Here is a 144,179-nt window from a genome sequence, read left to right on the forward strand (position 1 = left end):
GATAGAAAATTTGAGATAATGAAAGATCTGCACGATGTAGGTATTAGAGGTAATCTACCAAATTTTATGCCGTATTTCCACATTGCGTCGTAAGCCTTTTCCACATCGAAGAAAACAGCAATCAAGTGCTTTTTCTTTAGAAAAGCCTCACCCACAAAAGTTTCAAGTCTAACCAAATGATCATTGGCACCTCGCTTAGATCTAAAACCGCTTTGTCGATGTGATATTATGTGATTGGATTCCAGATACCAAATTAGTAAATGACAATACCAAACGATTTCAACAAAATGGTGCATTTTTACGAAAGTTAGAAAATGGTTTATGTACCTGTATGAACAATTATGTAAAAAAGCAATTTCTTCAAATCCTCATAATAGTAAAACAAATCCGTTGAAAAAACCCATTCTTTACAGCTATCAGCTAGACCTGTTAAAGGTCACTAAAGCCAGACTAATATGATAGAGAAGTGACCAAATTAATGGAACAGCATTGTGTATCGACAGATACAAAATATATTGACAAATGGGATGTACAGTAAGCGATTAGTGGTCCTGGCGTGACGTGAATGATGGTCCAGGAACATGTTTAGTTCGACATACTTGAATCTTGAATTTAGATGGGTATTAACATCCAAAATAAAGTGAATACTGTTCTCTACATATAATATTCGTATCGCTTCCAAGCGTTCGGTTTTCCCTGATTTATCAAAATTCTCATAGCGATTAACTTATTGACGGTTCATTTATTGAAATGCTGAGAAATCACTCCCGTTTTGCAAAATTGATCCAAGACTTAGGCAATATTTTTCCGGATGACAAACTTGTATTTATCTGTCTCATGATTTACCATAAAACAAATGTGGATTGTCTCTTACAATGTATATAACAGTCCCTTACTATATTGTAACTACAGCAGCAGATACCAAACAGTGCCATCTTTACTCAAGGACTTTTTTCTCCACTGGAGGCAAATTCAACAGACTTTGAATAATTTGTGAAGCAGCAAGAGGCTATTAGACAAACATTATATAACTTTGTATGTTTACAACAGTACCTTTCATCGTGTTCCGATGTTGCCTGCCAGAAATTTGCCGGAGTGTTTTGTCCTGTTTGTGTACATACAGTTTCATCTTTACTGGCATCCATTGACTAACTGACTGTTGTCTTATGAGGCATCTGGCTTTGTTCGTGTTCCATGCATTTTCCATTGCCACTACACATACTATCTGCACCCTCTGTCTGAAAGCTTGGGGTTTCGCCGTCTATGTTCTTAACGTCTGTGGTATGCACAGGGTTCTGGCAACCCCTTGCACTATCCCCTGTTCCTCTTTTGTCATGTGGTTCCAGGCGTTCGACCGGATACATTACATGTAAGAAACGATGTACTGGTTGATGGCGTTTAGATATAATGGTATTCAGCAGTTTATTGCCAGATAAACCATTTTCGAAGTTATTCCTCTGGTTGTATTTGGTAGTGTGTGTATTTTTCAATATATGATTTTTATTGTAATAGTCATGAAGCATAACTCTATCACGGTCATAAGCTTCCTTTTTCTTATATACATGTACATAGATATGTACAAGCATAAGTCCATAAAATGTAAAAAGCACAGCACACATCAGTGCAAACATTGCAGCAGTGCACATAGAACAGCTGTCTTTAAGTGCCACCAGCGCCATGATATCCAAATAATGGTAAGAGAACATTCCACTTGATTACGTCACAACATCATTGCAAATCTGCAATAAGGAAAAATCAATGAAATATATGAAGTAGGTGTTGTCTAAATTAATGATAAAAATCTTTATAAATCACTTTTTAGGACATATCTTTTACATGTATTACATCTTAATAATTAATAAACAATGATTTTCTTGAAAATCCTTAATATTATAATCCAAATCGAAACGGTGTTATGCATTCTCAAAATATAGCGATGTGTACAATACAGTGTATACTCTGAGACGAAATCAAAATATGTCACAGAGTGCACAGCAATGTGTAACCTAAAACGAAATCAAAATACAATACAGAGAACACAACAGTCTACACCCTGAGACGAAATCAAAATATATCTCAGAGATTACAGCAATGTGTAACCTAAAACGAAATCAAAATATATTACAGAGAACACAACATTCTACACCCTGAGACGAAATCAAAATATATCTCAGAGAGCACAGCAATGTGTAACCTGAAACGAAATCGAAATATAATACAAAGAACACAACTATCTATGTCCTGAAACAAAATCAAAATATATCACAAAGAACACAACGATCTATACTCTTAAAAGAAATATAATATCCATCACAAAGAACGCAACAATGTGTTACCTAAATTGAAATCAAAATATATCACAGAGAACACAACGATCTATACCCTTAAAAGAAATATAATATCCATCACAAAGAACGCAACAATGTGTTACCTAAATTGAAATCAAAATATATCACAGAGAACACAACGATCTACACCCTTGAACGAAATATAATATCCATCACAAAGAACGCAACAATGTGTAACTTAAATTGAAATCAAAATATATCACAGAGAACACAACGATCTATACCCTGAAATGAAACACAGAGGTGTTTTGTTCTGTTTGTGTGCTGATGAGTGTTGTGTCGTTTCTATCAATATCAATGCAATCTGATAATAAAACCTGCAATTTTACCCCGTTTGTGTTCGGGGTCCTACTATTATGTGGTATTGTGACGTTTCTATTCATTGTCAACACAATTATATAGTTTTGTTACGGATTTAATTACAACACAGCTGGGATGATGATTATTAAATGTACAGTATTAAGGGGGAAAGCGTGCGAGTTTTATACAAACATTGTTAGTGAAGAAAGCATTTCAATCTCTTTGTGACCACGTAATTTGGAGGACAACTGTTTTCAAGTTCAATTCAAACCATATTTTTTCAATATCTCTAACTTCTGATGTTATCGGTGGAACAAGCAAGCACTATGGTGTCAAACACCATCCTTTCCCTACAAATGAACGGTATAACTACATCGTAATAATTAGAAAACAAACATAATTTATGTATTACATTTAGTGTGTAGATATAACTACATCGTAATAATTAGAATATCAAACATAATTTATGTATTACATTTAGTGTGCAGATATAACTACATCGTAATAATTAGAATATCAAACATAATTTATGTATTACATTTAGTGTGTAGATATAACTACATCGTAATAATTAGAAAACATAATTTATGTATTACATTTAGTGTGCAGATATAACTACATCGTAATAATTAGAATATCAAACATAATTTATGTATTACATTTAGTGTGCAGATATAACTACATCGTAATAATTAGAAAACAAACATAATTTATGTATTACATTTAGTGTGCAGATATAACTACATCGTAATAATAAGAAAACAAACATAATTTATGTATTACATTTAGTGTGCAGATATAACTACATCGTAATAATTAGAATATCAAACATAATTTATGTATTACATTTAGTGTGCAGATATAACTACATCGTAATAATTAGAAAACAGACATAATTTATGTATTACATTTAGTGTGCAGATATAACTACATCGTAATAATAAGAAAACAAACATAATTTATGTATTACATTTAGTGTGTAGATATAACTACATCGTAATAATAAGAAAACAAACATAATTTATGTATTACATTTAGTGTGTAGATATAACTACATCGTAATAATTAGAATATCAAACATAATTTATGTATTACATTTAGTGTGCAGATATAACTACATCGTAATAATTAGAAAACAAACATAATTTATGTATTACATTTAGTGTGCAGATATAACTACATCGTAATAATTAGAATATCAAACATAATTTATGTATTACATTTAGTGTGCAGATATAACTACATCGTAATAATTAGAATATCAAACATAATTTATGTATTACATTTAGTGTGCAGATATAACTACATCGTAATAATTAGAATATCAAACATAATTTATGTATTACATTTAGTGTGCAGATATAACTACATCGTAATAATTAGAAAACAGACATAATTTATGTATTACATTTAGTGTGTAGATATAACTACATCGTAATAATTAGAATATCAAACATAATTTATGTATTACATTTAGTGTGCAGATATAACTACATCGTAATAATTAGAATATCAAACATAATTTATGTATTACATTTAGTGTGCAGATATAACTACATCGTAATAATTAGAATATCAAACATAATTTATGTATTACATTTAGTGTGCAGATATAACTACATCGTAATAATTAGAATATCAAACATAATTTATGTATTACATTTAGTGTGCAGATATAACTACATCGTAATAATTAGAATATCAAACATAATTGATGTATTACATTTAGTGTGTAGATATAACTACATCGTAATAATTAGAATATCAAACATAATTTATGTATTACATTTAGTGTGTAGATATAACTACATCGTAATAATTAGAAAACAAACATAATTTATGTATTACATTTAGTGTGTAGATATAACTACATCGTAATAATTAGAATATCAAACATAATTTATGTATTACATTTAGTGTGCAGATATAACTACATCGTAATAATTAGAATATCAAACACAATTTATGTATTACATTTAGTGTGCAGATATAACTACATCGTAATAATTAGAATATCAAACATAATTGATGTATTACATTTAGTGTGTAGATATAACTACATCGTAATAATTAGAATATCAAACATAATTTATGTATTACATTTAGTGTGTAGATATAACTACATCGTAATAATTAGAAAACAAACATAATTTATGTATTACATTTAGTGTGCAGATATAACTACATCGTAATAATTAGAATATCAAACATAATTTATGTATTACATTTAGTGTGTAGATATAACTACATCGTAATAATTAGAATATCAAACATAATTTATGTATTACATTTAGTGTGTAGATATAACTACATCGTAATAATTAGAATATCAAACATAATTTATGTATTACATTTAGTGTGCAGATATAACTACATCGTAATAATTAGAATATCAAACATAATTTATGTATTACATTTAGTGTGCAGATATAACTACATCGTAATAATTAGAATATCAAACATAATTTATGTATTACATTTAGTGTGCAGATATAACTACATCGTAATAATTAGAAAACAGACATAATTTATGTATTACATTTAGTGTGTAGATATAACTACATCGTAATAATTAGAATATCAAACATAATTTATGTATTACATTTAGTGTGCAGATATAACTACATCGTAATAATTAGAAAACAAACATAATTTATGTATTACATTTAGTGTGCAGATATAACTAAACATGTTCATCGTAATAATTAGAATACAGACATAATTTATGTATTACATTTAGTGTGTAGATATAACTACATCGTAATAATTAGAAAACAAACATAATTTATGTATTACATTTAGTGTGCAGATATAACTACATCGTAATAATTAGAAAACAAACATAATTTATGTATTACATTTAGTGTGCAGATATAACTACATCGTAATAATTAGAAAACAGACATAATTTATGTATTACATTTAGTGTTTTTCAACCGAACGATTATGTCAAAACATCAATATGTTTGCACTACTTGTAAAACCAGAATGTAATAATTGAAAGCCACATATCTTGATCATAAGTTGACTTGTGGTTATATCTGTAACCATTTAAAGCCACATATTTCAAGTATCTGTATTTACACGGAGTTGGAATAGGCCGTCACCATTTGCTATATCACATTGGAAAACTGAATATAGGACATAGTTCATCACGTCAAGATATTTTAAGATAACAATAGTGTAAGCATAACCGATGATACAAAAAGTTACTGTAGCTTCAAGCATTATGAAATATACCATTCAATATTACTAAATGTATCATTTGCTTTGAAATATCACTTGGCCATTAACCCACTGCCTTTCTACGGCTTCCATTTGTCCTCAAACAACAGTCATGTTTAAACCGATAGGTGTATATTTTTCAACATTTCTAAAAGCGCCCTGGAATATGACACTCATACCAGAGATATTTATAAAAGCTACAAAAACCTTGTGGTTTATCAATGTGAAATGGAGTGACGTAACTTTAGATAACAACCAGTGCATGGTGTAATTTGTGGTTTACCTCAAAATATGTAGATATCATATCCTAATCCGTCAGTTAACAAGTTCGGTGAAATACTGACCTACATGTAAATGTTTTGATGAGCTTATCTTCTTTGCAAGTTCCAGTCGGGCTTGTTCCCGGAAGTAAATTGTAAATATTGTAGAAAAATACAGTTCCCAGATATCAAACACCGGACAGCTTGTAATATGTGGTACGGAAACTACACAAAACGCACTTTGAAATGCTGTCTATAGTATCCTTTTCGCTCCGACATTAATTACAGCTAGAACCAAGTTACCGTGAAGAATATAAATATAATAATTTTCGTGCCTCGTCCGTAAGTACCACTTCCAAACAAAGTTTGTGCAAGGAAGTGACGTACATGGAGGATTTTTAATTCAAAATTCATGAAAACACTGTCGTTATTAATCGCCATAAAACTTTTAATCTATTTTAAAAAATAATTTGAGAAGAAATAATCTTATATATTATTGAAGTGTATTATTATTAAAGATTTTGCCGGAAGTTTGCATGACGTAATTGATATCTTTATACATACCTAAATATAAGTTTATTGTTATAATATCATGAAATTAAATCGGATAAACCTCCTGAAATGATATCAAACTGCAAAGTTTGTAAACACTAATCATTCGTCTTTTTTAATATACTTTTAGGTGAAATTTGAGAAAGATCACTTCAGTTCTTGTTCAGAAATGAAAATAATTGATTTGAACGGTCGAACATATGACGTGAGAGAAAGATCCATCCTTTACTTCCAAAGAAATACAAATAACAAACTTTATCTAAAATACAAGATAGCCACCTGAGGACCATGTCATGATTTGATTTAATTAACCTGTTACATCCGTCAACAGTCAGCGTCCTTTTACAACGAACCGCTTAAAACTACTGTAAGCTTATTGGAAAAAAGTTAAATAAAACGTTTTAATGGTAAAACAAAGGATACCATATGGTAGAAGGCACGTTAAAATACCAATAGGTTCAAGGACGAATTTTGATGGATTAAAAAACAATTATCAGCACGTCTAGGTATCACATGTATTGACCATATTTTGTAGAGAGAAAAAAATTCTCTAACGTAGTTCATCACTTTATCCAGGTCCACGGAGATGAAATTCTTCAGATCCAGGACCCGCGAATCAGTAAGGAATCTGAACAGTTTGTTATTAAACATGTACCACTTTAACAATGGAATTGCATACAAAACAAACTGATGGGTTTTCATTGCATACAATGAATGGGAAATGTACGTACGTCCTCTTTGGAGCCGATAAAAGACGTTTTACCATTTTAGGAAGACATGTGCAGATATACAACTGAACTTTCAATAGTTTGTTCGTTACTCGAGATTACTGTTACCGCTAATCCTCTTTTTGATTGAAGCAGAGATGGCCGCTTTAAGATAAACGTTTTTCATTTTCGAGGTTCCAGCGTGTCCTGAAATCCACAGGAATGTTATCCGAATCAGTATAAAATTTGATCAACGCATTTTAAGGTCACGTGTTTAAGTCCTTCTGGGACAAAGAGTCTGAAGACACGATTGCTTGCTGGACATGCTTGGATTCAATATAATCGAAATGTTTAACTACACGTAGTTTTTGGATCAGCATGCTGCTGAAACTCTTTCGATCTTTTGAGCCGTCAGTGTAAAGTACATGCTGTGATGGATAGGAGTTCAGGAAAGCTTGCTTGGTTTAGAGGCTTTGTTTGAAAAATCATTTAGATATTGAAGGGATTTTCGACTCTTAAACTAAAGAGGAATAGTTTTTTGTTTTGGCTGAAAGTATTTTCATGATTATAGTGAAAGACATGATCGAATGTTGGATTTTTAGCAATTTTTAATCTGAGCTACGAATTTGTAGAGAGCTTGATCTTTAGTCTTGGTAAGATGGTTCGTAGGAATTGTTCGAAATACCTATAGAAGCCGTCACAGTCCTAGATTGTGACTTGACTCCAGCATTTGGCGACCAGGTTATGTTCATTCAAGCGTACATGTTATGCTCATTCAAGCGTACATGTTATGTTTATTCAAGCAACCATGTTATATTCATTCAAGCGACCATGTCTTTATGAGAAGGGTTGATAACAGACAAAACAGTCTCTATGAGAAGGAGTGATGACACAGACAAAACATGGTCTCTATGAGAAGGAGTGATAACACAGACAAAGCATGGCCTCTATGAGAAAGAGTGATAACACAGACAAAACAGTCTCTATGAGAAGTAGTGATAACACAGACAAAACAGTCTCTATGAGAAGTAGTGATAACACACACAAAACATGGTCTCTATGAGAAGGAGTGATAACACAGACAAAACATGGCCTCTATGAGAAAGAGTGATAACACAGACAAAACAGTCTCTATGAGAAGTAGTGATAACACACACAAAACATGGTCTCTATGAGAAGGAGTGATAACACAGACAAAACATGGTCTCTATGAGAAGGAGTGATAACACACACAAAACATGGTCTCTATGAGAAGGAGTGATAACACAGACAAAACATGGCCTCTATGAGAAGGAGTGATAACACAGACAAAACAGTCTCTATGAGAAGTAGTGATAACACACACAAAACATGGTCTCTATGAGAAGGAGTGATAACACAGACAAAACATGGTCTCTATGAGAAGTAGTGATAACACAGACAAAACAGTCTCTATGAGAAGTAGTGATAACACACACAAAACATGGTCTCTATGAGAAGGAGTGATAACACAGACAAAACATGGCCTCTATGAGAAAGAGTGATAACACAGACAAAACAGTCTCTATGAGAAGTAGTGATAACACACACAAAACATGGTCTCTATGAGAAGGAGTGATAACACAGACAAAACATGGTCTCTATGAGAAGGAGTGATAACACACACAAAACATGGTCTCTATGAGAAGGAGTGATAACACAGACAAAACATGGCCTCTATGAGAAAGAGTGATAACACAGACAAAACATGGTCTCTATGAGAAGTAGTGATAACACACACAAAACATGGTCTCTATGAGAAGGAGTGATAACACACACAAAACATGGTCTCTATGAGAAGGAGTGATAACACACACAAAACATGGTCTCTATGAGAAGGAGTGATAACACAGACAAAACATGGCCTCTATGAGAAAGAGTGATAACACAGACAAAACAGTCTCTATGAGAAGTAGTGATAACACAGACAAAACAGTCTCTATGAGAAGGAGTGATAACACAGACAAAACAGTCTCTATGAGAAGTAGTGATAACACACACAAAACATGGTCTCTATGAGAAGGAGTGATAACACACACAAAACATGGTCTCTATGAGAAGGAGTGATAACACACACAAAACATGGTCTCTATGAGAAGGAGTGATAACACAGACAAAACATGGCCTCTATGAGAAAGAGTGATAACACAGACAAAACATGGTCTCTATGAGAAGGAGTGATAACACAGACAAAACATGGCCTCTATGAGAAAGAGTGATAACACAGACAAAACAGTCTCTATGAGAAGTAGTGATAACACAGACAAAACAGTCTCTATGAGAAGGAGTGATAACACAGACAAAACAGTCTCTATGAGAAGTAGTGATAACACACACAAAACATGGTCTCTATGAGAAGGAGTGATAACACACACAAAACATGGTCTCTATGAGAAGGAGTGATAACACACACAAAACATGGTCTCTATGAGAAGGAGTGTTAACACAGACAAAACATGGTCTCTATGAGAAGGAGTGATAACACACACAAAACATGGTCTCTATGAGAAGGAGTGATGACCGACAAAACATGGTCTCTATAAGAAGTAGTGATAACACACACAAAACATGGTCTCTATGAGAAGGAGTGATAACACAGACAAAACATGGTCTCTATGAGAAGGAGTGATAACAGACAAAACATGGTCTCTATGAGAAGGAGTGATAACAGACAAAACATGGTCTCTATGAGAAGGAGTGATAACAGACAAAACATGGTCTCTATGAGAAGGAGTGATAACACAGACAAAACATGGTCTCTATGAGAAGGAGTGATAACAGACAAAACATGGTCTCTATGAGAAGGAGTTATGGCAAGACATGTGCTTAGACATTTGGGACACGGACAAGACATGTTGTAAAGTCCATCAACTCACAATAGTAGACTTTAAAACTTAGCTTTAAGTCATATCCTTTTCAAATTGCTGTTACGTAGTGTAAAAAAATAAAAACATATAAACTGTACACTGTAGTTTGCAACAACAAATGATTCTCAACTTGATTTGTTCAAAATATATTACCTTGGCAATGGGCCATTTTATAAACTGTTATTTTCATTTTATTTCCTGAAAACTGTCTTTCCTGATCAGACAATTGGATTGAGATACCACTGTCTGTATTATACAAAGATTAATGATTTTATTAACCTGAAGTCTGTGATTAACTTTGATCTGCAACAGTTAGACTGTACAGCATGATACCTAGTTATTACACAAACATGTTTTATTGAAAGTTCCCCTTTTTGGTCCTTTAAGTATATGTATTAACATTGTGCATTATGGCCTCCAAGGAGATCACCAGACAAAAATGAAACACCATTTTTTTGCCATGTTGACCTACCTTGACCTACCTTTGCATGTTGCCTCAAATGATACATATTATATAGCTTAACATCAACCATTCAGAGGATAATGCTTTTCAGCAAAAAGAATACAGGGGATTAATATTTTAAAAAAACAGAGGCCAAAGGGACCTCCATCCTCACCTGGCTAATTTAGCTATTCAGCCATTTATTAAAGAATTTCAAATATAAGAAAACAATATCCAATATAATTTCCCTGTTGGTTCCCACCCTTCTGGTCAAACAGGTCAGATTCACTATTCATAAAAATTGCTTCAGACCAGGCTTGAACAATATCCTTGTATGGAAGAGGGACTATTAAGAACTTGCATTTTACCATCCTGGCCAATCCCTCCTACCCCAGGGTCAGGGATGCACCGGTTATACCTTTCACCCAACAATTAAGACCAAATTGGGGCAATATCAAATTATTCTTATTGGAGGAGTAAGATTTTAAGAACTTGCAAAGTTTCCCCTTTTTAGGCCCTGCCCCTAATGCACCTGGGAACTGAAAACTAATCCTTTAACAAACTTTGTTCCCCTTCACCCAACAATGCTTCAGACCCAAATTTGGGCAAAATCCACTCATTCCTAAAGGAGGAGTCCGGTATTAAATAATTTGCTCTATCAACCCAGTAGAGCACTACCCCTCAGAACCAAGGGGGTCTCGACTTATCATTTATACAAAACTGATTCCCTTTCACCCAACAATGTTTCAGACCAAATTAGGCCAAAATCCAATCATTTCCACTATTTTCAATGTTGGGCCCCGCCCCTTCAGCCCTGGTGGGCGAGACCTGCTCTTTATACAAACTCATTCCACTTCAGCCATTAGGAGTAGGATTTCAAAGAATTTGCTTTGTTTCCACTATAAGGCATCACCTCTCAGGCCCCAGAGGGCCGAGAACTACCATTTATACAAAATTGACTTCCTTTCACCCAACAATGCTTCATACCAAATTTGGGCAAAATCCAGTCATTCCTACAGGAGTTGGAGTTGTCCTGGTGGCCGTGACCCACAATTTACACAAAACTTCCTTCTTCCCTTGGAATGCTTATGACCAAATTTGGTCAAAATCCTGTAAGTCGTCTATGACTAGTAGCGATTTGTATAAATAAATTCATGTCACCCAGCTTCCATTCATATGGAGACAGATCATTCAGATTTAATTTTAGTCAGTTTAACAAAGGCAAAGAAGCAAAATATATATGATACATGTTATTTTTACTTAGCATGAAATCCTATGTAACATTGTGATCTATCTCAATAGGGATTATTATACTGTAAATATTTCCTGTTAACATTATCTCCTGTGGACAGCTCTAACATTGAGACTTCTGTTTATAAAAGTTGTCTCCTATAGCTTTCCTGATATCGTCCCGAGATACTTGATGATCATATTATTAACTTTGTATTATTATTCACTAATCAAAAGGAGTTGTGATGTGATCACACTGTGATATCAGGATGATTTATTTCTAATAGTGGGAACTACAGATTTCAGACAAAACATATTCCTGATCATGCTGTCAATTGAATTCAGCCAAGTCTCTTTCATACTGGAAGCTGCATAGAGAAACTTAAAACTTTTGATTTACATTCTGAATAATTAAATAGGAGCATCTTCAATTAAAAAAAGAATTAATGCACTTAGTATTACCTTATAAAGCTTCAAAGAGACAACTATAAAGAAAAAAACACAAGTTCAAAGGTGTTAGACAAAAGTTCTTTAAAGCTACTCATAGATATTAACAGAGGAATCAACCTTAAAACTTTTAAGTTCAGAATCTTACTCCTGTCAGAATAAATATTAATTATACTTTCTCCATTGAAACAAACTGCCCTTGATACATCTAGTATTGTCTACTATGATAAAAATAAAAAGTATAATTCATCATACATTTATTAAAAAACAATTTAATACATGACAAAATAAGTTAAGATTCTTCTACCATTGACAAATATGCAGATGACAATCCTCAATTAATACTGACTTCCATCTTATTCAGTTCCCTCATATAGTTACTGATGTTTTGCTATTTTGTTCTGTTCTCTGATCTTATTTAACATTTTATTTCCTTGCATATGATGTTTACATCAAAATGTAAATCATTGAAATATATATTATGCAATGCATCCTGATGTGAGTGACCTAAGTCACCTTAAAGAAATGTGATTTGTTGCATTTTACAGACACTATTGTCCTTGCACCTTCATCGTCTCTTGACTTCATGTTTCATTTTTCTTCGATCTCCTCTAACTTTGAAAACTTCAAACTTTGAGCTGTATATTAGAGCTGTTACTTTAAGAAGTGTTGCACTGAACATTACCTGTGCAAGATCTAATAACCAATCTATCAGTACTGGCGAGTTTTACTGACAAAGGTTTGTTAGACGATGCCATTGTTACATTTCAATATTTCCAAAAATATGAACATCTTTCTTCTATTCTTTACAAAATATAAAAGTCTGATTATAAACATTTGTTAAATCAAGATCTTCTTGGGGAGACATGTTTTATCTTTGACCCCTGTTCACATGACCCTGACCTCTTCCTTTTTCTATCAGCAAGTGTATCTTCCAAACCACCAGTTGGCTTGTTTTGATTTTCAAGATTAGCCCTATTGATATCCCGATTATCCTCATATGTCCGTACTGTCAATGGACTTTTACCAGTTACTTTGTGTGATCTTCTATCTCGCGACCTGTTCTGGAGAACTTTCACAGCTGTTTGTAAATGTTTTCTACGATACATTTCATCACGTTGTGATCTCCCCTTTCTTGGAGAAGGCCTTGGTGAAATCAATGGCCTCTCAGAACATTTGTCCATTCTGTTTCTATGGTGATATGATTCATCACTAAGTTGCTGACTTCCCTGTTTGTCAGCTTTTATCACATTTTTGCCTGGAGATGTTATCATTTCACCAGGTTTTCTAGACTTTTCATTGTTTGGTTCTTTTTCTTCAGAATCAGTAAGAATTTCACCCTCCTCCAAAGATTCTTCTTTCACAATGCTTTTTCCAGGAAGGCTTACTGGGAAATCATGAAATCTGTCACCTAAACAATCCGAAAAATTGTCACTGGCATTATCAGTGTATGTTTCTGGCAGACTGTGAAGACGGGGATCCTGGTTATTAGAAGCATTTTCAGGAATAATATCCCTGCTTGATTCACAGTTATCACCTACCCCACTGGAAAACATATCTGACGTTTTACATAGCTCAAAAGTATCACTGGTGTCAATGGCGTAACAACTGTCATCACTTTCATTGTCATCCTCACTGCTGTTATTTTCAGAATCAGAGGAACAGTCATTACTGTCTGATTTCTCCTCAACCTCCTGTTCTATTTCCTCTACGTATATATTATCAACATTTTCACGAAATACTTTGGCAACTTCTTGCCAAGTCCTTACGCGAGCACATTTCTCTGGTTCAGAAACATCTGACAGGAAGCCTTCTGAACTGTTATTAGAACTATCAGTAACACGCACTTCTATGTCCTCATCATCAGAATCAGTACGAGTAATATTCACTATAGTACTTTGACATGTTTCACTCAGAACAGAGGACCTCTTATTGGCCATTGTTTGATTTGGTCTGTCCCTACTTTGGGTATTAGGATATCCATGAACACTAGAGACAGTGTGACATATTGTTGTGTTATCCACAGTGTCGGTATGGCATATCGTTACATTATCTGTACCCTTTATGTCAGGTAGGTATACCGTACTATCTACACTCTGTGACAATCGATTGTTCACACCCTCTTGTTTATGATCATCATACAATTCCATTGTATCCATTTGAATATGCGAACCCTCTGCAGAAAATACGGTTTCTGAAGTTACAGTACGCACTATCTTAGGACTGTCATACTTGGGTTTCATCTGAACTTTAAATGTCCTATCTTTCACATTCAACTGTTCCTTAAATCTCAGTTCCTTGTGTTTGTTAATACTTTCCTTATCAGACATATGATCAGACAGATGTTCCTTAGACGATGTCTCCCTATATCTATCATGATGGTGATCTTTGCAGAGTCTAACTGCTTCCCTATGACGATCTGTACAAGGCTGTTCCATATCACTATGACAATATTTAAACGTGTTTTCAGTATTGCTATGGCGACCTTTGGATATCTTTTCCAAATCATTATGACGATCTGTGAATGTCTTTTCTGTATCAATAGGATGATTCCTGGATGACCTTTCCATACAATGACGACCATCATTGGATATCCTTTCCGTATTACCATGACGATCCTTGTATTTTCTTTCTTTCTTCCCATAGCGATCAGTTGATAACCTTTCCCTTTCTCTGTGGCGATCCTTGCATGTCCTGTCTATATCCCTGTGGCGATCCTTACGTATTCTTTCAACATCATTATGACATTTTTTATATGTTCTTTCTTTATCACTGTGAGGATCCTTTGCTGTTCTTTCCTTAACACTACGAGGATCCTTACATGTCCTTTTCTTATGACGATCCTTAGATGTCCTGGCTTTATCTCTCTGACGATCCTTACAGGTCCTGTCCATGTCACTATGACGATCCTTAGATGTCCTGTCTTTATCCCTATGATTCTTCTGTACCCTTTCCTCGTCACTATCTTTACAAGTCTTTTCCTTGCTACTATGACGATCCTTACATGTCCTTTCTTTATCACTATGACGATCTTTTAATATCTTGTCTCTATCCCTATGACGATATTTCTCCATCCTTTCCTCATCACTATGACGACCTTTACATATCCTGTCTATATCATCATGACGATCTTTGGATGTCTTTTCCCTTTCTTTTTTCTTTGATATTCTTTCATTATCAGGAAGACGATTCTTGTCTCGTCTTTCATATTTAATTTTGGCCGATACTTCACTTTTCCTTTCTTTTTCTTTCAGTCTTTCCTCATCAAAACACTGATGAGAGTCAAGAATGATTTCATCACCCACACCCTTACTGTATGACTCACTTTTTCTCTTCACATCATGAACTACATTATCATTTTCCCTTGATGGCATAAAGTCATTGCTTGGCTTTCTCCGATTCAGTCTGTGCACGTTTCCTTGGTTTTTGGACATTTCTGTAGCCACTGGAGATCTGTGAACATTTTGCTTTGATGATAATTTCTGGTCATCCTCTTGTTCTGATCTGCTGTACAGAAGCGTTTTCTTTGGTGAGATAAATCTCTTGCCTTTAACATTTTTATCAATAGTTTCTTCAATATTTTCCAGTGTGTCAAATTCCATGCTTTCTGAGGGCGACACACAAAGCATGAGTTCATCTTGTAAATCATCCTCAGTTAGTTTCTCACCAATTTTGTGCATATGTTCACGATCAATTCCTGATTTCTCATCTCCTTGCTCAGAAGAAAGTGAGGAACTGTCAGACTCGCATTCATAATCAAGATCCTCATTGTCATTGTTTCTATCAGTAGTCTGCAGTAGATCAGCCTGCTTTGGTTTGAATATCTCTAGTTTGCTTTGCTCTCTCCTTTGAATCACTTCTCCAGATATAATTTGTTTTGGAGTCAGTGATACATCAGGTTTAGAGGAATTTTCTCCAGTTTCTATGTCAGTAACATCTGACTGACTTCCTCCCTCACTATATTCTTCATCTCTGTCAGATCCTGATTCTGATGTGTAACTAACCACAGAATTATTCAGATCCAGATGAACTTTGTCTGGGTTTGACACACTTCTTTTTGTGTCTGAAGAATAAGTTTCAGAATCTCTATTCTGATTTTCTTCACAGGAGGAGTTTGCCTGAACTTCATCAGACATTTCCTCCGACTCACTATCTGAGCTCAACTCAAGGTCGCTCTCTAGGGTAGAGTCACTTTGTACAGATGATATAGATCTTTTTCTCATTGCTGCTGTATCATCCACCACATCTTTATCCTTGTTTAAATCATTATCAGTGTTGAGTAGTCTGTCTTTTCCAACATCATTCAAAATCAACTGTCCCTTGCTGCTTTTACCTGGACTTTCTTTGGTCTCTAGTGGTATTCTATAACATTCTTCATTTATTGAAAACAAACTCTCCTTATTATCAATTTCTCGTTTATCCATTCTATTATTCTGAGAGTCTAATTTATCTGTTTGAAGTGCACAAGTATCTATTTTGCCCATTTCACAAATCTCAGTGTCCAGTAATTTCTCCGTTTCTAGCAACTCTGTGTCTAGTTTCCTCCCTCCCTGTCGCTCAAAATCTAGTTTCTCCACTCCAAATGATTCAACATCTAGTATCTCTATTTCCTGAGGCTCGGATTCTAGTTTCTCCACCCTTTGTGACCCAGGATCTAATATCTCCACTCCATCTGACTCAGAATCTAGTGACTCTATTACCTGTGACTTAGAATCTAGTTTCTCAATTCCTCGAGTCTCAGAATCTAGTTTCTCAATTCCTTGTGGATCAGAATCTAGTTTCTCAATTCCTTGTGGATCAGAATCTAGTTTCTCCATCCCCTGGTTCACATCTTTTTTCTCCATTCTCTTTGATTCACTCTCTAAATTCTCAATTTGCTGTGTCTTCATGTCTTGTCTCTCCACTTCTTGCATCTCCGAATCCAGGGTCTCAATTTCCTGTTGCTCAGAGCCTGGTATATCCATTCCCTGTGGTTCAGAATCTAGTTTCACTATTCCCTGTGGCTCATAGTATAGCTTATCAATTTCATGTGATACAACATCTTGTTTCTCCATTTCCTGTTGCTCAACATCTTGATCTTTCACTTTCTGTATTTCACTCTCTAATTTCTTGATTTCCTGAGATCTAATGTCTTGTTTCTTCACTCCTTTTAACTCAGAATCTGGTTTCTTCACTCCTTTTGAATCAGAATCTGGTTTCTCCATTCCCAGGGACTCAGAATCTAGTGTCTCCACCGCCTGTGACTCAGAATCTAGTGTCTCCACTCCCTGTGACTCAGAATCTAGTGTCTCCACTCCCTGTGACTCAGAATCTGGTTTCTCCATTCCCTGTGACTCAGAATCTGGTTTCTCCATTCCCTGTGACTCAGAATCTGGTTTTTCCATTCCCTGTGACTCAGAATCTGGTTTCTCCATTCCCTGTGACTCAGAATCTGGTTTCTCCATTCTATTTGACCCTTGTTTTACCTTTCCCTGTACCTTGATGTCTATTGTTTCCTTTCCCTGTGATTCAGGATGTGGTTTCTGGATTTCCTGTGACTTAACGTCCAGTTTCTCCATTCTGTGTGACTCAATATCTTGTTTTACAATTTCCATTGTCTCAGGGGCCAGTTCATCTGTTCCATGTGACACAACAATTAAAGATTTAGGTACTTCACTTCCAATCTCTGATGCCTCTGCTGTCAAACCAGATGGTCTTTGCGACCTGAGTAATTCCTTTACAGAACCACCTGATTCAGAAATATTTTCTTGGTAGTCTTCTTTCTTCACAAACTTGTAATCATGATCGTGCTGCTGTCTAATGGCTGAAATAGTCATGTCATTAACATCCAAGTTTGATTTACTATTCAGTTTCTCCTTGGTTTTCTCCGACACAAAGATATCAAGAAGCTTGTCTTTCCTTGGTACACTTTTCTTGGTTTCAATGTCTTTTAGATTTTCCTGTATAGTACAAATCTGCACTACATCTGTGTTTGGTTTGTTTAGAAATTTCTCTGGTTTTGATAACTGAGTTTGTGAACGGTCATCTTTTTCGTCACTTACATATCCCACACACATGCTGGTATTTTCTTTACTGCCTGGTGAAACATTAACTTGTGATTTAGAAACTGATGGTATAATCGAGTCATTTACATTATCCTGGGACAAGTGTCTGTGTTTACTTGGAGTAAGTATTTCACCCTTGACTTTCTCTTTCAGTTTATCTTTTTTCTTCCCATTAGGCAAAGGGGTGACATGTTCACTTTTTGTAACAGATAGATCCTTAGTTTTTAGTTCCGGTTTCTCTTGTCTCTTCTGGACAGGAGATGAAAGGTTATATTCTGTCTCAACTTTTCTAGAGTCCTTCAATCCTTCTGAATTCTGCTTCACATTTCTCGGTGATAAAGGAGCATGTACATGTTTTGCTGACATTCTGACATCCTCCACTGAGTTGTGGCACTCAGTAGTAGAAACATTATTACAAAATGTATTTTGTTGATGTTCAACGGCTTGCGAGCTACTGACCTCTGGATCAACTTTCACTGTCTTTTTCAGTTCATCAAACTCTAATTTTGGAGAGCTACCTGATTTCTTTTCTAGCTTATAATTAGCAAATTTTTCATCCATGTTGACTCCATGATTTTGAAAAGGTTTAATGTTTCCAAATGACACATCTGTTTGTTGGTTATCTGGTTCATTCAAATCTTTTACCACTTCAACTTTTTTCCTTTGAGAAGTATTGATAGAAGCTTTGTCTTGTTCATGCTTTTTTCTTTCTGTCTGTTTGCCTTTTGAACTATGCCTTGATCTTGTGTTGAATTCATAAGCCAGGGTTGTCTCCCCTGATTTAATTTGACCACCAACTTCCTTCCTTTGTGCTGGAGGTATTTTCTGACTGCTTGTAAGTTTATCAAGTGAAGGTGTCTTCTTCACAGATGTAATAGGACAAGATTGGTCAGAATGTAAAGTTTTGTCTGCACAAAGTTTGCTTGAAGTAACTGTTCCTTGATGACCTGTTGACTGACTATTCAGTTTGTCGGAGTCATGTTTTCTGACTAACTGGAGCTTTCTGTTTGTAGTGACCTGCTTTTCACAGTCCATTCTTGACTTTGAAATGGGTGACAAATGATCAGCTTTCCTATATAGTTCATCATTCTTCTCTTTTGAAACACAGGATTTGGACATAGGGGCATACTGAGAAGATTTATCTTCAATCCATTTATTTCTAGATCTATTGTTAGTATCCTTTGGTGATGAAATTTTCACAATTGATTTTATTTTCTCCTTTGATGGCGACAAAGATCGTTCACCAGTCATAAGGTTAGAAGATTGAGGATCCACTGAAATATTACTTTCCAGGGAATTAGTATTCTTAGAATTTTCTTCATTTCTCAATCTTTTAAGTCGGAGTTTTTCCCTTAAATCACAAGATATTCCTGAACCTGATTTCTTGTTCACATTATCTTCAGTGAAGTGGTCTTTTCCAAGGGTGGATTCAGAGTGTTTTTTGTCTTTTCTTTTTGATTCACCTCTGTTTTCGTTCTCCATAGTATTTTTTTGTTTCTTTTCATGTCGTTCATTCTTTTTAAATTTACTTAATTCTTTCTCTGAACATCTATCTTCCTTGTCTCTTTTAAACCTCTCTCTATCACGTTTTTCACCATGCTCAGTATCTAAATGTATTGATGACCTTCCCCCACTCAACCTCCTTTGAATGTCTTTCTTACTCTTTTCCAGTATTTTTTTAGCAGCACTCTGTCTACAGTTATCTGGTCCTGAAAGATCACATTTTGTGGCATTATCCTCCTTCTTTTTATCAGTTTTGTCCAAGAACTTGCGTTTTTTCTGAACCTTTTCCTCTCTGTCATCACTGGAAAGACGTCTTTTAGTATTTCCGTTACCTGCTGTGATTGAAACACTACTTTTTCCACTTTCAGGAAATTCCCGGTGATTTCTCTTATCACCTCTGTTGAACCTTGGAATTGCATCAGATGTAGGTCTGCCTTGGGTTCTTGGTTCTCTCCTTAAAAGAAAGGAAAAATATATATTACTCATATGAACACAGTAGCTTAATTACATAAATAATACTGCATAAATATTTGAATTATTATCAGTTGCATAATACTAATATAAAAAAAATTATGCTGATTGTTTCTATCTGATTGCCTTTACACATATTCTTTTCCTTAATAATCGAAATTTCAGAATATAAAGTCATATGTTTGATATTCATCACTGAGATTCACACAACTGAACCAGAAGGAGTTAATTTAAAACCTATCCAAACTTTTTTTCATCAGTAAATCAAATCAATAATCAGTAAAATGACAGTAGCTTGCTGAATACATATACATGAAGGAAGGGAGATAATCTCATGATACAATAATATTAATTAAATATCCTTACACAGTTTTTTCATTTTTTATTTTAGGCTAAAATGACACAATAATGTTATCCTGAGATCCTGTCCCTCTCATCCTATTTACCTTACTCTGGTGTATGTATATTTTGCAGTTGGAATGAGATCAGGTGACATGAGACATCTAAGTGTTAATGCAGTGGCAAGGAAAGGTTTATTGTTGTTTTAAGCTCTATTAAAAACCAGGATCATTTAAGGATGCGCCAGGTTTGGGTGGTCGCAGAAAGCAAGAGTTCCCAGAGGAAAACCAACAACCTGTGGCTACTTCCTGGCTTCAAACCTGTGACCCAGACATGGAGGGCTTGTAATAAAGACGGTCAGAGTGTCAGATGCCACCACTGCCAAGCGAGCTTCTGTTTAACTTATTACAAATACCTGCTCATGCCATGCCTATTTATTCAAAATTGTTTTAAAGCCCACCAACCCACATACATAGTGTATTGTTTATGTAGTGTTGTTATGAAAGCAAAATAAATCAAGCATTTTACTCTGTCTGCTTTTTTATGAGGGGGATTGAAATTAGCCAGCATAATTATCAGACTCAACTATATAGTTACAGTGTGTGCCTAAATGACAATGTCCGAAAGTTACCATATTAATGGACAGTTATTTCAAAAGCTTTTATGCCAAGAGTAACTGAAAACAGTTGCTTGTAACTAAATTATTTTTTAGAAATTTGGTGATTATAAAATGTAATAAAACATTATACTTTTAGGTGAGGAGGAATTCTGCATGAAGATAAAATATATCTATATGGTGCACTGGACACAAACTGGAGACCAACATTAGAAATTTTCAGGAAAATGTATGATTTTTACCATATTTTACTATAGGTTTTCAATGATGATTGTTATCAATTTTAGGACCAAATTTAGCTTAAACAAAAACTGAAGTGGTGAAAAGGAGATATCTTAACTTAGGGAAAGCATAACTCAAGCAGTCTCTCAAGACAGAGGAAAGTGTGACTGAATGAAGCCATATGTTAATTACAATGTATATATCACTTGTGACACTACTTGGTCTTAATGTGTTATTTCACTTTTAATGAATTTGTTATAATCACAAAATAAACAAAATGGAATACTGTGTACATAAGTGATCTATGTATTACATAACACAGTGACTTGTACCTGTATTACAAAGCTATAATTTTTATGCCTCCAAAAGTGACTAGTCGAAATAAACATTGTCTTTTATCCATGTATAATCATATTTAATGTTTAATCAAAATGTTTCCATAATGGTAACAGCTGTTCTAAGCAAGAAAACTTATCAAATGTGATTGACTATCCTGAAATCATAACCCTTCTATGTGTTTAGCAGTATTATAGAATTAATATTAGATCAAATAATACAATGTACCTTGTGTTTTGGTGGTGTTTTATTGCCCATCAAGAATATTGCAGATATGAAATCAATTTTTTAATGCTTCTTATGAAATACTTTATATTTTTGTGTAAATTAAAAAATAAAACTGTAACTATTCCTGAATGCAAGAAATATATTTCTCAATATAAAAAAATAGAGGACATTGGGTTATATAGATACAGCCTTAGAAAACAAGAAATTATTCAAAACAAATGGATCTTTATTAATCAGTTAATAAATTAGTGAATTATTGTATTCCAATGTATTGTTAACACAGTGTCAACATGTATGTACTTTTTTGTTTTCATATGCACTGTAATATTTTATATTATATGCATTAAATTTAGATACAAGTACAATGTATGACATGTAGTTATGCATGTGATGTGATTGATGTATGTGACTATTGATAAAAACCTGAATAAAAAAAAAAAAAAAAAACCAAGAATATTGCAAAAGAAAATTGGATTGTGTGTGAAGTGCCTGCCTTCTGCACTACTGTTCTAATAACAAGACATGGTCAAATGAAGTAACACTATGATGTCACATGTACCATCTGACCATTCATCTTAATTAATATTTAACCCATGTATAACAGGCACTTTGCACTGTGTATAGATCACTGTCAGGCACAGAAGAGATGAAAATAATGATTAATATCGTATTGATTATTTATCATATATAGACACCATACTTTAGCCCATGTTTGATTTACGATTCTCATTACAGTTAGACAAAATGTGATTTATTTAATGCACATACAAGTTGAAAATACCAACTTTTTTTAATCCTATCTTTTATAGAACTTTTTAAACTAGGTTTGTAAATCATCGTTTTCAAAACCCTAGACTTATAAATTGTTAAAAAATCAAGTCATACATGAACTTGTTTTGTTGTATAATGTTATCCTTGCGCTTTAGTTCCAGGCGTGCAGTCAGAAACAGAGAGGAAATGTTCCTCTCAAGAGTATCACATTTCTCAGTAAGTCTAGACTCTGATTTCCTCAGGGTATCCACTTCTGACTCTAACTGTTTAATCTTCAGGACAGCATCATCATATTTTCTAGACAACTGTAACAGAAGATAATGAATATATGTAATAAATGAAACGTCAAAGCCTAATATACTGTATGTTTTGTGGCTACATTAACAGATTTTACTAATCTACGCTGTTACCATTAGCATATATACAAAAAATAATCAAAATATCATGTAATGACTGATTTTTCAGTGTAAAATATTTGATAATTTCTCTAGGTTCCTAGATAATTAAATGAAATAGTTTCCAACCAACACACTGTTTCACCAAGGTGAACACATATACAAAGTATAAGGACAAAATTAGGATGTGACCTACTTCTGATAAATGACACCACCTCAGCAAACCATGCCCTAAGTACATGCATGAAGTTCCTGTGACAATAACTGGAGATAGCACCCAGAAAAACTAATCTTTGATGTAGGTCAAGGGTAAAAATGTTGGTAAAAGCAACCTACTTTTTGATATGTGACAAAGCATCTCACCAAGAAGAACCATTATTCCAAGTATAAAGTTCAACAAAGATGATGAATCAATTTCCCATTTATTATATTCCCATGTTTAATAATGTAGAAGATAGTGGCCAGACAAACTTTTTCTTTGATGTTGGTCAAGGGTCAAAATGAGTACTGTGGGAGATAGGACCAGGACAAACTTTTTCTCTGATATAGATCCAAGGTTAAAATGTATGTCATTGTGACCTACTTTTGATATATGACACACTTTCTGATCAAGGTGGACCAATATCGGTTTCAGGTAGGGTACTTATAACACCAGAAAATTTTACATTGTGTGGCACCAGTGTGATGATAAGGTTGTAACAAACCGATTTTTCATCTTATAGCGTTACATAGACATATATTTGAATTTAGCACAAAATGGTACCTGGGCAAATTACATCATAAACAATTATTATAAGACCTTGCTTATGAGCATGCACAATTGAACAAAACCCAGTACATTATTTATAGAAAAATCCTGGTACCTCATCATAGTTGTCTTGACGAATGAGTCCCTCATCTGTTATCAGGTCATCATACAGGTCAAGTGAACTGAAGTTGTTGTCATTATCATCCACCTGTAACAACCAATAAAACATGTTTCACCTGATCACAAGGCTTTCCTTAAATCACATTCTTCTGAATGTAGACATTAAGTTCATGAAGAATGAGAAGTATACATAATGTTTTGTTCTACTCAGTAAAAGTAATTGTCAAAGTTTCCTACACACACAAAAGATAAATCTGAATGAGTGACAAACCAATTTTGTAAGTTAGAAATAATGGTTAGAGAAAGTGTGGCCAATTTTGTTATACAAGTCAATCTTATTGCAAATTCATGAAATTCATTTTGATACATTCATATAAATAAAATAAATAAGTTAACAATCTCGTCCAAAGTGGCTAATAATTCAAAAATACAAATGACATAGTTCGTAACACAACATATATACAAGTACAAATATATTCCAAAGTGAAACAAGTTTGGATTTGTGTTATCATAGTGTAACAGAGGTCATTATTTATTTCAATGCCTCCACTAGGAATGTGGCTTACTAGCCTGACGCTCAACCAATCAAGCTAAAGAGAAATTCTCTCTAGCCGAGTGATATATTGTGGCTAGTAGTTTACCAGGGTTACAATAGTTCAGAATCTTTTATAGATATTTCTTATGGAATGTGCCAGAATATTGAAAGAAAATAATTGTATACACCACTGCCATCAAGTTACATGTTACACATACATAAGGTAAACAAGAAAATTTCATTGACATATTATACAGTGCAATTAGATACCTGTATATAGTTTTTATTATAAACAATATAATTTTTCTTTCATTTGTGAAACTTGAATTAAGATTTGACACATTACAATTCTTACTTGTAACATATTATCAAGTGGAAAATTTTGCACTGTGTAAGTCATACTGCTCTGTGGGTGTGCATCAATATCTATATCTACAAAATGTAAACAGTGACAGGGGATAAAAGCTTTAACCAATGGTTACAGAAAATTTCCATTGTGAATTATGTAAATTATAAAAATATATACAGTATCATTTCACACTGATAGTTTTTCTGGATGTCATGTAACAGTTCTCCTCTTCTCCTTAAGGTATAAGAACTTCATCAATAGTGATGATTTAAATGCTCTCCTAAATGTTGTGCAAAGATGTGGAAGAATGGGTTGAATTACATCAATTTTTTTTCATAATTTTAAAAGGTAAAAGGTGAAATCTGATGAGGTGCATCAGTGTATAAGGGTTTTGAAGGGCTACATAGGGGATATGTACCCAGTTGTTTTGTGCAGTGGACTGTCCTGCTGCTACACAAAGAATGTTTCCTTGTGTGATTGTATGTGGGGAGAAAGAGTAAAGATTCATGCTCAGTCTTAAGAATCAGTCTTTTCTCATACATCATTAACAAAATCCCTGAGTGTATAACATCTTCTATCAGATTCTTTGCAGTTGATATCATCATGTATAGATAAGAAAGTAACATCACAGAGAGATGTCCACTCTCTGCAAAGAGATCTTTATCAGTTAGCTCTCTGGGTGAAAAAATGCAAATTGCTTTCCATCCTGGTAAATGCCAACTTGTCCTATCTCTATTACTAAGAACAGACAACCCATATGCCATCCCTGTGTTTCAAGGTCATACCACCTCTGTCCTAAAGAGGAATTCACATACAAATGCTGTCACCAAAGAAGTCAATTTGTGCACCCTCAGCTGTAATTCACCCTCGGGTGTAATCTGAATGTTTCAATGGTAAAAGTCCAATATTTCCCTGCTCTACCCTAAGGTTCCATATGCTAGTCCAGTGTGGGACCTTCAACAAGAACATTGATCAATCAGAAATTTTTCTTTCACAGAGCTTTCTTTTTCATTGTCCATCGCTATTGTGACACCTCCAGCATTGGCAACATGTTAGAACATCTGAAATGATGTAGTCTTGCAGATTGCAGAAAAGACTACATAAAAGCCATCGCTGCAACCACTAAACATCTACACCCCATTTCATGTAGGACATCCATCGGGAAAGAATGGGTCCTAATTGAACACAATGAAGAATTGGAACAACCTCCCTTCTGAAATTATCTCCTCTGACTCCCTCCTTTTCTTCAAATCAGCTATATCTTCACTCATCAGCATTAAATCATGTCCCCTTCCTTTCCAAGTACTACATGAACATGTGACATAATCCTCACTAAGTTGATGTATGCTATTAATTGGTAGATGTAAAGTATTTGTATGTGCATTGTAGTATTTGTATGTGTATTGTAGTATGTCTATGTGACAAGGGACATGTGTGTCTAGTTATCGTGTATACTGGGAGAGGATGGAAGCATGATGGATTGTAGCTCTTTCCCCTTGATTTTGAAGAGCAGTAATAATTTTGATTATAATCTGATGGCATGGTAGTCCCAACATACAAAGTATACAAACGTGAAACGGCCTTGTGAAATAGCACGGAGACGTGGAAATGGGATTTACGACTAAGGGTATTAGTTCTGAAAGTTGGAATATTACACAGGTCTGTCAATGTCTGATCACGATGAGTAGAGATCGAAATTGCGGGCAGTTTTACTAAAACGATCAATATCGTTATTGCAACACGATATTTTCCCGGCTTGTTTCACTGTTTCTAAGCTTTGTCCATGTAAACATTGATAACACCTCAAAACCTGAACAAATCGGAAACTATCAACGATGCTTACCAGGTTGTCCATGGTCTTTTTGTTGATTCAGCGTATAAACTAATAATACTTCAACTTCAGATCATTATTGCCGTAACTTATCAGTCTGTCAAAGCGAACTCCTAAAATTTGCCGCCATCTTCTGATTTTGCGCAATGAACTTCCGTCTTTTGTGATCTCTCGTGACTTTCCAGACTGATTCATATTCCGAATCGTTCATTTCCGGCAATTTGGAACCCCTTTGGGTTTTTTACCTATGCAATCGAAAACAGTTAAGGTCCTAAAGAAGTTGCCACCATGACAGGCATGCGACAGACTCCTCTTACGTGCAGTGGTCATACCAGGCCTGTCACTGACCTTGCTTTCAGTGAATCAACCCCGTTTGGTTATTTCCTCGTCAGTGCATGTAAAGGTAAATCCTCTGATGTTGTGTACAAGGGCATTTACATATACAGAGTTGGCAATATATGATCACCATGAAGAAGCCATTTCAGCATTTTTTTATTTAAAAGACCAAAGCATATGGTTCAGCATGTACAATACGTAGCTAATGTTTCAATGAAGAAAAGGAAATAACATTAACAAATATCTAATCGTGCTTCATAATGTCTTTGGAGTATTACTTTCAGGATGTTTGAAATTAAAATATCCATATGCTTTGTAAGGGTGTGTTCTGTTACCAAACCCCTGACGCCTTTCTCCAACAAAAACAAAAGGCAGTGTATGGTTTATATATCTTTTTGAAATGATTGTTTGCAAGGATTGTCCCACCCTGATGATATAACATTGGAAACATATAGTTTGGTTGTTTTGAAATAGACACTTACCATGTCAGAGAAAACCACATTTGCGAATAATATCCAAACTGGTCTATTTTACGCCAATTGGGGTATTGGTTTGTGACTTAAAAAAAACTGAAATCAAGTTTAGCCTCTCTTTTTTTTCAAAATTTTTGCCCAAGTTGCATTTAATTAGTCATTATAGATCATACAACTGCAAATTACCGAAAATAGTACTTCTCACTTATATGGCTTATGTTACAATAGTACAGTTATGGCAGGAACCGTTACAGTTTCTCAGTTGCCATCACTTAGAGTAAACATCTTTTGTAAAAAAAAACTCAACCTGACATGAATTAATGCAACTTTCAATAATATATTGCAAAAGTTACCATGGAAGCATTTTCAAATCTTTTAGGACAAACGGTCACTTATTTTCTATTATGTACATGTATTTGCATGTGATATTGTTTTGAAATAATTGGTTTAAATTTATTTTTGACCTAGATGGAAAGCCAATGCTTCGTCAGGGTGACACTGGAGATTGGATTGGAACATTTGAAGGCCATAAAGGAGCTGTATGGGGAGCGACACTTAACAGAGAAGCCACAAAAGTAGCGACAGGAGCAGCTGATTTCACAGCGTAAATATATGATTAATAAACAAAAGCGAGAATATGTCCTGTTGAACTAAAATATTGTGTTGCTTTTGTATCAGTCAGAAGAAGTGATAATGTCACTTTTGAACAAAGATGACTCATCACTTTTCACTTAATCAGAATGAGTAATATTTTTTAACAATGAAAAAGATGTACTTGATGTATACTTCAGCAGTTCTTATCAGGAAAAAAAAACAATACAAAGTATCTTTCAGTGTTACTGTGGTATTAACTAGAAGCAGATATCTATGTATTTAATTAATCTTGTGTGTTCTTGTAATTGTTTGGTTTATATTTTCACCATGACTGTCCATTACATATTACTCGTTTACAATTTTTAATGTAAGATAGTGATCATCACACTGTATTGTAAGAAAGTGGCCCCTGGTAGAGTTATTGCAAGTTGAACATTTATTTTTAAGAATAAAACATTCAGCTTTGATCTACTCCCAAGCTGTATATATTAAAGTGAAAAATGGCAGTGGTATGGTTAAGAATATACACATGTACTTGACTTTGTTCTAAAATTGTCTGGTGTATGGAAATTATGAAAGTTATTGAGTTATGAGGCAAGTGCATCTATATTTTGACTTTCCTTTCATCTTCTTTGGATTTTCTTTAGTCACTTCACGGTCTTCAAAAATTCAGGACCTTAGCATCACTGATGAGTTCAGGAAGGATGAAACAGCTGTATTGTGCAGTATAATTAATTGTTATTGCTCTACTGTATCTAGCTCTAAAATGGATTTAAATGTGCTATTCACTCGTGTCTTTTGTGCAATCATCAGAACCAACTACTTTTTTGGCAACATCGAATCCACAAAAAAATCTTAATTGTTTACATTACAGGAAACTTTGGGATGCCCTCAGTGGAGAAGAACTGCATACATTTAACCACAAACATATTGTCAAAAGTGTTGATTTTTCAACAGACAGTAATCTACTACTTACTGGCAGTAATGAGAAGATGCTGAGGGTATTCGATCTGCAGAGACCAGAAGCTGGTAATCATTTTCCTAATGATTAATACATTGTCAGTCTAATTTAGCATAGTAATTATTTTCAAGCAGAACATAATTTAAAATTGTTTACAGTGGATGACATGATGAAGATATTTTTCATTTTGGAAGTTATTTCCAATGTTGTAAATATTATAGAGAACATTTTTATGCCTGTGTCATGAAATGGCTAGGACGAATAGTGAAAAGATCAGTTACATTGAAGGGCAAGGATAGTTTAGACATGAAATTTTAGGCTTTTGACTCATACAAATCTAAAGTCTAAGATGCAGTTCAAGTTCATATCCGGTTTTGATCAGCTGAAGTTTTAAAGAATTATGACTCTTGTACAATCAAGTTTACACTCATTTATCAGTGTTTTTAGGGGATACTGAAGTGAAACAGGATATGTTGTTGTATTGTCAGTCCAAAGTCAGCTATAATTAACTCCAGTCATTAGCTTTTCCTATTAACTTTCTTAGAATTTTAAGGCAAGTCCATGTCCAGAACAACATTTCCCAAATTTTTATGTCCAAGTCCAGAACAACATTTCCCAAATTTTTATGAGTCTCAATACTAAGAGATATAGTGGGGTCCCAAAATTTCAGTTCCACATGAAAAGCATGAGTCTAGGACTCAATTATTCAAGTCCCAGTAGTCACTACTTTTGTGAACCAATACTTGACACAGCATGAAAAGATATGTGTGCAAAATTTTAAAGAGCCTTTGATGTAATGAACCTCACTACATCTAATTTTTGCCAGTGGGGACATTCATGCCACTCAAAGTGTTTATTTTTCTTTGCTTGCAGATGCCAAAGTTTGTTTAAATGGACACACCTCCAATATAAGAACAGCCATATTTACCAAATGTAACACTCAGGTGATCAGTGCCTCAGATGACAAAACTGTCAGGTATGTTAAGAATCTAATGTGATTTAAATTGCATCATTTATATCATAAAAGGATTTTGACATTGTAATACAAACTATCACAGACACAAATTTGTGATGTGAGACCTGGTTCATTGTAAGTGTCCCATGGTTACATATAGATTATCATGCTGTGATATTCTGTGGCAGATTGTGGGATGCTTCAAATGGTGAAGAGATTAAAAAGCTGGAGTTTTCTGCAATCCCCAACAGCCTGGAACTGTCAAACGACCAATTGCTGCTCCTCATTACCCATGGCAACTTCACCAGCTTCTATAATGCAGAAACGTAAGATCTTGGCCAAACCCTTCAATCTTTGATACATAGATTGTATCCATAAATGACACAATACATTGGGTAGAGATCTTTTGTGGACATTGTGATGTGATAAAAACTGCTGATTTGCAACATGCAACTACCTATGTCAGATGTATAAACATCTGTAGGCAACTTCGTGATCTGGGGCATGTTTAATCTACAAGATAGTGATATCTTGTCTCCACACTTTGATTTTTATTTATGCATGATCCTTCAGATTCATTTAGAACATCACTCAGTTTTCCACAAGAAATATTGAATTATGAAGTACTTCAGTCTTCATGTTACATTTTTTTTAAACAAGGGAGACAATCCATATCATATAAAGTAGATGTTGATGTGGATATATGCATTCATAGAAAAGGCCTTGTTGGCAAATTACTTAAAATAATGGAGATTTTTCTCAAACACTATGCATAGATCAGGTATGACAATATCTAGAACGGTTTGAGTTTTTTGACTTCAACATCAGAGTCATAGCACATATTAAGAGTAAATCATCAACCAAGCCAGTGATATCACTCAGATGCTAATTCTCAAGTAACTTCATTTCATAAGGAAGAATTTTGACCAAATTTTACTCAAAGGACAAACAATATAATAGAATATCTTGAATAAGTTCATGAATCAAGATCACTGTTACTATAACATTTAAAGAAATTTGTTAGGCACTGCTTCCTACTTGTATTCATGTCTTGTAAACATGTTCTGGATTTAGATAATCATGCTCTAAATATGATTAGTATTGGTTTTCCATGAAAGATAATGCAATTTGCACCATTTATATAGATTATATTTTCGTCATTGGTATTGTTATAGGATTTTCCAGATATTGTTTGTTACTATTCAGATGCCCTTTTGAAGGTCAGTATCTAAAAGACTCTCCGGAATTATTTGCTGTGCAGATAAATTTTAACTTCATGTGTTTTTTTATTCTTTAGTTTGGAGAAGATAAAGGAGTTTGAGGCCCCGACTCAGATCAATTCTGCTTCACTTCATTCATCAAGGAAAGTGTTTGTGGCAGGCGGAGAGGACTTTAAAATGTACAAGTTTGACTATGAGACAGGAGAAGAGCTTGGTATGTCTTTTCTAACTTAGGAATAACAATCATGTCTAGAGGGATGAGTACTTTCTCTTGCCCTAGACAGGTATATTCGCATTATACCTGAAATTCAATATCTATTTCTAATTCATGGCTGAAAACAGAGATTCGCAGAGGGATTCTCCTGTCTTACTCTGGAGTAAAAATGGAGATTCCTCAGTCTAACCCAGGGGTAAAGGCAGGAATTAACTAGTTATATGCTTAGGGTTAAAAGGTGCAGTCATAAATGGTGTGTCAACATTTTCTTGTAATGCTTTTGTAGAAACCAATCAGTTTCATATAAAAAACAAATCCATGGAGAAGGCTGAAAAGTTGGGATGATAATTGGTTAAAAGTTTTAAGTATTTGCTTTGGATTAGTTAGCTGTACACTTTACTCCTTATTGTGGTACTTGTAGTTCTTTAATATAACATAAATATGTAAAATAGCTATTACTAAAAGAAGTGTCGCGAAAAAATATGAAAATTGCTGCAAATCATGTTATTTGATTTCAAAGTGTTTTCACATCAGATAGAATTGAATTCTTGTAATACAGATTACTCCGATTTAAATTTACTCTGATAGTGAGCAGAAGTAATAGCAGCTACTTCTCTGTATGTATTTAACATTATCTATTATACATTGTTCAATTTGTTTAATGTTGTTTAGTACAACTTTGATCAAATTGCATTGTACTAGTAAAATTACCTATGGCCTGTCATAGTTTTGTTAAGTTAATGTATTTAAATGTTGCCGTCAAATTTTCAATCTCTTATGTCAGACTTCTGTTGATGACAGTATTTGTCTCATTACAGAATCATTTAAAGGACATTTTGGACCAGTACACTGTGTACGGTTCTCTCCGGATGGCGAGCTGTATGCTAGTGGAAGTGAAGATGGCACATTACGACTCTGGCAGACAACAGTTGGAAAGACTTATGGCCTGTGGAAGTGTGTCTTACCTGATGAAGCTATAAATAACACTGACTCAACACCAACAAAAGCGGAGACATAACGGTACAGTTCTCTACTGTAGCCGCTTTTGTTCACCGTATGTCGGTTTGGTCAAGAAGAGATGCAATGCTGTAGACTTTGGTCTGTGTGTCTCTGCCTGCCTATGGAACAGCAAGATGCAACCAGAGCCATCCTCCAAATATTTGGTCTAAGTCTAGTCACATGATTTGGGTTAAGACCAGTAACACATGATGTTGTATGGATACAGTCACAGATGCTGTAGAAAATTCCATTATTTTCTGTTTTGGGTGCATATTTTCACTGATCTTTGACACCTAGTGGTGTCATTTTGATCCAGTTGTGCTGAGAGTTAAGACAAAAGAAGTTGTAGCTGTAATATATTTCTGTCGAATATCAGGTATATGACTCAGTACTTACTGTAATGCAAGAAGCTTTCTAAATTTAGCACCAAGACATTAACATATTTCTAGGTATGATCTGTATTTGTAAAATTTGTATAAATCAAATGAATTTTGAAATGTTTGATTTTGGACCTGCAGGGCTAATAAGTTGTCATTTAGATTAAGAATAACATGAAAGACTTAGAGGTAGGTTGCATTTATTGGTTGTCATGACAACAAGAAAATCTCATATGTTTGTCCTATGAAACTGTCTCTCGAATTGTGTAAATGAATCTTACTGCCAAGGCATTACACAAATGTATTGTTTAATTAATGCAGAGAGCATAATTATGTAATGTATTATTCAGGATATGAACAAGAATAAAGTGATGAGATTCATTAACAAAGAATTACAGGCTTCTTTTTTCTATATTCTTTTTCTATATAAACCTATAACAATGTTTTTCTTTTTCCCACATCACCAGTTCTTGATTGTACTTTAATGCAGTATTACATGGTACATAGATTACATGTGTATGTTGCAGCTGATACCTATGACCAGTTTCTTTTGATGTAGACAACTGTTTTGTCAACAATGTAACATTTCAGACTTTAATTTTGAAGGACTAACTAATATTTTTACAGGCTCCAAAAGACTTTTACGAGACTTGTCAGAATGTAAAATAAGATCAGTAGATGTGTCTTTTATTTCATCAATGAATTCCATGAATTCAAAGTGTTTTAAGAAACCATGGGAGGTATCTCCTTTCCAATCTCCGTTGATACATTTTTCCAGTGTTCAGATCCCCAATAGATCATTGGATATAAACATTCATAATATGAAGGATCCCTCCCTCCACATATCTGTCCCTAAAAGGTCGTCTTGCTGTGAGGTGCCTAGTTAGTGTTGGGTTATATCTATAGTTAGGCCAATGGTTCTCTTCAAGTTTCTTCAGTTTAAGAACAGGTTTGGTAGCATAGACGGCCCCTCTCTAACACACTTCTCTATACCACTTTCTCCCATCGTTTCTTACTATTTCCCCTCTACTCGCTTTCCTATATTTTCTCGTCAGCAGAAAGACCAAAATGCCGTCATAGTGAACGTAAAATCCGTTACATAAAAAAAATCACTTATAAAAGCTGAATGTCCAGTACTCGTCCACTGAAAGGCCTTAACCAGATATGCATTTTGAGAGGCTAATGATGAAACTAGGCAGACTCCCTTCTTCCATAGTTTTGGTAGTTCAAATTGTACTATACCAAATATATGTTTGTGTCGTGATTGGCGTGGTATGGTTATTACTATTAGTTCACGGAACTGCATATCTTCTATAATAAGAGAGAGAACACGATGTCCAGAATGAATATGTTGATATCGTGCATTATGACCTTGCATGTATCTTAATAAACACTGTAAAAAGCACCGGAAAGTCATATCTTGGCGTGAATAACAAGACAACTATGTGACTATTTACTGGTGATATATACAGAATACATGGTCTGTATCATAAAATAAACGATGTGTATTTTGTTGAGGATGAAGCAAAGCAAAAATGGCGAGCCAACATACAGCTTATATATAAGACACTGACCATACATTCTATTAATCCTGCAACATTCCTGGAAAATTCAGACCATCGAAACAGTTTTTAGGTCACCTGAGACAAAGTCTCATGGTGATATATTTAAGCACCTTTCATCCGGCGTCGTGCGTCCGTATACAATTTAACACTTCTTCTAAAAAAAACCCTGATCCGATTTCAATGAAATTTTGCAGCAACCATCCCTGGTCTTAGAAGACCCAAATTGTGAATTATGCAGTCCCCAAACCCCAGGGGCCTGAGTGATGGGGCCAAAAGTGGTCAAATTGACACAGATTTCAAAAATCTTTTCAACACCTAGATATGGTAGAATCAAATACTCTTCATGAATGGAAGTATCTTTGGGTGATTTACCAAAATTGTGAATTTCATAGCCCCAGGGTCTCACATTTCCCAATGGGAGGGGGTAACGGTTACGTGAGTTTATAAAGGAAAACTAGATCATATCGTGAACTATTAACACTCCCGCGAACTTGAAGCGGTATTGAGTTGTCGTTCTTGACTACAACACTAAGCATGATAGGAGTTCTTTCTCGTTTATTGTGAAGTAAGTGTACTGTTTTTATATCAAGAAATTATTCAAAACTCATATGCTCTCATATTTTAGCATGCAAAGCTCTGGATTTGTCGTGACAAATACCGGGGTAAGAAATTAAATTAGATCGAAATGACGACATTTGCTTTATTCAAGCGATTTCACTGGTTGGTATAATAAGATGATGGATAATCGTCCTACGTCATTTTAAAAGTAATATGCGATTGGCTGAGAAAAAGAAAAGTTATAAACGCGAAACCAGGGGAACCCCTGCAAGGCGTACTCTCGGTAAACAGTCACGGACTATCTCCTGACTTCACGATAACATTTTTTGACGGTGAAATTCCGTTTTCTTTTAAATTAGAAATTAATTGTACATTTTCATGAATACTTCAACTATAATTCGCCGAAAGTAATAGAGTTAATTTTTCATCGATAGCGAACAACGGACGGAAAACTCAACAAACTCGGGCTTTCATGCACAAGAAACTGTTCACTCGCCAAGAACAGTAACTCTGTATATATCTCAAAGGACAAGTATTTCCTGCTATGTTTTGAGCATAATTTGTTTAATTTCCATTGGAAATATTTCAAACTTGGTTAGAATTATGAGTGAAAGATGACGGCTTAATGGTATGCCCATTTTGATCCTGACCGATCCCCAGGGGCTGATGGGCGGGACCAAAAGGGGTCAAATTGACTTACATTTCAAAATCTTCTCAACACCCAGATATGGTATAATCAAATACTCTTCATGGATGGAAGCATCTTAAAGTGCTTTAATTACCAAAATGGGTCTCACATTTCTTCCTGGGGGGATGGGGGAGGAATATTTTCTAGACGTTACTGTGATTTTCATAGAAAAATAGTATTTGTGAGCATCACGTTGGTGATTTCCTATTGGAAATAACTTTATAAGAATTATCAGTATATGATGACAGTTTTGGTGAAATGCATGTATTGACACTGTCTATATTCAGTGTCACAATTTCTGTTTCACTCTATTGAAATACTGCTTTTGTCAGCTGAACGTCAAGACCTCCAGGCCGCTTGTTTGCCGTATGTTTGTTTACCGGATATTGACGTTAAGCTGTATTATGTCTGATGCCGCACGCCAGAATAATTGATCCGCACAGAAATGTTCCAAACTTCCAAAACTTCCAAAACCCCAAACAACAATTTAATTATTTCATGAATAAATGAGTTTGTAACAACAAATAAAATCGCTTATTTAAACGGTTATTTATATTTTTAATTGTAATATTTAAGCAAATCAGAAAGTCATTCTGCACGCGATATCCGCCGCTGCTGAATTCAGCAAATGTAGATGTGACGAGTGTATTCTGACAATGATAGGACCAGTTACAGGATAAAAAAGTCATCAATAGAAGATGCATTCCTTATATAAATAACGCTAAAACTGATCAATTAGACAATGAAGTATATTTCACAGAAAATGATTATACATATATATACATATTACAAAGTAAGACCAGTAATGTACATGGAATCAAATGGATAATGATTTTTCATATAAGTCTTTCTTGCTCCCTTTATTGAAGTTGACGCCATCCTCGATTGTCTCTGGAAGTTTTTTGTGTAAAGTTTCTGGTAGAAGTAAACACAACAGTCCAGCACTAACAGAGAAAGCGCCGAATATTACCAAAGGCAGTGCCTTCCCAAACTTCCCGCCCACCAGATCACCCTGCAACAAAAAGAACACAATGATGAACCAATAACACGATTGATATCCTAACTCACGTGCGTGGTGCACGAATTTTTTTATTAAGTTAAATATTCATGGTATGCAATTATCAATAGTTGCTGTTTTTTCTGTGTTAATTACATGTTCGAGAAATGGAGTCGTGACCAGTAAAATATGTTACTTTGTAAACCAATATCGTGACCAGACAAGCCTTCTATAATAAGTAGCATGACTTACTGACGAAGCTACGTATGGCGCAAGCATTCCTCCCACACGTGCTACACAGGAACTCGAACCCATGCCAGCGTTCCTGACAACTGTTGGAAACAGTTCAGCCGAGAACACATATATTACGCCAAATGCACCGGCCGCTCCTATTTTACCAAAGATGGCCAGGGTTAGTGTGAGTGGCTGCAGATCTGGAAAGTAGAGTAAGAGAGCACTGTTAATCCAACTTGATATCCTTTTCATTCATTGGTTATTCTGAGATCAGGATAAGAGTAATTGCATTCAATCTTGCTTTCTACCCAGAAAGCACGTGGAATAGAAAAAATGCAAATTAGGGCAATACCAAGGAATAGATGGATGTGATTGAAAGCACATTTTTTATTTATTTTATTTGGAAAATACAACGGAAAAAAGAGGTATCAAAACATATTGATATAACAAGGACTGATAAGTAGTTCTACAACTCCTGACTAGCCTTCTTTTAAGGAAATTTACTATTATTTGACATTTTTACTTTTATTGCATGAAAACAATTATCAATGTTCAATTAATTTATTGTGGTAGGCATGCTGCATTATGTTTATGTCAGATAACATTTTTTGAGCAGTGTATGTAATGCATTCATAAAGCCTGTTGATAATGCTTTATCTGTTTGAATCGATATCAGGTGCTCGAGTGTTTGGTTCATTTCTATTGGTAACTGCAGTTACAGATGCCACATAATAGATGTCGACATATTGATTTGTTTTCACCTCTTCAGAGATTTTTTTTATCTGCGAAGAAATATATACCAGGTATGATACATCGCCGTCTATCACATTGTAAGAATTCTACCTTTGTAACGATCATGGATATCGACACATTTCGACATATCGTGCCCGAGTCTATTATTGTCTGGGAAGAAGTTCAATCGAACGTTGAAGACATGACAGGGAGTACAATTGCAAAGGAATCGTACATTATCTCTCGCATAACTGACGCAGAAATGCAACATTCTAACTAGATATACATAAATCGTTTATGATTGATGTATGATGGGAGATTACTTGTTTGTTTCGGGAGGGGAGCGGGGGGCGGGGTGAAGTAAGAATTAGAGACGGATTGCATTGTTAAGACAAATGCAAAAATATCAAGAGACATGGGATAAATATTAAGTATTTTCTAGAAAAAGCAATAAATTGCGGACGACAAACGTCCATCCCAACGTCCATAACGCGCTTTTGTGAGGAAAGGAGGATAAAGTTCTTGGAGGAAAACAAATTCTGTCTCACCTGGACCACCAAATATAACCGGAAATATAGTGCAGATGCATGCTATCCCTCCCAGCAGCATGCACGCGCAGTGGGTCCTCTTCCGTCCCCATCGATCGAGCAGTGCGATCGAAATGAAATAGGCGGGAAATTCAACAATAGCTAACAGAAAGAAGTTGAGATAAAAATCTCCATTCATATTGCCAGTGTGCATGGTCACTCCGTAGTATATCATACTGACCACAGCCCTGTAACAGGAATTATTATATATAAACGTTATGAAAAAAAAGATAGATGCGCTGAGATATTTTGCATCATTGAAATAGGAAGAACGTCAAATAACAAATATAACTTAAAGTTATATATAACGAGAACAAGGGTAAATGATAGTTTAAAGGTAGACTAGTGTGAGGCGAGTGCGAAAGAATTTCTTAATTTGATCAAGAAGAACCACGGAGAAATGCCATTTTCGAGAAGTGGAATGGCCTTCCTTCGTTACGTACCAATTGAAATATACTATAAGTGTCCTCAACAAGAGGACTTTGTGTGAGAAGAGGTGCCAGATTCTTCCATTTGAGTCCTCGTTCTTTTCCTGGTTGACCTTCATCATAGATGGAGGTAATGGTTTCTTGTTGACCCTGGCGGCTCTCTCGATGACCTTGTCTGCATCACTGTAGCGTCCTTGACTAATCAGCCAGCGTGGAGACTCGGGTACAACACTGAAAACGGTTTATTTCATTTATCAAAGAATGACACTGTCGATTTAACCTAACTTGGAGTAATAATTATCAACATTATTATCAATGTTAGTATTTTGTATCATTCTGCTAAATAGATATCACACAAATAGAAGATTTATATACTAAATAATAACAACACACTTTATATTGGTTTTATAGATGGCCTACACAGCTTTTAGCAGCTGCCAATTTCCTCTGAAATCTTTCTTTTCTTGTAATCACACATTATCTGTGGTTGCTACAGAAATCTAAATGTAATCTCCCTTCTTATGCTTTCTTGTCCTCGTACGGACAATGACATCTATAGAGTCCGAGTATTTTAATGTCACAGTTATCTTTCAATCTCTTGTCGTTTTTTCGTTTTTCGATATATTATATGAAAGACAACAGTCTTCATCGTGTCATTCTCTCTCCTCGTTTAACTACGATAAACCTCCATCCCGCTCTCTCTCTCTCTCTCTCTCTCTCTCTCTCTCTCTCTCTCTCTCTCTCTCTCTCTCTCGTATGTATTGACAGCCTTCGAACTCATGTCCTCAATAGTTATTATTTATATTTTCCTTCTATATTAAGTGTTACTTGTGTTAATGTTATAGATACTCACAACCAATAAGACAGGAAGAGGACACAGGGTGCAACAACTGCTATCTGTACCCAGAACCAATCTCGCAAGAAGTAGCCCATGCCAACAAGATATACCAGTCCGAGAGCAAAAAACGCATGAACTAAGATTCCAGCCCAAACTCGTTTCGAGGGTCCAACCATCTCTAGACCTGTTTAAAAAATGATTTTAGATTCATGGTTTCTTGCATAAAGGAAAGGTTTATATCACATACCAATATCAAATTCAAATATAACAAATTACTAAATCACGTTTTTTCTTTTGTTGGTAAGGGCAAATAATTAAAATAAACACACACGCTGCCTTCTACATTCAAACTGCTTATAATTACTATCAAACATCGTACCTAATACACAGCATATGATGAAAGCTCCATGGTTAGCGGCGCCAATGACAAACTCCAGAATGACAAAAGTGACCCAGGTCGGCGACCATGCAACTCCAAATGCCGACCCAATTAGTATGAGGATGGTGACATACAAGGTGATCTTACGACCAATGCTGTAAAAGTTGTGTTAGTTCTATAGCAAGTATGTAACTTTATGGTCTTAACGATATTGATCCCGTCAGACTCTCATTCAATGGTGTCATCATACATGTTTATAGCATATTATAGTGAAAAAGCAGTCTTTAGCATGTGAATCTAGGCAGTTTACATAACACCACATTTAACAGACTCATCAGTATAAATATATTATATATTGATTAGAGGAGAACGAAAATAGATTCACTTACATATCCGCAATCATCCCAAACCCAAGATCTCCCACCAGGACGCCAAAGTAAAAGATCATCTGTGTGTGCGACGTCTTGAGTGATTCGCCACATACCAAGTTTGTCTAGAAAAGAGGACAAAGCATGTACGTACAATTATTATTTCTTTATATGATAAATCCTATAAATCATGCTATTGTCTTTTGCACCAATAATGTATATCTGATATAATTTTGTCGTTGTCTGTTGCATCTGTTAGTTTTTGTCCTAGTTGAATCTGATATAATTTTGTCCTTACGTACATGTGTAAATCGTGCGATGCCCTAGTTACATATTTGTTAATAGCTTAATTTAGTATTGTTTGAGAATGTGACGCTTAGATTTACCAAGATTTACATTGCAGCTGTCGCCGATGAATCAGAATACGCTTACTCTTCCGCAACACATGTTCTTGTATTCCTTGTACTTCAGGATCTCCGTGTAAATCTTTTTTTGTTCATGTTTCCCTTAGTTTAATTGAATTTGAGTTTGGATTATTTTAATTATGTTCCCATGTAGGAAACTTCTTGTTTTGTTTTTGTTTTTTTGGGGTTTTTTTTTTTGTTTTAGTCATGCTATATCATCGAATAAGTCAAAGATAACATGGAAAAATAATCGCGGTCCTGGATACGGTTAAAAAAAACCCTTTAATATGATCAGTAGTTAATAAAGTTTCGCAGGTTTGGGTAAAACATTAAACTTCCTTATAGATTTGGGAGATATTTTTTGTATCTTCCACTAAGATGACTGTGGGAAAACATCACTTTATCTGGTGCCCAATCGCAATCACTCGACCTCTCTCTTACTAACTCTATCTCCTCCGCTTAGCACCGGGACACAGATGGAGTTACCTTATGACATGTCTAGGTTACGACTTGGATAACGCGTTAAAGGCGATAAGGCAGTCGCTAAATATGCATCCTATCCCCATATATATACACGTGTATTATATGTGAATGGCAATGTGATGACAATGTGATGACAATGTATGCCTTTTCCTGTAGTATTACACTAATTACTTACTATGACTATGTATAACCTGGTAAGTAGACTCTAGTCATTTGGCCGTATCTTAAGAGTAGCTAGACCGATCACGTCCTGATATGACACAAAATGTTCGCTCATTGACACTACTATAACCTCCTCGTGTACTCCTTTTAGAAAGATTATGATGTCAGACTTTAGAACAATCTATCAGTATTCATTATCGTATTTGTCAGTTGAACAGGTGTTTTAAACTGAAAACACAGATCTGTTAAAAAGCCCAATCTTGAATAACTACATCATGACTAGTTAATATTAATATGAATTCGATCAATGGGTGGACAGGTCAGTGGATGGATGGATGGATGGATTGAAAAAAATTAGGAATAGCAATACATCGATGACAATATAGATATAATAAATGAAAATTTTGAAGACAATTTTAAAGAGAAAACAGGTAAGCGAATACCCCGCATGAGCCACAGTGATAACTCCGTGTCTCCAACATCGGTAGCGACGATGAAATTCCTTGGTACGTAGGAAACCATTGCTAGTATATTCTGTTGTTTATTGACAACTGATATAAACAGTTGATATGAAGAATACATCTATGTTAAAGCTAAATGCAAAGTAATGTACCGCTTACATTGCCTGTTGATAGTTGATATGTAAGGTGAAAGGATAGCTTACTTATCGTAAAGTTTGAATATATATTACATAAATATTATGCCATACTTTCACTCTTTCTTAAGTATTAGCAAGCAAAGTATTCCTAAGCGGTATTTCCACTATCAGCTGGGAAGGACGGTGGTTGTTGAAATGGGACGATTGTATAGACATTGCAGATAAAGTTGCATTCAGGATAAAGGCACACAAACACTTTCATATATGTAACACTGTTGGTGGCTCGAAACATGGCAATGAGAGAACTAGGCATGTGGAGTTAGAAGTACAGTTGTTTTCTTTTTTTCTTGCCAAAATTATAACTAAGCATAACATATTTTACTTGGTTTGAATATTCAGTCCTTTTTTATATTTTAGTTGGCATGATAATGGTTCACGCCAGTAGGAACGCTAAAGAACTTCGGAAACAGGCGATATTAGACATGTGATTGAGGGAAGTATAGCGACAAATATTAGACTATTTGTTTGTGCTGTTCAATGATTTCTACTAAACAACATTAGAACGTCTTCAACATATGTATCAGCGAGAGTTTCTTTACATCGATGATCTCACATCAACGAAGAATTATGGAAAACAACGAAATGAAGACTGGTCTACAATAGAGTTTCTATCTAAATTTTAGTTTGAAATATATCGTTTCAACTTTATTGTCAGAGCGAAATGAAGTACATTTTCATTGTGAGTATATTTGTAGAAGTTAAAAGATAGTTGTTTGTTTTCCTTTCCGTTTTCCATTGTCACACCTAGTTACTTGCTCCCGCTATCTCGTGGAATATTGACGAGATTGATTTTTTAATTCTGGCACAAGGGGTCAAAAACGGGAAATAATTCCTCCACTATCTCAATAACTGGATAACTGAAATTGAATATATTTCATTTTCGATTTGTTTCAAACCAATTGTTTTAAAATGCCAAGATATTTACGAAAGAGCAAATAAATATGTATGACATTTTCCTATTACAGTTGTACGATGACATTTATATACACATACCTTTGAGGTGAAGGTTTCGTGGAAAGTTAGTTTGTCGTATACCCAACTGGAACACTTCACCCTGGTTCGATTCTGGACTGGACAGGACAATGCAGAACCCCCATTATTGCATGTGTACATGTGACATTTATCGTAAAGGAAATCTTCGTCTTCAGCTGCCAACGGAATGCTTGCATTGACAAGAAGTCCGTGGTTGTCGTTTTGTAAAGCATAGGTATCGTTTTCATACCCTGGGATCTGACATCTGGAACGGGAAACACGAGTCAGGTCAATGTCATTTGTATTTGTGAAAATCGTCACTATTTTGCATTTATATACCATGAGGAAGATTATTGTTCATCGGATTTAGAAATGATAGATCGATTGTCCGATTTAAACAATGTATCTATAATTCAACCTGCAAATAAACGTAAAATGTGCATATGGGTATGTAAATAACACTTTCAAATAGCAATTGCTTCTGTATATTCTATTTTAGCGATTAAACGAAGATTTTAGATTGTTAGTTCATTTGAATATTTGAATGCTATGCAGATCAGGTGCAACAAAGTAACACAGACCCTGTTTCAATAAAACCAGCTTGTGATTCCGATTCTACAACTCACCACCTACAATGGATGGTCAGACATGTCGGACAAACACCAGATAAGACCGGCTGAAGCTGACCCTGCTGATAGCAAAATTTAAGGAAACATGTTTCCAGAGTAATGATTTTAATCGCTTACATTTTACATAAATATATAAGGAACAATCCGTTTGATATTAATTTCTTAAAAACTTGAATTGTAAACCGTTTATGATATTATCCATTAATATCCGAAATTGATGAAAACCCGAAAAACAACAATATGTACATTTCCAAAAAAAGATTCATTTTTCATATTCAGAAAAGAAGGTTATTTGAACCAAATAATTGCTTTTTTACTTTTCAAATAAATAATTTACAAAAACCAACAAAGAAGACAAACACAAATGATTAATTTGTTTCTTACCTGTGTACAGGTGTTGCCATTAAAATGACCAGCATCATCATATAACACCCAACACTAATTGCGGGCATACATAACAGTAGGTACAATCTTTTCTGGTAAAAACCAAACTCTCCAATATGTATTAAGATGTCGTCAAACCTCATGGTGAGAACGGATCAGCCAGGTTTGTCGGATCTACACAGGGACTGTCGCTCAACTATCAGTAGCTATATACATACTTGAACTGAGGTCAAGATCACGTGTTGCCTTTTTAAAATTAGAGTGGGCTATCCCCTTGGTTGTTTTTATAACTAGTTTCTTGTAGTGTTTATCAGTAATTACTTATTTATACAGGCTCTCCTCTCATTGTGTGAAATAACATATATCCGATGTATCAGATATAGAATATCTAAAGAAGCAATGATAAACACAAACACATAAGGTATAAATTTAACAACCACCCGAAATCTACACAAAATAATTAATGAGGATTGTGCAAAAGACAAACGAGTGATTTACACCTTTCAATACGATTTTAGTAATAGATAAAAGTTATGTCCAGTTACGAAGACTGTTTCGTACTTGTTGGGCTTGTCAGTGATGCTTTAATATTAAAGTATTGATATATAAAATTAAAATTGGTAGTTGTTTAAATATTGATGATCAGTGTTTTGTAATTTTAATTTGTCCCCATTACCTTAAATGATTCGTTTAATAAAAAAAACTTATATTATCTTTATTGCAGTGGGTTTACGATACGAGGGTACACGGCGTTCATTTTCCAGTTCAATGACCATTTTAACTTACAATTATGTAGGTACAAGGTTCAGGTCACAAAAATGTCCACGACAATGTCCGCAGCTCAGTCATTGCTCTATCGTATGTTCATATGAACACTTCAATAGTATTGAATTTTGAAAACTCCTAATGAACAGTAAGCGATACAGTTTCTCTAGTTAGATACATCGGTAAAAAGGGATTTTGGGTTATTAAGAAAACACCGATAGCGTGGAGCACTTACAATAGAACAGCTCAATAAATGGGTCTTATTTTCTTGAAAAAAAAATACTGAAAATTACAATTCTTTCAATATTGAAACCATAGCAAAACAGTAACATGTGTTTATCAATTGAACAACGAATCGTTATCTTCCCTTTCCTCGGTAATATCATCAAGCCTCCCCTCCTCTTTTCTGGTCTCGGGGTTTTCATGTCATTTCATTCGCCCATAGAATGAGCTAACTATCTAGGATTTGTTACCATGAGGGTACATTTCACTGTGGAATAATGTCAAAATTGTCATCGTGAACTGATATTCCCCTCCTCTTTTCGGGATCATTAACTGCAAAAATAGATCAAAATTCTATCATTTGCAAAATGTATGTGCATTTATGATAATGTTACTTAAAGTTCACTTAACATCACGAGACTAGTCTGTTCAACAGGGTTTTTTCATCTTTTATCCGCATGCCATTTGTACATTTATACTTCAAGGATCTTTAAAATGTTTTCATGTCGCACCTTGCAGAATATTGATTGCAGAAAAATTACAAGATTATCTCGTCGTGACCAGATAATAGTTCTCAAACGTCATTCCTACTGCATAACGTTATCATCAGAATGTTCGTCAGTGACTGACCTATTAAATGCAAAACTCTATTCTTATTATCAATGTTTTCAAAATATGAGTCAGTATACAACATATCTAGGTCATTTATCAAAGCATAATATTTACGGTAGGTTATGTATCAATAGATAATATTAGTATCGCTCGTAATGTACCTCTGCCAATAAGTCAACATTACTACTGTACATTATGCGTTAGTATAGGACATTCGTTTGTTGAAGTTTGAACGTTATAATTGCACTCTATATGACTTAAAACAGGACTTTCAATTTAAATTTAATTAAGTATCAACCATACTTTTGATTTGATGATTCAACAATTTTATAACACAAAAAATGTTTTTGGTTTGGTGCCTATGTGTTGTCCATTGCGTCGGTACGTGTATGACAGAACCTTGATACTGTTCGCCAGTAGTCGGTAGAAGTCAGCGTTAGTTTAGAACGTTTGTAAAACACTTAGTGTCAGCACATGACCTTTGCAAAAGATTCCGTATCAGGAAATCATTGAAGGACGCAATATGTTAGTACAGCACTTCGGTGGAACACCGTTATCAAAACGCATGCAGTTCACCAGTACAAACCAGAACAATGGTGTTGTGTTCTCAAATACGGTGAGCATTTATGAAATCTGATGATAAAGATCCTTCTATCAAAGTCAAACATTGAATATGTGACCTTTTTATCTTTTCATATTCTGATGCAGTAAATCATTAAAAAAATACGGTTTATATCTAGAAAAGAAATTTTCAACGTTGATGGAGTTTATCAGAGAGGTTTGTTTCGTGTTTCGTTTTCTTAATGGTTTGATATCAAACAAGATTGAATTCAGAAAATCAAGTGGCGAAGCGGTAAAATAGAGACCTTTTTCGTATAGCTGTTGCTGTCGTTGTCGATTTCTTAATTTATTTCGTTAACTTGATTAATAATAAATTAACAATATGGCATGATAAAGTACGGGACTTCATCCCTGATTGTTACTTAGAGTCATGGTAATGCAGTTTGAAGTTAGAATAGTAAGTTATCAAACATGGCAGCAAACAGCGATCGTACATCGAATCCACTGATAAACTTGAAAAAAGAAAAGCAAACAGATAAGAAGGGCTCATTTCATATAATAGTAGATCCAGAAAATGTTCGCAAAGAAAGAAATAAATGGAGTCACATTTCTATCTCTGAGACACAACTAGCAGTTTTGTAGCAATATTGAAAACGAAAATACTTTAATTTTTGTATAATATAAGCCCATATTATTTTGAAATGTTGGAAATAAAATCTAGATTATATTAATTTAAGTAATTATGTCTTAATGGTAGGAGGGAATCCTGAAACTTACTTCACTGTACAAATGAAACAAAATGATATTACTATGTATTTTTAACTTACATGGTATACTCACAGACTTTAACACACCACTTCATAACTTATTACAACTGAAACTTAACCTTCATAGTCAAATCTGGCAATATTTATTTTATTACGATGTTTTCAATGGCTGTAATTAATATACATTTGATGCCCTTTAAAGTCTATTTTTCATTATGAAGACGTGGCAGTCACGTGATTTGAAGTCAATAATTTGAATTTACCACCAGGACCTTCGTCCTCTCTAGGTCACGCATTTGTGTGTTTCCTAGATACATGTAAGTACATTTATTTAGATCAAGATAGGCCAAGGGTTCTTTCATTGGAGTGTTTATCTAACCTCTTACTTGTCATGTATTCCTTTTTATCAAGTGTTAGTACAAGATAGCTCACCGAATTGATATATAATTCTCTCACCCCCTACTGAAAAAACAAAGACTTTGAAATCTAATAGTTCACACGATTACACGGATAAGAAATGTACAAATAAAGACAATAGTGTTGATTTGAATTTTTTTAGAATGTATTTTTATAGCAACTATAACTCAACAGATACGTGAACATAAGGAACGAAGTATAACAGTCATTACATTACGATTGGTCATTTTTATATACACGTTGTTATTCAAACAATGTTCTGCTTATAGATAATCTACTGACTTTTTCCTGGATGACCTTACACCATTATACAGAATATCATTCCTTCCACCTCACCTGTTAAAAAACCCAAACGGCTAACGTATAAGTATCCGGTAATAATTTACAGTATATTCCCCACTTATTACATAACTGATACATTTGACGTTGAGTCTCAATTATTTCATAGCCCTTGTCACTAAAATATTTTATCTTCATTGAAATAATTGTGCTTTTTACTTAAGTAATATTGCTGTTTAAATAGCAAGAATGTATCAAAATTAAAAAAAAAATACAGCAACGATTAGTGCAGTGAATTATATCGTCTAGGCATGTTGATTTAGTCATGTCTAGTGCTTCGTTTAACTGTATCATCTTTGTGGTAATTATGTTTATGACTCAGATTTTGGATATAATCTTTCTGAAATGCTGAATTCAACTCTCATTAAGAAAGGAAAATATTTCCTGTGTTTGTATTATCTTCAAGAGAGTTGTCCAGATCTATTTATAACTAGACCAAGTAACTGCTTATCAACAATGAACTGACTTAATTAATAAAATATCTTATCTGCTTTTTGTCATTTACTTCTGTCCAAGAAAGTCGACTTTTTAAATTCTCAAATGTAATTTCAATACAAAATAAGTATATCAGCATTATTGGAAGAAAGGACCTATGAGACAACAAAAGAGAGGTTTCAAACGGTACCCAGCAGCGTATAATGTATAGACAGAGGTATCAATTGTTTACTGTACGCTCAGGTCAGTGGTAGATGAAAAAACAATGCATGTATATTTATCAGAACGTACCTAAATCCAAATTAAAAGTTTTATTTAAAGACAGTTAATGTTATCATTTTCAGACAAGAAACACGGAACAAAAGAAAATATCAACATGCCAACTTCATTATAATGCAAATTCATGTTCAATAAAACTAGGGCAAACTATAAACAATAGAGAGATTTACGTGAAGCCTCATGAAAAAGTAAAAGGAAAATAAGACCAGGTGTTCTTGCATATTCTTTTTAACGACGACAACCGCCATGTAAATGTTGATAAATCCAAATAAGTAATGTTACGTTCTCAGGTATGTTTTTGTGCATCTTTAGATTTTTCTGTTAATAAATTTTGGTAAACTCTCGGATAAAATACATGATAAAATTTAATTAGATACACTAATGACTCCAATGACAATTCCAGCCTTGATTTTATCTAAGTACGAGATAAGCTGATTTTAATAACAATTAGAAATGTTCCATGAATACGTCATATTCTGGTTACATATTCCGTAAACAAATCCCAGAAAAAATGAATGTCAATATGTACATCATATTTTCGGTGTATTGGGTAACTATTTTTATTAGTACAATATATCTTTTGTTTCCACCTACATTTTATGAGGATATCCATTTAAGATTATCAAGATGCGATAATAGATGAGAAGTATATAACTGTGATAAAAGAAAAATGAAACAGGTTATGTTTTAAACAATAGAGATACAAAAATGTATACCTGTTATACCATGTGATAAATGAGCATGAGAAAAAATCTTAAATTATTTATTTTTATTTGTAAATCTTTCACATGCATTTGATAATCATGTACGTACTGTCATATCTGTCTTTCTGTTATATAATGGTACATGTAGTATCCAGCATGTTATCATTATTATTGTTACTTTTCAAGGCTCTTTTTTCCTTCATGCTCTGTAAATGGTTTACATCGGTTGTCTTCGTCATTATCCCTAAAGCTTCATCCTCAATTAACCCAACTATTCAACATCTATGACTGAAGTTATCATGTAGCTGTTTTTATCGCACGTACCCTAAATATGGACATTTTATGACAGCCATAGAAATCGGCAAATTGGCTTTACGATTTTGGAGTGGTTATAAAAGCACACTCGGTTAATGCAGAATTGATTTTTACATAAAAAGCACTTACGCATATCAATAACATGTTAACGTTTAGTTGTTCAAGGACATGTTATAATTCGTCCTCAATTCATCGAAATCCTTCATTATCTTGTTTACAAAAACACCAATATACGGACTCCCACAGGCCCATACATTATTCCGTGTTTGAATACAGGTTCAGCATAAATATCTTCTGTATTCTCTTTATAATTAAGTCCATAATCATATTAATCGCAACGGCTCCACGTACACTGAAATATCACAATGTCTAATTTTGCCAAATTGGTAACTTTAAATTTGATGCTTGCTGTTAGTACAGACTACTGACATGTAAAATCAATTAATTCAAAGTCATAATAGTGTCACTTGGTCCAGATTTGTCTAATATCTATAGGTCAACTACAGGTGAACCCTGTAGGTGCTCACTAATCAGTTCTAAATTGACAAATTCCTCATTCCAAATTTTCTACTTAGCGTGGTATCAAACAATCATGAAGACCTTTGAAAACGAGATTCCATTGCGTTGTCAACATGGACGGAAAAGACAACAAAACACAGAAATCCTTTCATGCGGAAGTGAAAGCGAATTGTTTGAAGGTTGCCTTTTGGTCTGGTCTTTTTCTGTCACATATACATTGCTTTTACATTCTAAAGTTAAATAAACTTACATCACATTTATTTCTGGTGCTTTTTTCAGCTGTTTTCTATGCGTAACCTGTCTTACCACGGCAATAAGCTAAATCTGGATCACTATATCTACCGATGTTGTAAACCTTGTCAGTCTGAAGTTGAAACATGCACTTTAAAATGGAATTCTGCTGTATAAATAACTACCAACGCTAAATTGTACAAAGAGAAACGCCTTATCATTTTAAATGTTATTTGCATTCAAATAACGAAATCACCCTCTGGAAACATACCTTCAAATATCACACTTTCCTGTAATTGTCACATTAAAAGGCTATCTGTCTGATGTTGGGCAAAAATATATTCTGAAAGCAATTAAAGTTATCATGTATTACTAGAAAGCGACATTAACCTTCTCAGTGAACGTTTACTATTTCATGTGAAACTGCCACCAGATATCACACCGATATAATGCCTAACGGCTCTATTATCGAAAGGTTACGTTGATAACGGGTAACACATTTTCAAGAATTATATTTTCTTCCTAGTAATCATAAATTTAACAAGAATTTAGAAAGGGACATGGTGTATTTGGTCAGAAGAAAACAATCATATTATGTTTGCTGTCATCATAAAAACAAGAAAATACAAACATATGAAAATGATCATTATTCAGGTGAGGACAAGGTATACAAAAACGAAACCAACATGCAAACTAAGGAGCATCAAACTCCAGCTTTATATCGCACAAAGAAATAGAATATTTCTCAATGGAATCACTATGACGATCGTAAAATTTGCCAATAATTCTCATCAATCTGTTGAAAGTCTGTGTTATGAGTTTGTTCGTTAGTTGACGGCATCTTGCACGAAAATCAAGTAGATTGCGAAAACTACTATCATTGGTAATGTTGATTACAGGAAGTAATGTGTGTTACTCGAGTGATAAATCGACTGGTATGGAAGGGTCACACTAACGTAGACAAAGCATAGCACAGAGACATTATGATTATAAGTGAATGAGTAATTAACAAAACTAAATTATCAGGTTTATAGAAACGTTATGCTAACAGAAGAAAACATCAATGCATCATATTGGCAGCACACATCGGCAAGTGGATCAGCTTGTGTGTGTAGTTCGCCCATAAGTCAAAATATTTCAAATAAATTGTAGCATTCATTTTGACTAAAACTAGTTACTTATAAGGTCCATTGACCATATGTCAGAAGCATTGATAGGACTCTGTACACATAATAAGTAATATGACAATAAAATTACGTCAAACAACACGTTTTTATAGAAATCAAGTTTGAAGTGTTGTTTGAAAAACACAGATGCAACGGTGCAGTAAAGTTACATGTATATTTTACTTATCAAGCTCTACATCGTCGAGTCTATGTCAATGCGATCACAATATCTTTTCCAATGATTGACGACCTGTGCTGTGACTATTTATTTGATATATTTTCCATATTCTGGTTTTATTCTATTTTATTCGGTTTTGTTCTTTGTTTTTATAAATATACAAATAATAATGAGAAAAAAAATAACATCAATCGAATGACTAACATATGTTTAAAAAAAGAAAAAGAAAAAAGAAGTTGCACTACTCGTCTATACCAAACAGAAATCTTAGCCATATTTTCCCAAGAACATACATTTCTTTTTAAGTGTTTATTGGATATTCATCACATACTCGATCTGCATCAAGTGAATTCGCCCATGGAATAGTTTTGAATACTTTTATGAAACACATCTAAGTATGTTATTTTCATCCTGTGATAGTAAGATAGTGATCAACGAATTTGCCGAAATAAACCTATTGATTTATTCTCTGCATTAGAACAATTTTCAACGATCTGAACATTTACATATCTTCGCTAACATGTAGATGGTATACAGCGAGAAATACATTGTACAGTAGAATTCAGAGGGTATACATATAGTACAATGAAATAACAAGAATGTACCTAGAATAAAAATCCTATATCAAAATGTTCATGTTCAATGTTAAAACATAAGCTATACATATATACTGTATGACAGTTACATCATTGTTCTATATCTGACAGTATGTCTATGTATTCATTCACCTGTATGGTAGGTTCACCTGTGCATGTGCTCGATATTGACCAATCAACACCTTACTGCGATTAAATCAGATTCACAATTCCTTGTTACTGATGGGAATGTGGAGGTACAGTTCGCTCAGATTGGAATATTCTTGGCGTTTCATTGGCAGCAAAAGATGGAAACTTACAGCTCGGTTTAGATATAGTGCTAATTCGTAACTATATGTGGACATCTCACTGACAGGACTAGAGATGCTGTTCTCCTAATAGCCATACATAGCTATCAGCAGAAAACGACGTTTACAGGAAAAGGTATTGTCAAACGACACCATTTTATTTTCCATGAATATCAAGAGAGAAATGTGCCCTTATGTTCTTCGTATGGTAAGTGCACGTCACATAGCAACTAATCACTATTGTAATGGTACTACTCTGTTAGTAACTTGTAAACTACAAGGTTAACCAATGTGGTATATACCCTACTAGTTTCTTTTAAAGCACAGACAACTTGAATTATTCTTAGCATGATTCAAGTACAACTATTATTAATTTGGAAAGCTGTCAGTACAAAACGTGTACAGGTTCCGCGTAATAGAAGAACATTAACAGGTTTGGTTTTGAAACAGTGAAATTAGTAATTAGCACTGCTTGATACACCAGAAATAGGGTTCCATCGTTAGTGATGTAATAAATATTCTTTGTTTTGAATTATGCCTTTATTTCTATATGTATTCTCGTTCCGTATATGGAAATTTTACTTTGATCACATCAAAAGATTTCATGGTTTGGCTTGAATATAGATGTAGTCTCTTTGTTAACTTATTCTTCCCTCAATCTTAATGATAGAATGTCTGCCACAAGGAAGATCTTGTTTTAGCCCCCTTGTTTAGTGTGTCCTCTCTTGCTGATGCTGCCTGTGGTTTTTTTTTTTTTTTTTTTTTGGGGGGGGGAGGTCATCTATACCGGTATATTTCTATTTCGGTCTTATGTGTTGGCACTTTTTGTAGAAACTCTTTTAGTCTTGAAATATTTTCTAGTAGATCAATACACAAACCACTGAGGGAAGCAACAAACACACAAATCCGAAACCAAAAAACTAAATAGGTGAAAAATCAATTGTTAAACATGATTTCCTGTTTTAATGGCATATTAGGTCACCGTAAAACAACCTCATAGACATGGCTGATAAAACCCTCAGTTTTCAAAAGTATTTCCCCAGATATGAAACACTTGTTATGATAACTAGCATTGTAGACAAATAGATATATACACGCCATAGGGTACAACGTCACTTTGTTTCACAAGCACAAAGTCTCATACAAACATTTCAAATTACTGTCGAAACATTATGCTTGTAAATAATTTAGACAACGTATTGTGACGATTATTCCCTCCCCCCCCTCAGAAATCGAATTATAAAAAACATTTCAAATAATAAATGAATCGTTTATTACTTTATTCTACAGCTAGTTACTGCATCGTTTCAAAAATTAGTGGATAAGGATTTAGGGGATTTCTATACGTAAAAGCACCTGTCTCAGATTTCAAAGACCAGTTCTAAAGCATTAGCAATCAAAAACCATCGTAACAAAGAATGCCTTGATGTAATGCTATGATTTAGTGGATGTTAGGGAAATAACTTGTCCTTAGTGGATGTTAGGGAAATAACTTGTTCTTAGTGGATGTTAGGGAAATAACCTGTCCTTAGTGGTTGTTAGGGAAATAACCTGTCCTTAGTGGTTGTTAGGGAAATAACTTGTACTTTGCGGTTGTTAGGGAAATAACTTTGTCCTTTGTGGTTGTTAGGGAAATAACTTGTCCTTAGTGGTTGTTAGGGAAATAACCTGTCCTTAGCGGTTGTTAGGGAAATAACTTGTCCTTAGTGGTTGTTAGGGAAATAACTTGTCCTGAGTGATTGTTTAGGAAATAACTGATTGCCGGCGCAGTTGATGAGATTCGACAACAAGTTGTGTGTTAATTGTAAAGACTTTGGTACTCAGATATTAAACTGCATTTTGTTTCATGCAGCAGAGTCGCCCATTAATAAACCATTAACCATTAATACCAACCTTCTACACGCGACCGACCAGGACATAGAAACATCATACTGATGTTAATCTTTGTTTTAATTTTTTACATACGTCTAATTCCAAACATTTAGCGAACAGCAGATTTATGCTTTCGATACAAGTCCATCACTTAATTAGTTTTGTGTTTGATTTCATCATCCAATCAAGGCTGCATCCGTGATATTGACCGATATACATCGGCTGAGCGTGCCTAGTGATGTCTATCGGAGACAGGATTTATGTGATATTTTGCATTGCATAATGATAGCAGGACATGATGTTTAAAAGTATTTTTTGTTCCAAATGAACACTATAGTTTATGACCCATTTTCCTTAATAGTGCTGCTGACTCTCTACCTGGGATAATTCACGCTATCCGATTTAATCACAAGCAATTACATTATTTCTGATTAAAACAAGTGGGCCTCCCATATATTGTTCAGTGAGCTAACAACTAGCTACTACAAAATTACCCGCTTTAAATTGGCTGTTCATGGGGCGATAAAGCCAACAAACATAAACAAGCTTTACTAATTCAATCACATTTGTTCTATTTTTACTCTCATGGTGACGTCAGAACTAAGCGGCTACAGAATAGCTTCATGTGGAGATTTCATTTAATGATACTTTTTGTAAATAGAATGTATTGAGTAATACCTATTTATATCAGTGATTCGTTAACTACAATTATTGTCAGACTCTATCTAATGTTGGATGTCCTATATATTGCAGCAGTAGAAAGCTATTTGATGTGTTAAATATGTATATCACAGACAACTCATATTGGGTCATCAGAACGTTATCTCGAAGAACTGAAGTCTGCTTTTATCTTAACCACGCGACGATATTACACAAATGAATAATCCATGAATTCGTGACAAGGAAAATATGCAAAGGCTTTTATAGCATTGTGTAAGATAAAATCGATTCCTAGAAATGAAGTAATTACGAATATGCCTGCCGTCTGCAATATCTTACATTGACTATGCAGTAATATTTTGTTGTTTTCAAAATAACTTCATCATTAATGTGAAAAAATGGAGACTACTCAACTGTATTAGAACTAACATAACGTCAGTGTTGACTAGAGAACATCTATAAAACAATAGAGAGTATCTATATAACAATAGAGAATATCTATATAACAATGAGAGTATATATATAACAATAGAGAATATCTATATAACAATAGAGAGTATATATATAACACGGAGAATATCTATATATAACAATAGATAATATCTATATAACAATGAGAGTATCTATATAACAATAGAGAGTGAATGTCACAGTCTACATTAATGCTTAGCAATAAATAAAGAGTTTAATTGATGTAAAATATAGATACCACCAAGACATATGACATACAGTACAGTGTCCATTACTGGTGTCCATTACTGCTTGCTCCTCATCATTGGTATACTTTAGTCAAATATTTTTCAATTTCGAAATATAATATCGCTTTAATCGTTTTATTTATTGTTTCCCAATGAGGAGCATGGCTATGCGGGCTTTATTTTTCTATTGTAGATGTTGGGAAACGTCACACGACGAATTGTCTACGCTGTGTTATGGGGCGTGTTTTGCAGTTTATTTACTTCCGGTACTCACGGTAAGGAAAAATACCCCATTATAACACTATAAAGACACGTGATTTTGATGGGATTTCAGAGTACAATCTATAAACTATTTAGGATCTACCAAATCTTAGCAGGTCTAGCATGATAAAGTAAAACTGTGAGTAGTTTTTTTTTATAATAATCTTATCAATGATAAGTATATTAACTGTGTCCACCATTAGGAAGCTTTTTATTCTATGAATGGTTGTTAAACGTCTCCAAGTGCCAAATGTAATACAGGAACTTGTGGTATCCGAAACAGCGGTAATGTCTCCCTTACTTTGATCCCTGATTGCCATACCGATCGTGACTGATGATACAGAGTGATGTTGACGGTGACTTATCATCACTGATATGTAAAATGACCCCTATCACTGACGCAGTTGTAAGAGTGTCGCAGTCATACTATTGTGACTAGGCTTGGATCAGTGTCAAAAATAAACATCTAACTTGTCTTACTGATAAAGGGCACATAACAACCTTCACCGCTCACAACATAGACAACATCTCTCCAACTCGATCACTGTCCCCACATTGATTATCCCAATTCTAAAAATATCTGGTACATTCCAAAATAACCTACCAAGGCAGTTTCCTTGTGCTAACCCAGCCTGATATCATAGGGTGCCATATGAAGAAACATTTTCTCGCGCACCTTTTAATTGAATTCACGGACACATAATTGAATTGTTGATTCGGATAATTCACATATTGTAATATTTGTTCAATAGAACTCAGCTATGTATAAGTTCACACTAAAATACAGTACCATGGTAGATAACATCATAAACATCGATAAACGTTTGCCTCCTTCATTTTTTATATTCTGTTGTCAAAACATGTTGCTTTTGACGCTTGTGTATACCTGTCATGTGATTATTTTGTCCAATATAGCCTCAAACGTACGACAAATGTCTTTGTACTTATTGTCGTAATATATGTGTTTGTTCTCCCTTTTTAGATTTGGATTGGTGTGAATTTGAATTCCACATGAGCAAACTAGATTGGGCAGGTGCGCACGCAGTTTGTCGAGAGACCAATAGGACCTTAGTTAGAATCAATGGATCGTATCAACATCAGTACTTGACTGCCTTGTTCGCCACTAGTATGTCAATGATAGCAGTGGGACTGACTGTCGAGTATGTACGACAAAATTATTTTCTAGGTAGAACGAAGAGTTTATCAAGAATTAAACAGTCTATTGTATTAAAGATTCTTATAATGCTAATTGTAATAATTGTTTTAAAGACACATTAGCCAATGTCGTACTTTTTTTAAACAAAGCAACTAAAGAATATTGCTTATAGATAAAATAGGTATTGAAATTCTATAACAGAATTATTTTAAATCTACTATTGTATATATATTCTCCATATAGACCGACAATGTGGATTGGCCTACATCACGACGCTGAAAGTTCTCTGCGATGGGCCGGATGTGACGTTTTCACGTCAGAGGAAGACTACGGCCCAGTGCGAGAAGATACAGGACCAGGCTGTTTCCTTCTGGACACCCGTTATACCCAGTACACTACAGCGGCATGCCGGGAATCAAAACAGTTTCTATGTCAGGCAGAAAGCATTGGTATGGAAAGCACCAATGTGTTGCTAGTAGCTCTGAACACGTGATACGTGTCGTTTCTCTCAGCTTATTATATTTTTTTGCTCTGAACGACCTACTTGTGAACATATCTTGAAAATTTCAGCCTTGCACATTATGTGACATAAGATCCTGTGTTCGAGAAACCTCTTTTGGAAACAAATCAAGTCAAAATTTCATCGGAACCCATCAAGTTTATATATGCAGAAAAACCCATATCAAATCATATAAAAATGCATTCTTATGTAAAACATCGTTTTATCAATCAGGTTTCGTCTGGTAGAAATAATTTATACTTAATTATTTTTACAAACTTATCATGTGGAGCTTAGAATTGTCCTTATGTTACTGTTAAAATTCATACCATAGACGCTAATGAGAGAAGAGATCAATTCAATAAATGATCTTCATGACATTAAACTGTTAGATTATATCGGTCTTAAGATGACTACATATCATAAAAATGTTTTAATGTTGATAACAATGGGTCATTTCAGATGTAGAATCTTGTTTCACACTGACACAAAACGTACCGGATATGACGTACGTTACCCAGGCAACATACAGAAGTAAGACCCATTCCAGTGATTGTTTCGACCTCTGTACAGACTCATGTCTAGGATTCAAACATGACATTAGTGCTCATAAATGTTCCATGATGCTTCGTGGAATTGGCGGGAAAAGTGGTCAAAAGGGGATGCTTTATGTCAAAGGTAACATATAATATAAATGGCTTATTGATTCAAGGCATGTCGCCTTGACTTACAACCGACGAAATATACGTCGTATTTTAAGGAAACCTACACAAAATTACTAAACTATATACTCCAATAAATACTGCTGCCAAAGTTGCTGCCAAAGTTGCCTGCAACTGTGACAGAAACATTAATTTATACAGAGAGCACCATTGTGCTGACTAAGATACCCCATTGCCTATATGTATTTGTAACTTACAACTGCCTGGGAATATGTGGTTTTGTCAATCTTGTAAAAATATGAATTCTTGTGTTTTGATATTTACTACTTTTCAGAAGTCCCTTTGTTTAAAGACCAATTATTGCATATTGTATCTATCAATTAACCCTCTTATCAGGACTTCTGAAACTTGATAGCCATGGAAACAACAGCGCCAACTACCTTCCTTCTGACGTTTGCTCAGAGTATCTAAATGACGTGACAAGCTCGTCAGAGATCATGCTGACCACCTCTGTAGATTCTTCCTCGACGTGCTGGCTGGGAGGTTCTGGTTTTGAATCAACTGGGCTTCAGACTTCAAGTCGAGATATCGTGGATTCATCACATTCGGTGACACCAGAACTAGTGACCACTGATGTTAGGATCATCACGTCCCCCTCTGGTACTGACTCAGGTATATATTGGTCAAGTACAAAACACTTCCAGAAAAAAACCCCAAAAACCACGAAACACCAGCAAATATTACAATGTTTAAGCTGAAAGCATTAAGAAATGTTTTATTCCAAATCAATTTGAGTTTAAATGGTTAAAAAGAATTAGCTAAGTGGTTTTATCACATAACAACACCCCTACAGGAAGTCAAGCTATACTGTTCTAATCACCAGGCATTGAAAACGCATTAATGTGCTCAACATGATATACGTTCAGTCAGAATATTACAATATTGTCAAGATTTTATTTGATTCCTGGTTTATGTTATCAAATACATACATTTTGGTATTATGATGCCCATGCTCTGCATCATGAAAATATCGTTGACTACAAAATAAGTTGAATAACAATTGAAATACATTGATGTCATACAGCCCTGTGCGAAGTGTGGGTGTTGAACGTTATTTAGATAATTTTTCTTTTAATATTTTGCATTTATAGCATAAACGAGAATCATTTTTTTATTCTAAATGGAGACAAGAATTTCGTGGCTTCCTTTGAAATAATTTTTATAAATCATTATTATGCATTTCAGTCAGGTATACCATACTTTTCAGGCATGTGTTCTACGTCATCTGTTTATGAGTCTACATATTCGCCACCTACGTGCTACTGTCCATGTGGTGACGTAACAAACACTACGATTACACCAAAACAACTCGAATCAAAAATAAACGAAATTAAACAGACACTTACAGTGAGCAAGAAAGGTCTGTCATCATGGAAGAGGAAGTTAGTGAGTACCCCAGATGATCGTGCGTCTGCGCAGAGCATCGGTTATATCGGAGCGGCCATTATGTGTTCTATTGCCGCAATAATGGTTGTAATGGACATCCCAAGACTCGGAGGAGACTTCAAACGGTTTATTAGATCTGCCTGCTCAAGTCGTGTCCAGAACTATGATATCGAATCAAAATGAAATTACATACTGTCATGCTTTATCAAGTTCTAATTACTCTAAATTTTGTGTGGAAATTGAGAGAGTAATTTGGTCTTCAGCTTCGTTAAATTTGAGAGTGCCAAGCTATAACATTATCTAAGATATCATTAAATTGGTTAAACGACAATAACGAAAACAATATGATAATTCAATCAGACGATACTATGTACCGAGGTTACTTAGTATGATGTTACAATGTACTAACTACGTCATTTGAGTTAACCAATTATTAATACACAATAAGGACAATTAAACCTAGAAGATGATGTCCATATTGTTGATTTACATATAACCTGGTGTACCTTTTTTTCAAATGTCATATCTTTTTCTTTCACTGGCAAAACAATGGCAATTGGCTTACAGCGATGACAAGACAAGTATTAATATTTTGTAATATATATAATTAGAATCTTCATGTTGATATAATTTAATGAAACGCCAAAGTAATGATTCCATGTTTCGTCCTCATGTTGACTACAAAACATATTTAGCATCAAAGTAAAAATTGTCGTCACCTTGATAAGATACAAATGCTGTGTCACCAAACGTAGTAAATGGGTTGCAGCAACAACAGGAATTGTGCAACGCAGTCATGAAGAAATCTCTTCCAGTTTGTACTTGTTTAGCCTACTAGTGTCATCATCTTAAAATCCCTTAATTGTCAATTTTTGTAGTTTGGGAAGGATGGGTTTACGTAGTGTTGATATTGTGTTTTGAATTCAAATGCATTTGATTATCTAAAGTGGCAAAATCGTTCCTTTTTACTTTCAGAAAGATTTGTTTCGCTTAAATTCCTTTCATTCTTTTCGTTAAAACCCTTTCAATACACATAAATGTGTATTTTCCAACTGGCAAAAGAGACGTTTAATAATGATATGTGCATCACGCTTTCATGAAAACGAATAAACACGCTTTAGTGCTGAAGATGAGTGCACTACGATTTATAGATAACAAGTGTACCACACTTTAATGACCTCTTTTGATCTGTGTTTGGCACAGATGTACAGATACGTATTTTATTACAATATGGTAACGTCCGTGATAATATGACTCTCATTACACGTTAAAAATGACACACAAACCCTTGATTTCAGAAAGTGTACAGGAGTCTTTATTAATTGTAATACAAAACAAATGCTGAAAATGTTCTCTTCCGTTACTTATTGTGTCACGAAAATACAAAATCGTTCACTGGTGCCAACATATTTTGAGTAAAACGTATGCGTCTTCGTGTCATTTTAAAGAATATAAGATTCATAAGTTAAAAGCAGAGAAAACGAAAGGAAGCGACCAAGATTCTTTGGATACAATTTCAATTACAACATTAATAAGAGGTAGGATATGTACGTTACCATATTATCTGTCTTCTTCGAAAATAAATGAAAACTTTGAACGGTGTATACCTTCCCTCAAAAATGTGTAACCACCAAAAAGAAGAGGACTTAATGATAAAACATTTCAATTCCACGTCAGTTTCCCTGGGAAACAAATATGTTATTGGAAAACTAATTAGGGGTAATAGTTACCACACTGACAGGTAATGTACAGAGTTGAAGCGTTACCATTGTAGGGACAGATTTGTTATGTTATACTTTATCTACTTTTACTTTATTTACTACAGTGTAATACTATGTAAGGGACCTGTTATGTAGAGTATGCCTCCTGGCACGTAGTAAATATAGAATGTGTCAACAATATATGTTATGCTAATTACTTAATCACATTTAAAGACATAACACAGCGTTTACATTACCTCTACGTGCTACATCAGTAAAACCTAACAATAATGTCATAAAACTACTTTAATATTAACAATACACCGTGTGTTTAATAAGTGGATGTTATCATGTATGTAACTATGAACGACATTCTCATCTATAAAAATAAGCCATATCGAAGTTATCACAATATCTGTTGTTCGTTTTCCTCTTCCTTCAAATCATTGTTCAATTTGTCCAATCCAATTATGAATACTGGAATAGTAAATCACACAACACTGAAGAAAATCTGTACAGCTACAGTAACAATATCCGTGTAAGAGACTCACTTGTGTAACTTTTCGTCGTCCTTTATCTCTGGGAGAAAGCAGAGATCAAAATGTTGTCTGTAATTTGAACATTTATCTGTAGAAGATGTGAGCTTTGTAATCGTTGTGTATTTGTGATTATTGTGCCTATATGTACACAATGTATCCGCATACAAAACAAGAGGTCCTTTCCTGGTTGAAAGAGTTTTTGGAAGAATAGCTGGAAATCTAGAAGTCGACATGTTTGAAGAAAAATATCCATGACGATACATTTTATTGATACCATCCAAAGACCGATATCGCTCATTTGTCTTCATGCATGATGTCTTCAGTTCGTTTTTTCCTAATGAAATTGAAATTCGTTCATAACTGGTTGGTGTCTTTGATACTAGTGCTTTTCCTTGACAAATATCTGAAAACATGTAACCCATCTCTGAATACAGGTTTTAGTGACACCTACAGAGAGTTCCTTCTTTTCTACTAAAACCTCAACAAATGTCTTAAAACACGTACTCCATCTCTGAATACAGGTTGTAGTGACACCTCTAGAGAGTTCCTCCTTTCATACTAAAACCTCAACAAATGTCTTAAAACTTGTGACCCATCTCTGAATACAGGTTGTAGTGACACCTCTAGAGAGTTCCTTCTTTTCTACTAGAACCTCAACAAATGTCTTAAAACTTGTGACCCATCTCCGCATAAGGTTGTATCGTCACCTCTAGATGATTCTATCTTTTCGTCTGAAACCGCTCTGTACCTTTAGCAAATGTATCAGTTTATGATAAACCGCGTACGTTGGACTATAATGGTACAAAGACTTGAATGTTTCTATTGTAAAATCCCTATTCATTACCACCATTTAACAGATTTAATCAAAAGCGTGTAACAATACCTTAAGGACAAAGTCAAATGGAAATTAATTTTACTCACATTACATTCTCCATTTAACAGTATTTCAATGTTATCACCCTTTCCTATAGATATCCCCTACGACACACCACACAGTGTCATTGAGAATACAAGAAACGCTTCCCTACCTTCTATAATCAATAAAATATCCGATGTGTATGTCACCCAAAAGGATTTCTTTATAAACGATTTAATCTAAATAAATTAATATCTATTTCATGAAATCGGTAAATTTCTGTACACCATATCTTAACGTATTGAATTTCTTTTCGTACATTATAATCAAGCCAATATGAGCGTTCGTGGTCGACAATGCCACTTCACTACAGAATTTCAGTTGATGATGATAATGTAACCTTCAGTTAAAGATTAATCATTTCACCTGGAACAAAAGAAACCTTGATTTCAGGACAATGTCCCACAGGAAAACATCACCCACATGAATATATTTTATGAAAATGGAAATCATCATATCTGTTTACACATGTTTTGAATAATCTATGAAATACACACACAAACAAACCAACACACACAAATCATCACGCACATAAATATATATATCAGTGTTAATAAGGATACTTTTTGCTCTGCCCTTCAAATGAAAATACACGAAGGAAATTGATATTATAATTTTACTATCTTGCTATCACTCAACAATTTTACATGTGTTTGTCAGACGACTTGTACTATATTTTTCGTATCGAAATAAAACGTTTTACAGTGAAGATATTTTCACTTTACGGAAAAGTTTTGATATTTTTACTTGGTTCTAACCGATCAGATCGCAGTGTTTGCTATAAAAATATCTATTTTTCCAAAATGCCTAGCTGACTTAAGTAAAGAACAACAACCCTTGTATATTGTAAAATCATATTTTTTGCGGAGTTCAGATTTCCTGGTTTTCCAAAAAAAAAAAAAAAAAAAACCGCATTTACGTTGGTGCTTGATTTCGTAGTCAAGTCTTGCTGATGATTTAGAGTAACAACGAATTCAGCGAAAATAAATTCCTCACGAAAATTAATAATATTAAAGAAGATAGCTCTGGCAGGAAACTTTGGTGTAACGTATTGACTCCTAACGAGCACCTAGATCAGACAGAGCGACAAATGTGAGAAATAAGATAAATAAAATATCCCCGGTATCTTGATGTATAACATTAATATTTAATCTTGTTGGGGGACGGAAACTGACATTTTTCACTAGCGAGCAGCAAGACTGAAAATGGTCAATTTTGCATCCCTTCAGGTGAAATATAACTTCTTCTTGAAACAAAGATTCTGTATCAACAAGTGCATTGCGAGGAATGGCACAACATATCAACGGAGTACAAACGAGCGCAATTGTTGGAGAGACATCAAACTGACATGATATATCTACAGTGGATTTTAGATATAATATACCTATAATCTCACATGCAAAGAATCCTGACTGCACGTGTACATCAACACTAACGTACTAACCGTCCGTAACAATGGAACTGACAGCGCTGATTATGGTTAGTACAACATTTTGTGTAACACAGTATATCATAGAATGACAAAGGTAACCTGACAAAACATGATTTGTTAACAATACCAAAGCGGAAAGAAATGCCATCCAACAAGATGTAACGACAATAATCTACATTAGGCAAACACATAGCATATCATTTATAACATTCATATTTTTCTACCATTGTTAACAATTTGTATTATATTAGTATGTCTTGCTCGTGGTTGTATAACGGTAGTATTTGTCTGTACTTTCTGTAGTCATCAAACCAAAGGTTCTTAAGTAATGAGTAGTAAACCACGGCCCGATTTAAGTATAGATTTTGATCAGAATGTATCGTTGCTCTTTCTCATAAGCGCAATTATGCAAAATATCAAATGACACATTTTATGAAAAAATTAGTTTTAAAGCCTTTACCTATAAGGACATCAATCATAAAGCAATATTCACTTTATCAGACAGCATTTCTAATTTCGAAGTGACACCGATGTCACAATATCAAAAACAAGTGACACATTTGAATGAACAAACTCGTCACGTGCAAAATAATTTACTTGCGTTAACCAAAGGCCTATATTACATGTGCGAATTTTACGCCTGTTAATTAGGCTGGCTATAGTTCACTGTGTTGCTGAGGGTTCAGTTCACTCACGGTGTTAGAAATGATTAAAGACAAGGGTTTCTTACTTTGACCTACAAAGTAGAAAGTTAGGTTCACGAAAAATGACGATGCTTGCCCTGGGGATTCTACTCTTCATTTCTAATGTAGCATGTCAAATTTCTCATAGTCAAACAAACAATCCCTTGATACCTTTTATCCTAAAGGAGATCGCGAGCGGGAGTTTGGAGGGACGATCACTTCTCCTACGTCTACGGCGGGTAAGATTACTGGATTTCCTACTACCTTTTACTGATGATGTATGTAACCTCTCATACACTGAGTTACTGAGTATGTAAATATGATATTAACTTGTAAGGTGTATAACAAATTTAAGATCGGCTCTGACAAGAAGTATTTACCTGTAAATATATAAACAATCAATATTCAGATGACACAATGTAGAGTGTATTGTTGAATGTATTAGAACAAGGTGGCTGCTTATTTACCTTTCAGCACCCAGCTGACGTGTTGGTCTGTGTCATTACAAGAGTCATTGGTATTTCAATTTTGATGTTAAGATACTAGCGTAATGTGATGTTTTATCTATCACATGATATTTGTTTACAACATGGATAAGATAGAGCGAAAAGGTATGCAATATGACACAAAAGATTTTTTTTTGGAAATTACGCGGAGAAAATATACACTATGTATCAGATATACAGATGCACCAAAATCAACTGTAAAAGATCATATTATTCTGAAAAACGTTGATGCTGAAGAAAAATAATCTATATATACCGGTTGAAAATCACAGTGACAAACTTGGACGACAGAAGGTGAAAATTTTAGGGAAAAAATACTAAGAATAGTTAGGGAATATTACTAACAAGTTAAATGAAAACAGAGAGCAACTGGTTGTTTCATGTACCTCACAGTTCTCCATAAACATGGCTATAACAGGCACGTTACAGAAAGGAAAATGGTAGTAAGGGAGGTAACTCGTAAACAAAAGTTTGGTATACTGTTGTGGAAAGGATGGAGACCAGATTTAGTATCACCGCGTCGTTGTTAACCGTTTTGATATAGGGATGAATAATCTGGCATGGTGTTATCACAGCAATAAACGACAGCATTAATGACGTAAAGTATCAGGATATTCTGGATGGCAAACGATCTAAGGCCAGTGTAATTTCTTCATCTCCTTCGGGAAATTAGACATTACAAGACGACAATACACCCGTCCACGTGTACGTCATACCCAGGATAGTTGGGATTATACAATAAGTAATTAGTTAACCAGCCCAGAGACCAGGCATTGAAAATGTCTGGTTGTTAGTCAGAAGAAAACTTCAAAGAGGCTTTGGAAGGGTCCGTCAAATTCGAAGTATTTGGTCACTTCAGTGTACGGAAAACACTTGTACATTGGACTTAAGTGAAATCTCACTAAGTAGTAAGTCGTCATTGGTTGGTTAAGTTTCTTATCTCACTTTTGTCCTCTAGCAACTTCAGGGGGCTGTGACAAAATAATGATATCGGCATCCGCGCGAATGTTAAGGTTGAGAAGGCATGATGCATGTCTTTTCGATTGTTCTCTCAATACAAAGGAATGTAATAACGAACTAAACACACATCAGAACCACTAAAATGAAGTAGTTTCACTGAGCCTACCATCAGAGTGAAGGGTAATTGTGAATTAAACCTGATCAACAAACTTTCTACCACAGAAGTATATTGTACAATTCAGCTAAAATAGACAAACATCCTTTGTCCATGTTTAGTGTTCGATAGAATCAAAGCTAAGATGTAAACCCCAAAAGAATCGAATATATATATATATATATATATAGAGAGAGAGAGAGAGAGAGAGAGAGAGAGAGAACCCTGTTATCAAGACTTATAGAAGTGACATCACAATGCGATGTTTGCCTGCAAAGCTTTTGTCGTTCAGTACGATCATAAAAGTCAAGTCATGACAGTTCAATGCTTGAACAACTTCATCAAACAGCGAAAAAGAATGAAGTAATGAAAGTAGATATGAAACACATATTGAAACATACTTTTTACGAAATGTTGATGCAGAAAATGGAGCGTATTTCTATTTTTCTGATTACAGACGTAAACAATATCCACCTTTCTAAATGAAATAACCACCAAACTCACTTTGTATTGTGTTGTAGATAAACCATGCTCGGAATCGTCTACATCCAAACCTGAGGACCGGTCTCATACCTATAGACGAACTCATCCAAGCAGGTAACAAGCCAACACATATCGATTATCATTGGAGACCTAGCCCGAATCTCATACCCGTGGGCATTTTCTTTTTGTTATTTTTGGTCCATCAAACCCCATGTTCATGGTACTTACTTTAGTATAAATACCTTATCGCTTTTTGTTTTACTTACACGTATTTGTGACTATCAAATTTATCTGAAGTGCCCTAGTTCCTATAGACAAATTGAATTTATTCCATCGTTGAATTGAAAACATTGGATTGTATTATATAATTTCTTACGTTATCCTTTGCTATCTAAATGTTACATCATTGTATATCGACAGTTTTTAATTCCTCAGCCTTCAACTCAACAGTACCATTTGGTGCACCTGTTCTGGCTCGGGGAGGAAATTCTATCCTATTTGACGGAGATGTGATCATACCACTGGACGAGTTCGCAAAGATTCGACGAAATGTGTAAATATTTCAGAGGACAATCGAATCATCCATTATTTCATTTTAATTTCATCGATATTCCAGAGACGTATGAATAAGAATTATGCTGACGGTTTCCTATGTATTATATATTGATTTAGAGAGGTGGAATATGCGCAGAGGACATCAATCCAAATAGGAAACATAATAAACATCCACACGGAGCTCTATTGAAACAGGGCGGTATAACATGAGAGAATATTAAGCATGCAAGACATGAATTACATCTAGGACTTGAAATTACATTGAATCTTAAGATTTCAAAGTATAGAATGGGTGTAGTGTAGGGGAATATCATGTTTTCATGGAAACAATATATATGATATTTATTAAACAAATAAAGACTTTTGAAAAATGTTTTATACTCTTCAAAGTGTGAGAGGTATAACAAAATTAAAATCTGCACGTCACTATATCAACAATGATGAATAACTTAAGCATGTTTGCTGGTTTAAATGTATTCTGCAATACACAGGTACTTGACGATTTTCTACAATTATCTGATGTATGAAACTTAGGAAATGTATCTACTTGTGGGGCTGCTGTGCCTGCTTGTCTAGATTTTGGCTTTGCTTTTGATCACTTGATTTTCCTTAATCACCTCCTAGGCATCAAACTTTTAGCATCAATGACGACCCCTAGAAGGAAGCTGTATGATGTTTGGCTCTACCCTATTACATTCTAAATTATGAAAAGGTGTTTTTCACTTGTGTGTCTTTTGTGCAATCTCAGCAATGTCACGTTCAAAAAAATATTACACATATTATCTTCTTATATTTATGTTTAAATATCACTCACCATTTATATGTTGTCATATTTTGTTGATTAATTCATCTGTCACAAGTCTGCATCTAGTGTCATATATTAAAATTTAGTACGGTACGCCATGACCACATACACCAAATAAATACATCTAACGGACATTGGACAGGGGAATATTACTCCATTTGATTAACAGCTGGTCAGTATCTCCGAATTCTGGTCTTGATTGCTCTCATAAAATAAATGTGATTCATATAATGGTGACCGGGATTCTGTCTTTGGGGATTATAGGGATTTGACAGGTATCTTGGATATGGTCGTTACGTTTGCTCGTAATTACTGATATTTTCATCTGTTGATATTTTTTTCTGTTAAAGGGGCACACGGAGGGGTAAACGAGCTGCCATCAAGGATACAAAGAAGTATTGGCCGAATGGAATAGTCTTCGTTATGATAGGTGTCGGTGGCTTCAGTAAGTAAAACTAGTTCTCGAGCAATGATCAGAAGCATTTAGGTGTGGATGATGTAATAAAACATGGACAATTCAATTTGTTTTCTGATATAATTCTCATAGACTGCCTTATCAAGTATACCGAATTTGAAATTAATTTTCCAAATATTTAAAGAACCCCGTTGAGGAGTGCAAATCAAGTTGCTCTTCTTCAACCTATCACTGATTATAACCCAACAGCACTGTTTTCGACTAACGATGTTAACAAACAATCTGTCACATATTAATTTGTAGCCCCACCATCAACTATCTGACAGGAAGCATATTCCGATTGAAATGTGACAGGCCCACTCATTAACGAATGTTTAAAGCCTGAAAGTGATACGAACTAGCTGTCAATGACGTCATATCATGTTACGGGGGCTCTTTTGCGTAGTGATTAGGTATAAATACTCATCAAATTACCAAATTTATGTGTTATTTTTGGTTTTGAAACTTATCCAAGCAATAAATTATAAGCTTTGATAGGAATATTCTTAGTTTCAAGCTGGTATAAAAGAAAACCCGATTTTCCTAAATATTCAAAGCTTAAATGTATATATGGACAACCCCCAATGTAACATGTTTTTACTGTAACACCATCTCTTCTTTCAACTTTGGTGTTCTGCTATATTGTTACCATCTCAAGCACTGTATCCGTCAGTGCAAATTGCCAATGTAATCACCGAAATGTCACGAATTCGTTGCGATATAAAAACATTTAATAAAGCTTGTTCGTTCATTTTTTGATTACGGAAAACCGTCAAATATCCTGATTTTTTTTATCTCATTTGCACGGCCTTTTTTCGTTCGAAAACATTTTATGAATAAGCTTGTTTTATCTAGTTTCAATTTACAATATTCCTGAAGTACGACAAAGGCTCCAGACACAAGCATATTACATACCATATATGCCAGTACATATGTACAGTATATAGTTTTGACCATAAACATATTTTGATTTATCAGGTCAGCGGGACAAACAAAGTATAGCTGCAGTTTTTAATGAAATTTCCGAGAGGACCTGTATTTGTTTCCGGATTCTGGGGAAAGCAAATCCCTATGTACCACATGTCCGTATAACAGATAATTTAGGGTAACTATTTCTATTTTACACTTTCGAGAAAGATGATTTAGTGTTGCTTATGGTTTTGTTGCTGGATATCATTACCTAAACAAGTTTATTTTATTTCAAATCATTTCACAATTTTATAGGCTGTCGTCAATACTCCTTAAGAAGGCGATAATCTTTTGTGTCTTTGTTAATAAAATGTGCCATCTATACCTTCAGATATATTAGTTTAAGATAGGTAAACGTATGTATAAGAATATCTACAAGTATATGATGTGTTTGGTTTATTGACAGGTGTGCTTCCTATGTAGGTGTGCTAAGACACCCGGACGGCACTTTCGGGCAGATATTGAGTTTAGCTCTAGGATGTAGAATCGTAAGTCGTCATGTTACTACTGTAATCTTTTCATATATTGACGTCAACGTGGTTAATATTTCTACTCAAGCTCCCGTATGTTCAATAAGAGAAAAGTAATTCCCAATGAAACTATTACACAGTGTAGAAGTGTTTTTGTTGTCTTCAACTACATTTCTATGCTGATCTACACTAAGAATAAATTGTGTACTTTAAAGATTTCAAACAACATGTCAATAGAGGCACAAATTAAACCCAAATTCAATCAAATTTGAATAAAAGAAAAAAATAATACGGAGGCCCCTAAACAAATACAAGGAAAATAGGACCAGGTGTTCAGGAAGAGTAACAGTATTCTGCTTCGTCGACGACACCTGCCATTAAAATCTTGGTCACGCCAAGAAAGTAATGCCACGTTCCCAAATGCGGACAAGGTAAAAAAACAACTGGCTAATGTGCTATTAGCGTTTATTAGCGTTAGTGCTTGAGCATTGCATTCCTAAGACATGTTTCTATCTATTCAATTATTATCTCTCCAATCAAAGCTTGTGGAAAAAAATTCTTTTAATTAATTTAAGAAAAAAAATGCATGCGCAAAGAGTTTGTTGTTAGAAATCAAAGGAGCATGTTGTCATGAGATAACGTAACATGAGTAATCTACATTTCAATGTGTTCATCACATACCCCCTGTTTATGACATTGAAGTACACATCTTTATATATCATATGTGATAATCATGACATCATAACTATTACTTGAGAACATTACGTGATAAATTTTATGTTATATATCATAAAAGTATTTAATGTATGTAATAGAACATAACTTTATAACTGAACCAAGATAACATATTTAGTTAGACCCTGGTGTGATATTTCACCTTGCAGCATAGAATCATTATGCACGAGTTTTTGCACGCCCTTGGACTGTACCACGAACAATCACGACCTGACCGGGATTATTACGTAGAGGTTAGACGAGGCAACATTCAACCCCAGTGGTATTATGCTTTCCATAAATATGGTCATGATGTTATCGATTCTAGATCGATAAAATACGACTACCTAAGTGTGATGCATTATGGCAATAAGGTATGTGTGTTCAGGTATTGATAAAAGGAAATAGTACTACTCACTGCCAATGGTTTGCAGAATGTGACAGTTACATGTTCATAAAGAAATCTATCTTAAGTACAGAGTTTATATAAAAATCTTTGACTTTTTTCGTAATTTACCATCCATTCGCTTACCATATCGAATTATTGAGAAATTTTTTCCTCTTTATTTTTATTTCAATAATTCCGGTCTGAAACCTCACAACAGTGTGATGCATTTTTTTTTCATTAACAGGTGCTCCACTCTTTTTTTCTAATTACTAGTACTTTTCTTTAATGATAATCGCTTTTGTATGGTACAGTTTTTCAGTAAGAATGGCGGATACACATTAGTGCCGATACCGGAGACGAACAAACAGAAGTACCTCAATGTAATAGGAAGAGTACCAACTATGAGTAGAAGGGACGAAGACATTATCAATAGAATGTATCGATGTCCTCCGAGAGAACCACTGGATGTTTGCTCGGAATATCCCTACAGAATTCCATGAGTCACGTGATAATCACCTGTTCGTTGACGTTAACTGTTCATTAGTCATTAACTAATTGAATAATAAAAAGTCAGAACAACTTCATAATTGATTTAGTTTAGTCTATTTCCAGTATATGTATTTTTCAGTGGTTGATTATAGTTTTACCGTAAAAGCTAAAAATACATATCACTAAATGTATAAAACTACGTGTTCCAGCAATGGATCAGTTTAAACGTCATAAATACAGGATAAGTGTTTGTTCTACTTTGTAATTCTTTATTAAAGATGAAATAATGAACATCATTACATGTCACTTTTCAGGTAAGTAAAAATGTGACGGTTAACTTTTTTTAAAGAACATTGCACGAACTTCCGTTTATCACGGTATATATGTTGGTGGTTACTGCAATTTAACAATCAAAGGGCAATAACTCTACAGAACTTGCAGATTTGCGCTCTTAATATCCTTCGCTGTTTTTAATGTATAAAAAAATTATGTAAGGTAAACATTGTTTTCGGTATCAATAAGCTTTAGTAAACAATCATAGAATGCCTAAATGTTGACAGCATCACTACAGGAAATAATTCTGAAGCTACTGAAAACAGCGTCAGAAAACTTGCATGTATTCATTCTTCATTAAGTGAACACAGTATAGTCGAGACATCTCCATGATGATATAGAATAACCGATATAATCTTTCTAGTACTGAGAACCTATATATTTTTTGCAGTGGCCTTTGTAAATCAGTTGTTCATTATGAGGATCAAAATCCAACAGATTAGAAAATTTATGCTAACAAAACTCTACCTTCGTTAATCAAATGTAAATCATCTAGTTATATTAATGTGAGATCTGTTTAACACGTAACTCCCATGGAACACAATTGTGCTATTTATATGTCAAACACTGGTATAAATACTTTCTCTGTGCCATTTACAATTTAAAGGGCACTTCAAAATTTAAAAATGACCTCCACAAAAGACCTGCTATCATCTCGTCATGGCATTTATCATTACATTATGTCATACTTAAAAGAAATATGAGATGTACAACAGTGTAATTTTAGGTGAGTCTTTATGTAATGTATATGTATAGATAAGGCTTGCTATTTAGTCTTTTCACGTCATATTAACGTATAGAAATTGATTAAAATACACAGATTAACAAAATTATGATGTCATACAATGACCCTTGCCTAAAGTTTAAGTGACTTCATTCAATCCCTGGACGGAGTTAACATTAGAAATCAATTTCATACTTCAATTACTAGACTCTCTATTCATGACATCAATGCAATATCTAACAAAGGAGCTATTCACCAACGGCGGAAGGACAGGAAGAAACAAAACAAATATTCGTGACATTTCAATAGTAGTTCTATCGACGTACGGTTTTTACATAATAGCTTTTATTTTAACATTATAGCACTTAACGGTCGTCTTTATATAAACATGTATACTATCATTCTGAAGGAGAGTTTGGTGTAACTAACCTGTAGTCTCCGTTAGTTGTCCTATTTGAAAATAAAACTAAGTTTTTTTGTTTGATTTTGTTTTTGTTTTTAGTCTTTTGTTTTTTTGTATGTGTGTTTGTGTGTGTGAATGGATTGGGTTGGGGTGGGGGGGGGGGGGGGGGGGGTTTGGTGAGGGATTCGCTATGGGGTGAAATAAAAACACATACATACCGATAAAACGTTCCCCAACGCATTATGCATAAAGGATGTGAATGCCAAAGTGGCTAGCAGGTTTATTTCCGTTTGCACTGTCGACACAAGTTAAAGCTGTCGGTAGCAAAAGGCATACTATCGTACAGTTTATTATTAATATTGTACAAGTCTCTAGATCAGCTATGGGCCGAGTACTGCTTTTTCTGAAATATCAATTATAATTTTTAATATGTAAGTGGCATGTTAAATTTTATTCAGCGATTGCTTTGAAACAAAAAATAACAACAAGAAAATGCCATCAAATCAGCAGAATCATAATTCAAATAAAACTGAGATAAAAAAGGAACAAAAGAAGATTGACATGTAAACTCCTGAAAAGGTATACGTAGGTTAGTTCAGAAGAGCACGTGTCATCTGATTCACCTACGATATGTAGATCTTAGTTAATCAAAGTAAGTAATGTCAGGTTCCCAAAGGAGAACAAGCCATACAACAACGGAATCTATATGCATAAAACATCAAAGCATCAAACATTTTCAGCGTCACATAGCACAAAGAAATACCGACATGTTAAAGGCATCTTAATTCAATACTCAAATATTCAGGAAACGTGGGGAAAATATGAATTATAAAATACATGGAAGCCTTTGAAATAGTATGAGGATAAAAAGACCATGTGTTCTGGGAGTGTAGGCATCTAATGCTTCATTGATGACGCCCTCCGTGTAAATATTAGTCACCAAGTAAGTAATGTCATGTTCTCAAACGGGAGCATGGTCACCAACAACGCAACTACAAGGCATACTGAAGAGTACCCCGCATCACACGAGGAGTAACTCCCAATGAGATAATGTTGGCGACCATTAGGCAGACACTTTATCGACGTACATCTCTTCAAACTAAAAATTTAATTGTCAGATGTCGGTTACATAAAATGTGATATTGAGAACAAAATGAAATTCGACAAATAAATACCCGAAGATTGGTGGTACTAAAATGAAAAAATCGCATTAGAGATATCGAAGTAAAGAAAAGCTTTCCAGTCTTGGAGAAGAATATGAAGTAATAACATGTGTAACTGAAAATGTAGAATATTTAAGGAAAATGTATCTTAGAAACAGGCTATAGATAAAAAGCAATCTCTTTTTACAATCAAGTTGAATTCGTGTTTTCAAAATTCAAAAAGTGCAGTCATTTACATCCTTTCAGAGGTATTAAACGGAGTTTTTTCTTCTCCAAACTTCCACTTTTAATTACAGATTTGTTGTATTCACACCACCTTTTACATTTGCTATATGTTATCAGTACTCCATGCCATTATATTTTATCTAAATACCGATACAACACGCAACTCTTTACGTTTACTTGTATTTAGGAATAAATTAATAGACCAGACAAGTTTATTATTTATCTCACAACAAAAGACGACTCTATCGCCTCGCCCTGTGCTAATAATAACGATTCATCATAACACAGTGAATCAGTCTCAACACATGGCTAACAGAGATTTTCTTAAGGCATTCCATGTTAGTGGTGAAAATGAAATCGTTTTAATCTGTAAATATTGACTTAAGAGAACGACACAAAACACTCAGATTTACTTCCCAAATAATAATAATAAATTCGCATGATTAATTCTATAGACTGACAATCTTTAAATACCTGCTGGTATGAATGTGTTTATTTATATATACCTCAAAAGACACGACCTGGCCTTCCACAGAAAATATTTCAACCAAGGTTAACATCCCCATAGCAGAAATACCCTGTGTAAAAAGTTACTTAATAATGTCTTATCTATACTGTTGGGTAATATACAACCACGGTAAACTTTAGTCCTGATATTAAATAACTACATCTTTACACTTAGATATACAAGTCAACAATAAGTAACGTGCTTAGTAAAGACGCGCGTTAAAATCGATAACTTTGTATTGAAGATCGAAAACAATCATGACATCTCGAACTCATCCGTTTTAGAATGATAAGATTCTATTATTATAAGTAGGTGAAGATACGATTTAATTTCTCAGTACAGATGATGATTATAGTTAAATGTAATAGGAAATAAAATGATATTTAATAACTGCATGGAACAAAGAATTTCTGTGAAACCACACCTACTGCCATGAAGCATGACAGTTAATAGATTTAACGTTTTTGATCGTTAATAGATCTTAGCTCTCCTACCAACTAGAAGGAAGAAATGGAGAAACCGAACACGTAGTATGTGTCTACAGGCCACTTCATAATTATTAACAGTACCATAGCAATGAAATATCGTAACCTGGACTCCGTAGCTTCGTAAGTTAGTGAAAACGGGGTAACTGCTGGCATATCATTGCTAATACCAATGTGGAGAGTGATAAATTTTGATGACATCTGTTAACTCGATCACATGAAGAAACCGAACACTTACGATGTGGCCATTGGCAACTCAGGACTTATCAAAACTACTAACACAATAAGATATTGTAACCTGGACTCTGTGACTTGACATTGTTGTCAAATTAAATCCAATCGAGTGCGACAAGTAACAAATTTGGATGATTTCTGTTAAGTCACTCAGGGGACAGAATATTCCTGTACTGGAAGTTTGCTACCAGAAATGTTTAAGCACTTATTTTGGTTGTAGTCTAATATAAATAGCATGGCCTTTGCCCGCGAGCTGATACTCGACGACCCTATCAATTATATCCATGTATTAATGGGAAAATGAAACACTCACAAAACTCGACTTATCTACAATATTTAGATACATGTCTAACTGGTGTAGTTTGTGAATTATAGGTTCATGACATACCGCTGATTACGACACAATAGATCCACTACCCGTTACAAACACTCTGCTGATTTTCTCAATCGGCTGAATCGTACAAATGTATTGACTTTAAAGATTTTCTGTTAAAAACGTTTGTCTGTAATCATCTATCACCAGTAAGATATATTGTAATAGACCATAGTTGTATAGTCTACACAGGTATGTATACACTGGGCTCAATCAAGTCGATTATAGACTTATCTAGCTTTAAATGTCAAGATTTTATAATAATCGTAGTATTCTTTAAACGACAGTAAAAACAGTTGAAGATTTAACAAAATCATCACGTCAAGGGTTTGAATGAATAGTTCTGGAACTGAAGCCAGAATATCAATTCTTCGTGTTACATATCGTCGTGTTACCTGTACTGTGTAAAGCTAACTAACTACACCTGGCCTACATACGGATTGTTCGATTGAGCGATGATCTGTTATTTAACGGATAGATAAGTTTGAGGTGTACAGTCTATATCAACTAGAAGCGGCAGTGAAGTGTCAAACACAGATATGTTTATAAGTACAGGTAATCATTGTTCTTATTGCAGATCGTTACAGAGATGCCTTACCTGTCGCACCTGAGCTGGTGAATTGTCTTAAGACGAGATCTGACCGAAACATATGACACTTACAACATGTCCTGCATAAAATGGTCGGAGAGTACCGTAAACGGATCCTGATTCTATTCTGTTCGGATATTATCTCGCATCATTATCGAACCAACGTCTTGGCAGAAACGCAGCCTGTTTGGGACTTTTGAGACAATGAACTTCAAAGAGAGCCAATTAGCAGTCTCATCACTTCACTAAACCTGTGACTAGTGTACAGGTGAATCAGTTTACAGGTATATAGAACAGGTGTATGGACAAGCTCTAGTTTGGATCCAAGTGTTCCTTGGAAACATATTGTGATTTCAATGCGAACATTAATTGCTGCCATTTTGTGACAGGTGTGACAAGACTAGAAGTTTCAAACCGTCTAAGATTGATATATGAATATTTTAAATGGACGCATGTTTTCTTCATTATCAACTGAAAAAAGTCATATGGTAAAAATATGGTTATCGGGATGTTTAGATCCAGAACATATTGGATCGCGGTTAACATTGTATAGGACCTGTAGAGGAACATCTTTTCCTATGTAAGTACATACTTGAAAGGCTAACCAATATACAACAGCTTAATAGCTTATCAATTTCGTGGACAAGACATTTAAAATTCTATTCTATTGGTGTTTTCAGTACACCTTTGCGTTGAAATTAAACTCAATTACCTACTACAGCATCTCTACACAGCCAAGGACCTTGGCCAGGTATTAGCATTTGTCTGGACAACCCGAGCAATGTGTTGACATTTTGAAGATATTAATTTATCCCACACCAGCATATACATCAATGGTAAACACGATCGTTTGGTATAAACACCGGGCCATTTAAACTCAGATTGGATTATAAATGGCGTTATGGTAGAGGTGGCACATGCTTTTCATCGATTTTTTCTTTCGCTGGGATATCGAAGAGATAATTTGACAACTAAACATTAAGACATTCACCCAACCATGAAAACTGGAATTATAGACGTTCAGTTCGATTCCGAGGACGCCGAGAACGGAGCGGCCACCAGCAAGATAGGAAAGATGACGAAGAAAGTCAGGATCAAAACGGACGTTGAGAAAATGGAAGGAAAAGACAAAAAGAAAAAAAGACGACGACAAGGGTATCCAAATTTAGCGCAAGCACAAAGATCAAAAGAAATGGGCAACGAAACAGATTACGATTCTTTCGATGAAGATGAGGGAATTTTACCGACAATAGAAGGATTCGATCCACGGAAGAGGAAAATGGAGGAAGTGTCAGAAATCAGAAACACACGCCCGGGAATATGTGACGACTGCAAGAAAAAGGGTTTGAATTCTGCAGATGAATATATGCAAAGGACTTTCAAAAAATATGACACCAAGGACCAACATAGTAATGGGCAGTGTATAGTGTGTCAAGAAATAGGCTTAAACTTTAATTTCCTCGACTCAAATTCGGGCTCGGCCTCTATGACTTACCCAAGAGACTTTTATGATAAATTTTCACGCGAAACGAAACCACCAAACATTGATTCAGAACCAGAACAGACACGAGGTTCCCCAGGACTTCCTTCCATCCAAGAGGAATCCAAAGTTTCCCCCACCAAGACTGACCCCCTGAGGACGCCTGGTGAAAACGCGTTTGAAGTTGCTCGGAAAGGAGTACTGGGTCGACTGGTGGCTGATTCACCGAGGCGGAGAGATGCATTGGGACGGCATCAAGGATCTCCTGGAAGAGAAAGAGCTGGAAATCCTTTTATGGATTCGGTAAGGAGGGATGTGCCAACGAGATATTCTCCGTACATAGAGAAAATTAAAAAAGACAGATATAGAAATGACTTGCAATATCCAGACGACAAAAAGAAGGAATTATTAGTCCGAGAGTTCCAGTTTGAGACCCCCAAGTTAGACCTAACGGGGCATGGTGATATTCGGAACATCTCCAAACGAGAGTTAGAGTTTCGTAAAGACATTAAATACAACTCAAGTTTCGAACCTTCAAAATTTCGTCATTTGGTGAAAAATGGAAATCGATATATGGAGTACCCTCTCCCAACATTAAACACATATAGCCTCGAACCTCAGGAAGTTTCAGACGAACCTGAATGTTTCCCTTATAACAGGGGTCTCAGAGGAGGCACCATTAAAAAGGATCCAAACCCTATTCACAGGGAGCGACAGGAACTACTCCAGAACAAGCAGGACAAGTACTGTAAGTATGATGTGTTGATACTGAACAGTTCAAGCATTGGCAACGTTTCTCACAGCTGACATCAATTTCGTTATGTTTCCATCATATCGTATATTCCATGTTATTCGTTTTCGGGGTGGATGTCTATTACGTTCTGTTTTCTATAGATATGAATTCCAATATCGTGTTCTTTGTCATCGATAAAGACGCATGTTCGTGTTATTTAGTATTTATATAGATACCTATTCCTTACTTATCAATATAGACACCTATTCCTTACTTATCAATATAGACGCCTGTTCCGTGCTTACTCATCAATATAGACACCTATTCCTTACGTATCAATATAGACACCTATTCCGTGCTTACTCATCAATATAGACACCTTTTCCGTGCTTACCTATCAATATAGACACCTATTACTTACTTATCAATATAGACACCTATTCCGTGCTTACTCATCAATATAGACACCTATTCCGTGCTTACGTATCAATATAGACACCTATTCCGTGCTTACTCATCAATATAGACACCTATTCCGTGCTTACTTATCAATATAGACACCTTTTCCGTGCTTACCTATCAATATAGACACCTTTTCCGTGCTTACTCATCAATATAGACACCTTTTCCGTGCTTACCTATCAATATAGACACCTATTCCGTGCTTACTCATCAATATAGACACCTTTTCCGTGCTTACCTATCAATATAGACACCTATTCCTTACCTATCAATATAGACACCTATTCCGTGCTTACGTATCAATATAGACACCTATTCCGTGCTTACCTATCAATATAGACACCTATTCCGTGCTTACGTATCAATATAGACACCTATTCCTTACCTATCAATATAGATACCTTTTCCGTGCTTACTTATCAATATTTTAGTACTTATTTGTCAGTAAATATATCCGTTCAGCTCACTCTATTACCAATATAGAAATTTTATCCTTGAAAGAAAATGATAACTTTATTTAATCAGAACCAGGTTATCGACTTTCAAACTTTATCATATTCGATTTCCCAACAATGTAAAGAAAAGTTCAAACTTTGATTTCGATCGGTAAAGTATTCTCCTTTAGATTAGAGCGATATATACTTCTATTTTAGTAACCGATTGCAATGTGATCGACTTATAGTGAAAAGAAAATGAAAGCTACACGGTCCAGCAATCGAGACCACACAGAAGTTCTGGATGTTAAGGTTAACAAGTATAAGGAATTAGGACAAAACGTAGAAATATCGTCCTTTATACATAATTTTCTGTACGGGCGAAGACGTCTTTACCTGGCAGATTTTAAATAAACTCATTGTAGAGATAGCTTACACTTCACAAGGAAAGCAAAGTTTATATCTTAAACTAAAACAAACACTTAACTACACATATCTCGCGTCTGACGTTGTGGCGTGTTCAAACAAACACTTAACTGCTAAAGCCCTAGTCTGACGTTGTGACGTGTTAACTTAAACAAACTCTTAACTACCCAACCCCGGGTCTGGCATTGTGACGTGTTAACTTAAACAAACTCTTAACTACCAAACCCCGGGTCTGACATTGTGACGTGTTAACTTAAACAAACTCTTAACTACCCAACCCCGGGTCTGGCATTGTGACGTGTTAACTTAAACAAACTCTTAACTACCAAACTCCGGGTCTGACGTTGTGACGTCTTCAATTAAAACAAACACTTAATTACCAAACCCCGGGTCTGACGTTGTGACGTGTTAACTTAAACAAACTCTTAACTACCAAACCCCGGGTCTGACATTGTGACGTGTTAACTTAACAAAGTCTTAACTACCCAACCCCGGGTCTGACGTTGTGACGTGTTAACTTAAACAAACTTTTAACTACCCAACCTCGGGTCTGACGTTGTAACGTGTTAACTTAAACAAACTCTTAACTACCAACCCCCGGGTCTGACGTTGTGACGTGTTAAACTTAAACAAACTCTTAACTACCAAACCCCGGGTCTGACGTTGTGACGTGTTAACTTAAACAAACTCTTAACTACCAAACTCCGGGTCTGACATTGTGACGTGTTCAACTAAAACAAACACTTAACTACCAAACTCCGGGTCTGACATTGTGACGTGTTCAACTAAAACAAACACTTAACTACCAACCCCCAGGTCTGACGTTGTGACGTGTTAAACATAAACAAACTCTTAACTACCAAACCCCGGGTCTGACGGTGTGACGTATTTGTATAACTAGGTATGTGATAGGGGTATGCTTGATCCTAATAGACAACGGGTTTGTTTTCATATTACTGATACAATATACTCCGGGATGATGAGAATATTACCTTAATTATTTACCTTGTTTTGACGTAATGTGTATAGGAATACTATTACGTTGTCTTAAGGCGTTATCTGGGGTTTATCATCAGTATGTATGTGCATATCTGTGTAGTTATGAATTGTAAGAAATGACGCAGCAGATTTTTTTTTATAATTGATTTATATAAAGATTGATATTAATTCTGTAACGCATAACAAAATGTTCACCAGTAATCCTGCGATCATTCAATAGCGATAAGACAAAAACAACCGGTAACTATAATAATAACATGTGTGTAGGAGTGGGTTTTTATTTATAGAATCACTTTGATAACTTATCTTTATCAAATCCGTCTGACTATATATTCTAATTATACGTATGAGAGTATACGTTATTTGAGAAAAAATATAGGCATGTCCTCATATAATTATACTACTTCTGCATAGTAGGCACTGTCGGAATGTTTTTGATCCTCTACAAACACAACTCAATATGTTATTTTGGCAACATGCGGTTGTACAGAACTTTAACTTGTATCTGATAAATATTCCATTGAATGCCATGACCCAGGTAAATATTTAAATACAAGTGCAGATAAATAACTCGTATTTGTTGTAGCTGTTATGTGATGTAATCTTGGATCATACGTGGTATCTACAGTAAGATAAATCAACATATCTGGTAGGGTGGGGGAATGTTATGTAAATACTATAATGAGGGGGTCGGATTCACGATAAAGGTACGACTGTAAGTAATCCCCAATGAAGTGTTTATATGAACAGAAACATACAACGTACTCATTTACATTCAGATATGACTTTGCACCAACACAGCATGAAGTCAAATCACGTATTCCTTTGCCATGTGTCGAAACACTTTCAGAAATTGATTTAGATATTTGAGACGAGAAAACTCATCTCAATTAAAGATTAGAAATCTTTAAGTAGTGTAAAAACGTCTAAAAGAGAGCTTAAGTGATTTTATATTTCATATGTGATAAACATAACTTTACATTCGGGTCCATTTCATATGGAGTTACTGAGTCAAATAAATCATCACTTTTTAGAGACTCCGGCGAGAATGAAATTTTCATGACGTGTTTCATAATCTTACATATTTGTATATGAAATGGAAACGAATACAAGATTATGTTTATCACGATATTAGACATTTAAAGAAACATTCGGGAAAACAGCATTTTATCACACAGATATATAATCAAAATAATTGATATATTGATATCATCACTCCTTCTTGCTTTCTTTGGTGGCATCACAATGCACTTGATTATCCTTTGACCCTTTTGCCCGTTTCCTACCATATTTGCTTGAAAATTGATCAGGTGATAAAAAGGATCTAAAATTCGTTTCCGTTTGATATGTGATTTATGAAACTCGACACGTATTTTTCATTTTACTCGCAAAAGGCTCGCTAAATGAAAAACTTCTTTAAATGGTTTCATAACTGCGCATATCAAATTGGAACTCGTATGAGATACTATTTATCAAATGGATGTTGCTACACTACATGTAGGGGGTTGGGGAGCTATGTGACAAACTGGCCCCCTTTATCAAACTCACACACGATACTTCTAAATGGCCATAACGAAGTGCATTTTAATGTCTGCGTGATATGTATGCTTGGTGAAGGAGTCAGTTTGTTAATCTACTAACCACAGACATATTATCAATCTGGAAGTTACGTGCGAGATTTCTAACAATACATTTTATTATGCAATAAGCCTTTTCTCAGATTACCTGAATGTCTTTGACCAAAATCATATTTCCTTTTGACATTAAAAACGTGTCAGAGAGCTGTTTTCTCACCGCAGGGTAGATACTTGAAGCTGCACGAAGCACTTCAATTGTATCATAATCGAAGTTAAGTACATTGGTGTGTTTGCTGAACCAATTTAGAGATACTCCGTGTGAAATTATAAGTAGACTTGTGAAGTTTTCTGGTCGTTGTAACAGTATTAAGTGCCTGTAGGTGACTTATACATTATTGGTATATCTTAAAATAGAGTATATATCTCTTTGAAACAAATGAGATAAATGTGATTCATTTAATGAGACACGTACAATTGAAAATATACTGAAAGTATGATGTGTGCTGTTGTTAAACATTGCTCTCGCTTCGGGACCAAAAGATAAAAATTAATTTGAATCTATTTCAAATTTCTCATATACTATCGTTTTATAAAGTCGGTCAGCACAGTGGATCCCTGGCCAAATGAAACGCCGTGTTAGGACAGACCTTGATGCTGAGGAGAAGTGGCTTTTAATGTAATAATACTGTGCAATCGTTCAATACCAAACCAGACTTGGTAATATACTGAGATCGGAACACTAGATAGAACTGACAGGATGGATGAAGCACTATCGACCCTAACTTGAGTGAATCTCTGTGGAATTCTGTGAATTTTGATGACATTAGGCAAACAAATTAGATTCTTAGGTCGTTGTGACCTTTGTCTGATCGTAAGTGAAATACCCGTGTAATATCATGTAAGATATTGGTATACAAAGGAAAAGTTGAAGGACAAGTTCGACAAAAACAGTAGGAAAAAAGGCGAAATTGAAATAGAATGGTATATTTTAAATTTAATTATTAAAATTACTTATTCAATAGCTGTTTTCCTTCCATTTAATATCTTTTGTGAAATAAGCAACTTTGTAAATAACAGGTAAAAATCCTACACCTATATAATGCTTATTATTCCTAAAACGTCGACAACAGAAGTGCATGTTTTATGGGTCCTAAACCGAGGAAAGACTTATTGTTGTCCTGATGTGTGAACTAAGCCGCTTATGTTGTTGTGATTCGCTCGACACTCCGTATGTGATCGGTTTTGTATAGGTGATCAGGCCTGTCCTTATACTAGATGTGGAGTCCCTGTCAGAAGCCGTGATTATACATACAGTAATGTTAGCTGTTATGTAAAACAGCTTAGTATTATCAGAAAACATCAATCGCATTATGTAAAACATCCCACTGATCGATTTTCTTCACACATATTTACGATTCAAGCTGACATGATATCCAACATCAAGCATTTTAAAACGACAAAATAATCCTTGTAAACATATTTTTAATGACATAGCTAATTTATCCAACCGTCTTCTGATAAAATTTGCATATCAGATTTAAGGTGCCGCCCAACTAATTGTGTACGGATATAAAGGGGTCTGACGACACAATCTTAGAACTAATGAATGACACATCACAAGGTCGTCCGAAATAGATATTCGATAGCTGGTAAATTGTGATTTTTTTTAATGTCTGGCCATATTTCTCATCCCACAGCAGATTCAAAGGAAGATATAGGCCTGTATGTCTTCTTAATTTTTGGATGTAGATGTATTAAACGGTAGACACTCCCATAGATTGAGCCGCGGGGTATATCATCTTCATTTAAAGACCATATATAATAAGCCCATTAAAGAGTGAAAGTTACCAGTAAGTCGGTACTCGTACATTATATATATATATTTCTATTCCAATCCTTTTGATTTCACAACGGCTATCAAACTTTTTCCCTCAAAAAAACAACAATTAAATACCGACATCATCACAATCCAAACTCAAATTCAATAAATCTTGGGCAAATTATGAAGGAAATAATGATTTACACGGAAACTCCTGAAGTAGTACAAGGAGTACAGGACCAGGTTTTCGGGAGAGTAAGCGTATTCTGCTTCATCGACGACACCCGCCATGTAAATCTTAGTCAATCTAAATAATGTTACCTCCTTTACTCTATATTTTATGGTGTTGAGGTGTTTGTCAGGATACGAACATGGTATTGAAAAATCTCCATGGTAATGTAGCTATCGACAATGCACCTTCTATCTATGGTGAGAAATACATGTGATTACAGTTCTGAAAGTCGGTATCTAAGACAAAAAGATCCTTGTTACATGCATTTGGTTACTGGTATCCCTCAACTTGTACTTTTTATATTTGTAAATTTTTGTTAAGTCTAGTTACCATATACAGTATAGTTATTGTCGTCCAGACCTTGTTGTATTCACTTGTCACTCGTACTTGTGTCGCTAATAAATCAACTGGATGGCATCAGGTGTTCTAATTTACGCTATAAAAATGTTTACCTCTATATCGTCCCACAGTAAATATACACACCGTATCTAAATATTTATAGAGAAAATCATTAGAAACCACCTTTTCAACCCCCGGTGTTTAATGCTTAATATGGGGTGTTATATGGGTGTTATCAATAAGACATTATTACGGCCACGGTCATACCTTTTGCACTGAAAAATACAGGTACATTGTGATATATGGTAACACCTAATACATTTCTTAAGCTAGTAAATCATGCTTTTTCAATTTCTAACATCCTGTTCAATTCCCGATATTGTATACCATTACTACTTTAAGCACCTAGAATACCTCCGATATTCGTTACTGTTTACTCTCCGTAATGGCTCATTTGTCGGTATGTCTAGCTGTTCTATCAGCAGCGTGGCTATTTTGCTATACTCTAATATCGGCCTAGTAAAACTACAATACATTATTTACAGAACTACACTACATTATCTACAGAACTACACTACATGGTGTCCGGACCAAATATATATGGTTCAGTTCAGTTCATTAATTAGCTACATTGTACCTAAATGTGTGATTTTTGTACAATCTCTGTGATTGATGGTATAAGGCACGTTTTGATTCTATCGAGACCTGGCTTAGTTCTTTTGATATTTCTTTCGCGTTCTATTCTATACAGGGACGATATAGCTGTATGCTGCTGCAGTCTACTACAGTTTTCGCTCTACTACATCTACTTCTAAATCTTGACTACAACTACAATGTATTTTCTATAGAACAAATATTCATTCTATCTCGGTTCAAATTGTCGTCTACGCTCCCGAGTTGTGATACCTGGATCATTCCAAATATAGACAACCATATACTCTTACGGTTCTATCATCTTATTTCAGCCATGTACGCGGTGGGCAGCCTCGGTCTGGTGTACGGATTACCAGAACACAACAAGACTCTCACAGACCGATCTTCCATCCCAGAAACTGCCACTTCGCTGTCGTTGGAGAGAACCTCGCCTGGAAACCGTCCACTCTCTCTACTTCCGCCCCTCAAGTCAAAGAAAAGGCCTTCTTCATATTTTTCATATGGGTAGCAACAAGATGATGTGTATGTCCGTCCTAGATCTTCCAGAAAAATACAAACAATATTTCGTGCTAAATGTTGGAAATAAGATATTATTTATAAACCAAATTATACTTCCTGTTAATTTCAGATTCAACGTTGTTACATTATATAGATTTTGGGAGATGCCAAATAGCACGAAATATACAAATCAATTTGACAATGATGAAATGTGACCGAGTGTCGTTCAGAAAGATTAATTTCATCATGCTTTCACTGGATTGTACATCTTTTATTTGCCCATCCGTTAAACTTATCAAATTCAATTATGTATCCTACATTCGATTCTTTAACAAATGTAGTATTTGTTATCATTTCGTTCAGTGCTATTTACTTTTTAAAAGTTTAACAAATATTTAACATTCCACAAACAACCAATAACGATTGTCGACAAAAAAATCCATTGCTATATTTTCGATGGAGAAATGAAAAATTGTGTTGCATTGATTTTTCATAGAAACATTAAAGAGTTCAGTTATTGTGTTGAGTCATGGAATTAAGATATCACCGTGTTAGGCTTACGAATGATCGTGTTTAAGAGTCGTGGAATCCTTCCCCGCTGTATGTCAGAGTGCCGGAATCCTTTCCCTGTGGTGTGACAAAGTCCTTTGGGTCAAACACAAACGTTTACTACATAAAACTTTGTCAGTTAGCTCACGGAGATTTACTTTTCAACGGTAAAAAAATGTTGATCGACAGTAAGCTTGCCTGCTGTGTACACTAAAGTGTAAATCACAGCGCCAACAGATGTTGAAGTTTTTTCTGGTTCCAGGTATTCAGCGTTTGGTTACAGGTAAACAGTGTTAAATGAAAAATTTCAAATATAAATAAAATTTACAATGTAAATTGAGAATACCGTGTTTTGTTTCACAGCTAATGATTTGTCGAGTGAGGTTATAATGATTTGCACGCTTTCAGTATCAGTTTGGCTTTGAAAACGTTTGCTTTCATTACAAAAAGTAGACAAAGCCTATATAAAACCTCTCCCTTGTTTTTTAAAATTGTGAACTCTCACCAAGTTTTCACAACCATGGCCTGTTGTTTTCTTATCAATACGTTACTAATTTTAAATGTGAATTAGGAAACACAGAAAAAACTAGAGGAAATTACATGTTTACATCACTGGAGAACGTGAAAGTAACGTTATATAGTTAATAAAATATTCAATCGGAACAGATTTTACATCATCAGTCAAGAATTATGGGCTTAAAAATAAAAGTTCCTTGAAAAGTTTGACATAAAATGAATATGGATTTGGAGAGGTAGGAGGGCAGGAGACATGACTCGTGTGATCCTCACAAGTAAAGTACACGTGATGTAATTAGGACACAGTTTAATTTAAGTGCGTGACGTAATCAAAAGTGATATGCGTGGATATTCAATATCTAATAATACATATACTGTGGTAACCATTACAAACTATACCTGGCCAATTCCTATACAGTTTAATAACTTTATCTGTAGAATAGTCCCGGGTGATCAGAAAGATCGCGATAATTCCTTGGGAATGATATATAGTGTAAGCTACATGAATGGATCAATGTAAATACATGTTGATAACACTGAAAATCATTTTATACGCGAATATAATCGTAATGAATAGATTGATTACTAAATCAGAATTCCCACCACAAATTAAAAGTGAAAAACATTTTCGTCTTTGATCATTTAATTGACATTTAGTGGACCAAGGTAATCACTCTAATTGGTGATCACGATTAGAGAGGGGACCAAAGTGTACTTCAGTGTGTACTGACATTCAATCGTTTACCACTTGACATTGATAATTATCACGCAACGTGTTAATGGCAATGTGTTAATCACTGAATTAACCTTGACTGGTTTTAATGACAATTAGACACCTGTGTTTAGAACTTTTTATCACTAGTGTCAATAGATATTGTCCTCGTAAAGCAATGCGATCTAATGTGGTATTGCTCCGCTACACGATTCACTTAATCGTAATTTGACTTACTTGAAGTAGTTAAATTAATACTATTAATTGTACCTGTCCCGTCTCACGTTTCCCTTCCTGTAGTTTCTACCCACAATTCCTCTTTCACTCTAGTTCAGTGATCCATACTCATTTAGCCGTGCGTCCTATCGTCATCTTTATGAGCTCGACACCCCAATATCAACTTACGAACTTGAATTAGAGCTATATGTCAGAACACATAAGACCTAGGTCCTGGAAACAACATCTTACTTAAGAGATTACACTTGGTAAAGTCCTAGGAGAAGAGGTACAATGTATATGTGGTCTTACGGGTTTCTGGTCACTAACAGTATTTTTGTCTGTTTTTCTCTGTATATATAGCGTTGTTTTCGACTGACACTGTTAGCTATCGTACTAAATAACAGCAGGTGTCGATAGGACGTAAAGCAGCATAAAACCAAAGGCTATGACCTCAAAACTGATCTCTGTAACCTCACCTCCGACACTGGACAATTACTTGCTGTTACTGTAAAATATAATCTTTCAAACATCGTTAAAAAATAGTGTCTGCAATACAGTCGATGTGTCCATCTTCCTGTGATGTTCGGGTATATGTCGCTGGTGTTCTGTAACTTTTTTTCATTATATTCGTAATCAAAATACAAGGTGTACTTTAAATATATATATATTATTTTTATTTTTTTTTTCGTCTTTCACTTAGCCGTTCGAGGGGTTGATTCCCGGAAGTGATGTCAAAAAGTAACGGGTCACCTGCCTGACCACGTGGGTTTCCCCGAGTACTCCGGTAAGACCCCGCGCATCACGTTTCAGAAACCATGCGTGGTGTGCAGCAATCGAGGGGAGGCTACTCTGACGATCATTGTTACGTTAGCTAGCATTTCTTTTCCGAATAGAAAAAAACATCGATTTTTTTTCTTTTAAAGTTACAAAATTTTGAGTCGGTTTATATAACAAGTGGAATCAGAGCTTTCCGATCTTTAGGATAGTCGTCAAATTTTTCTATGTACCACCTAAAACAGAGGAGAGATTGGGGTATTTCAACAGGCATTTCTTTAAAGATTCTGAAAGAGACATCAGGAAAAACTGAAATAAGATTTCGTTGTTAATAGATCATTGAAAAGAAGTTGGCACCTTCAAATTGATAATTAGAACAAAATATTCATACAATTTAGCTTCCAAAACCTGTTTATATCCTTACTAACTTTTAATCACGAAAGGAAAGCAAACCAAATGTTCTAAGATAAGTTATATTTAAAACATGAAAAAATAGTAACCTTCGCCCCCTCCCAAGGGAAAATCAGGAAACATATTTAATATTGATGTTTAATTATTTTTATGAACATTTATTTATAAGATGTATTATGAAATACACTGCAAGTCACACGTGACAGTGAATCCTACCGGTGATGCTGGAAAGCTCGTGGCGCTATGGAGGCTGTGGTGGAGAAGAAAAAAGCCACGGATGACAAAGTTCCGTTAGCAAGTGCAAACCCAAACCATTCAGTAATCTCGCCGAGAAAGTTGGCTCCAGATACGTACGTAAACAGACCACCTGCAAGTAATATAATATACGCTGGCAATGGTGTAGGGGAGATAACTGTAGTTAAAATTGTTAAAAATGAATATTTATTAAAAAAAACATCGACAAAGAGTGCCAACAGACTAAAATCTGATGTTGTTTCTGGTTTTATTGATTTTATTGTGAATTATTGCTATCGTACTGAATGTCACTATGAAACGTGGGCGTTTGAAGCAAATATATTACCCATGCTAATCTGATTTAGTAATTTACATTACAGGTCTGGTGTGTAGGTGCAATCGTTCTTACCTCTGGGAATTTTGTATCCGGTTTCGCCTGGTTTTCTCAGAGTCCTTAAAGTGTGGTCTGAGTGAATATTTATGATTAATCCCGAGAAAAATATCAGTAAACCTGAATAAGATACCAATACAATGTAAATTGAGGGGCAAATAGGCCTACACGTCCTACCGTAAAATAGAAATTTAAGTGTATGCTATGTTAATTAGGTCACTTATACTTCCTAATTTGTATTTTCTATCTAGCTTGTTTTCCTTCATACATTTTTATAATCCTTATCGAGATCAGTGACATATTTTCCAGCTTCGGAACTTTCAGTAGTCTTTATAACAGCTCATGGTAACATATTACATTACTTGTACAAGTAAACTTAACATGATAAGCAAATTCACGTTATGGACATACCAATGTAAAATAGTGGATCCCTATGCCAGTCATCCCCGAAATCGGCGTGGTGTAAGAGATATGCTGCTTGCAAATATCCATTGAATATACAAAACAGCACAGCAAACACAAAAGTTACCAGAGAGACAGGCTTACCTCCCCTTATCAAGAACGGGTAAATAAGTGATCTGTGATAAGAAGACAAACAATAGATATTTGCAGGTAATCCTGTACAGAACTTCGATATTGTCCTCTGTTAACTTTAAACAGGGATGAATAATATAGATATTACGTTCCTGCTATGAACAAATGTAATTTCGATATATAATATCATTGATTAGTTCATGTTGGTAGTATACGTTTGTCCTTCAAATGTTACTTAAAATAGCCCGTTATCTCTAATACATTTAGCATGACGTCATAATTACAATGACGTCACGAAAAGCGCTTCAGAATTGTAAATCATTTATTCCATTATCAGAACGATTCCACTTGTAAAACATGTATATTGAAGTTGATCAAGTCAATGGAAGAGATCGTTCCTAATTATCAGTTTGTGTAATAGCTTTTTCCGGAAATGTCTTTAACATTTATTTCCCATTTCAAACTGTATGAAGAAAGATTGAACGTTTCACCAGCTGAAAGCGACATTAATAGATCATACAAATTAATGTTAATACATACACATGTTTATTCAATCAATGAACATCAAAACAATTTTTTTTCACATTCAACACTTGTGATAATTATTTTCATGACGGTGAAACGTCACACTTATTTAACAGTCTAGATATTGTAAATGTTTACCTGTGTATATAATGTAAAACAAAACATCCAAACAATATCTGGTTCGGTGATTCCCCTATCCTTGGCGAGGTCGTGAATGCTAAAAGTACTATTGGAATGGTAATGGACGGAAGTTCCCAGACGAACCAAGCCAGCCTGGAGTTGATATAACACCCATACCCTTCCCGGATGTACCGTCCGTAGGACGCACCGGTAGTTAGGAACAGCTGAGAAATAGCGACGAATCCAGCAAACCCGAGAATGGCATAGGTAATGGTATCAAGTGTGTCTTTGTCAACTCTGATGTAGTTCTCCATATCAAAATTTCACAATTTGAACAACAAGATTAAAATTTAGTCCTCATCTCACAAATCAGCGTGTATAAACAAACTATCCAGCCATGTTGTATACGTGTATTGATAAACGAGGTCAAAGTTCACAGGAGTCATTGTTAACGGCGATATTTACGTACCCGGTGATTTTCTGTACTGTTGTAATGGTGAAAAACAAACCAGCGAGTCCTGTGAAAGCCTCATCACACGAGTGATTTAAGCTATCACACTGACACCAACGACGGAAACCTGTCTATAGATTTTTACCTAAAACTTAAATGTAAATAACCATTCTGAGTAATATGTATTGTGTGGTATGGTCAGATTGACCAGTATTAATACCCAGAAACACTTTAACCATCAGAAGATTCACCAAATTTTACCTTAAAGGGATATTCTGTATAAGTTTGGATATCAAATGATAATTTTATTGGAAAAAAAATCACGAAAGGATTTACTTGCGTTCTTAGACATATGATTTTCAAGTTATAGAAATTCTATATGGGTCAAGCAAGATTTACAAGCATTCGCTAAACCCTGACTAAGAGTGACAGGGTTGCATTTTATTTGCCGAACAGCTTGAAATATTTGTGTGTATTTTTAAATCCATCGAACTACGACCCCAGCAGAAATTACAGATGAACAGCATACAGACCTTCTGGATTCCCCCAATGTACTATAAATAGAAAGTCTCATTTTCTACTGGCTGGAGTATTTCCACTAATTTCACCTGTCCAAACAGACCTGCGAAAAGATATTTTGAAAGTCATTAGAAATCGTTCTAAAATGTACAAAATAACCAGAAATTTTCCAAATTGTGCTGAATTTCCCTTTAAAGCAGGTGCACTTAGGAATATCCATTTTTCGCACGAGACTGTAGCTGACTTTCTCACTAAATGACATATGAGAGCCCCGTTTCATGCTGTTCCGAGCGATAAGGATGACTTTTCTTGCCGAAGGACATATCTACATCAGCACAGACTAGTCCATTTTCCAACTCGGATTGGGAACGTTCAATCCCATACCTCGAATCGTCATCCGAAGAAGGCTAAATCACTATTCTATTATCTTTCCTTCGTGGCTACTCTTTCTTTCCTACTTTTTCTTTCAAAAGTTTTGAACACACTCGACGTCATGAATACGTACCTGCTGTTGTGATGACGTTAAATACCAACTAATTCAAAATCATATCTTACTCAACTTTCTCATATCATCCATTTCTCTGTACCACATTGCAAATCACTCACATCAATTCTAGATTCTTGAAATATATATTTCAATGATAAACATACATTTTCAATGAATTTGCAACAGTATTATGATATCTATGCATCGCCTTTCGAAAATATTTGAGACAACAGTAAGGTATACACTCACGCTGTTTAATGTTTATATACATTTGAAAGTTGTGGATAAAATAATGTATTTTCCTGCTGATTACGAGTCGCAAATTCTTACTCTTTAAAGTACATATAACATTGTATATAACATTGCTATTGATAGGAATGAAGAAAAGATCATTTAAGGAGAATATTTAATAAAATCATCAGTTGTCCCAAACCACAGGGACGTCGCGTGTTTATAAAAACTGTGTTTTTCGACAAACACATATGTAACATTGTTGCTACACAAACATTATAACTCGTGGTGGACGTTTGTAGGCCACAATTCAATGTTTTTAATATGGTCATGCCTCCACATAAATATTTCCTTTTTATTTTACAAGGAATATGATTGATATATGTGCTGATATTTTCACCGAACATATATTGTACATGTATAATAGGTAAAATTGCTTACATGCAAGAAAGATAACTCCTGTGTGCTTGGCAATGGGAAGGAGATAAAACTCGACTACTAATGATATAACTGCATTAGAGAAGAACCGTATCTGATTTTTATGATTTTAAACAACTGTGAATTGACTATTTAACTTTTCTGTAAGGCAGTCATAAACAGGACACACTGAGTGCAGACATTTCAACATGATGTTGTGCAACAGAATATCAAGAGCTACAGCCCCATCATAAACAAACCGACTACAAAACTACATGTGGTTGCATTCAGTGTAAATATCGATCTGGACTTGTGGAGCCATGCAGTGAACTAATGACCCGTTTAGTCATCAGAGCGATTCCCCAATAAGCGATCCTCAGTCAACATTCAAGCGGGGAAAACCAATGTAACTGACAATTCTAACGACTTTAGACTGTATAATATCTAGGACTGTTATAGTTTATTTCTAAGTCAAGTAAATAGTGTCACTTCCTCAAAATGAGAACCGATTACAGCAAAACTAGCCAACCAAACCAAGGAACATACACACTTAACTTTATATCGCACAAGAAAAATCTTCCTAAAGAAATTACAGTGTAGACCTATTATGTTTTCATAGTTTTCAGCCAATTGCATCTTTCAGAAAACCTATGTTTTAAATGTATCCGTTTGCTGTCGACATCTATCAAGAAATACCGAGTCAACTACTACATCAAAATGCCATTTGTTAGGGAAGTAGGGACATTGCTGTCTTGAGATGGACCAAGAAAAAAAAATCACAAACAACGCTTGACACTGAGGAAAACAACATTATCCACGATTTTCTTCCATACAAAAATACTAACTTTAAAATAAATACTTTGTTTTATTTATTAGTGTTATACTGATAAACAAAATCTTTTGTTTTGTTTCAGTACAGAATCCACAGATAATGTTATATCTGATGATAAAAAACAACAGGTTAGACAATGGTTTTGACGGTGATAAATAATTGATTTTTCGTTCCCCACTGATGAAATGTGCCGTGTCATAAAACCAATGGATTTTTCTACTAATCAGTTTTCATTATAAACACAGATCTTTATTTCTATAAAACTACAAACGCTTCTAACAGATAGTCCCATCAAATCAGCGATTCGGAGAACACACCAGGTGTTTTAGCCGAGACTTTTATGATCACGATATCACACAACTTCAATATTCCCGCCTCACCCTAGCTAGATTTTACCAGAAATGAGAACATGACCAGCAGACTGGGAAGATTCATTTCAGAGATTCAATATTTCAAATTTCAAAGAACCTTGAACTATAAATGTAATTATTGTTCACCACTGTTTATTTACTACTGAGGATAAGTGCACATTTCACTGGGAATCTGATATATCCAGAGATATGATGAGAGGATGGGTCCGCCGACAATGATCCGTGTTATACGTGTGGATATAAACGATAAATGGGTGAAGCGTCACAGAAAGATGATGTCAGCGTAGAATAAGAAAACTGCTCATACATTATTGATAGGGAAATGTACTGGAGCCATCTTCACATCAATGTTTTACTTGCATTAAGTGCGTACACGCATTCACTACCAATGTAAAGTTCTATTGGGGGTCGCTCATTTGTATAACCTAGAAAGACTTGAAATCAATAATTCAATGAACACACATCTAGACGTCATTTGTAAACTAATATTCTCTTCGTGTTTTTCAACTTCAAGTGGAGTGCGCTGTGTTAATGTTGTAATCCGTATGCTGGTTTGTCTGGATGGATCACTGCCCGGGTTACGTGTTATACAACAGTTACACAGACTGTATGTATCTTGTGTTTTACCATTATGATAGCCGAGGAAACTGTGACACAGGAAAACACAAACATAACGCTTTGTAATGCGCGGGGTTCTTAACCCATTATTGCACTACTCCAATGTTGTTTGTGACTCATACATACTCTTAAATCCATCCACTTGACTTTTCTTTATATCTTTATAAATGTATTGTGCAAAAAGAAGAAAACAAATAGAAGAGTTTCTTTATATAATCTCATCTTACAATACAGTGTATGGATTTGTTTGAGGTCGTACAGTTTAATTCCTTTTCAAAAATCAGTCACGTTCACACAATGGTGTATTTCTTTTCTCCATATTCTTTGTGTTTGTTTATGTATTATTATATAGTACATATTTAATACAAACGGAAATAAATATCATGAAAAGAAGTTGCACTACTCTAATTACGATGTCTTCACTTATTACGTTATAATAGGGTTTGGTGTGGTTGAAGTAGAGATTTAATTCAACCTCATGAAATATCATGTGGTAAATATTCCATAGAGGGCTCTGTAGCTTCTTATTTAAGTGTGAAGCAGCGACCTGCTGTATTAAAGTTATTACGCATGTAGAAGTATCCATCAATACGATTACAAATTCTCAAGGTCAGTTGACAATGGCAGAAATTGGAGCAGTTGAAGATGTCTCCAAGGCACCCAGTTGTTCAATTAAAAACACGGAGTGAATCAGAAAACCGACTTTTAATTATCCTGTTTCGGGGATATTGGCGGGGTTTGTACATTAATTTAGAGTTCAGTCAGGTTTGAATGATAGAAAAACGAATTTCGTACCGCCGTTTTCTTGGAAAATACCTTAGGAGTTTTAAAGCAGGAAAAACACTCGATGCTCTCTCCGGTTCAAGGTTGTGCCTGTCGACAAAATATCTGATTCAGGAACAGCCATCTCTATCTTGTCTATGAGTAACGAATCACCTTTCAATGATCAGTATTTGTGGAGCTTTACAGAAAAACGTTCCCAATTATACCGAAGTTGAATTAATTTCATATCACTGTACTCTATTGAAATTCCTATATTTTCAAACAATTTTCATCAATGTTCTGAAGGATTACTTTCTGTATCTAGTACTGCGATAATAACTGATAGTTACTGGTGACGTCTAGTACAGTGATAGTTACTGGTGACGTCTGACATCTAGTACAATGATAGTTACTGGTGACGTCTAGTACAGTGATATTTACTGGTGTGGTTTAGTACAGTGATAGTTACTGGTGACGTCTAGTACAGTGATATTTACTGGTGACGTCTAGTACAGTGATAGTTACTGGTGACGTCTAGTACAGTGATATTTACTGGTGACGTCTAGTACAGTGATAGTTACTGGTGACGTCTAGTACAGTGATAGTTACTGGTGACGTCTAGTACAGTGATAGTTACTGGTGACGTCTAGTACAGTGATAGTTACTGGTGACGTCTAGTACAGTGATAGTTACTGGTGACGTCTAGTACAGTGATAGTTACTGGTGACGTCTAGTACAGTGATAGTTACTGGTGACGTCTAGTACAGTGATAGTTACTGGTGACGTCTAGTACAGTGATAGTTACTGGTGACGTCTAGTACAGTGATATTTACTGGTGACGTCTAGTACAGTGATAGTTACTGGTGACGTCTAGTACAGTGATAGTTACTGGTGACGTCTAGTACAGTGATAGTTACTGGTGACGTCTAGTACAGTGATAGTTACTGGTGACGTCTAGTACAGTGATAGTTACTGGTGACGTCTAGTACAGTGATATAGTTACTAGTACAGTGATAGTTACTGGTGACGTCTAGTTCAGTGATCTGGTGATAGTTACTGGTGACGTCTAGTACAGTGATAGTTACTGGTGACGTCTAGTACAGTGATAGTTACTGGTGACGTCTAGTACAGTGATAGTTACTGGTGACGTCTAGTACAGTGATAGTTACTGGTGACGTCTAGTACAGTGATAGTTACTGGTGACGTCTAGTACAGTGATAGTTACTGGTGACGTCTAGTACAGTGATAGTTACTGGTGACGTCTAGTACAGTGATAGTTACTGGTGACGTCTAGTACAGTGATAGTTACTGGTGACGTCTAGTACAGTGATAGTTACTGGTGACGTCTAGTACAGTGATAGTTACTGGTGACGTCTAGTACAGTGATAGTTACTGGTGACGTCTAGTACAGTGATAGTTACTGGTGACGTCTAGTACAGTGATAGTTACTGGTGACGTCTAGTACAGTGATAGTTACTGGTGACGTCTAGTACAGTGATAGTTACTGGTGACGTCTAGTACAGTGATAGTTACTGGTGACGTCTAGTACAGTGATAGTTACTGGTGACGTCTAGTACAGTGATATTTACTGGTGAGGTCTAGTACAGTGATAGTTACTGGTGACGTCTAGTACAGTGATAGTTAGTGATAGTTACTGGTGACGTCTAGTACAGTGATAGTTACTGGTGACGTCTAGTACAGTGATAGTTACTGGTGACGTCTAGTACAGTGATAGTTACTGGTGACGTCTAGTACAGTGATAGTTACTGGTGACGTCTAGTACAGTGATAGTTACTGGTGACGTCTAGTACAGTGATAGTTACTGGTGACGTCTAGTACAGTGATAGTTACTGGTGACGTCTAGTACAGTGATAGTTACTGGTGACGTCTAGTACAGTGATAGTTACTGGTGACGTCTAGTACAGTGATAGTTACTGGTGACGTCTAGTACAGTGATAGTTACTGGTGACGTCTAGTACAGTGATAGTTACTGGTGACGTCTAGTACAGTGATAGTTACTGGTGACGTCTAGTACAGTGATAGTTACTGGTGACGTCTAGTACAGTGATAGTTACTGGTGACGTCTAGTACAGTGATAGTTACTGGTGACGTCTAGTACAGTGATAGTTACTGGTGACGTCTAGTACAGTGATAGTTACTGGTGACGTCTAGTACAGTGATAGTTACTGGTGACGTCTAGTACAGTGATAGTTACTGGTGACGTCTAGTACAGTGATAGTTACTGGTGATGTCTGACGTCTAATACAGTAAAAGTTACTGGTGACGTCTAGTACAGTGATAGTTACTGGTGACGTCTAGTACAGTGATAGTTACTGGTGACGTCTAGTACAGTGATAGTTACTGGTGACGTCTAGTACAGTGATAGTTACTGGTGACGTCTAGTACAGTGATAGTTACTGGTGACGTCTAGTACAGTGATAGTTACTGGTGACGTCTAGTACAGTGATAGTTACTGGTGATGTCTGACGTCTAGTACAGTGATAGTTACTGGTGACGTCTAGTACAGTGATAGTTACTGGTGACGTCTAGTACAGTGATAGTTACTGGTGACGTCTAGTACAGTGATAGTTACTGGTGACGTCTAGTACAGTGATAGTTACTGGTGACGTCTAGTACAGTGATAGTACTAGTACAGTGATAGTTACTGGTGACGTCTAGTACAGTGATAGTTACTGGTGACGTCTAGTACAGTGATAGTTACTGGTGACGTCTAGTACAGTGATAGTTACTGGTGACGTCTAGTACAGTGATAGTTACTGGTGACGTCTAGTACAGTGATAGTTACTGGTGACGTCTAGTACAGTGATAGTTACTGGTGACGTCTAGTACAGTGATAGTTACTGGTGACGTCTAGTTACTGGTGACGTCTAGTACAGTGATAGTTACTGGTGTGACGTCTAGTACAGTGATAGTTACTGGTGACGTCTAGTACAGTGATAGTTACTGGTGACGTCTAGTACAGTGATAGTTACTGGTGACGTCTAGTACAGTGATAGTTACTGGTGACGTCTAGTACAGTGATAGTTACTGGTGACGTCTAGTACAGTGATAGTTACTGGTGACGTCTAGTACAGTGATAGTTACTGGTGACGTCTAGTACAGTGATAGTTAGTGACGTCTAGTACAGTGATAGTTACTGGTGACGTCTAGTACAGTGATAGTTACTGGTGACGTCTAGTACAGTGATAGTTACTGGTGACGTCTAGTACAGTGATAGTTACTGGTGACGTCTAGTACAGTGATAGTTACTGGTGACGTCTAGTACAGTGATAGTTACTGGTGACGTCTAGTACAGTGATATTTACTGGTGACGTCTAGTACAGTGATAGTTACTGGTGATGTCTGACGTCTAGTACAGTGATATTTACTGGTGACGTCTAGTACAGTGATAGTTACTGGTGACGTCTAGTACAGTGATAGTTACTGGTGACGTCTAGTACAGTGATAGTTACTGGTGACGTCTAGTACAGTGATAGTTACTGGTGACGTCTAGTACAGTGATAGTTACTGGTGACGTCTAGTACAGTGATAGTTAGTCTAGTACAGTGATAGTTACTGGTGACGTCTAGTACAGTGATAGTTACTGGTGACGTCTAGTACAGTGATAGTTACTGGTGACGTCTAGTACAGTGATAGTTACTGGTGACGTCTAGTACAGTGATATTTACTGGTGTCGTCTAGTACAGTGATAGTTACTGGTGACGTCTAGTACAGTGATAGTTACTGGTGACGTCTAGTACAGTGATAGTTACTGGTGACGTCTAGTACAGTGATAGTTACTGGTGACGTCTAGTACAGTGATAGTTACTGGTGACGTCTAGTACAGTGATAGTTACTGGTGACGTCTAGTACAGTGATAGTTACTGGTGACGTCTAGTACAGTGATAGTTACTGGTGACGTCTAGTACAGTGATAGTTACTGGTGACGTCTAGTACAGTGATAGTTACTGATGACGTCTAGTACAGTGATAGTTACTGGTGACGTCTAGTACAGTGATAGTTACTGGTGACGTCTAGTACAGTGATAGTTACTGGTGACGTCTAGTACAGTGATAGTTACTGGTGACGTCTAGTACAGTGATAGTTACTGGTGACGTCTAGTACAGTGATATTTATTGGTGACGTCTAGTACAGTGATAGTTACTGGTGACGTCTAGTACAGTGATAGTTACTGGTGACGTCTGACGTCTAGTACAATGATAGTTACTGGTGACGTCTAGTACAGTGATAGTTACTGGTGACGTCTAGTACAGTGATAGTTACTGGTGACGTCTAGTACAGTGATAGTTACTGATAACGTCTAGTACAGTGATAGTTACTGGTGACGTCTAGTACAGTGATAGTTACTGATAACGTCTAGTACAGTGATAGTTACTGGTGACGTCTAGTACAGTGATAGTTACTGGTGACGTCTAGTACAGTGATAGTTACTGGTGACGTCTAGTACAGTGATAGTTACTGGTGACGTCTAGTACAGTCATAATTATTGACGGCGTCTGCTACAGCGATGGTTATTGAGTTATGTGGCTTCAGTTTAATTATAGTCTGTGTTCACGGATTTATAATGAATGTCATTCGCAGCTCTCCAACATGAATAGTCTGCAGGGATAGGTCGATGATTCCGAAAATTATGCTGTTTCCGTCTTTTTGGCGGTTCCGGCATTAAGTAGGCGTCTCAACAGTTACATAACCCAGACTCCAAACACTTTGAAAGGTTAATGATCAAATGCTAACTTTGTTTAAATTTCATCCGTCAGATTCACGTACATGTAAGTGGCCACCTCTCTGATACATACATACTACATTCTTTCTCTCGCACTTCCACCGCCTACTAGGTGAGCCCGTCGGAAGTGGGTTCTGAATTAGATCTCATAAACGATGGCTATTTGTAGTTTTTGAATGATATTTCACTTATAATGGTACCTTACTGTACAGGTATGCTAAGTATGTGAAGGTATATACAGGTATGCTGTGTTTGCTGGTTTCCCTTTATATATGACTATATGATGAACAGTGATATATACATCGCTATACGCCCATATACTCTGTAAACCTTCAAAGACAAACCTGAACAGAAATTTTCCGTTTTGGCAAAGAATCAATCAGACACATCTGCTAAATTCAGTATTTATTAAAGGAAAGTTTACAAGCTGAAGCAGTTTCCTTGTACCAGGTAAAAATATAATCATTCTTTATTGTCTGTTAAGGAAATATTTGGAAGGACAGTATTTGTTTAACAATTAATTGAAACAATGACAATTTCATGGTGGTTATAACGTGACACAAATTGATGTCGAGTTGAAGTATTATTAAGTATTGTAGTGTTAAATTGCAACTCCAATAAACACGTAAATAGTTTTAATCAAGCTGAGTTAAAACTCCGTGTCCCTCAATGCTTCCCTTCCAAAACCGATCATTTACATCACTCCTGTCAGAACTGTAGCCAGCTAAACCAGGATTCGATCGACTACCTCCAAAGGACTCGCGCAACTAAACCACCTAACGAAAAAAAAGCTGTCCCGACTGTTTTTTTTTCGATGGTTAAAATATTCGCGATTTTGCCAACAATTCGAGGTCAAATTGATTTATTTTTAGATGAACTCGATTTTCATGAAGCCTATAGGTTTCATTATTGTCAAGGAATCTATTGTTGGTGAATTCAATCCGTCCTCGAAAACAGTAAAATACATTAAAACACTCGGAAATAGTGACCTTTGACCTTTACAGTAATGAACACATAGGAAGTCCCTTTGTTTAATCTTTTAATGATTTATGATGACGTCGACAGGAAACACATCGGGGATCTCGGCGGTGTTCACTTTCCTGGTTTGGGTCATAACTTTCAAATGTGAACTTCGGTTGATGACATCTGAAGACTTTGTCAGTTAAACCATCTAGTTACGGGATTTGTTGCCTTTTACCGGAGTCATTTGTGTTGATCATTGCCAGAAATGACATAAAGTTTAGTTGTACGAGTCCCTCGAGATAGATTCTCTGGTCAACTTCACTATGTCTGATCACCGAGAATTGACTTAGACAAGCCATGCTACCTTTCGTCGTCTTAGGCGGAGTTTATTTGATTTGGGGTTGGGGGAATGGGGGGACCTTTCTAACTCTAGATGATGATAACACTGGTCCTTGACGACCGACTCAGACCAACACTGCTACGCATACGATTACACAAAATGACGCTGAAAGGCGAAAGCTGAATATCTATTGATAATGACCAGTATTACATCAGGTTAAATATGCAAATCTAATATTTTCACTCAATCAACTTCATTCAATATATTGTATAAACAATCAGATGAAGTATCTTTGAGATTCGACTGATCTTGAAAAATTAATCTAAAGATGGTATCGTTTTGAACAATGAATTCCATATACATATATAATCTAAACATGGTCAACGGTATCATTTCGTAATTTCAATTTCAATTCAAGTGTTCATGGAAAATAATAGATTTGCAGTAATATTGCATTGTGTATGTTGTTAGATAAGTATTCTACATTAGGACATACGAAAACAATTGATGAACGTATAACATATACAAGGCATGCTGGAAATGGGTTTGTAAAGGGTATGAAAACGTCTAAATAACAATCATTAGCATAAGTTTGTATCACTGAAACGCTTGTCGTTTGGAACTGTACGTTGCAAACGTCGTAGTGACGCGAGTCAATTAGCACCATAAACATATCAACTAAAATAACAGATGTCTACCTCAAACAATTGAATAACAAAAACGTCCCACGGAGTGTCACTGGTCAGTCGACCGAATGTCCTCCGATATACCGGAACTTGTACTGTCACTTGTCAGTGTGAGTTTGCTACCAGCTCGACTAGACATTTCATTTTCCTCTCGCTCCTCCTCGGGAGCCTTTGTAGAATGTTCGAAACCCATCGGACCGGAAACCAACGAAAGTTCGTTCAATGGTTTCTCAAGTTTTGTAACGTGTACAAAGCAACATGGTTGTGAAATCTCTGTTTTCTTCGGAGCTTTAAACTTTTGTTTACTTTTGTTTTGTGACTTTTTCTTTTTCTTTGATTTGCTAATATTGAAGAGTTCATCACTGGGATCGGAAGTCACCTTTTGGAGCGCGTTGTAGAACTCGGTCGCCGCACCTCCGTCGTCGAAACTGAGACCTGCTAGTCGTGTGTGGTCTGTCATGAGATGAAGCGTATGGAAGTTCGTATGAGGGGCGGAATAATCCGTTAAATGATCTACTTTATTTTTCCATAAAACAAAGCCGGTACCTTTTTCTGCTAACACAATCTGTAATCTTCTCTTTCGATGGTGCTCACCGGTGTCGAGTACAAGAACAGGTATTCCGGTCATAGTAAATTTCCAATGATCCTTCCCGCCCATGACTTTACCGAAGTATAAATTGGCCAGACAATTACAAACCACCACCTCAGTTTTGTGACTTTTGAAGAAGGTATCAACTTGTAGAATGTCCTGTTCAGTGACACCCTCTGTGAAACTCACTGGCCGGTAACTTTGTGACGAAGACTGTGCCGCTTCTGTAACTTTTATGGTAGGATTTTCCCGTCTTTTCACCGCCGACTGATCTTCTGTTGCAGAGCCATTCACTGCTGTTTGTGGCCCGAATTTTGATACAGAATCGTATTTTTCCTTTAAATGTTTGATTCCTTCCTTGACCTGACCACTTTTCCTAAACCTTATAATATCCTCTGTGGTACAGTAAGGATTTTCCCGCTCAAAAGAGTCCAACATGACGTCATTTTTAGTCGGCATAGTTGCAGAATGCGCCATGGGCAAAAACCTCACACTGAATGAAGCTGGTAAACAAACAACCTTTTTTGCAGTTGTCAGAAAACTACAAATACCTCATCTGCCTTTATGAAAATGAGTCCGTCACAGACATGTTATCCAAGGGGATTGGTGAACAGTTTTAGATTCATATACACATGTACTGATGAGTGAAAATAATTGTGGATATCCTTCAAATTTACAACGAAGTCATTACGTGAATTGCTCAATAAGCCAATATTTCAATTTTAGACAACAGGAAGAATGACGTCAAGTTAACAATTGTTTACCACTTTGTAATGGGCTGACGTTTCCTGGATCAAAATCACAATGATTTTTAGATAAAATAGATGTTAGATGTTACTTTACTAGGCGTTAGAGTTTATACACAATACACACGCGTTATTCACAATGGGTTACAAAAAATTAAAAATAAACTCCCAGCTCTACAAACGAGGTTCACTATCCGAGCTACAGGAATGACTTCCTGCTTATTATGCCACATCTTGGTATGATTCCAGGTCACGTGGTAAAAGATGAGAACGAAAGACGAAAAATCAATCTGGCACTTGTTGATCAGGCTGGTGATGGTAATGACCTGTAATGGACAAATAAAAACGTTTTAAGAAAAAAAATATATGCAAAATTCCTGCAAATAAAAAAAGGAAGAATTATTCGAGGCTCGTTACTGAAGATCAGATAATGTTTAGACTCTCCCTAATAATGATCAAACACCAACCCAATTCTGTTTAGGTGCTTGTAGTACAAACTATGTCCAACATCCCGTAAATCTCACACAGTTGACATTTCCCTGTGGTAAACGTGCAGACAGTATAAATGGTTGTGTGTAAGGAGAATCCATTTTTACTAGATACGATACTGGATAATCACTGTCTCTCACAGCTTGATAAACTTAGATAATTATCACAATTCGTGGAACTAGTCTTACAGAAAGGCTGATGAGGTCCCGGACTCACTTCCTCAATGTTAGACAGAAGTGACCTGCACTCTCACTCAATGTCAAGTTGTATTGCAAGCGAATCAGATGAAAAATGAAGATTAACGCACCCCCGGGAAATGTTTCAGGATTTATACATACATTAAGCATTTGTTTTAAGGAAGAAGGAAACAGGGATGTGTTTATTTACGCGCAATAATGTAACAATATCTCATAACTTCCTTATAAATTCAAAATTATGGTGTACCTATTGGTTAAAGCTAAAATACATACAAACATTAACACCAAAAAAGTACCCCGGGGTGCTAACAATACACACAGTATTCATGAACACTAACTGCACACACGGTACTCATGGGGATATACAATAGGGGACTTTTAGATGAGAGTTCTCCACTCATCAAACAAAAGGACCATCGTGACCACTACAGTAATTCGCATGACAATGGTGATTTAAGGACAATAATTAACACGGAGTGTGTCGCTGAGCCAGTGTACAGGAAGACAGCTAATGAAGAATTATTACAGAAGATTAATTAATCAGAAAAAGAATTTGGTTTAAACATATGACTTGTTTCTGACTCTGACATGCTTCTTGGCGTTGAATTCCAGTAGAACTTTGTAGCAATTTATCAAAGATGTAAACAACTGAAGTATCATTGTTTACGATACCCTAGCCGTAATGACCTTCCCGTGAAAGGTGTCTTGCCGTCTTCGTGGTGGTCACGTGATCTTACCATTACATCATCAGACGGGACTGATACATCGTTTATCTTCTGATAAAGCTTTGAGACTGTGTCCCGCTTTAACCCCTCCCCGGCATATCACCTATCATATATACATGTACCACTATATCACCAGCCTACACGCTCATCAACGGTTTTAATGTTGAACCGTTGGGATGTACTGGTGTTACAAACGGTTATTACATACAATGCAATAATTTGTATCTGTTTTACAGCAGTTACGAATAGATACTGTCTGTAAAACAATAGTTCAGTAGTCTTTCCACGAATTTCAAAGCCTAATACAACATGGAAACGAAGCGTACTTAGTGGCTGTGATATACATCATTTCATCATGGTGTGTAACTTTCCTGTCGGCTTCTTTCTTCTGGGAATTCATTCAACGACCAGCTAACCTCAATGACAAATACAACCTAGCACCAAACCATCAGTCCTGTAGCCTCTCCATCACATGTAGACCACTAACTACCCAGCCACTGTACCATTCCCAATGTCATATCTCTTAGTAGTCGTCTAGAGCAGCCACACACCATTCATTTCGTTGTAGCGTTATACATGAAATTTTGATATTATGCCAGTTACAAGTGTGCAATTATCGCTATTGCAGAAAAAAATGTTAACAAACAGTGAAGCTGTACTTAAGAGAGAAGCTATTTAAAGCCTGGGTCAAGTGTGTGTTCGCATCAGTCTTGTAAATGTCGGCGCCTTCAATGAAAGTACCCTCCCTGTCGTCACTTCGGCAATTTGCGTGACTCTTCAAAGTTTAACAATGTGTTATACTCGCCACAAGCTCCATATATGGATGTACAAGGAGTACACGTGTAAACCTGGGATGCTGCAGGTATATCGTGTTTTATGTGTTGTGCAAAACGGCCCCGTGAATAATAAAATTTAAAGTAATCTATTTTGCTAAAAGAAACCATAAACAGGAATACTGTGGGACGGAGATTATCAAAAGAAAAATACATTAGATTAACTAGCTAGACTGAAGGGTACCTAGCGGTCGTGCACTAGACAGATACGGGTTCCACAATATAGCAAAATGGACATGTCAATATTGACTTGCCAAAATAACCTAACACTGTTACAGCATGAAATATCTATTCCCGATATTCAATTAATAAAGAACATCAGTTTCATAAAGATAAGAGTTACTTCAGTTAGTTGTCATCGATGAATTACTTGGTGTGATATTTACAGGTTGATCAATAAGTGCTCACTCTCTGTGAACTCAAGTTTCTGTAAATAACCGGAAATGAAATCGAAGTCAAAGTAAACAAGGCCGTCTGTAATTTTAGTCATCAAAAGCATTCCATGATCATCTCTTTTTGCATATGCACTTAATAAAACGATAAACGTGCAAGATTGATTATTTCCTGAAATAGGTTCATTTTTATGTTTCGTTCCTTTTCTTGATAAACAGGAAATAATATCTTACACATGTAGTCGTCACTTCCGGTTGTTCATAATGTAGTAATTCGTGCATGATAGCAAAAATACAAAGATCAACATGTAGGGCGTACGTTTTTAACACTGGGTAACAAAGAGAACAAGTGCCAGTTGCTTCAATACATCAAATTGTCATGGCCTTGCTGGCTGTTCGGCACAAGTCCTTGCTATAAAACTACATGAATCGGCGTAATTGAAAGTATTAGTAAAGTTTACAACCCAGTGAAAATGACACGTGACAGCTGACAGCTGAAACTGTATTTAGTCTGAGCTAGTGATGCAAGTACGTGTCCTAGACAATTAAGCGATCTGACTAAGCAAAGGAAAACTGTAAATTGCTGAACATGGCCCTCCGTTAATATCTCAAGCAACAAAAGCATCAAACAGTCTAACGAGGAAACTATACACATTGTTTTGATGAGAAATACCATTCCATTGAAATAATTTTTGTGTAGGAAAGTTATGTTGTGCTGAAATCCTTCTTTTCACTTACTGCGCATGTAACCGGGAAATATCATAAAACACATGATCTGATATTTGAGATTCTACAGACGGTATTCACATTGCATGTGATGAAAACATCAAAGTCAAGGACATGGATTTTACGGACGGGAATACATCGCGGAGAAGGAGACGGCTGTAAAATAAGACAGTCCCTGAGTCATGACTGTTACGGGGAGGGAGGCATGGATGGAGAAAGAAAAACAGAGAGATATGAAGAGTGAAATAGAGAGGATAAAGTAGGGGATTAAAAGGGGAGACACATATAAAAAGATAGACGACGTGAATAAGATGGAATAAAATAGAAAGGAGATGTAGGAGGGTCAAGATGGGTGGGCAGAAATGAGATGGAGAGCGTAGACACGAAGAGGACGGAAGGACGAAAAGATGGGAGGCAGAGGATATATGGGAAGGAAGGAGGCATGACACAGGCAACAGATAGGATACAGAGAATCAATTACACATAATGGCCAGTAAAAAAACCGTAATCCATACTGGTCAGATTTATAATAGACAAAGCATCCGATCGTGGTTTTATCTATACTGATGTGATCAGTAGTCAATGATAAGAATTCGAAAAATCCAACTACCACGGTCAGAATCGGTTTGGATTGTCGTCTATTTAAATATGAATGAATATTCATGAACTGATTATATACATTCCAGTCATAAGATTGACTGCTTATTGTGACGGTTATAAAGCGATAACCAGAGAATTATGTAATAGTATAATCAGGTCTTTAACAAAAATATTCGCATACGTCGACATTTTTTTATTTTTGCATTGTAGTAAGACTTTACAACAAAACCTTGTCAGACCAAGCGTTATACAGCTCCGCTATCTCAGTAACAGCAGTTACACCGTCACTATCTCAGTAACATCAGTTATACCGTCACTATCTCAGTAACAGCAGTTACACCGTCACTATCTCAGTAACATCAGTTATACCGTCACTATCTCAGTAACATCACTTACACCGTCACTATCTCAGTAACATCAGTTACACCGACACTATCTCAGTAGCATCACTTACACCGTCACTATCTCAGTAACATCAGTTACACCGACACTATCTCAGTAACATCACTAACACCGTCACTATCTCAGTAACATTAGTTACACCGCAACTAGCTAAGTAACATCAGTTACACCGACACTATCTCAGTAACATCAGTTACACCGACACTATCTCAGTAACATTAGTTACACCGACACTATCTCAGTAACATTAGTTACACCGCCACTATCTCAGTAACATTAGTTACACCGACACTATCTCAGTAACATCAGTTACACCGTCACTATCTCAGTAACATCAGTTACACCGACACTATCTCAGTAACATCACTAACACCGTCACTATCTCAGTAACATTAGTTACACCGCAACTAGCTCAGTAACATCAGTTACACCGACACTATCTCAGTAACATCAGTTACACCGACACTATCTCAGTAACATTAGTTACACCGACACTATCTCAGTAACATCAGTTACACCGTCACTATCTCAGTAACATCAGTTACACCGACACTATCTCAGTAACATCAGTTACACTGCCGCTAGCTCAGTAACAGCAGTTACACCGTCACTAGCTCAGTAACATCAGTTACACCGACACTATCTCAGTAACATCAGTTACACCGTCACTATCTCAGTAACATTAGTTACACCATCACTATCTCAGTAACATCAGTTACACCGCCACTATCTCAGTAACATTAGTTACACCGCCACTGTCTCAGTAACATCGGTTTCGCCATCACAAACTCAGTAACATCAGTTACACACACTTTCTCGGTAACATCACTAACTACCGTGTAACTACTGAATCAGTAATATCAGTTACAGCGCCGACTCTAAATTAACTTACAGGTGACTACGGAGTCAGTAATACCAGTGAAATATCGATCACCACAAGGTTAGGAAACAACTCCCATACTTACTATATATAGTATTATGCCTCTTGTTACTACGATATACATTTATACCGACAACTCCAGTAACTTGTTATTGTAATTATGAAACTACATTCATTGAAGGAATGTCAAATTTTCCCACGTTTAACATGCACTATAAAAACGGTTCTTTTGAAATTATAAAAAAAGTCAATTAAATTCTATTTGTAAAGGATTTAACAACTAATCTTTCTTCCCAATAGAGAACTTTTTCATTTTTGTTTCTCATATTTCATTATTAACGATATCCGTTACATTACTGTAAAATGTACACAAAGCAGACATGTTATTTAGTGTAGGCCCATTTAGACCACAGTGGCAGCTGAACACGTTCAGTGTGGGAAAAGCAGTCTTTCACAAGTTAATTTGGGCGGTTCAACTTTGGGAGTGTTATATCAGATTACAAAGTTAAAAAATTAAGATAGATTAAAGTTAAGATATCAAAAGTTACTTCGGCACAAATGATCTGCTACACTAGCACACCCGTATGTTGATAACGCTTTTACTTCACCTCCAGAATTCACCGAATTTATCACTGTTAAAGTTCAACCTAGATCTACCATACATCGTTTGTTATTAAACAAGAATCTGGCAAGTGGACAGATACATACGTCAAACTTTATAACAGATTGTAGTATCAGAATCTTTCTTAAGAATTGTGATATTGTCTACCACAACATACTAATAACATCATACTTATATAATACAATATAACACTATACATTTGACATTACTGGTCACAGCACAACGTTCGCACTTACTGTGTTACAATTTTGGCATCACAACTATTTTGTGAAAATGTCAAATGATTATTAACATGAACTTAATTTTTGATAATTTACATTCCTACTGGGTTTACCTAGACTATATTTCGTGTGGGGTTTCCTAGGCGTCACGAGAATGTCATTAGTATTCCACTTCAGCAAAATGGCTACAAAATCAGCTTTAATTTGATAACTGATTCGACTATAAAACACCGACACTACGGTTCAGAATATAACTGATGCGAAACTACCCTCTTAAGAGCTATTGTTTTCTTAATTAGCGTTAATCAATTAGTCAAATTATACCATTGTTGGTGTGATGCAGATATTTATGTTGAAGTTCGCACCAGCAGACTAGAGGAACACTAACAGAGTTGTAAAACATAATGTACATACATTTTCACCGCCTTCCCTTTACGTGCGTTTCTGGTTGGGGTCTGTTTAGTTTTTTAGGGATCTCGAAGACTAAAATGTTAATACATAAGTTTACCGCCGTCAGACAAAACGACACAGTGCAGCATTGACAACACTGCAGAATTTCGACACTTTTAAAGGGTTTTTCTACATTTTGAGTTTTACCTTGGGCTGTGCACGAATTAATCTATTATAAGATGTTGACATAACTACAGACCGTTCAATGAGCAGCCCGATACCTTTGTAGCAATGGCGACACGGCATTGTCCTTTACAAGATGCCGTACCACCGGGTCAACATAAAATGTGTATGGTATGCATGAGGTGGCTGGGAAAAGACCACGAGTGACAAGCACATCCAACACACTGCTGTGTCAATCACTTTCTAGATTCTGAATTACCCAATTGCTGTGTTGTTTTTTTTTCGTTGCTGCCATGGTAAAATTTCTTTAATATGTTTAAAGAAAAAATCATTGAAATCAATTTCGTGAAATAATGTTTTTTTTTTTTTTTTTAAATAAAAAGTCATAGGAACGCTACATATTTTTTGGTATACCGCGCCGATTAGTAATTAGGATACTAGACTGATTGTGTATCGAAATTCCGCAAGCAAACTTAACTTCCGCTTCAATATCTGGTTTGTAGAACTAGACAAGTTCAATCTTTGTAGCACGTGTATAATTGCATTTCCGAACAGATTGTGGATTTATGAAGATACGCAAAGTTGGTTTTACAAAATAGTACTTAACATGTAATGCACAGTGTTTAAATGGTTAGACTGAGCTTTTAAAGATATATACGAACAGCTACTATTGCCTTTAGATTATACACGTAGTGTTCCAAGCGGACTGTGTTGGCTTCAGAAGATATTATTGTAAGCTTAACAAGATACATGTAGTACAGAACGGGTAGTGTTCGCTTTAGAAGATACATGTAGTGTTTGGAAGGCTATTGGAAGCTTAACAAGATACATGTAGTACAGAACGGGTAGTGTTTGTTTTAGAAGATGCATGTAGTGTTTGGAAGGCCATTGTGAGCTTTACAAGATACATGTAGTGTTCGCTTAGAAGATGCATGTAGTGTTTGGAAGGCTAAAGTAGATTTTGAAGATATTACTATCATATATATAACCTGCAATAGAAACGGATAAATCATACGATATATAGCCTTAAGGGGGTCAGTGTGTATTTGCATGTATTCCTCTATTCATACAGACTTAAATCATTATAATGCTATACAAACCAGATTGTACATAGGGTTATAGTACAACCGAAAAAGTTGATCGATTTTTTACTATCTCGTACACTAGTACGTCAGAGCTAGTACGCTCAAGACTGGTCATCTGTCTATTGAAGACGACTGTGTAGTCATCAAAACGTCACACTTAAATCTTCTACTGGTTGTGTTATCAGAAATTATATTCTATTGACATTGCCTATCTGAAGAAAATGTTTAAAAAAATGATTGTTTTCATTCAAAATGTATATTTATAACCGAATGATCAGCAGACCGACTCATAGGACGTATAGTGTAGAAGTGCATAACTCGTGTGAGCACGTGTGTGTGGTGAATCGATAAAAAGGAAGGATAGTAAGCCCGTGACTAAAACTGCAACACTTGAAGACAGACTGTACCATTTACAGTGGTAATGAGTGTAGTGATCGGCCAACACAACGAGGCTGAAGTCGTAATGATTCATGTATCAAAAATATCTAAACATCAAGAATTAACAATACCAGTACAGAAGAGAAACTATTAAAACACAAACCACAGAACAAAACAGCCATTGGCTCTTGTATACAATCCTTCCCCATTTTTCGCCGATTTAAATTGATTTCGGTGGAGTGACAATCCCGTACTTTCCTATTGTTCATCATGCAGCATTACTGAGTTTCATATACATCAAAGACAGCATATCTCGCCACAACAGGAAATAGACATAGAGGTTTCTTAAAGGTCATCTGAGACCTGTACATTCTTAGTCTGGTGTTTCAGTGTATGTGATATATAATTACCACCCTTGGCGAAGTTCACATCCGGGGACTGAGTGCATGGTCACCAACACAGACGCTGAACTGCGGTCTATTGACATTGGTAGACACACCACGCAATGTCTTTTCTGACATTTTGGCAGCATGACGTCAAATCTCGACATTGATTGAGACGAAAGTTTTCAAGACGGTGTTAAATTTCAATGAGACTGACGTAATGGCGTCAAAGGCCATCCGTAATGTGTCCGTCATATGTACAGCACGAGACCGGGCGGATATGTCCACTAAGAATGAACACGGACTTGTCAAGATCAGTCGTGGAGCTCCAAGCGTACACATTATCTGTCTACTAATTTAGTATAACTGATGCTGATTTTTTCCAGAATAAAGTGCACAACAGTTTATTTTTCATTGTACTAGTTTTAAGTTTATAATTCAATAGTGCTGTTTATTTAAACCTTAATGATTATTAGCAATGGATCGAAGCTCAACTGACCTACCATAGTCTATAAATTGTCAGTCATTTCTCCTATCAACAGCTTTCCTTCTACACCTAACAGTTGTGATGTGTTATTCATTCGTCAGTCAAGATATATATCAGTATGTGTAACACTGTGTAGAGCATTTTAAAACGGTTAGAAGACACATGGTGGACAATCTGATACCGTCCGCCCACTGATCGGGATATACCATGCCGTATCAGAACCGCCGTCAGGCGTGATACGTGTAGAAAGTCTTCCACTAAACACGTCACTTCACCAGACATGAAACAATCAGTTTCATTTAAACGCTTAAGTAATCGTGTTTCTTCGTTGATCACAAATATCATCGGTGCCGCCAAGTTTCTTTTATTTGTGCTCATTCTTTCGTTCTGTTGGGTATTATGGTCTCGATATATTTATTTCATCACAGAAATGACCAGACCTTTCAAGTTGATACATCGTGATATACACAGCGAAACAAAATAACAATCCTCCCTTCCTCCGTCCGTCCCCTGCCCCCTCTCCCTATCACATGACACCAGCGCCAACAGGACTGATTTACCATAACCAAAAAAATATAATCATGTTTATTTCTGAAATAATATCAACGAAACAGGACAATATTAGCTGTCAGTTACAAACATCTCATAACATTGTTTGGCATGATCAAGCTTAGGAAACGGGCAATTTGAGAAACTTACAAAGCAAACTGGAGAAAAAATAATGAAAAAATTAAAACAACAACGCAAACCATCGCTATCTCCACGTAACTTTTAACTCTATCCCTCTGGAATAGTCTTCTGAATCGATGAAAGAGTTATATTACGTTAACATTGTTTTGATGTCTTTACTTTCACTTTGAAGTGCGATTGTTTAACTTTCGGAGTTTAAATGGCCGTGTGAGTATCTAAAGTTTACGACAATAACAGGTGTACGTCAGTCGTGTAATGGTCAGGCTACAAGACAAGTCTACACCTGCATTTTACCGTCATCAACATTCAACGTCATCAACAATCGTGCACATGTTGTGAAACGTTACGTCGCTATTTTCATATTCTCGCACATGACGTATTGCAGTCTACTGTAAGACTGAATATTAGAGAACGCAGCACTACATGAACCTTTACTTGAGCTGATCATTTTATATTTTATCTGTGGTACTAATTAATGATAACCGTGTCATACAGGCGATGACTGAAATTAAAATACCGCACATGGCCATTTAAACTCATTCATAATCTATACTTGTGACTGGCAATTATCAATATCAAAGTAATATATTAGTGAAAACAGCGATATACCAGATGAAATAATCACATTCTCTCAGAAATTATCACTAATTACCACCATAATACATTAACATGTTAAATTCATTCTTTTCATATACTGGGAAAACTTACTGAAGAAAAAAGGCTTTCAAAACTAATTAACTGTTCTTTTTTTATCTAAATCATCTTTTTGTCAGATGTTGGCCATCTGTGCCAGATGTTAGTCTCTGTCTCCTGTTATGGCGGTTAACACACAATTTTCTTACATATCTTTGTATTTCAGAACCTCCGCCCATATGGCCTTAATGAGTGAGGCATGAGGCTCACTTTTTGTCTGTCGTGATTAACAAAAATACAAGATGCACGTTTAGAAAGGAGAGACAACGTAGTTAAACATGCACAGCGATACTGCTGATTTGTTGGTACAGTTATATAAACTGTATACAAAATTCTTGGTATATTTTATATGACAAATTAGAGATATCAAATCCGCCTTTGTACTATATTTGAATTAAAGACGTCTATATGTCATGAAAACATATAATAATATCTTTTTCAGTAAACACTAGATAGAGATAACTCTGAACGATTTTAGATAAACTCCACTACAGCCTGTGAATTGTTGAAATATTTCTGTGTATGTTTTATTTCATGCTTTTGATATTGCTATGAAATATTTGGCATGTACATGAAGTATATCACGTGTTCCTGTCATCTTGTGAACAATACCATTCTGACCCTTGTCTCCAGCATAAACGTGTCCAACCTGCATAGTATCATGTCTATTGTTTTTATCACTATGTTAGACGGAAACAATATATACTAGATTCTGTGGGAAAATAAATATTATGTAAAAAATGAAGACAAATATGATATTGGTAGAATTTATGAAACACTGGAACAATGACATGACGCTTTTAAACGGCTCTCAGCTGCTCGATTCACAACCAACTTTTTTATCCACCTTACTACATACCTTTAATGTGAATTCAGTTATAACATGATTTAAGAATTTGGAAATGCATTTTGTTTATCGGTTTACACTTTATAAAATCTAGCTATAATGTCAAATTTTCAACTCGTTTTACATGGTTATTGTTATTCTATATGGTGTTAATACGTTCGCTTGATAAGCTCCATTAAGTAAGTGTTAAGCTACAACACCTATGTAAGTAACACCAATGTCAGCAGGCACGCAACGCAGAAAACATCCAGTTTACAAAGCATGGTTAGCACCGAAATCTTAACTGCTCTACTGTGAAATTCCGGAACATGACTTGCAAACCAATGTCCGGCACCAGATTAGGTAATACGTACAGTCGATAAAGTACAGTTCTATGGACAAATGATGTTAATATCATCTTATCAAAATTTTTCACAGAGAAGACCCTGTTGGAGCAGCCGGAGCCTGAGTATTGATGTGTGGTCTGAAGATTAGCTATGATGGTTGAAAAGACTAGAGTAGTGTTGGTCTCAGTGTTCTTTTTACTCATCCTTGTGTCTTTTTATTATCGTCTTTTTCCAAAACCCGAACCTACCGATGGAATAATTCACAATTTTGACTATTATGTGTCGCTTTGTTAGGTGTGTTTTACTATAAAACAAAGACTTAATGAACTCCTTTTAAATCTGGGACTTCAAAATATATCAACCAAACCACTTTATATTGCTGTTGAACAAAAACTTGAGAGTGAAGTCAGCCCCGTGTAAAGTACGGTGTTGTAGAATGACATTCAACACCTTGCTGGTTTTATAAAGTGTTAAAAGTTCGGTCATGGGTGTTAACAAGTACAATTTCACGGTAACGACAGTGAAGCCTTTGTATAAAATTGATATAATATTTTAATGGGAAAAGTGGGTAGTTTTTATCTAACTTTCTATTATGCAACATGTTATGAAATCACTACATATTCCATTATATATATTATTGCATTAATATTCGATTGTTATCATAGTTACAGACCGTTCATGGGCCATATCTCGCTTTTTATCAATTTCCTGTTTTTTGTCCGTTTTTCATTCAGACAGACGTGATGTACAAATGGTTGGCAGTCTGATTGCATTCGGATGTTTAACACAATTTTCTAATTTTCTCGATGCCCTTTCTTTAATATCAAAATGTCCTCGGGCCTTGCGTTTACAACCACATATAAATGACTGGTGACACACTCATGCTGTTAGAGTATAGAGTTTTCTCCAAAATGCCTTCAAATCCTTACCATGTCTTTTTCTGATAATTTCTGTTAATTTGCTCATTTTTTTTAAAAAATAACGTAGTGATTCATTCCGACATAAATACGATAATGCGCTAGGAATAAGCATGTCCTTGCGTGGAAAAAGACTCTCAAGGTATCAGATGACAGTATAAGACTTAGGTCTCTTGTATCCTGATAATAGTTGTATTTTATAACCGATATTTAAGTCTGTTCATTAATGTATCAATCGTTCAAAGAATTGAACTGGACTGGTGTCTAGACGTGCAATGTCCCAGTTGTTCAGGGCATTTTCCTGTGGGTGATTTGGCCATCTCTCGACCAGGACACCCAATATTGGTTTACGTTTCGGTACAATATATAGGGTATAGACAATGTTTCAAGATTACTAGGGTCTTATATCTTAAAGAAAGAACTGCACACGGGAATGTCTTTTTTGTGCTTTGGAATTACTCGTTTCCGCCTGGGGTTTTCATATCTGGCCGCCAGAACACAAATCCCCAGAACCAATTATCATGAGTTTGATAGAATTGGTACTTACAACAACATGTTTTACTTTCCAAGATCCCATTTATCAACATCGTTTCGGCACAGCTGTGGGCAGCTCAGTGTCTGTTACTAGCCAGCTTATTCAGTGCAACAAGTAAAAAGTTGTGGCCTCTTCACGGTACAAACCCAGACAGCGGAAACGAAGAGATATCACAAGTGAACTGAGAGAGAGTTACAGAAGGATTCAACTACAAACATCTCAATGCCAGCATTTAATTCCACATCCGAGGAAGAAAATGCTGTCCCCATATCTCGATATCTACCGAATAAAAGAGAAATCACGGCATAATGAAGGTAAGAATTAATTTAGTTCTAGTCTCACTTTTCCTTTCACTAAAAGTTTGGAATTGCGAGAATCTCTGATAACAAGAAAACCACAAACAAGATAAAACATATTGTGTTATTCTCAGAATAAACCAGGAAGACATGTAGTATGAAGGAAACAAAAGAACGACAGTATCGTGGTCATTGTGTGCTGTGGATTATATATTTTCTTTACTGGTCACATGTGTGATAGAACTCAGTATCGAACTTAAGTACATGTATATCAATTATTGTGGTGACATCGATATAAAAAACAAATATTCATTCCTAAGTTTTTTTCTTTTTGTATCAATGGCCTAAGAGGAAAAGAAGGTGCTACGACGGGGTTTTGTTCGATCTGAACAAATCAATACTACTGAATTATTTTTACATTTGAGAACTCACAATTTTACATTTAAATACAGCATACGAAGTGAATGAAAGGCCTGTATTATTCTGCATTTCTATAGTCAGTGTGTGAGTCGATGTTACCAAGTATTTCAAGCATCCTATTGAAGACAGAATCCTGCATTCCATTCATTACGTGTGGAATGAAAAAAACATGTCTTTCAATCAGCAGGTGCGATAACAGAAGACCCTGCAGGTACAAGGCATACCTGTATTTACTTACACTATCCAGGTGTTTGGTGATAATGTCCATGATAATACTTTTGTTTCCAGATCACAGTTCAAATCCTTTAATGGAAGACCAACTACATTTTAGCAGATGTAAGATTAGGGGACTTTTCTCACCACTTAAAACTGTCTATTTCTGAACGATTGGTCATCTTACCGGCCGACCAAACCTTTCTGGTCAATGGTCATTTTTGTATCAAACAATGTCCTTACAGGATTTATTCAAATACTGGTTAACACATAAACATTTACGTTCTGAGGATTACAATATTATCAAGGAAATCAACTCCATATGTGTTGTTTCCTTTCCATCGCTGTTCTCAGGAGCAAACAAGCTATCAAAATAGAGATTGATAAAGTCTCAAGTTTTAAACAAGCTCCTGAACAAGATCTTACGCCTAGGCCCATATAGGAAGCATGTGTTTATCAGGAGTATTCTATAGTATCAGATAGTTTGAAGGCGGTCCGGCAACAGTTATCTTTGTAATGAAACGTGCTGCCAGAGTTTTCTTTTGTACTCAGGATTTGACCCGATCCAACTTCAGGCCGTGACCCCAGAAAGGGGTCTAGAAATCCCGGATAACGTCCAGAGATGAGGAGGGGTTACATGTAGCAACGCAGGTGTTTCACAGGAATGCTATAGCTCTCGGTTTTTACAGTAGCGATACAGAGACATATTTGATTTGTTTACGTTTTTGATTGAACAAGACCTTGGAGATGGCTGACTCACTATCTACTTCCGTCGTTCTCAGGCTCATAGAAAAAGTCTTTATTTACCAATTATAACATTAAACTCCGATATCTGTATTTTTATACTGTTATACTGTTCGTATATGGGTTTAATATATTTTACAAAAGTGTGTAACTGAGAGTGAATTAAGATTTTAAACAAACCCCTACGTACTGAGTAGCGAACTATGTTCTGTTCTAGGTTGTGAACTTACCTCCGTCAATCAGATCCTTAATGGCTTTGTTTTTTGTCGCGTTCTTAACAATTAACATTTTTATTGTTTTGAAATAAAACTTTTCGCATTGTGTTGTGACATAATATGCTTTAAACGTCAGTTGGAATGTCTACTTGATGGACCGGCTGGCTACCTATCATATTTTGACGGATACTGTGACATTTATCAAATGACTACACACTAACATCACAGAACAGATATACTTTTCTTTACATTTTTGTCGTGGATATTACTTTAGTAATACAGGTTTGATATATGACACAATTTTTACGTAGAAACACACGCCGATCCCACGGCACGCATCGCTGGTTAGTCGTTACAAGAGTTGTGTACAAAACAGTCATTTTTATAGAAATTAACATCACACAATAGATGACACTTTAACATGTCTAGTGTTCTCGTTACTCTTCTCATTGGACAGAGGATGTCTCATTCTACCACGTTCTATATACATTCGTGATTTCGAGTACCTGACTTACACATATTGTGATATTACTTACTCAATATATCCCTTAGTATCCAACAGATTGGATCGTGCCCCCCCCCCCCCCCGCCTTTTTTTTCTTTCTTTATATTCTAATATTTGACAAGCGTTTGCTCGATTTCTAAACTTTCTTCAGAACCAGATCGTTCAGTTTGTTAACACGTTAGAAATTCTTGTCATGAAAAGAGAATGATGCCATTCTGTGTAAACGTCAATAGTCAGTAAAGTGCAGTAATAGGTCATCAATAATACAATGACAACAATTGATCACGTGATCAGAAATGAGAAACCTGAGACTAAAAAAAATAAACGGAACGCAGCACGAAACGCAATAGAGCTGTACAGATACATTATATAATATTGATGGTAAACGCCATAAGTTAAGTCACGTGGTAACGATACCTACAATAAATACTTATATCTCACCAGTATTACTTACCAGGTACAAACTATCTTAATGACCTTGTAGGTAAGACGTGAGATATCTGAAAACATAGATAATCTTATCTACAAATTTTGTTTGTTAATGAACATCCATTCTAAAACATCCGCACGGAATTCACGGTGTCTGTGTTTGTTTAAATCTAACAATGCTATTCCTTGTGGCTCGTTTCTTGAATCAGAGAATAATTACTTTCTACAGTGATCGAGATATATTTTGTTAATTCATTTCACGTGGCAATGGAGTGATTCTGTATTCGCACCTGCCGCGCACAAAACCTCAATAGACTGTCATGAATCAAAGTAGTTTTGTTTTCGTCATATACAATACGGATGTGATTCACCGGCCAACCGCGACTACAACATATTTAGATAAAATTATCTATTTGATAAACAGCATAGGGCGTCATTACATTAAGGAACGTCGCATATTTAGTGACAAATCACCCATATTATTCTCTGGTAAATATATTTCATAGCTTTTGGTTGTGTTTACATGTAAGTTATACATCACCTAAGAGCTGTCAAGTCATTGTGATTTCACAGCAACGCATCGATCTCAACGTAAGTGATTAGTCTTAAGTATTACGCAGAATTTGTCATAATTAAGTACAGTTTACTCGCTAATTACATTGTTTGAATGCGGTTTACCTCAGTTTGGTAATTACCTTATACGGGATAGATCTTCATTGTCAACCTCTCGTGTGCCAGTATTTCTAGTTTACAGGTTTTATAGCCGAACACTTTCACGGGCAATTTCCAATGTGTCAGTGTCGTGTTCTAGACAAAACGACAACAGTAACAAACAACTTTATTTATGAGACACGTATCGGTCCTAACCACACGACATCGCTCCTCTGACTTTCTACAATTGAAATCATCACATCACACTAATTCAAGATGATTTTCTGCACTAGTGAGGTGGAACGGAAGAAACCTATAAAAGCTGGTGTTTTGATGTTTATATTACGTATCAGACATTCTGGAAGTCCCACCTTACAATTATGACGTCAACAAGGGCACCAGTATTATCGGTCCACCGGTTTATTATTTTTTTCACAATGGTCAAAGTTATCAAACTGAAAAAATGGTTGACGGCGATATGAATAATTACATTGTATAAAATGTACACACATCTCAAGAATTGACATGGTACAGCTTATATCCTTGTCTCCATTACATACACGGTAAAGCGTGTAAAAGTCTCCATTACATACACGGTAAAGCGTGTAGAAGTCTCCATTACATACATGGTAAAACGTGTTAAAGTCTCCATTACATACACGGTAAAGCGTGTAGAAGTCTCCATTACATACACGGTAAAGCGTGTTAAAGTCTCCATTACATACACGGTAAAGCGTGTAGAAGTCTTCATTACAAACACGGTAAAACGTGTAGAAGTCTCCATTACATACACGGTAAAGCGTGTAAAAGTCTCCATTACATACACGGTAAAACGTGTAGAAGTCTCCATTACATACACGGTAAAGCGTGTTAAAGTCTCCATTACATACACGGTAAAGCGTGTAGAAGTCTTCATTACAAACACGGTAAAGCGTGTAGAAGTCTCCATTACAAACACGGTAAAGTCTGTTCACATCTACAATACAGACACTGTATGGTGTGTACACGTCTACAATACAGACACTGTGTAGTGTGTACACGTCTACAATACAGACACTGTATAGTGTGTACACGTCTACAATACAGACACTGTATAGTGTGTACACGTCTACAATACAGACACTGTATAGTGTGTACACATATACAATACTGACACTGTATAGTGTGTACACCTCTACAATACAGACCCTGTATAGTGTGTACACGTCTACAATACAGACACTGTATAGTGTGTACACATCTACAATACAGACACTGTGTAGTGTGTACACGTCTACAATACAGACACTGTATAGTGTGTACACGTCTACAATACAGACACTGTATAGTGTGTACACGTCTACAATACAGACACTGTATAGTGTGTACACGTCTACAATACAGACACTGTATAGTGTGTACATCTCTACAATACAGACACTGTGTAGTGTGTACACGTCTACAATACAGACACTGTATAGTGTGTACACGTCTCTTATACAGACACTGTATAGTGTGTACACGTCTACAATACAGACACTGTATAGTGTGTACACGTCTACAATACAGACACTGTATAGTGTGTACACGTCTACAATACAGACACTGTAAAGTGTGTACACGTCTCTTATACAGACACTTTATAGTTTGTTCACATCTACAATACAGACACTGTGTAGTGTGTACACGTCTACAATACTGACACTGTATAGTGTGTACACGTCTACAATACAGACACTGTATAGTGTGTACACGTCTACAATACAGACACTGTATAGTGTGTACACGTCTACAATACAGACACTGTACAGTGTGTTCACATCTACAATACAGACACTGTGTAGTGTGTACACGTCTATAATACAGACACTGTATAGTGTGTACACGTCTCTTATACAGATACAGTATGGCGTGTACACATCTCCAGTACAGACAACTGTATAATAAGCATAAACACAGTCATTGTAAACTACGGCAGGGATACCCGTCTGATATGTTCTCCACATCAACAACACTACCTGATTGTCGTTCGTAGATATCAGCATTCGATCGGATTTTATCTTATTGAGTGTATGCAAAAACGTACGGCATACATTTTAAAGAATTAATTCATTTATGATGAACGTTCGATGATTTACTAATTTAAATTAAAAATGAGGATTAAATGTCTTAAATAAATTAATTGTAATTACCTTGGTTTGAAAATATTAATCCCGAGCAGCCTAAATCCTGTCTGTATACACTATGATACGTAGAAATCACATTGTCAAGCTAACATCCCAGAGTAACACACACCACTCTCAGTGTTCACGCTCAGAGTGAGAGCGATCTCTACACTCCCTAACGTTATAATACGCCTGTAGCCAGCTCTACTGTAGCTGCTGTGGACCGTCGGTAAACAACCCTTTACACAATAAAATACCAGTGGTTTGTTTATGTACTTCCAAAAATAAAAAAATACTTATAAATCTGTATCTTGTACCTTTTGTGTTACTTTCCTACGTAAACAATGAATACACATGCGCACCTTTCAGGTAAAAAGAAGCACAGCAACCAAGACATCCACACAAGCCAACAGTTACCCATGTACAAAACTCTAACAATTTTGCTTTAGAAAAGGATTTTTGCAGTTTGAAATGCTTAAGTGTTATGTAATGAAGACGTCATGAAAAGGGGATAAGTCAGATATCGACCCAGGAATGACGATTAAATTCCGGCGATATGAAGTGGACTACATCCAGCCACATACCGAGTGACACCAGTGAAGCGTATATAGTTATTAGAATTCAACAGCGCACATGATGACACGGAGAATGTTCATACTGAATTACCTGCGTAAACCTGACAATATCAGGAAAGCAAATCAATACCGTGATGTTTAACGGCATCAGTTTAAACACGGATTGAAATGCACAGGTAAATCAATTAACAAGAAAAATTTCAATTTATTTAATTTAATTGTATCTTTCTTAAGTTTCAGATTTTTTTTCATAGATCTTGAATTGCAACAGTTACTGCTTCCTCTGATTGTTGTAAAATTTAACTTGCGTGTGGGAATTCAATTTGAATTAATTTTGAGGGTCGTTAAATTATAACGGTTGACCTTTGCCAACAGTGAAAAAAGCGCGCTGCACGGTTTTCCGTATTTACTTACACGAATAAATGAATTCCCTCATGTATTTTTATGTTTCTATGACACGCTGTCTCAACTTCCTGGTTTAAGGCTAATGTGTAACCATATAACATCAAACGGTTTTACCTCGATTATACGAGGAAATTCAATATCAAAGCGCAAGGATAACATACTTGATACAAAAATAAACACAAGTCGTTTGATTTAGAGTAATATTACAAAGGTGTGTCTTGAAAGTGTTTTACTATTCTCTTTAATCTATGTATCTATATTCGCCAGAGGGCGCAGTAGTGTCTCGCAGCTGTGCGAGATATTGTGAGATTTGAGTTAGATAATAACGGAGGGGCAATGTTCGACACCCTCCAATTAAGTAACACTAACCCCGCAATCTCACGGTGACATTTCCCTCCTACTCTCTAGTCGTCAGAACGTTGCCATCACGAAAAGAATCAGAAATTCCGAACATCCGTCGTGAAGTTTTGTTTGTTTTGGTAATCAAGGTCAGGACTCGTATGCCATGGCGAACTGATAAGTTTGTTTATAACTTGACCTGTCGTAAAGGTGTCAATAGTAATTGATTTTGTCAAACAGGAGCAGGATATCTTTACCACTAATGAAAAACACGCTTCCTTAAATTTCAAATTAAACCCTGATAATGAAAAGGGGGTCTCGGCGAGATGGCAGTAACGAGAAAGTGTCAAGTGGAAGTAGGAGATACAATAACGTCAGAAATAGTAGCTATTTCAGGATATATTTAAAAGTGTCAAAATAACATTGATTCATAACTGCAAATGATCTCTATATCCAATTACACACAAAAGAAATGTATGTAAGAGAAATGTTACCCCTAATGTCGGTAGTGAAGGCGATCTGATCCCTAGTTACGGTGGAGGAGTGTGTTATAGAGGGGTCAAATCTCCAGTGATGATACAGCAGGGTTCTGATACCTAGTTACGGTATAGGAGTGTGTTATAGGGGAGTCAAATCTCCAGTGATGATACTGTGGGGTTCTGATCCCTAGTTACGGTATAGGAGTGTGTTATAGGGGAGTCAAATCTCCAGTGATGATACTGTGGGGTTCTGATACCTAGTTACGGTATAGGAGTGTGTTATAGGGGAGTCAAATCTCCAGTGATGATACTGTGGGGTTCTGATACCTAGTTACGGTATAGGAGTGTGTTATAGGGGAGTCAAATCTCCAGTGATGATACAGCAGGGTTCTGATACCTAGTTACGGTACAGGAGTGTGTTATAGGGGAGTCAAATCTCCAGTCATGATACTGTGGGGTTCTGATCCCTAGTTACGGTAGAGGAGTGTGTTATAGAGGGGTCAAATCTCCAGTGATGATGTACAGCAGGGTTCTGATACCTAGTTACGGTACAGGAGTGTGTTATAGGGGAGTCAAATCTCCAGTCATGATACAGCAGGGTTCTGATCCCTAGTTATGGTATAGGGGTGTGTTATAGGGGAGTCAAATCTCCAGTGATGATACAGCAGGGTTCTGATCCCTAGTTACGGTATAGGAGTGTTTTATAGGGGAGTCAAATCTCCAGTCATGATACAGCAGGGTTCTGATACCTAGTTACGGTATAGGAGTGTGTTATATAGGGGTCAAATCTCCAGTGATGATACAGCAGGGTTCTGATACCTAGTTACGGTATAGGAGTGTGTTATAGGGGAGTCAAATCTCCAGTGATGATACTGTGGGGTTCTGATACCTAGTTACGGTATCTCCAGTCATGATACTGTGGGGTTCTGATACCTAGTTACGGTACAGGAGTGTGTTATAGGGGAGTCAAATCTCCAGTGATGATACAGCAGGGTTCTGATCCCTAGTTACGGTATAGGAGTGTGTTATAGGGGAGTCAAATCTCCAGTGATGATACTGTGGGGTTCTGATCCCTAGTTACGGTATAGGAGTGTGTTATAGGGGAGTCAAATCTCCAGTCATGATACAGCAGTGTTCTGATTCCTAGTTAGGTTATAGGTGTGTGTTATAGAGGTGTCAAATCTCCAGTGATGATACAGCAGGGTTCTGATACCTAGTTACGGTATAGGAGTGTGTTATAGGGGAGTCAAATCTCCAGTGATGATACTGTGGGGTTCTGATCCCTAGTTACGGTATAGGAGTGTGTTATAGGGGAGTCAAATCTCCAGTCATGATACAGCAGGGTTCTGATACCTAGTTACGGTATAGGAGTGTGTTATAGGGGAGTCAAATCTCCAGTGATGATACTGTGGGGTTCTGATCCCTAGTTACGGTATAGGAGTGTGTTATAGGGGAGTCAAATCTCCAGTCATGATACAGCAGGGTTCTGATACCTAGTTACGGTATAGGAGTGTGTTATAGAGGGGTCAAATCTCCAGTCATGATACAGCAGGGTTCTGATACCTAGTTACGGTATAGGAGTGTGTTATAGGGGAGTCAAATCTCCAGTGATGATACTGTGGGGTTCTGATCCCTAGTTACGGTAGAGGAGGGTGTTATAGAGGGGTCAAAACTCAAGTGATGATACTGTGGGGTTCTGATCCCTAGCTACGGTAGAGGAGTGTGTTATAGAGGGGTCAAAACTCCAGTGATGATACTGTGAGGTTCTGAGCCCTAGTTACAGTAGAGGAGGGTTCAACTCATCAGTAAAAATACAGTAAGGCTCTGATCCCTAGTTACTGTAGAGGAGGGGGTCAAATCACTATCAACAATACAGCAATACTTTATGATACCTATTTACGGTAGTGTGCGGGAGTTCAATCTTCAGTAGAGGAGGGATCAAGCCCCCAGTAATAATACAGAAGGGCTCTCAGATCCCTAATTACGGTAGAGGAGGTGTCATATCTCAGTGATAATGCAGTAGGGCTCTTTTCCCTAGGTAACTAAGGGTCACATCCCCTGTAATAAAAAGGCGGTTCTGACTGCTTCAGTTGCATCTGATCTAGAAGAGGGGTCAAAGCCTTAGATATTACTTGGATATCCCAGTATCGGTCACAGATGTGAGTGATGAGTAGACGTCAATGTATTGTTACGGAATCTGGCGGAACAGCTGTTCACAAACAAACCAATACAGAGGAGAAACGGTACACGTACAGGGCTCACAGTGGTAGAAGGATAGGAGGAAGGAATAGGGAAATGGGACACTTAAAGGGTACACATTGGAGAAGGACTGGAGGAAGAAGAGAGATTGGAAACTTAGGATACAAAGTGGGGCATGGAGGTTGGAATATGGAAAGGGATACTTACAGGGTACATAGTAGGACAAGGAGGGGAGGTAGGGACATGGAAATGGGGGCCACTTACAGGGTACACCGTAGGACAAGGAGGGGAGGTAGGGACAGGGAAATGGGGGCACTTACAGGGTACACCGTAGGACAAGGAGGGGAGGTAGGGACATGGAAATGGGGGCACTTACAGGGTACATCGTAGGACAAGGAGGGGAGGTAGAGACATGGAAATGGGGGCAATTAAAAGGTACACCGTAGGACAAGGAGTGGAGGTAGGGACAGGGAAATAGGGGCACTTACAGGGTACACCGTAGGACAAGGAGGGGAGGTAGTGACAGAGAAATAGGGGCACTTACAGGGTACACCTTAGGACAAGGGGGGAGGTAGGGACAGGGAAATGAAACACTCACAAGGCACACTAAAGCAGACGGGAGGGAATGGAAAGGGAGGTATGGGTAGGGAAGTGGGACACTTACAAGGTACATAATGAGTGAAGGAGGGAAGGGGAAATAGGAGAACGCAGAGAATAAGGAAGGATGACTTGGTAGGACGTCATGTGACATCTACATTTTCTGATTGCATGACATATATACCATATAGCACTGATTATACTTGTCTAAAATAACGCGGGACCAAGCAGAGAATAAGGGAGGATGACTGGGTAGAACGTCATGTGAAATTGACATTTTCTGATTGCATCGTGTATACCAGGGAGTAAAGCTGGGCACTGATTATACTTGTCTAAAATATTTTAATAAACAGCATACTGCTACTCCAGGATAAGCGTTATTTCTGAACTGAATGATCAACAGAAATAAAGGTTTCTTTCTCCGGGCTAGATATAGCGCTGATATATTTGGACTGTTAAAAGTTAGAGCTGACAGATAAAACATACGTATCATTCCACATGCATTCTCTCTCACAGCACATTCATTCATAGTTACGCGAAATACAATATGCATGTAATCTGCAACTGCATTCGGCAGTCAATGTCATTTATTATCATTACTGAGCGGAAGTTAGGGAGTGCGTCAATGCGCATGCGTAACCCCGAGGTTTTAATTCATCGTCAGCAAGCTATTGGGATGCAATTTCGATTATTTGCAATTCATGACTTTTTATGTCAAAACTGCCTCAGTAATTTGAGCATCTAGTGAATGGACTTTGTAGAAGCCATTTCGAAAAAGCGAAATGATGTCTAAAATATTCTAAAGTCAATGTATTCACTGCAGTCAGTTTGTTTGAATTAGCCGCATCGGTTACAGAAACGGAGAGTCAAGAATTATCAAAGTCAGCATCAGCAGCAGAGTTAGATCGACGCTCACAAATGTAGTGTTTGACAAGCTATGATAATTATGATGAATTATCAGGGTTCCTTTTTCCTGTTGTGAAGTGAGATGAAAAGAATGTTCTTGATCAATAAGGTTACGATTCTAAATGGAAAATATTTTTCTTCGTCAGTGATTTAAATTATTTATCGATAGCAGACATTCTCCACATACAGGTGTCTGTATCTTTGTGAAATGTTGTCATTATGGCCATGTGTTTCAGGTTCCATCTTTAAACAACCACACCTAACTCTCTAACTGAATCGCTGTAACATCACGTCTCCGCCAGGTTTTATTGTCTTCTTTCCATGTGAGGAAACGATGACACTAATCTACTTTAACCTAAACATATCAATCTAATTGACATGTGTCAATAAACGAAACATGCATGCTCTGTGCCATGTTTCGTTTGGTCTTTGTTTTTTGGTCATTAAGCTGTCAGCATCCCAGATCCATCCTAACTGGGTCAGTAAATGTAATGAGTAAGTTTGTATTTTAGATATACAGTATAAAACTATGCCCCAGCGGCCTAAAACACCCAACCTAATTTGTCGAAAGTATGTAAAAGTGCCACGACTTGAGGTAATTGAAGTATGCTACTGTAAGTATGGACAACATGTCAGGACGAATTTGACAGCACGTGTAAACACGTGCCTTGTCATTGTGATGGAGCCATGCAAAGAGAACTTTGCCCGGTTAGTGTACTTTCGGCTACCTCAGTAACTGACATCTTTCTTCACCTTATCTTCTATTGACACAATTAACGCTTATGATACCTGTTAAGGATAATGTGACACACGGTCTCTTACCAAGCAACAAATTCGACCTTCACACAAGACGTAAGACATTTGGTATCCTCCGAGAATGTTGATTTTAACAAATTTCGTTGATAGTTCTCAACATGTTGGATCAGATAAGGCAAGCTACTTGACTAAGACGTTTATGTCCCGCTGTAGTGCAAGACGGCTCGGATTCTTTTCCTTTGTGTATCTTTGTTTCATTAATAGCACACTTACGAACGAACTTGCTGACGTCCAGATGTGCGTTCTACAACTTGAGATATTTAAAACGTCCACTTGAATTGGTCATTGGTTATGATTGTGTGACACAAATTGTCAACATTTAGCTTATAAAAGTCCGTCCTAATAGAATGTCGCTGTGAACTGAGTTGTACACAACCTTATAGATAGTCAATGGTCAGTGTAAATGATAACAGTGTGTCACAAATCATCAGCCATCACTAACACTAACCCGTTCCTTTCTGTATTCATAATTGCCGTAGATAAAAAAATTACTAAATCATGTCACAATAATGATTACAACGCGCTTCATATCAACACTATAAACATATCTGATTTCAATACAATGTAGTGCAAGTCTGATGTCATATCATGTACGAATACAGCATGATGTCAAACACCATAATGTCTGACGTCAACTTACACTGTAGTGCAAGTCTGATGTTATATCATATACGAATACAGCATGATGTCAAACACCATAATATGTCTGATATCAATACAATGTAGTGCAAGTCTGATGTCATATCATGTACGAATACAGCATGATGTCAAACACCATAATATGTCTGATATCAATACAATGTAGTGCAAGTCTGATGTCATATCATGTACGAATACAGCATGATGTCAAACACCATAATGTCTGATGTCATACCATGTACGAATACAGCATGATGTCAAACACCATAATGTCTGATGTCATACCATGTACGAATACAGCATGATGTCAAACACCATAATATGTCTGATATCAATACAATGTAGTGCAAGTCTGATGTCATATCATGTACGAATACAGCATGATGTCAAACACCATAATATGTCTGATATCAATACAATGTAGTGCAAGTCTGATGTCATATCATGTACGAATACAGCATGATGTCAACACCATAATATGTCTGACGTCAATACAATGTAGTGCAAATCTGATGTCATATCATGTACGAATACAGCATGATGTCAAACACCATAATATGTCTGACGTCAAAACAATGTAGTGCAAATCTGATGTCATAACATGTACGAATACAGCATGATGTCAATATCATATACATGTCTGACGTCAATACAATGTAGTGCAAGTCTGATGTCATAACATGTAAGAATACAGCATGATGTCAAACACCATAATATGACTGACGTCAATACAAAATATGTCCTTTGATAAAAAATATATATTTATATAGGAGGGATGATTGATAAGTTGTGAACCTTGTATTGAAGAAGTTAAGAAGGAATATCCTTTTGCAGATATACTACTCCTTGATAATTGAAAGCAGTGTCCTCGAAGACTGATGTGATTTGGTCACTTTATGTCGAATAGGAAGCACTCTAAAGTAAACAAAGCAAGCGACTTTTGCAAAATGGACAAACTCGCTGAAAGAGCAGTGATTCAATATTTGGATAAGAAAGGTCTAGCTCCTAAGGATATCTATACTGATATGGCAGCAACACTAAGGAATGATGTTCCTTCATATGCTACCGTAGAAAGGTGGATGGCAGAATTCAAAAGCGGCAGGCAGAGCCTTGGGGATGACGCCCGTCCTTGAAGGCCTGTCACTGTTGCAACCCCACAGAGATATATAGCTAGTACAGTTGGGATTTCACCCGAAAAGAGTACATTCCATTCTTACAGAAGATCATGCACTGAGACAGCTCTCAACCCGTTGGATACCAAGAATTCTGACAGTTATTCATAAGCACACCAAGTGGACTTTGTGGCGTGCTAATCTGACATTTTTAGAGGTAGATCCTTACTTACTAAGGTTTGGGATTATGGATGAAATGTAGGTCCATCATTTCACCCAAGAGGCCAAACAACAGTTTTAACAATAGAAGCATCCTGGTTCAAACCTGCCAAAGAAGGTAAAAACTATTCCATCAGCTGGAAAGGTTATGGCCTCACTTTGCTAGGGTGCTGATGGTATTCTGCGGAAAACTCAGTAAAGGTGTATTGTTCCGCCAGGACAATGGCCCTGTTCACAAGTCTGTCATTACCATGTCTGCCATTAACGATTGTGGTTTTAAATTGATTGAGCATATGCCTTATTCGCCTGATCGCGCTCCATCAGACTTTCATCAATTTCCAAAATTGAAAAAAAGCCATATCCGGTACCCACTTTTGGTCAGATGATGACGTCATGCTTTTCGAACAGTCAAGAAAAGGACTTCTTTTAAAAGTGTCATTAGTGTATAGATATTGAAGGGGATTATGTTGAAAAATAATGCAATATGTCCGGCAAAAGTCAAACACTTACATATGAGGCTCCCAACTTATCGGTCAGCCCTCGTGAACTACATACCATGTTTATGATTAATTGGTGCTGATATGTGTCATTTCCTTATTATGCAGTTAACTAACGGAAATTAATATCTTTTCGTCCAGAAGGGCGATATGGCGACAAAAAGATCATTATCGATATTTCGTCCTGTTGGACGTCAAAAAAAAAAAAAAAACCCGAAGATTATCTTAATTTTGGGCCATGCGTGATATGACGATGATTTGCAGGGTGAAATAGTGATAAATAGAGGGGAGAAATACTTCAGGTCGCTAAACAGCGAGTTGATTTTTGTGCGTCACTTCCCGCGATATTTTCATTATTTATTTCTGCGAACGATGTTTACTAGGTCGAATGACGCACCATAGAGCTGTAACTTCTGTGGAGGACAAGTCTTACGTGATGGTAATGGCCAAGTGCTCAAGGTCAATGGTGCGTTTATCTTGTTTAACACGTAACATCTTCACATCTCAATGACGACAGCTCCGCTCGGGAGATGAACGGCTTTCTCCATTTCAACGAATAATTTCGTGTAATATAGATCTAACAGAGCCGCATTAATTACAAAGAAAAGCTATTAGATTGATGATAAATGCTTATCATTACACGCAGTGCGTTAACATCTTGTCTACTGGTTTTCTTTTTGTTGGCTGTCGATAAACCTATAATATCCTTAACGTAGACTTAGCGAACTCGTCGACTCGACAAACCAAGCACATCTGATAAAGTACTGTGTAAAACGCTTTGTTTTACAGCCGAGGGATATTCAAACGCGTAGATTGACAGCCAAAACATTGGTTCAGTTTCCAAATGTTCTAGTGCTGTCACTTCAATATGCAGGAAATGTAGAATTACTGCAACATTTGTGTGGCATATACATGTGTGTATCTAGGATACCAACCTATTCGAGGAAATTTCGAGGATAACATTGTCTGTATCTACAATACCCACGTGTTTGAGACATCAGATAAGATTGTCTGTATCTACAATACCCACGTGTTTGAGACATCAGATAAGATTGTCTGTATCTACAATACCCACGTGTTTAAGACATCAGATAAGATTGTCTGTATCTACAATACCCACGTGTTTGAGACATCAGATAACATTGTCTGTATCTACAATAGCCACGTGTTTAGACATCAGATAACATTGTTTGTATCTACAATAGCCACGTGTTTGAGACATCAGATAAGATTGTCTGTATTTGTAATACCCACGTGTTTGAGACATCAGATAAGATTGTTTGTATCTACAATACCCACGTGTTTTAGACATCAGATAACATTGTCTGTATCTACAATAGCCACGTGTTTGAGACATCAGATAAGATTGTCTGTATTTGTAATACCCACGTGTTTGAGACATCAGATAAGATTGTCTATACATAAAATACCCACGTGTTTGAGACATCAGATAACATTGTCTATATCTACAATAGCCACGTGTTTGAGACATCAGATAATATTGTCTGTATCTACAATACCCACGTGTTTTAGACATTAGAAAACATTGTCTGTATCTACACACGTGTTTGAGAAATCAGATAACATTGTCTGTATCTACAATACCCACGTGTTTTAGACATTAGAAAACATTGTCTGTATCTACACACGTGTTTGAGACATCAGATAACATTGTCTGTATCTACAATAGCCACGTGTTTGAGACATCAGATAACATTGTCTATACATAAAATACCCACGTGTTTGAGACATCAGATAACATTGTCTATATCTACAATAGCCACGTGTTTGAGACATCAGATAACATTGTCTATATCTACAATACCCACGTGTTTGAGACATCAGATCTGTATCTACAATACCCACAGATAACATTGTCTACACACGTGTTTGAGAAATATCTACAATAGCCACGTGTTTGAGACATCAGATAACATTGTCTATATCTACAATACCCACGTGTTTGAGACATCAGATAACATTGTCTGTATCTACACACGTGTTTGAGACATCAGATAACATTGTCTGTATCTACACACGTGTTTGAGACATCAGATAACATTGTCTGTATCTACACACGTGTTTGAGACATCAGATAACATAACATTGTGAGAAATCAGATAACATTGTCTATACATAAAATACCCACGTGTTTGAGACATCAGATAACATTGTCTATATCTACAATAGCCACGTGTTTGAGACATCAGAAAACATTGTCTGTATCTACACACGTGTTTGAGAAATCAGATAACATTGTCTGTATCTACACATTGAAATTTGTCTGTATCTACACACGTGTTTGAGACATCAGATAACATTGTCTGTATCTACACACGTGTTTGAGACATCAGATAACATTGTCTGTATCTACACACGTGTTTTAGACATCAGATAACATTGTCTGTATCTACAATAGCCACGTGTTTGAGACATCAGATAACATTGTCTATACATAAAATACCCACGTGTTTGAGACATCAGATAACAATATCTACACACGTGTTTATCAGATAACATTGTCTGTATCTACAACACACGTGTTTACACACGTGTTTGAGACATCAGATAACATTGTCTGTATCTACACACGTGTTTGAGACATCAGATAACATTGTCTGTATCTACAATAGCCACGTGTTTGAGACATCAGATAACATTGTCTGTACCTACACACGTGTTTGAGACATCAGATAACATTGTCTGTACCTACACACGTGTTTGAGAAATCAGATAACATTGTCTGTACATATAATACCCACGTGTTTGAGACATCAGATAACATTGTCTGTATCTACACACGTGTTTGAGACATCAGATACACACGTGTTTGAGAAATCAGATAACATTGTCTGTACATATAATACCCACGTGTTTGAGACATCAGATAACATTGTCTGTATCTACACACGTGTTTGAGACATCAGATAACATTGTCTGTATCTACACACGTGTTTGAGACATCAGATAACATTGTCTGTATCTACAATACCCACGTGTTTGAGACATCAGATAACATTGTCTGTATCTGTAATACCCACGTGTGATGAATGAGGAAGTGAGAAGAACTGATACTGACAGATTTGTCTCGTGGTTCGATGATGCTGTCGCGCTTTAGAAGCTACGTCAATGAGATTAGACAACTCATCTTTAATCAAACAGTGACGGGAATTAAACGTCAGTGAAATAAGGTTTGTGGTAATCGTTGTCCTTCAGACAACTTATTTAGACTGGTCCTGATTAACGAGTAAGGGGATTGACACGGGGGACATAAATATAGCCACTGTAATTATATATGTATCTAGTATATATACTATACGGTAAGGGTAGATCATTAGTGTGTGTTCAGAGACCACATACTTACACTAGACTGGATCATAATTCACTGTGGTTGCTCCTTTGATGAGAAATAAAGGAAGATAAATGCCCTGTCACGGGTGGACATTGCTATACTAATTGGGTAAAGGATCTTTCAGGTAGCAAAATACATTAGCACAGATAAAGTTTAACCAATAACAAGTATTGATTATTACGGGCGCTTCAACATGATTCGCTGTTCGATATTTCTATCACCGACTGAAAAATTAAATTTGACTAAATTAACCGCCGGAGAGCGAATATGTCGTTCTAAAAATAATTATATATGTAGTGTCAATTTGTTCAACTTACTCTAATACAAGCAATTCAAGGAATCTGTCAACATTCAAGACAACGGTATACAGTAGACTATGAAATCAAACAATCGCAACATATGTGTTGTGTTGACGTTTGGGTTACGTTAAAACGAAAGTAAGAAAATTTTGATACTGATAAAGAGCATGTGGTTGTTTTCAACGATTTTTTCATTTATTAACTTCGAACTGAACCTCATCGAGAATACTTTGTAAATATTTATGTTTCTCGCTGAATCTCGACAACATAGAATATCCGTGATATTTGTAGGGGAGGGCAAAGACCTTACCACAACCATGTTACCTTAATCAACGTCATCAGAGAAAAACTCTGGCAGTAAAAGTCTGTTCACGTAGACTGTAAGTGTAGTGTAGTAGTAGTATCTAGTAAGTAAGTATACATACTTCTGGATAGGCATAACCTTTATGCACTATAGTGTTATGACTGCGGTTACGCTGGCAGAAACAGTCTTAATTTACTTTCATAATGCGTTTTGTAGGTATTTGTTGTTGTTTGTTTGTTGTTGTTTGTTGTTGTATTCAGGCCCAATTTTCATGTCCGGAGCCAGACATAACAGTACCTGCAATGTTTTCGGGCGGTGAATAACTGCTGCTTAGGAAAGGAAAATTCCTCATCAGTTTTATGCGAAAGAATATATATTACACTTGGCGGTATCATGTAACTTTATGTTGTAAATGAATCAATAGTAATTTGATGCAGCGCTAGACTATGGGACTGTATATTTACCCATGAATACACATCGCTGTTTTACGGTTCAACTTAATGCCAGTACGTACTAACATATATCTGTGTGTGTGTGGTGTTTGGGTTAGATGGGACGTAGATCGTGTGGTCAGTATTGTTTACCGAGATAAACCGTAACATATTTATATACGGGGTTGTACAATGGCCCAAGTACGACGTAGTAATGGACAGCCTCTGGTCATATCATAATAAGTATTGAGATCGACCAAATGTAGTGGGGATGAAAGGAGAACTTTAAAACTCTGTCGAGCATGCTACATTTATGTATAGGATCCCGCGGGCATTACGTGTTACACTCGAACAAAGTATACCTCTACAAATATATCACTATGATAGTTTGATAGACTCTCGTCACGCGATACAAGACATAAATTCAATAAGATGTACGTTTCTCAAGCATCTTTATTGACCATCCAGTTTCAGGCACTCATAGATCTGGTGGTAGCTTAAATAGCCCCGCCCCTCTCCCCCCTCCCCCTCCATCACTCCATGACAGGGAGCAGTCATCCTCATTATGATATTTAGATTTCATTACGTATACTCTGTTTGATGAAAATCGTGATAAGACACTTAGTTTAGATTTGTTTTCAAGTTAAAGTCTTGCTAAATGTTAAACTCTATCGCTACCGGAATCAATAACTGGACCAGTGGAGACAGACATCATCTTGTTTTCACCGTTTATATATCATATTAGTCTATAGGTAGAGTCGTCCCGTGTTTCAGTTTTGGGATTTCTTTTGCTAATTAGAACAACTGTTGGTCCCCGAAACAGACTGCCCTTCCACGACTGATATCGACAAGAGATCCCAGACAGATGCCTGGATTAATGTGTTATCGACAAAGCGAAGGTCAAGTATGTTTCAGACAGCAGAACTTTGGTATATAGCTTTGGTACGTGTGTTTGAGATAGTAGAGCTTTGTTAGATATGTTGAGACAGTAGAGCTTTGGTATGTGTCTTTGGTATGTGTGTTTGGGACAGTAGAACTTTGGTACATATGTTTGGTATGAGTGTTTGGTAGTTTAGAGCTTTGGTATGTGTGTTTGGGACAGTAGAACTTTGGTAAATATCTTTGGTACGAGTGTTTGATAGTTTAGAGCTTTTGTATGTGTGTTTGGGACAGCAGAGCTTTGGTAAATATCTTTGGTATATGTGTTTGAGGTTGCATTGGTTAGACATGTGTATTTTGTACATTGGAGATGCTGTATGAGTGTTTGGGAGAGTAGAACTTTGGAATGTGTGTTTGAGATAGTAAGTTCTTAAAACATATGTTTTGAATTTAAACTTGAATAGACATTTTGGAAACAGCAGGGCGTTGGTATCAGTGTTTAGCACAGTAATTTGGAATCTGTGCAGTAGAGCAGTAGAGTTTGGTATTTGTGTTTAGCACAGTAGAGTTTAGTATTTGTGATTTACACAGTAGAGTTTGGTATTTGTGTTTAGCACAGTAGAGTTTAGTATTTGTGATTTACACAGTAGAGTTTGGTATTTGTGTTTAGCACAGTAGAGTTTGGTATTTGTGTTTAGCACAGTAGAGTTTGGTATTTGTGTTTAGCACAAAAGAGTTTGGTATTTGTGTTTAGCACAGTAGAGTTTGGTATTTGTGTTTAGCACAGTAGAGTTTGGTATTTGTGTTTAGCACAAAAGAGTTTGGTATTTGTGTTTAGCACAGTAGAGTTTGGTATTTGTGTTTAGCACAAAAGAGTTTGGTATTTGTGGTTAGTACGGTAGAGTTTGGTATTTGTGTTTAGCACAGTAGAGTTTAGTATTTGTGATTTACACAGTAGAGTTTAGTATTTGTGATTTATACAGTAGAGTTTGGTATTTGTGGCTAGTACGGTAGAGTTTGATATTTGTGTTTAGTACAATAGAGTTTGGTATTTGTGGTTAGTACGGTAGATTTGTGTTTAGTACAATAGAGTTTGGTATTTGTGGTTAGTACGGTAGAGTTTGGTATTTGTGTTTAGCACAGTAGAGTTTGGTATTTGTGTTTAGTACGGTAGAGTTTGGTATTTGTGATTTACGCAGTAGAGATTGGTATTTGTGTTTAGCACAGTAGAGTTTGGTATTTGTGTTTAGTACAATAGAGTTTGGTATTTGTGGTTAGTACGGTAGAGTTTGGTATTTGTGTTTAGCACAAAAGAGTTTGATATTTGTGGTTAGTACGGTAGAGTTTGGTATTTGTGTTTAGCACAGTAGAGTTTAGTATTTGTGGCTAGTACGGTAGAGTTTGATATTTGTGTTTAGTACAATAGAGTTTGGTATTTGTGGTTAGTACGGTAGAGTTTGGTATTTGTGTTTAGCACAGTAGAGTTTGGTATTTGTGTTTAGTACGGTAGAGTTTGGTATTTGTGATTTACGCAGTAGAGATTGGTATTTGTGTTTAGCACAGTAGAGTTTGGTATTTGTGTTTAGTACAATAGAGTTTGGTATTTGTGGTTAGTACGGTAGAGTTTGGTATTTGTGGTTAGTACGGTAGAGTTTGGTATTTGTGTTTAGCACAGTAGAGTTTGGTATTTGTGGCTAGTACGGTAGAGTTTGGTATTTGTGGTTAGTACGGAAGAGTTTTGATACATTTGCAGGTGTTTGTTGAGAGCAGCACTTATAAGGTTGGTATTTATATTTACAGCAATGAGGCAATGTGTGTGTGCTTGAGACGAAAACTAGAGCGAGAGAGAAGGCTTTGATTTGGCATAAAGCAACAGACGACATAAACATATGGGTGTCTAGCACGGCAATAAATCAGCTGACTTTGGTTGGCGTTATGGCTGGTTTCATTATAAAAACGGGGAAAAAACGATGGTTGGTGATCAATATACTGGTGTCAGTACATTCATGGATCGTGTAATGGCTACCGACTACCGGAAGTGAACTCCGTCCTTTTGTGACAGTGGTAATACCGACACGAACAAGGGAACCGCCAAATGGCACATGTGAAACGTTTAGGCATACATAACAGTTCAGACGATCATAGATTTCAGTACAGTAAGTCAGACAACTAGAAACAGCCTGTGAAACGTTCAGGCGTACGCAACACTTCAGACGAGCACATATTTCAGTACTTTAAGTCAGACAACTAGAAACAGTTTGTGGAACGTTCAGGCGTACGCAACACTTCAGACGAACACATATTTCAGTAGAATAAGATAGACAATTAAAAACAGCATGAATTTCATTTCCTCTGGGACACTTGGCAAGTGAATCGATTTCGACACGGAACTTTTATCGCATTTCTGTGCATACGCTGTGAAAACATCCAGGTCGTGATTTACATAACAAAAATCATTTTATATCTGAATTATACCAGGTGGAAATAATCCTGTCAATTTAAGCGCAGAAATCATATAGACGTTTGTCGTATCGAGTGAAAGTTTTAATATATACACATAGCGTTCTGTCAGACGAAGACCGAGTATCTATATCTGGTCCTAGTGGGTTTCACGTCATACAGGACACACTCTACAAAATCCAATCTAAATAGAATTATTTCAATTCTCAAACAATTAGAATACTCACGACATGCTAATACTGGCTAAGATGATCTCAGAAGACAAGAGGAAGGTTATATTAGACTCTAAGCAGCTGCGTTTTGGATACCATACAATAATTTACATATGTACATTCGTGGATTCCGGAGATGAATGTAAATTGTTTCCTGTTGGTTACGAAATAAAACTCTCCTTCACTTGTACCCCACTCCACTAACTGCGCAATTTGAAAAAGCTGTTCCACCTGGGAATGCACGGTTAAGATCATCATCTCACAGTTAACATGGCAACGTGCTTCTTGTTTAGTTCTCCTAACCAAAGTATTACAAAACTGTTTGATTAACATTCTAAACGTGTCGTCAAAATGTTACACCATCTCCTTCATCAGGACTTGTATTAATCAGGAAGAGAGTCAGCTCAGATAAATTACATCGTCAATTAACATTTAGATGATTGCTCACGCTTGGAGGATGGTACAAGATAAAACTGCCCTGCGATGAAAAGAATGTTTTTATGATTTTGACGGGGGAGTGCATAACATCACACCATTATTGGCATCACTTAATGAGCTGGGTCGTATTTGTGCACGGTATAATTAGCAATTACATGGCGACTTACCGTGACATTTCCGACGATTATAAGTAACATGCACTTGGTTTCACGTCATATAAATATCAACACAGACTTTATGATGCGCCAGGTATACAGCTTATTATAGGAGAGATATATTTCAGCTGTTTTGTTGCACTAGGTAATTTACCATAGTGACTAATTTAACAGCCGCTGTTCTGTATCTATTATCCTAGTAATGGCTCCGTGTTTAGCAGATCAAGAGACGACAAAGGTCTCTACGGCTCATATTCTATAAATACGAGTACAAAAATACATTATTAGTATAATTTGTATTCGGTATAATGTTCCAATATAAACTGTTTATTTCAGGCACGATAAACGTTTATGTATTGTGATGAAATATATACAAAGCTGATATATTAGATGTCGACATCATGTTCCAATCTGTAATACATGAAACTGCCCAATGTAAGAGGAACTGGTAGACGGTCTCCAAAAGACGTCATAGAAGCACTTTGAGGGGAGACTTGGAACAACCTCACAGAAAGAGCGGTCAGTGCTCCAACTCTTATTCAAGTCAATACTGTAATGTAAGTAAGTAAATTGTATTGCAAGTAACGTCTTATAAAAATACACAAACATAGTTGGGATTGACCCCAGTAGATAGACTTATCACGCCGTGGTTACTTTCTTAACATGTTTTGATTTTACATTTTCCTTTCCTTTGAAGTTATTCTAAGAACCAAAATTCCGTGCAACGTGACATATATATAAAGGGAATCAAAGTGGAGAACTAAGAATCGTGTGAATCTTTGTTTTCAGTTGTCGGATTATGTCTCCAGAGAAACAAGTAACGGATGTTTTAGTGAATGGTGCTATAGTCACGTAACACACTTTGCTATTGTTGACGAACTTGGTAAAGCTGATAATGTCATATGTGACGATGTAATAGCTGTCATACCATTTCCCTTTAAAAGCTCATTATTTTCATATGGGAAGGAATTTTAGACTGGGCAAAATTTCAATAGATTGATTCATAAATCAAGGAGAAAAAGCTTTCACTTTCACCGTAACATCTGGTCTTTTTCTCCTTTTTCAAATTGTTCTGTGTGAATTTCCCCTTGTTTCTAGTTTCTCCTCGTTTTACCGATTTGAGCCTTATCTAGTTATTGTACCTTTCTAACGTCAGTTTTCTGAAGTTCCTGTAACAGACAAATCAGAATTTTAACAATGAGAATGATGACGTCACAATAATGGCCACAGGTCGGAATGGTGGCATAGTTTCACGTTACAGGATGTAAATCTATGTATTACATAAGGCGGAAGCAGAGAAAATGCAGTTTCATTCACTTTGTGATTGAAGTTCACGAGCATCCCGTGAAAATGTCAGCGGGACAATCGACTCGTGAAATTGGTCAGTATTAAATTAGCCGATAATAGAGGAAAATTACCAATAAATGATGCCAGCGATAAACACGAAGAATCTGTTTTATTTCAGACCAATTTATTAACACCATTTATATAAAGGAGGATTAACATCAATAAAACAGTTCAGCTAAAATACATTGGTGGCTGTTTACCATTTACACACAAGTTAATGGTATGACTGTCAGATAGACGTAGGGCGATGTAGGATGTGTCTCGTCTGACTGGGAGGATGTGTCGGGTGACACATGATGGATTTAGGATCACGTATATCAGGATTATCGTCATAAGGATCATTGACCCCTCGTTGTAAAAACATTCTCATTTGATAAATGTGTGACCAGAGATGTTGTCTGACCACTGACATCATGTATCTGACCCAATTTATAACTTATGTGTTATTGTGATTCATAAACATATACACTTCGTATCGTATTCTCAGGATGTGGTGGTGAGTTGTTCACATCAAAGTGACACCAGAGTTGCTAGGTTTCAATTCTAGACGTCTTCGTTATGGTTATCTAGTAATGTAAAGTTTATTGTCGCCATCAGATACCCATCAATCTGTCCGAGGTCTGCGTGTCCACTGCTTTGGCGAGTTTACAAACTGACCTATCCTTACACGGCATAAACAGGTATTTCTTGATCTTCCAGACAAGTACCGACAATAAACAGCAGAATATACGACAGAGAATTGTTTAAAACACAGTTTTCCAAGATACGAAATGTAAATAATGACAGAGATACGATTCTAAATGATTTCTTTTGAATGCAAGAGACTTTTTATAATGCATCCTATAAATGGGATGTCCAATTAGCATTTCCGTACTCGTTGTAATATGAATTGTCTGGCTGGACTAAAACGCCATTCTGTCAAGTGATTCATATTGTTACATCATTTATCTGAATTGTGATTAAGGGACCTTATCGTAGACAGTCCTTCACTAACCACGTAAGGAGAAAGATATGATTATATAAACATTTTAAACATGATTAGTCAACCATTACAGTATGAGTTATAGGCCCAGAGTTACACTAGGTACATAACCCTGTTTGTTTGACGTTTTCTAGATCGGAGACGGGAAGCTACAGTTTTAATATTTGATCTATCGAGTGCCATGGATAAGTCCAAACCTGGTCAGCTGTCTATATCTTTAGTACCATAATCCATGCCACATATCCCTGGGATGGCCGAAGCTTTCTGTAATAATGCCTTTACAGAGCTTGAATTTATGTTTGTAACGCTAGAAGAGGTCATTTCCCGAACACAACATTTAATACGACAAATGCAAAATGTTTTTCATGACTGAAATCCTTGCAGTCAGCAATGTACAGAGCGACCGTAGCAGACAATGGTATCTGATCGGATTGCTGGTGACTTAATTTCGATATAGTGTTGCGTTCCCGTGTGGTATGCGCAGTATATAGACTAAACATTTACAATGACCGATGGCCCTTTATCAGGCTGTCGTTTCTGTCTGGCAGATATAAATTAAGTACATTGTAGGTGACGTAATTTTGATCGTCACCCGTGCCATTATTATAGCTTAAGCAGGGGGTTATCTCCCCCTGGAGGTTTCCGCATGGTTTGTCTTTGGCGTCGTTTCCTGCCGCTAATGATATTAACACCTTATTTGCTACATTTGATGTGATTGTATCAAATGGTAATCTATAGCAAAGAACATGTCACATTACCATCTAACTAATGGATTACCCATCTTCTGGTTATGTTTACAGTACAATACCAATTTGTCCAATGGGCTGTGTACCAGGTTGGTATATTATCTTCGCGATGCGTATTACTAGTGATCAACTCAAACAGACTTGAGCCAGAAAGGATGAAAATGTCTTGATGTTAGCAATTGTTCCATAGTACAATTTTGATATTTTTTCAAAAAACAACCTTCCACACTGTTTGATAAACAGCTTGGGTACAATATGAGTAAGACAAAAATATACACGGAGACACCTGAATGTTCCGGAAGAGTAAGCGTCTTCTGCTTCATGGACGAAAACCGCCATGTAAATCTTGGTCAATTCAAGTTAGTACTGTCACGTTCTCAAATGAGTACAAGGTATACAACAACCGAACTAACAGGCAAACAAACGAGCCTCAAACACATCTAGCTTCATATCGTATATTGCAACGTGTAAACACCATAGGTTGGGGATATAGGTATGTTGCTATCCAGAAATGGGTAGTTTACAACGGGGAAATTGAAATCATTACGCTTATTACACGGGGAGCTGTCCATGCTGGTTTCGTTGTAGGAAAAGATCGAGATAAGCGGCTAATGTAGAAGAGTCTATCGTGTCCTTGATTTCTTGATTCTGGTGGTTAGGAAATTTCTTGATTTTTAAAGACAAGACGTTATATATATCTGAAAGTGAAATTAAACGACTGTGCAAGGTCTTCGTGACCTGTTTTGATAAGATATTCGATAAATTCCGCATCGTATGAA

General features: G+C 35.9%; 7 protein-coding genes and 1 pseudogene across 7 annotated transcripts; 4 read left to right on the top strand and 4 right to left on the bottom strand.

Annotated features, from left to right (window-relative positions):
• Window positions 1-13,241: 13,241 nt before the first annotated feature.
• On the bottom strand, window positions 13,242-26,928 carry LOC132563635 (uncharacterized). Its single transcript, XM_060228375.1, has 5 exons — window positions 26,917-26,928; window positions 24,185-24,277; window positions 23,041-23,231; window positions 19,716-20,397; window positions 13,242-19,658 (listed from the first exon to the last, which is right to left on the bottom strand). Exons 1-5 carry the CDS (start codon window positions 26,926-26,928, stop codon window positions 13,242-13,244), a joined length of 7,395 nt encoding a protein of 2,464 aa, XP_060084358.1.
• Window positions 26,929-27,179: 251 nt separating this feature from the next.
• On the top strand, window positions 27,180-33,425 carry LOC132563629 (serine-threonine kinase receptor-associated protein-like). The gene is made up of 7 exons (XM_060228371.1): window positions 27,180-27,307; window positions 28,182-28,317; window positions 29,182-29,336; window positions 30,142-30,244; window positions 30,412-30,549; window positions 31,521-31,657; window positions 32,476-33,425. The coding sequence occupies exons 1-7, from the start codon at window positions 27,193-27,195 to the stop codon at window positions 32,673-32,675; spliced, it is 984 nt and encodes a 327-aa protein (XP_060084354.1). The 5' UTR covers window positions 27,180-27,192; the 3' UTR covers window positions 32,676-33,425.
• Window positions 33,426-36,661: 3,236 nt separating this feature from the next.
• On the bottom strand, window positions 36,662-44,242 carry LOC132563636 (organic cation transporter protein-like). The gene is made up of 9 exons (XM_060228376.1): window positions 44,100-44,242; window positions 43,108-43,351; window positions 40,429-40,532; window positions 40,040-40,194; window positions 39,676-39,844; window positions 38,838-39,053; window positions 38,356-38,582; window positions 37,094-37,275; window positions 36,662-36,856 (listed from the first exon to the last, which is right to left on the bottom strand). The coding sequence occupies exons 1-9, from the start codon at window positions 44,240-44,242 to the stop codon at window positions 36,662-36,664; spliced, it is 1,635 nt and encodes a 544-aa protein (XP_060084359.1).
• Window positions 44,243-46,221: 1,979 nt separating this feature from the next.
• Window positions 46,222-59,929, top strand: LOC132563637 (uncharacterized). Its single transcript, XM_060228378.1, has 7 exons — window positions 46,222-46,314; window positions 55,916-55,997; window positions 56,966-57,143; window positions 57,383-57,588; window positions 58,101-58,316; window positions 58,697-58,972; window positions 59,568-59,929. The coding sequence occupies exons 1-7, from the start codon at window positions 46,222-46,224 to the stop codon at window positions 59,927-59,929; spliced, it is 1,413 nt and encodes a 470-aa protein (XP_060084361.1).
• Window positions 59,930-65,099: 5,170 nt separating this feature from the next.
• Window positions 65,100-71,974, top strand: LOC132563638 (zinc metalloproteinase nas-15-like). Its single transcript, XM_060228379.1, has 8 exons — window positions 65,100-65,255; window positions 67,158-67,233; window positions 67,540-67,672; window positions 68,830-68,924; window positions 69,912-70,038; window positions 70,309-70,390; window positions 71,257-71,460; window positions 71,786-71,974. Exons 1-8 carry the CDS (start codon window positions 65,100-65,102, stop codon window positions 71,972-71,974), a joined length of 1,062 nt encoding a protein of 353 aa, XP_060084362.1.
• A 6,023-nt stretch (window positions 71,975-77,997) lies between these two features.
• Window positions 77,998-86,674, top strand: LOC132563639 (uncharacterized; annotated as a pseudogene).
• Window positions 86,675-89,592: 2,918 nt separating this feature from the next.
• On the bottom strand, window positions 89,593-91,952 carry LOC132563641 (3-oxo-5-alpha-steroid 4-dehydrogenase 1-like). Its single transcript, XM_060228381.1, has 5 exons — window positions 91,657-91,952; window positions 90,871-91,037; window positions 90,478-90,579; window positions 90,051-90,201; window positions 89,593-89,659 (listed from the first exon to the last, which is right to left on the bottom strand). The coding sequence occupies exons 1-5, from the start codon at window positions 91,950-91,952 to the stop codon at window positions 89,593-89,595; spliced, it is 783 nt and encodes a 260-aa protein (XP_060084364.1).
• A 9,510-nt stretch (window positions 91,953-101,462) lies between these two features.
• On the bottom strand, window positions 101,463-123,172 carry LOC132563631 (uncharacterized). Its single transcript, XM_060228372.1, has 2 exons — window positions 123,040-123,172; window positions 101,463-104,720 (listed from the first exon to the last, which is right to left on the bottom strand). The coding sequence occupies exon 2, from the start codon at window positions 104,123-104,125 to the stop codon at window positions 103,109-103,111; it is 1,017 nt and encodes a 338-aa protein (XP_060084355.1). The 5' UTR covers window positions 104,126-104,720; window positions 123,040-123,172; the 3' UTR covers window positions 101,463-103,108.
• Window positions 123,173-144,179: the final 21,007 nt, after the last annotated feature.

The sequence above is a fragment of the Ylistrum balloti genome, unplaced genomic scaffold (genome assembly GCF_031769215.1).
Source record: "Ylistrum balloti isolate Yb309-2 unplaced genomic scaffold, AGI_CSIRO_Ybal_v1 Utg371806, whole genome shotgun sequence".
NCBI classification, from domain to species: Eukaryota; Metazoa; Mollusca; class Bivalvia; order Pectinida; family Pectinidae; genus Ylistrum; species Ylistrum balloti.

Bases quoted from the DNA above. Each gene is read 5' to 3' on its own strand.
- LOC132563635 (XM_060228375.1), bottom strand. The intron at 23,232-24,184 runs GTACCAGGATTT...CTTCTGTTACAG, and splicing joins GTCAAGACAACTATGATGAG to TTGTCTAGAAAATATGATGA. The intron at 19,659-19,715 runs GTGGATCCTCAA...TCGCCATCAAAG, and splicing joins CCCTGGAAAGTAATATTTCA to GAGAAAATAAAATCAATTGT.
- LOC132563629 (XM_060228371.1), top strand. From the start codon at position 27,193: ATGACAGGCATGCGACAGACTCCTCTTACGTGCAGTGGTCATACCAGG. The intron at 29,337-30,141 runs GTAATCATTTTC...CTTTGCTTGCAG, and splicing joins TCTGCAGAGACCAGAAGCTG to ATGCCAAAGTTTGTTTAAAT. The intron at 31,658-32,475 runs GTATGTCTTTTC...GTCTCATTACAG, and splicing joins TGAGACAGGAGAAGAGCTTG to AATCATTTAAAGGACATTTT.
- LOC132563636 (XM_060228376.1), bottom strand. From the start codon at position 44,242: ATGAGGTTTGACGACATCTTAATACATATTGGAGAGTTTGGTTTTTAC. The intron at 43,352-44,099 runs GTAAGAAACAAA...TTCCCGTTCCAG, and splicing joins ATGGCAACACCTGTACACAG to ATGTCAGATCCCAGGGTATG. The intron at 39,845-40,039 runs GTACGATGTTTG...TTTTTTAAACAG, and splicing joins CATCATATGCTGTGTATTAG to GTCTAGAGATGGTTGGACCC.
- LOC132563637 (XM_060228378.1), top strand. From the start codon at position 46,222: ATGTTAGTACAGCACTTCGGTGGAACACCGTTATCAAAACGCATGCAG. The intron at 55,998-56,965 runs GTAAGGAAAAAT...CTCCCTTTTTAG, and splicing joins ATTTACTTCCGGTACTCACG to ATTTGGATTGGTGTGAATTT. The intron at 57,144-57,382 runs GTATGTACGACA...TTCTCCATATAG, and splicing joins GCAGTGGGACTGACTGTCGA to ACCGACAATGTGGATTGGCC.
- LOC132563638 (XM_060228379.1), top strand. From the start codon at position 65,100: ATGACGATGCTTGCCCTGGGGATTCTACTCTTCATTTCTAATGTAGCA. The intron at 67,673-68,829 runs GTAAATATTTCA...TTTCTGTTAAAG, and splicing joins GCAAAGATTCGACGAAATGT to GGGCACACGGAGGGGTAAAC. The intron at 71,461-71,785 runs GTATGTGTGTTC...TGTATGGTACAG, and splicing joins TGATGCATTATGGCAATAAG to TTTTTCAGTAAGAATGGCGG.
- LOC132563641 (XM_060228381.1), bottom strand. From the start codon at position 91,952: ATGGAGAACTACATCAGAGTTGACAAAGACACACTTGATACCATTACC. The intron at 91,038-91,656 runs GTAAACATTTAC...TTCTTATCACAG, and splicing joins GTTTTACATTATATACACAG to ATCACTTATTTACCCGTTCT. The intron at 90,202-90,477 runs GTAAGAACGATT...TATTACTTGCAG, and splicing joins CGGATACAAAATTCCCAGAG to GTGGTCTGTTTACGTACGTA.
- LOC132563631 (XM_060228372.1), bottom strand. From the start codon at position 104,125: ATGGCGCATTCTGCAACTATGCCGACTAAAAATGACGTCATGTTGGAC.